Genomic DNA, 143,657 nt, shown 5'->3' on the forward strand with positions numbered 1-143,657 from the left:
ATCGCCGATTTCAAGAGGCACGTATCGCACCAAAAATTTTTAAAAGACGAACGCAGAGCGAATCCTCCAAGCTATCCGGAATATAAAGTACGTTGGCTTACTCGCGATCGACCTTTCCGTATCAAGCACGCAGATATTTTTAAAACCGGTTTAAGTCTGTACCACTCCGGTCCGGGGCTCGCTCGGCGTTGCCGGGCTACCGGAAAGCTATAATGAACGTTTACAACGGTGTACTAATTGTGCATATTCGACGCTGAATAACATAATGAGAATTAATTGATGGATCGACCGATCAATCGTCGGCTGTCTCTCAAGGTTAGAAATAAGCGCAAGATTGTGAAAATATTTTATATAAATGTGTCTTAAATAAAATTGTGCAACATAAGTGATGTAATGTCAGAAGAATGTATAATAATATATGTATTGCGTGTAAAGTCAAATGTTTAGTTTAAATGTCTCTCAGTATCTCTTGCTATGTTAGGAAGCTATAAACGATACTGGCATTTTACCCCTATCTAAGCAGTGGCATATTCCCCCAAGATGCAGTTTTATATTAAAATGAGCCTGTATTATACGATTGCTAGTAAAACGAATCGGCGACGTACTGAATACTTTCAGCCTAACCAATATTAATAGAACGACCAGCTGATCGAGTTAAAAATAGTGTAATGCTTGAAGAATATCTTATATAAAACACTAAGAAAATTCTAAAAAGCACGTTGTCATACTTGTCATATACTGTACTTACCCCATAAAAACTATAATACTACTGACAGGAAGTAAGTATAAAACTTGGGCAAAACGTCAGATAAAATATTTTTAACAATTTCACAGTATTTACAACAACGCTCCTAGCCGTAGCTTTGTTAATTAAACATAACAAGTGGCATATTCCCCCCAGTTACCCTAATTAAAGAGGAAGAAAGACTTTAAAGGTAGTTCAGGGGCTTTTCCGATTGCGGGATTCACATTTGATCAGGGTAAACGAACCATGAAGTATCATCGAGACTTGTGCAACGCAATATAGTCGTAAATGATGAGTATGTAGATATACATATGAACATATGAGCCGCGGATTGCTTTGTAATAGTGTATAGAGTTGGTTCTAGTTACTTTACCTTCGCACACGTTTAAGTGAACGTAAACTCTGACCAAATAGCCGGAACTCATGTTATCATAACTACACCGGATAATAACTATAGTTGTACAAGTTTCATACGTTATTATTGAAGTTTTAATTTTTCATTATTAAATGAACTTGTCTGTTGTACTGCGACTTTACTTTTATATAATATCTAAAATGTAACAATATCTAAAGTATACAGCGTAATGTCACAAAAGATCAAAATTTCTGACGAAGATTTTTGATTTTGATTATAACAAAGATAATATAATATTACAGTTTTAATATATTTCCAGTAAATATTTAAACCCTAATTTCGTATATACATTTAATCGAAAATTGATACGAATAAAAAATGAGAGTGCCAAGTGATGTAAAAAGAATAAATAATACAATTCAATGAATATTTTACTGAATATAAAGTTACTCAGAGGTGAAAAACAAACAAGTATAAAAATAGAATACAGCAAATACACCATAAAGTATATTTGACTCTTCTTAGCGTGCATTGGCACAATAATGTAGGTTGGTTAAGGTAAATGTGGTTACTTTTATTGATTAAATTTAAATTAGCTCGAATTGGTATTCTTCTCGTTCCAAAGAAGCGATCGATACATCACAAAAATATTTAACGACAAGTCTTCTAATTGGTTCATTTGGACAATCAATATGTCACCATACTATATTGTATCCGAGCAAGCTGCGGTCGATGATGGGAAGCAATTAGTGAACCGGACAATTAATAGAGCGCGTCACATATCGCGATTTGTCTCTAAATTTGTGTCTAAATTTCTGTTTTGCGCTAATAAAGGAACAACTTGATATTTCATGATAATTTTAATAATGATCTCGGTCAAATTATTCAAAATACTATTGACGCGTATAAGGTCAGAAGCAGTTGCTTGTTTTATTATAATAAATTCATTACCGAATTTTTTAAAAATAAGATTGCTCTTCGCACGCTTTGCTTTCAGTCATCGATAATGCAAATGGATAAGATTACACATCACGTACCGGACCGTATCAGAAAGGTTCGATATGATTGATTCATAGTGAAAACACGAATTTATTCAATAGCTAACGTGTCATCAAAGAGATTAATATGTTTTATATGGTGATTTATAAGACTTAAAAGTTATGGGATACAATTTGATTAAAAAGAACAAAAATAACATTTCTGTAAATGATATTGACATTTGGAATAGAGAATATTATTTGAATTATTAAACGAGAGAAAATTAATGAATAAATAAAATCGTGTTAAGAGAAAATGTGATTTCGATTTCAAAAGCGGATATTCTTTTTTTATATATGCACGTAAATGATTCTTTTTATATGTAGTATAAATGTAAAATATTGCAGCTAAAATAATCCATGCTGTGAAAATACTTTGTTCTATTTTGAACAATAGGAAGCACGGTCATGGTGCTACATAGTCTATAATCGATTTAAGCTTTCTACTTCAAAAGAAAAATCGTTTCATTTCTTTTTACGTTTTCTGATATAATGTCTCAAAAAATATCTTTCACGTTTCATTAAAAAATCTACAAAATTGAAGATAAATAAGACATCAAACAGAGCAATTAAGAATGGACCTGCCTGGCGACGAGTCGAATACGGCAGAAAGAATTACTTTTGTCAGTTTTCTTGATAAACAAAAACATTGTAGAGATATAAACGTATTCATACATATATGTATGCATGCTCATTATTGTGTATACTTATTTGTGTTCATGAAAATTTGAACATTGAAGCTACGCGCGATCAAAGACTCAGTTGCCTTAGGCCCAGTTTCACAAGTGTCGGTTAACTTTTAATCTTAGATTAACTCACTCTTCGTCTCTTTCTAAGAGGGACATTAGAAAGTGTTCTTTCTGTGTTTTTTTAATCTTTGAAGTGTATGCGAATCGAAACATATTTATTTGAAATGCCGAGTTAAAAATTCGATAATTAATCATTTTAACCTTTAAAAAGTAAAAAATTTTCAACAAAATTAAAACATCTTGTTCTTCCAAGTACACTACACTGATCATTTTTCCCTATTCTTAAAAAAAGATTGCTAAGCATTATCAATTTTTCAGACCATTAAAGTATAGTAGAAAATGTGACATATATAATGTTAAAAAATCGCCAAATGTTTTGTTCATTTGTGTTTATGTGTGCATATGTGTTGTGTGTAAGGATCGATTTAAATAAACCACCGACTCATAATAACCGATACATAAAAAATGTAATGCGCATCGTATTATACACCCATGATTCGTGATCGCGCTATCGGAAATATTGCACCCCGGAGACGTTGATATTAACGAGTCCTTTTCCTCCAATTTCTGTTTCTGTCTCAATGTTTCTGTCTTCCGTGTCAAATGTAGTTAATATGGTACAGGTTTAAACGTGTAATATTGCACTCAAGTGAATAGTCACTTCGTGGCTTTAAACAATACTTAAGAAATGGCCTTTTCTCTAATTGATTATTCAAAAAATATCATCTTATAGAATTTGATGTACTTTTTTCTATCAAATTTGGAGAAAATATAATTGAGTGTTGAACGTACGTTTATATGCAGTTTTAACTTACAGAAATACTGAACTTATAAATCAATTTATATTTAAGCGCAACATTCAAATAGTGCGCATATTCAAATTAAAAAGCTAAATATTTTTCGGAATAATCCAATAGTCTGCAATCAATGACAAACTTCAGCTCCGACGATTTCAAGTAGCGCACTTGTATATCGGACAGCAGAGAAATGGACGGCGAGTTTTTCAACGATTGTTTCGGAATTCAATTAAGAGATATATCGCTAGATTCGTCGTTGACCTTTCAGCCAATACGGTGACTACGTTTCAATGAGTTTTATGAATGTACCAGCGATATCGTAAACGTCATACTTATTGGTTAATTTAGCTGATTTACGACTATACACCTGTGAGCCATTAGAATGCGACGCCTTTCCCGTGCCATCCCCCTTGCCCCACGATCCGCTCCAGACAATTTCACATATTTTATTTCCATGAAATCGCGACGGGAAGAGTGTGCGCGTCGTGGGAATTTCCACCGTGCGTTGTGTGCAACGAATGCACTTAAATACAAGACGTCCCAGAACTATTATGCACTGCATTATCCATACATATATAGTTATTTTTAAAAATCACTCGTCTTACAGAAAATTGCTACGCTACAATGTTTTCATAATTATAGATTAAACATTTCGATATCAAAATAGTGTTGAAATAAAATTTGCTCGAAATTAATTAAAGAACAAAAGTTTGTAATACTTCATAAATATGTTGATTTCTCTCACACACACTCGTCTCACGCAATTCTCCACTTTTAATTCCTTGCACGCTGAAATGACTCGGAATTTTCATTAAGCAAGAATTTCGAAAATTGATCAGAGAATCCATAAATAAAAGGAATGGCATAAAGTGCTGGGACATCCTGTATATCGAAGAATTCTATGCACTTGCATCGCGGCGCGCATTCTACACACGCGCATCACCGGTATTCTAATGGCAACCGGCGTTTCTCAAGCGCCTGTTGTGTCGCCGTCGCGGTTGTCCCGTTCGCTTCTGTGGGCCGTCGTTTGCCAGCTTCTGTGTCCTTTCTTTCTCTCTCTCGCAATCATACGGCAAAGAACTCCGTTCTACGGAGTAATTATCGTATTGGCAGTGGCTAATAACTGAATGTCAAATGAATAGTATTTCTCCTGACCGTGCCCGTTCTATTCGCAATCCAACGTCTTGCACGTGTTGGAGAAATTGCTCATACAGTAGTTTTGTGCGAAAAACGATTGGGTTTGACTGACATTTAATGGTCCGCGCGCGAAGATCGAAGGTACGTCGAATCACCGTTTCATTTCAATTATATAGATTGAATGAGGCTGTGTAATTCTTGGTCGAAATATTACTGCACCACCGGACAAAAACCTGTTCTCCGTACGACAAATGCCAAGATAAAAAAAATCTGTGTAATATTCGTGCACAAAACCCGACAAGTTTCATGTATGAATGCGGCATTACATTGTGCCGAGCGAAACAAATTAGCGAAACCGTGAGGCAGATAACGACATTGGAGAATCGCCGCTATCGTTTCTCTATTGTGACACGCGGACGTGACTTATAGCTTCTGCCGATACCTCCGCCGGTCGCTGGCGACCGAGTTGCCGTACTTGCGTAATGGCAGACTTATATGTATGTTGGTCAAGGCAATTGGGTTAAAGCGCTCGTGATCAACGTAAATATCTTAACACTTTCACGTTTACACGGACTCTCATTGCGTGTAAATGCTTTGAATGCGAGAAAATACTTGAAGTCAAAACAAATTATATATGTATATATATGAATATTCATAACAAATTTGTAGGCTAATTCAGTAATATCGGGAAATTAAATAGCACCTTTTACCACTAGATAGTACAATGCAATAATTTAATTATTAATAGAGTTATTAGATATAAGTGAGACGATTTTGAACGATTTTTCTTTTCTGTTTATGTCCTGAATAATGTTTTCTTTTTAAACAGAAAGTTTTTAAATTTACCAGATAAATTATATCGACAAAAGCAGACAGTAAATGGATGAAAGAATAACATTTCATTATTAAAACAATTACCGCTCCACTCAATTCGCTTTTTATTATTTACGGAAAGCGCTTCTGGGATACCAGTTAAATGTGAAAACATTACCCATCAGTGAAAGGAAGGACGCATATGCAAACGGGATCGTATCTTTCTGTCTGTGTGCCGTTAAAAAAAAGTCTACAATATCGCTGATTCAACAACGGCAATTCAATGGCACTTGTGTTCGCTGAGATGAAGCAGGTTTTTTTTCAAACTCATCCCGTGTTGTCGATCAATCGAAATCGATAGAAGGGCATTAGAAGTGGAACTCGAGCGAAATTACGGCGCTATCGAGAACACATTTAACGCCACTGATCGAAACTCTAGTGCAAAAGGCGCTAAAGCGCCGGCCCGCGTCAGTTTACAGTGGCTACCGCGTACAACGCGCACGTCGCTACCACTCGGTGAGAAGTGCATTTGTAGAGAAAAAGGAGCAGCCATTTTCAGTAGCCGCGGCCTTTGTACAAAGTGCTACTCGTTTCCTGCCGTCGTTTCTACTCAACCGCCCTTGCTCGAAAGTAGAAAAGGGGTGGTGGCGAATTCACCGCGCGGAGCGGAAAAACTCTCGGCGAGATGTATCAACCGCTTTTCCATGATAAACGCTTCGAGTCGGAATCATTATTTATGCGAGATGTTCACACGATTTACGACGATTTCATTCAAAAGTGGATCGATATTTTTTTCCCTGTCGCGCGGATATAAACACTCGAAGTAACGTCAGGTTATAATAAATTCGACCACATTAAACACATTTATTCCCATAAAATGTCAAGTAAATTTCTTTAACAAATTTATTCTAGCACTTATTTACTGATCTGTCTTATTGCACGTTTAGGAAAATTTTTAAATGTTTCAGAACACGAGGTTCAAATTCGATTGTCAATCGTGATACGCATATGGTTCCACGTACGTTGTTACTACACTGAAAAAAAAATACTTAGATCCAAGAAAATATTTTTTTCCTGTACCAATAGCTTATTTACTTAATATAATCACATATTTATTTAGAATTATATATCTTTACTTAAATTAAGTAAAAATATATAATTCTAAATAAATATGTGATTATATTAAGTGTAAATAAGCCATTGGTACTATGTGAAAAAATAGTTTCTTGGATCCAAGTATTTGTTTTCAGTGTACGACAAAAAACTGAAGTTTTTGGTCGTTTAAAAGGAACATTCGCGTTTTTAAGCGAAGCAAAAAGAGATTTGCCTATTTTCAGTATCTGCCAAGTGGCACACGGCGATTTATTGTCTCCGCTTTTCAATATGAACGGCGCGGGCATAGTGAAGTGCATTACGCTGGCATCGTGGCTGGAGCAACGCATGAGAGAGCAAAGGTTTATCATTTTATTGTCGTTCCATAGGATGCAGCGCTCCAATGATACGTGAGAAATCTTGGCGCAGTGCTCCACAGCATCATTACGGCCCATATAAAAAAAAGGAAAAAAGTGGAAAACGAGCAAGCTGTATATCCGCTCAGAAAATATGAACTCGAGACTCGCGATAAATATAGATCACGGTAAACGTGATAAATTGCAAGACGCGTATATTGTCGTGAAACTGAAATTTTCACCTCTCGCGTAAGGAGATCGGCGTAATATAATGACTGTATTATCGCTGTATTATCAAGTGCAAAATCCTTCTCATTTTTAAATTAAGCTTTAACAGGAGGCACTCTCGTTTTCTCTCCACCTCAAAAACATTATTTAATTCTTTTTTACCGCAAAAAGTATATTACAGAATATCTTCTTAATAGAAAATAGAAGACGTCTCTTTATAAAATTAATAACTTGTATAAGTTTTATATTTTGGGCATAATATTGAGTACGATATTTCCCAACAACCTGCACAATACATATATATCAAAATATTTCTATAAGATTAAACCATAGACTACGGAAAAAAGTCGGTGTTGTATTAAAGAATATATTTAAAGCAGACAGCTATCAAGAATGTTATCAATATTTGTAATATAATAGACGCACTCAATGAACTTTAAAAGTGGCTGAGAGACCCAGGAGACTCCGGGATAAAGTTCTTAGATATATACTCAGTTTCTCAGATACGGTTCGGTGCGCGAGGTTGCGAATGTCATGGACGATACGTCGTCGGCACATGACGAAGTTTCGTCCCAAGCGCGCATTACTCGATTCTTATCGCCTCTCTGACAGAAGTGTGGAGCCGTTGACCCGCCATGTCTACTGCGTGCCTACACGCGTGCACGCACGCACAAGAAGACGGGCAAGTATTCGCACAGATACGCCAGTGTCGCAGCCAAGACGGGCGATAATGCGTGGTCGTGGGCATATTGGATATCTGGCTGGAATAACGCCGGACCACGACAGACCTTCCAAGTAAGGGACAACGGCGGAACAACGTAATAACTGTCAACTCGGCAAAGGAGAACGCCAACGACCATGACGTGACTTTTATGTGTCGTCTAACGTATATCGAATGATGCCGCTGTATCGTACGAAACAAACATTATTCGCGAGGTTTCAGGACCAGATTGTCCTGCGGGAGCGAGCCAAGGGTCTTTAAATGTATTTTGATGACTCAACGAGAACGGTGCTATTTATACCATTCCGCGTGAGGAAATGTTTCGATTTTGAAGCTTTGAAATTGTGTTTGTTTACCCCATGTCGACAAGTGTCACATCATTCAAGAATTTTTGAAACAATTTTTGATTCAAGAATAATAAATTTACAAAGACCTATTAAAAAGCGGGCATTCAATGTTACTGTAACAAGCTCAACTTCAACTTGATTTACTTGGCGTGCGATGTATCGTAAAGACTTCGGGCTTAAATCTTTAAGACATTAAAAAACATTTTTAAAAAACATTGAGAAGTAAGTTTCTTAACTAAATCTTTGAACTTGTTCACGTTGATTTTTCTTAAAAGCACAATCTTTCACATAAGATAATTTTTATGAAAAATCTCGAGAAAAATCGTTTCATCGTCGCGTTATAGTTTTAGGTGATCTTATCGTTAAACCATCTCTACGCACGTATATACGTCAGGGCGTGTAGTCATTCGGCATTAAAAATAAGTAATAAGAGTTAAAGAAGGCCTGTATCTTATTTATGACGTAATATTATTCCCGAAGGATATTTAAGGGGATGCATGGGTCTTCGCGTACAAACTTTCCATGGGAATAGAGGAGGCGCCAGGACCGCGGAGACTCGTAAAAAGAGCCGCGAGCGCGGTCTTATGAGTTTTAAATCGTGAGTTATAACGCGGAGCGAGAAGCTGTTTAGCTCTTTGGAAGAGATCCAAACCACATTACCTCAAAACAGTGTTACGTCGCCTATTCTCTGGCCGATCTAGGCGTTTTTATATAATTAAGTAAACGAGAAGATAGCATAAAAATAATTAAAGTGTATTATATCTTTCCAAACGATATGTTTTTGACTTGACTTTTTATTTTCCTACATGAAAAAAAAAAGATAAAGTTGATTTGGTTTGCTTGCGATACACTATTTATTTATAATTACTTTGCAAACAACTTCCAGACCCTTTAATTAACTGGCTTTGTAAATTGTGGTCTGAACTAATTACGTTACCAAGTTTGTTTTATAAAAAGGCTTCGGACGTCGCTTAAAAGCATAACTAATTTTTATATACGAAATACCCTAATTAAAAGCAATATAACAGAAAATACGTTGCACAGAAATTTTAGTTTAATTTTGTTGTACAAAAAGTATCAAAGCCGTAGTAAATAAACATATAGACGATAAAAACCTGATTTGCTAAACTCTTCTTTGACAACGCTTTTATATAAAACATTTCCTTTTCTATTTTGAAGTAACGTGTGTTTGGTGACACGAGCATTTAGAAATTAAGCTAGCCGCGGAAAGTAATCTTGTTTATTTCATTATGCAAAATTGGCTACTACGTAGCATGCTACCTGAGTTTGCGGTTTGTGGACCGTCGGACGATGCTGCTGAATCGGAAAAAGTAATTGAGCGCAAATGGCACAACAAGAAGAGGTCGCGTTTGCGCAATGACTTTCGTACATATTTCAGCGTGTATGTACATGGTGTATCACTCTCGCTACGTCACTTGACATTTACGAAAAAATGCAATCCGCGCATTTAAATAAAAATGATGTTGATCACAGCGAATGGAGAAATTCACGCTGATGTGTATAATCGCTGTGTCAGATTTTTCGTTAAATATTTTATTACTCAAAATCATAATGTTCAATCAAAAGAACAGATATTTCTCGATTGATTTCGACTGATGACTTTTCGAATTTTTCGAAAAAAGAGAGAGAAACACAGTAAAAAATCGTGTGTACATAGCGGTCCATAAGTTAAAATTTTCTTGTGTTACCAAGATTTGATTATTATTTCAATATAAAATTAACATAAAACAGCTATGTTATTATTTTCTTAATATTTTCATGTGTTACATTTATGTCAACGTGATAACTTAACACTTTATACATATATTTAGAAATTAAATATTACTTTGAGTTCTTTTAACACAATTACTTTAAAAAATCAACACGTCTTAAAGTTATTTTAACACATAAAAAAAGTTAAAGTAAATTTTCAAATAATCGTAAACCTTGACACACAAAATAATTAAATTTACTAAAATTAAATGTTTCTATTACACATAATTCAAGTAAAATTTGTAAAATAATTAATATCATGTGTTAATATAACTTGAAAAAATAAAGTTAAAAAAACAAATATAAATGTAAAGTATAGTGTCAATTAATTAACATTTCTAATTTGTCAACAAGTAACACACGATGAATGAATCATTTTAAGAGTGGACTTTCTGGGACATGTAAAAAATGTTAAAATTACATATTATTTTTTACTGTGAATGTCGAAACATTACACGTTTAAAAATCTCGCTGTAGACAGAGTTGAAGTTAAACCTAGGATGAGCCAATAAGAGACTGTGGATAATCGTTGCCTCAGGCGAACGGAAACAACAGCGTTCAAGATTTGCCAAGGACGAAGTGACACGCTGAGGGGCTGCGAAACAAAGATTACAAGTTACTCTTCTAGCTGGAGATCCCTCGAGCCTGGTTCAACCTGGCCGAGTCCCTTAACTCGTAACTTTCGTTTCGCGGTACCTATCACAAAGTTCTCGCACAATTAAGTGACCACACCTGCGCGAATATGGAATCCGATGTTAGCAAAAGTGGAGTCTGACCAATCTCATTAATTGATACAGACCAATCTCATTAATTGATGTTAATTTCAGCGTAATTTGAGCTCTAATAGAGACAAAGACGTTCAATCTAACGTATCTCTCCATGTAAAGTTGAGTATCAGATTTGTTAACTTCAACTCTGTCTACAGCGAGATTTCTAAACGTGTAATGTTTCGACATTCTTTCCCTCTTTTTTCGAAAAATTCGAAAAGTCATCGGTCAAATCGATCGAGAAATAGCTGTTCTTTTGATTGAACGTTATGATTTTGTGTAATAAAATATTCAATGAAAAATCTGACAGCAATTACACACAGCGCGAATTTCTTCATGCACTTGCTGTGACCAACATTATTTTTATTTAAATGCACGGATTGCATTTTTGATAATCATGCATAGTTAACGTTTATGTAAATAGCGCTATAATGTATCTCTGATGCATGTAAAGTTGGGTATCAAATTTGTATCTTCGCAACGTGCGAAGATTTAAATTTCCATCAGTCAAGGCTGCGTTCGAAAACTTTACTTGAATGCACATCGCGTCGTTCTATCTTTGTTACTTATTAAAATTGAACAAGGACAGAACGACGCTGGTGTGCACCCGAGGGAAGTTTTCGAACGCAATCCAGAAAGTGTGCGTCCCAGTTAAGAAATGCGATTACTCAAAACAAGGCCCGCGACCGTCGAATAAATAATTAATGCGAAACTTTCCCGCGAGGAAATTAAAAACAAACCGGCACAGATCGGCGCGGAGAGTTAATAAAACAATTAGCATTCTGAGATAGAGCATCGATGTGCGAGATTTAATGCTCGCGCGGATAATTACGTTGTAGCGAAGAAAGATAGATAAGATTTCCCTATATAGTGAGAAAGAGATTATCAGTGTAAGTATCGCTTCAAGAATGCATAGATGCACGCTCGGTCGCGCGATTTGCGATATCCGCGAGCTGTGCGAGTCTCGCAGAAATGTTTTTGTTACAATTACGCGGCATGTAGCGTTATCCGCGAGTTAATTGCTCAAACTCGCCATCAGAAGGATAGAAGCTCGCGATTCTCACGATAGCTTAAACTGAACGTAAGAAAGTAAACGAATAAAGAGAAATTGATGACAGTTTATTTCTAAAGATTTCTTATTCTCGAAATTGCAGAGTTTGATTAAATTTCGAATTTATATATATATATATATATATATATATATATATATATATATTTTTTATATTTCGGATATACCAAACTTTATATATTCAACGAATAATTTTCGATGAAACAAATTTCACGTGGAAAAACTAAATTATTCCGTCAAGGATTTTCGTTGAAGAAAAAAAAAATGTGAAAAAAGTAACGCTGTCATTTGCGATCGTTTATGTCAATTGATTTCTTGTGTCTGAATTAAAAGACATTTGTTTTCGATGAAAAAAACTTTCGACTGGCTATTTATAATACGATTAAATGTCACGCGAAAATGTTGACTACTTGTAGCCACGCGGCCCTGAGTCTCGTGGCCGTACGTCATAACATCCTTGTTAACCCAACGAAGAAATTTCTCGTCCGTGAGCAGTCGTAAAGACTTCCTTGACGCCGGTTGGCAAAACACGTAAACGCTCGGCGTTCGTTTAATAAATCGACGAGAGAAATGCGCGGGCGCTTAGCCGATCGAGAAAAAACATCCCGAGCGTTCGTATACGTGCGGCTGCAGGGAATTCGCGTGATCAATAGGCGCACAGAGAGAACGGTCTATTTCGGTGCCGATCAATTTTCGTTAGACAAAAGCCATTGATTCAAGTTAGCTACAAACAATTAGAAAAATACGTGGTATCTCAGGTGTCCTGTACGCCACTATTTCTTCTGGGATTCACTCCGGAAGCGGAAGTACATTACGAAAGAATTTTAATGCTCGTAAAAAATTAATGCTCGAAAAAGGGAACGAAATTAACGCTTGCTCAAACAAATGTAGTATTAATCAAATGTAATTATTCGCCGTTTAATACCCAGCAATTTTGTAAAAAAAAACTTTAGCATGAAATAACACATACAGCGATAAAATATCATAGCTTTAAATTACTATAGTTTGCTGGTAAAATTACTGTAACTTTCTAATATTTTAATAGCATATTATAGAATAATATATCGCTAGTCAGAAATTTCGTTCGAGTCGTTCGAGATAGTCCTCTATCAACGTTTCGTATTCTCAGTGCGCAGAGGGACTGAGAGGGAAGAACAAGGATGACGAAAGCCACGCGATAAGAGCATAATCGTCGGTGCACGGACGTCGCCGTGAAGATGAAAGCAACGCGCTTAATTGAGAGACACTTCCAGCCCGCGGGTATATAATAGGATTTACATGTGCGATTCGTGATTACAGACGCGTGACGTTCGTATGGTCGTGGCTTTAAACTTGTAGTAACCTGTCTCCGCGATTTCTGATTTCTGACCGTGTCTTCTCGACATCGTGCCTTCGCGAATCGATCAAGGTTGCCAACAACGAGGCCTCTTTTATGCATGCCTTTTCTTGTCGTGCGTCGCGAAAACGAACAAGTGGGTCGTTTTGTGTATAATCGTACGGCAAATAGCAAATATCCTTCGCGATACTAACGATACGTTACGGGTCGTGTGTGGATTTTTACCGGCGCGGACGCGCGTCTTTCTTTCTTCCTTCCTTCTTATCGCGGGGCAATCGACGCCGTGGCAATATTCCGGGATTCGCAATCGCAAGCTGTATCGTGAGAGACCGCGTATAAAAATGCATATTGCAATTTGTGACCGTATAACGCCAATTGCGTTAGAACGCGCAAGGAAACGCATGCATAAAAGAAATCTCGCGGCACAATTGGTCCCGACCGCGACCGAGGCGAAATATTATGCATAATGCAATATTAAGCTCTGACGTATTCAAGTGATATATACGTAAATTCGATGTAGCTGGTGACCTATAATTACTCCACTTACACGCTTTATTTTGTAGCAGTAAAAAAATGCAGGCTCTATATGAATCAAATATATTTTTATGTTTCAGTCGCATAATATTTCAAATATATAATAATTGAAGTAAAAATACCACAATATCAATGCGGACACGAATTTGAAAAGAGAAATGCGCAGTATTGTGTTTGTAAAATCAAAAAAATTACTATTTATTTAAGATCTCTAATATCTGTTTCCACGACGAAGCTTTAATTTAACTTTCTTCGTGTCGCTTCGTGTACGCGGATCAGCGTGTACATTATAAAATATAAATCAAATGCACACTAATATATCATGAGATATATCGCACTCCGAGAAGAATACTGTCGCAACTCAAAAATTAATTTTCAGGAGAGAGCAAAAAAAGTTGGATTCAATTTTTTTCAAATTGAGATTTAATTGAATTTAAATTGAGATTAACGCAATTATAATTACTATTTTTGATATTTTTTTTGTTATAATGAAGCTTATACTGTTTCTTGACGAGATCTGCTGCCTGCGATCTCTACTTGTCAATTCACTTATAACGCTATTCATCCAGGAAACCGCAACACACATAACCGGTTTAAAATAACGACATTTCTGCCTCGTGCAGCGAATTTCGCATGTAAACATGTGAGACTATTATAGCCCATAGGTAACATTTTAGGCGTACTTTTTACAGGCTTAACTCAAAATCGGAATTTTTTAAGTTGTGACAGTAATCTTCTTAGAGCGTGATATCTCTCCTCTTTTTGATCGAAAAAATCATTCTTGATAGGACGAAAACGAACGAGACACAGATTACGTTAGCTAAGCGCGGCGTGCGTCTCTCCTACTTCTAATAGAGTTTTCTACTGGGAAAACTAGTGCAATACTCGTGTACACTGGTGCACGCCGATGCACATATATTTTCAGTTTAATGTTCTACTGTATTTAACTTGACAAATTTTTGTCGATAGAATATTATAAACACCGAAAATATGTGAACTGATTTTCTCATTGAAGCAATAAAATTACACACAAGACGCACCAGCGTCGCACTCGTTTTCCCAGTAGAAAACGCTATAATAAATAATAAACCGGCAAGTCTCGCGAGACGACGCCCGGAAAAATTTCGGGGCGATCGAGATCTATCGAGATGACAGTTGACAGCAACCGGATACATACGCGTACGCCGTGTGTGCCGTTAAAGCAGCCGCGGATTAATCCCGCGATGTCCGGAAAAGGAATCCCGACTCCCGACGTGATCTCGCGCGCGCGCTCGCGAGCGCGCGACTCGAATTCCGCGCTTCTTCTGGCACCGCGTCCGTCACCGCGCGTCGTTGCTCCGTCGAGATTGCCGAGAGGAGAGACGACGCGTCCGGAGTCCGAACTCCGGAGTCCGGGCGCGAGTGCCGCACGATATCTCTCGCTATGTACTAACCTTGATCGTCGGTCCAGTTTCGAATGCTCCCCCCCGCGTCGTGGGCCTCCACCTTGCGCTCCTCACCTGCGACCGGGCGTAGACTCGACGACGACGACGACGACGATGATGATGACGATAACGAGGAAACGACGACGACGACGACGACGATGACGGCGACGTCACGTCGGGAACTCGACGACGACTCGACGATCACGCGGAAAGGGAACCTTGCCCTTTCTTTCGTTCGCGACCGCGTATACGAGGACAATCTGTCTCTCGGCAGCGGGAAAATCCGGATTCCTCCTCGAATCTTCCCTCCTCTCCGCTCTCGCGCTCGCGATGCCCGCTCTCGTTCGTTCGCGTTCTCTCTTTCTCTCTCTTCCTCCCTCGCGTTTTTCCCCCTCTCTCTTTCTCTTTCTCTCTATCTCTTATTCTTTCTCTCTCACGCTCCTTATCACCGTACAACACACGTAAAATGGCAGCCCTACTACAGCCGGACGACCAATGCTTGCCAACTCGCGCACTGACACGCACTACTTGACAGGACTTCCGCGGAAATTACGTAGCGCAGGTGTCCCCGCGCGGCCGCGACGCGCTCGGAGCTCACTTCCGGCGGTCAGAGGGGTCACGAGGAACGGGTCATGCACGCACGTCGGTCGAGTCCACGTCGAATTCGAGGAAGGAAACGTTCGCCAATACGAATCGTTGTTTACGACGCGACACCGCGTACGTTCTGCAATTGGCCCTGCATCGCGTTGGCATCACTGCATGCAATTGACCGCCGCCGCTGCCGCCGCCGCGCCGGACGCGAGCGGCTGTCGACTAGCTTCCTAGTTCCCCCGGTTCCTCGCGAGATGGCGATAAGCGGCAAGTTCAGGCGGCGCGCCACCAGCCGCCTAGTCGCCATGTCGATAGATTAGTTCGCTGCGCCCGTTACTACAGTGAGTTTCCCGATCGACCAAGCGACTTCGGGGAATTCAATTGACTTCGAATTCGAGGAAAGTGTTTCAGCCTCTGGTATGTGAACGGTGAACGGTTGATTATATTCGTCAAGATATAAATTATCTTTACGTAGATATAAGTTTATCGCTACTCGATATACAGGCTAGTTTGCAAATTCTTTGTTTTGCTCATCAAATAAAACAATTTTATTTATCACGAATTATTATGCGCGGTAAGTATACTCTACTGCAATCATTTCTACATTTTATTTTGTTCCACATTTTATGGCAAACGAAACTATATAGAAAATTATAAAAGAAATATACATATATTTCTTTTTATATATAGAATCAACGTGATTCCAATTGTTAAAAACGAATCTCAGCATGCTGACTTGCGCGCTGGTAATATAATTCGCAATAACATATATCTTTAAAAGGACACACTTCTTTAAGTTAAGAACATCTCTTTTAAAGAAATTAAAAATTAAATTAATTGCAAGAATATTTATTTTTTCAAATGGCATATTTCAATTTTATCTCATGCAATTTTCTATTCAATATAATATTGTTTTAATAAATTTCCGGAAAAGCAGATAACATATCGACCGAATTTTTTAACTTTATAATAATTATGATTTTTTGCTTATATATTTATTAAATATTATGCACATAAAAAACCTTGATATTGAAGTCGACAAAGTTAATAAATTTTGTTTATTATGAAATTGAGATTATAACGTAATAGAGGTCATTGATTAATACACGTCACGTCTAACAGATGCCACTTATCGTCGGTTTACTTCATGTAACATTTTGTATTTTATGAAATGAGATTATTTCTATTTTACGAAATAATGAATATGTTCTTATAATTTTGTAATAGGCATATTTTATGCAAAATGTTCTACTATATAGAACAATAATATTATACGCTACATAATTGCGACATCAATGATATAGAAATTACTGTCGAAATGACAATAATTTTTTTTATGATTTAGTCTATACATTATTTAGAATTTTTAAAATAAGGATTCTTTAATTTAAGGTGCAGATTTAATTATGCATCAATTTGCCACAGGCGGTATTTAACGATACTTAGCAATAATACAAAAATACGTAAAAAAAAAAAAAAAAAAAAAAATAAACAGAAGGCGTGTCAAATGTGCTGAATCAATGTTCATATTTTGTCACGCGGGATATAGGCGCGCGCGATATTGAATTTGCTTTGCATTACAAGCGGCTCGGTATTGGTTAGTCGGCTGACAAAATGGTGCATGCAGAGTGTGTTTGTCAATGCTGTTTAGGTATCGGAACGTAATCGAACCGGAGAACCTCGGGGACCTCTCAGACATAACATCTCGCACCACGAGCGTCCTTTGTTAAAGTCTTCTCCTTACATCTCGGTTTTCTCACTTTTCTCGCTTCCGTTACCCCTTAAAAACTCGATGTCTTCGGGTTTCTGTAGTTTGTTGACTTTCGCAATGACCTGTTTTGGAAATGATAACTCAGGAGAATTGCGCGTTAGTAATGAGGTCTCAAAACTCACTCAAAGTGCCACTCTCATTAGCTAAACGTTAATTTCTTCTGATGAGTAGAATTAGCAAAATCTTCAGAAAAGCTAGATGGTATTAATCAGTCCAGATCTTGGCTTAGAGCTCGTACGTATAGTCTTATAGTCTCTTTAATTTAAAAAACGAAATATAATAATTGTGCATTTTAACTCGCATTGTTTATAAGTGCCATGGTCTGATAAGTCACAATGTTTAAGATGTATTTGTACGTTGTAACTCGTATCGTCTATAAGTAATCCGATATTCATGGATTCCATGAACGTGGAAGCCACGAACGTGTAATGAAAATGTGAAATTGTGAAGAAACAGAGTCAGGAAGTAAAAGCACGAAAACCTCGCGTTGACTTTCATAGCTCCTTATCACATATTTGATCTTTAATTTAATATTCCTACATATCATGGGCAACTTTATTGATAATTTGCAGTATATCATCTTAAACAGCTTGAAGTTAATATTCGCGGGAGTTGTCTCTCTTCTCTTCGGCCATAATGAATCCGTTTATCGTTCCATCTGCATGAACGTGGCATTACGTGGCTGGAAGATACAGAGGCGAGTGACCGGGGAGAATAGAGGGGGTGATGGGGATAGGCGGGAGGGGTTGACTTCGTGTTGAACCTTCGTAGCGACCTGCTGGTCGCGGCGATGGTCATTTGTGGGAGCTGAGCCGACTTCTCGGCGAGGGGGAAGAGCGAGAGGGGACGAAATGTCTCTTGCGATCCCACGACGAGATACCGGACACGCTACAGCCCCTCTTAACCCCCAAGTGATGTCCACTGCGACACGCCATCCCCGCCGGAGACGCCGAGATTGTCTTCGAGGGGGGTGCGCACAAAAGAACGTACGCGGGTACACGAGGTACTTTTACCACGGCCGCGGAAAGAATTGCCTTGACACGCAAGAACCGGCTCGGCTGTCCCTCACGAAGAGGAATATTGGCAAACCGCTCGTAAATAACCTCGCGTTTAACATCGTTATTTATGGCATCGCGTACGCAATTTACAAAACAAACGGACTGACAAATTAACGTTAGCCCGACCTGACTGAATACGATTTGCGATGTTAATGCAAATTATTATTAACTGGCCTTAATCTGCTATTGGAATTATATTGTAGTATCTTCATTCTAAGGGAGAGTGAGAGGAGAACTAATTTTTCACGAGTAGTTTGATGTTAATTTTGGAATCTATTCTGTAGATATACACACATAACTCTTATATGAAAAAAATTAAAAGTATATATACATTATACATAAATTAATATTCAATCAAATCTTCATAAATTCTATATTACGTTTGATATTTTTCTGCGAAATAAACAATTGCATTAAAATTGTCAGAATCTTCTATTGAAAATATTCTATTATGATTAATAGATGCTATTTATTGATTTTACATTTAAAAGAAAATCTCCAACGTCATTTTCAAACTTTGTTTCTCTACAAATAACATTCCTGTAATGCTTTTACTTATTGTTAATCTCTTTCTAAAAAAATATTTTTGCGCGGGAATAGGTGACGTCTTAAGGAAACGAAATGCAAGCAGAATGCGGGGGTTGTTTTCCACCCCTGATGGTTACGCGCTGACGCGTCATAACGTCTTGTCGAAGGTTCACGCAGGCGTGTGCGTTACGCGTGACTATACGCGCGACGGACACGCGACTTCTTCCTGTCTCACGTCGTGTATCTACCTTACACTTTCCTTCCGCCTTTTTGCCTACCTACCATCAAGCCTAGTTAATGTATTCGTTTTTCATCTTTACGATATAGAGAACCATTCTTTGTCATGATTTCCGGTATAATAATAAACGGGATTATTTAAAAATTTTAATATTTTATGATAAAAGTATATATATATATATAAATATTATAAATATTTGACAGAAATCAAACAATAAAATAGAAAATATTTAGCAATGTGACGTTCGATAAAATATTCAAAAACGATTAATCTTTTATAAAACTGTCTTAACGTAAATTTTTTATCGTATACAGATATCAGCGATAATAACTTATAATTGAAAAAGATATAATATAAGAAATGAGTATTTTTTAAAGAAATGTCGTATGATTGAATCCATAATGTTTTGTTCGGACACATTGCTACCGCTACATAATTATATAAAGAGCAGGAAGACCATATACCGGTCACTCGCAAGCGGTATGATAAGCGGTGCACATACTTGCCGTGAGTACCCGCGGTACTCACGCGGATATCGTGTAGGGCACACTCCGGTATCAACACCGTGAGACACGGCAACGCAGCTACTGGACATGCCACCGAGATCACCGGCCCGATATCGCCCGCTCGTATTTATGGCCACCGAGATTTCGCATTATTAGAGCCATTTACCGTTTTCGCCCTATAATATCGCGGCGTATGCCCGCGCCGAGATTGCCGAGAGGCGCCTCGAATCGTGAATCGTGAATTTAAGGGTCGATAGAGACCGAAGGTAATTTCGGAAGACTTAGGGCCTATCAGATATAAGTTACGTCTTAAGCCCAAGTACTTTCGACCACGACAGAGTGTAAAAGTACGGAGAAATTATTTTGTACGTGGCCGGCGTATTTAAGTGGATAACATCACCGTTTTAATCAAAAACATTCGTATAAGCAAATGTAATTTTGTAAACTTTATATTATATGTATATGTGTGTTTTCTGGGATAACAATAATTATAGTTTTAGTAACTTAAATTTATTCAATTTTTTATGTTTCTTATACGAATTATCTATTTTTTTTATTCAATATAGAATAGAGACAACTAGTGTTTTCTTCCGTATTTATAAATTAAATACGAAAAATTAAATTAACCAAAATGATTCGAGATTAAAACTATAACCATATTTGATAATAATCGAGTTGGTAATGATCGTGTAATTGTCATGTTCCGTATTTACTGTACGGCAGATAAATTTGGAGGTATGAGACGACATTGGCTGATGGTACACTATCATTACATACAATTATATGTCGTAAATTATGAGTTCGGTAAGTTTATATTAGGGCGTTGTAACACGTGCCGTATAAAGAAGGCACGTAAAGGCTCATCAGCTTTTGTACGAAACGATGACACTTCTTCAAACACATTACCAAATAACGATTACCCGCGGTATGTTCGGCCGTGACGATAAAATAAGAAATCAAATAAGGGTGGTATCCCTTTACGACAAATTGCTCTACCACGTGTCTTTGCATTAAGCACAATTTTCAACCTTCGGCACGAAGATTATTGAACGCTTGACAGTTTTTTGTCATTTAGAATCTGAACTTTAGATTATCACATTAACAAATTTCACAATTTTTGTAAAGCGGCCTTATTTATGAAGTATTAATGATTATTGAAGCGTATCCAAAACATCATTTGTTGTACCTGATACACTTTTGATCTACATTTATAAATATAGGATTTTCTGTTGTTAATCGAATCACTGTGTATATGCGGCACATCGCAAGCGAACTTTTCAACAAGACTATCCCTAATGAATGGAAGTTTAGCGACAGTCGCGACGATAGGAGGCTCGGATGCTGACAGGAGACCCGAGAAACCATCCATTCCTACATTAAACCACGTTATCGCCAGCGTTAACATTCGTCTTCCAGGATGCATTGTCCTGCGATCCAGCTGGGGCAAGGTCCTCATCCGTCTCCCATTCAGGGTCGTGGGTCTCGACATTTCCGAATCTCCGAGGCGGTCCATTGTGCTCGGCCCTCGCGTTGCTCTCCAGCCCTTTCCTTCTCTCCTCTCGTCCCCTGCTATTGCCCTGCCTCCTCTCGCCCTCGTTTCTCCTCCTGTCTCGCTTTAACTCGGCTCGAGTCCTTATACCTCTGCTTCGTCTCCTCGGTCGTCCTCTCTTTCCGTGCTCGGAGTCCTCTCGTCCAGAGGTAATACGGTGCCTCGAGAAGCACCGAAGGGGTGGATCGAGGGGGGGTGCGCTCAGTAGATGGGGTTTTTAGGGGTGGCGACATAGAATCCGGGAATTCGTGTCTCGCGGGGTAGTCTCGGCAGGAGCTCTATCGATTCTCAACCAGACATACCATCCTCCGAGTATATCTCGCGCGATATCCCAATGTGTAGGTCGTCTGCGTAAAAGCTTTGTTGTTCCAAATAGTAAACAAAGAATTTTAAAACTAGAATAATTGTGTACATGAGTAAAATTGTAGAAAACAATGATCAAGATTTTAATTTATAGATGATAGAATTTAGTAGATAAACGCATTTGCTTTTACGTTTCATAAACTTTCAGATCATATATTCGGATCGTTGTAAACAAGATTTCAATATTGTTTTTTCGCAAATGTTTTAATACGATATCTATTGTCATGACCCCTAAAAATATTTCATGTAGAAAAGTTATAAAAAAGAGTTCTACAACTATATCCAATATTAAAAAGTTGCGTATCGAATAATCTGCGGTCAAATCTATGAGTATGATGAAAAAGTAAGAGAGAAGTGAAAACAGAAATAAAATTATCGTCGTCACGAAGGAGAAATGAGAATAACCAATAAGCAATAAATTTCTCTCTGTGAGGCACTCAAATACCGCAAGTTAATACGGATCCGCAAATTATACATTTATTTTTAACCCATTAATTTTCAGCAAAAGATATTTATATTATACGATAAAAGTACAATTATTGTGCATTACATTATTACATCATTTACATTACATCAAATATAATTTTTATCAGTTTCTTTAATTTCTACACATGTGCTATTTATAACAATAGCGTGCGCTGAGATTCGATAACAGGAAAAATTCTGCATATACCTTTTTTTATAACACATATGATAAGCTTGGAATGTATGTATTGCTATTGAAAAATTTTGAGACGTTATTATATATTATATATTACTTGAAGCTTGTATTTCTCTCAAATTATTTATCATCAATACAATTTTGAATATTTGCCTTTAAGCGTTTGCTCGTAACGTCAATTGGGGATTGTAGAAGCAGATTGTGGGAAACGGCGACGTGAGTATCGAGAGAAGGAAAAGAAAGGTAAGGGAGGACCACAATATCACGGCGATAAATCCATCGGGAGTTGATCAGCCGACACTCTGCACCCAGTGCACGTATTCTTGGCATATCCACTTGGCGTGACCAGGAAGGGACGCCATTTTGAGGGTTTCCTCGCTCCACCTGCGAGGGTGATTCTTTATTGTTTCAATAAGCACAGCACAGGTCCAGTCTTATTAGCGAAATAAACCTCTTTTAACGGCGCTGCCGCGCTCCGCTTCTCGCTCTTCCTCTTCTCCTTCTTCTTCTTCTTCTTCCTGCTCTCTGTCGCTCGCAAAAGACGCACGGAAGTCAAGTAAACCTGTGGGAGAGGAAAAAGCTTCTCCTTGGCGAAGACGAGAAAGATTCGGCGAGGATAAGAGAGGAGCGGAAAGGGACCGAGGGATTCTTGAAAGAGTTCTCTTTCAGAGGAGTCCAAAGAGAGAATCGATAGGTTTTTCCGTGGGTTTCCATGGAGACCGCGAGGCGAATCGGACTGTACACGCGATAAGCGACGAAGACGTGGAAAGAGCATCGCCGCAGTGGCGTAAGCGCGCCATCCCCTTTTTCGTTTCCCGCTGCCTTTTCCTGTCGGCGAGATTACATAAGTTCCCTCCTCCGCCGTGCGCGCACAATAAGATCATTTCGCGTCACAAACGTAATGCTACGAATGAATGAATAAATGTCTTAATGTAGAAATACCATTGACGACATTTTCCGCGGAATCTTTAAATTAATACTTTTTTCTACTATATCTATACACTCTACACTATAGTTAAAATTTATTTATTTAATCTAAATCGTTGGCGATTACGTCTTACTTAATCCATTCTAGTGAATATAAAGTCTTGTTTTACAAAAGATACAATTTGCAAAATATATTTAATAAATTTCTACGTTGATATTAATTAGCAAAGGCAGCGAAAAAAAGTGTTTCCAAAAAGTAGAAAATGGCAGCTACAACCGCCTTCGGAGAAATTTTGCAGCTGGAGGAGAGTCAGTTAAAGGGTTCACCTGTCAGGTCCCTCCTACTGGACCTGCCGTCCTTCTCGCTCTTTTTCTCTCTTATAGGTAACAGAGTTTGCGGATCCTTGGCGCCGAACGACATCGTCCGGTTCTCTTAACTGCCCTTACTTGCCGTGATGGCCATTAGGTTGAGTACAATCGTGTTCGAGGCATCGCCAGGTCGGCCATTTTGCTAAGTTTCTCATCTTTTATGATGTTCGACACCGTCGCTTGGCCGCCGTCGTCGCCGCCGCGCGTCGTTTCAGCCCCGCGAGAAACAATTGAATGTCCTCGGGTTTATTTTCGGAAGCCTTAATTTAATTTTCGTCCCGTTGAGAGAGCGCGGGAGAAAGATGGAGAAAAAAAAAGAAAGAAAAACCGTAAGAAAGGAGAGCGAAAAAAGGAATAGAACAAGTGACCATAGTTCAGAGACGAATCTTTTGTTTCCGACCGCGTTTGTGCTTCCAATGGTCTTTTTAAGTCACGTTGACCTTCCTGAAGAGAGGATGCTGATGTCCACTAATGCGACCGATAAATGATACAAACTACATATCTTAAAGGAAAAATATATTTGGCATAAGCTTCGCTTTAGCATGTGTCGTCGCAAGACACATGTGTAAGCAATTCAGTTCCTTATTTTGAAAAATGTGAACTTTCACGTTTAACTAAAATTTGTTACAAATACTCTTCTTAAATTATTGGATAGTTTTCTATTACAGAATCTATAGTGGGAAGATAATTTATTTACAAATGATACGTATTTTATGGATTAAAAAATGTTTCGAGGAATTGTTTGAAGAATTAAAATTGTACAGAGCGTGACGCAAATCTTAATTACCTACAGAGTTTTTATTAATTAATTGTATCAATTGTAAATAGATTTGATAAATTATGTGACTGAAGCATATCTGCTGAAAAATGTGGGTGGTCGCTCGCTCGCGCCTTTCACGTGTCTCTTTCATTAATTCTCAGAAATATCACTTTGAGTGGTGCCACCCACAGCAAGTCGCGCGTATTCTCGACGAGTCGCAATATCTGATGACTCTCCGTTTTCTCTCTCGACGAAATTGGTAGCGGTTTTTAACGAAACCGACTTTCTTGCAAAAGAGCAACAGAGATACATAAATTACGAACGTGGGTTTAACATATGTAGCTCCAGACTTGAAAGAAGAGAAATATAAAATAATAATAGATTTAAACGTAATGAAATCTGAATTATATCTCAAACTTAAATACATTAAATTTGAAATGATTTGAAATGCTATTAAACATAAAAAAATCAGTACATATTAGTGATTTTGCATACAAATAGGTTTTGCATACAACAGCCTAATAATGGATTACATATCCGATCTTATCGATTAATTAAATGTTGATATAATTATAGATGTAATCTTTCCTTTCAATGTATACAGTAATATGTAAAATATCTTCTACCTTTTTTAAATTGCATTTTCTAATTCTCTGGATGCTGTAGAATATTTGTGCAAAGTCTGCTGTTCTCAATCGTGTCGCTCTCCTCAACGTCTTTAACGACTCGGACTGAATGTTGAACCTGAGATCAAACGGCAGCGGGTAAAAGACGAAATTCGTCACGAGCGGAGTGTCGGCTTAGCAGCAGCGATAGACCGGAAAGGTACTTCGCAGGCAGTGTCTCGCAATACGGGTGTTTGTAGTAACGCGGCCCACCGCCCTCACACGTACCTGTCCGTGGCTACGTACATATGCGTGTGTGTGTTTTGCATGTGTGTGTGTATACATATATATGCAAGTTACGTATGTGCTCACACAGCTGGTATGTGTTGGTGCGCGGTAGCTTTGCCAGGAGTCAGTGACACCTCTCGCATCGTCGGTGGCGGCGACTGCGGTTTCTGGTAGCCATGGTAACCACCTCCCTCTGCCTCCACGTCCTCCTCCTCCATCTCCTGCTCCTCCTCTACCTCCTGAAGGGATTCCGCTACCTCTGTTCCTCATCAGACTCCCCCGTTCTCTCCACCAGCGTCTCTCTACGATCCTCTCTCCTCCGTCTCCTTTTCCAATTATCATACCATCTCGCTCAGTCGCACTCGTAGATGTCACCGCATCTCTTCCTCCAGTTCCATCCTCTCCTTCTCCTTCGCCCTGGCTTTGAGTTCCTTCGCAGAGAAGGACTGATTCGAACGAGAGAAAGGAGGAGGACCGAGAAATGGCCACTGTTGCCAAGCCTGTCTCGCATTCTCTTTCTTCTCTCTCTCTCTCTCTCTCTCTCTCTCTCTCTCTCTTTCTCTCTTTTTCTCTCTCCTTGTCTCTCTTCCTCTTCTCTCTCGTTAATGTTCCGCGTTGGATATACGCGCAAGCTGCGCTGCCAATGCCGTTGACGTTGGTGAAGCCGACGGTGTGTATGAATAGATGCAGCACCATGTTACTGCCGCTGCAACGACCACTCTGCCGATGCAGTCTCCGTTTCTCTTTTATCCTCTTCCTCGTCGACTCTCCGTGTAATATCGCTCTCCTTCTTGTTCCCGATGTCTATGCTGCCTCCCGCTTCTCTTCTAGCGTGTCTGCCATAATGGCGTTAGACCGTCACGGCGCCCAGTTATAGCGCGATGTACGACAGGATGTATGACTAACAGTTTCTGCTATTCTGGGAGACGAGCTCGGTGCCGACGACGTTAAAGGAGAATGTCGATTTCGTTCGGCGGTGAGGTTTTGGCAGTTCAAAGTTTATCGCATAAACAATTATAGAATTTTGTTGCTTTACATTGGAATGCTATATTTTCAGCCATTCGTGCATAAATGTTTCTTAATATATTTGTATTTTAATGTATTTGTAATCTATTAACAAATATCCCTAACATCCCTAAATATTCATTATAACACTACAAAGCAGTACTACAAATAAGTATATGACATTTCTAAATTATATGTTACATACATTTGTTTTGCAGAGCACTCTTCATTTATCGCTTAAATCGCATTCTATGACGCGAGTATTCCCTGATGGAAATAATGGAGAACGCGATACGTTATTCTCGGAGACAAGGAAAGCCTCCATTTTGGATAATATTGCCTACTGCGTGCACGGACAGCGGAATTATTGTGGCAGCGCGCGCAACTACGGAGATGAGCAGAGATGCTTCTGTGGCTGAACCAACCAGGAATGGAGGATGCTCCCCTCGATCCAATCCCGACTGCGAGATGGTTTCTACGCACTCACACCAGCTATCCCGAAGAGTCAAACCGGCACAGGGATCCGTGTGAACGCAGGAGGATGGCTCTGATGAGCGAGGGAGGCATCGCCACGAGTGGGAAGATCAACGACCAATGGGAAGTCTCCTCGGCAGAGATAACGATGGGTCGAGTTATGCCTGAAGAGAATAGGGAGGTGAAAAGGAGTAAGAGAGTGGGAAAAGACAGTAACTGACATCGCGCCAATGGTAACCGTCGCATCCCTACGTAGGAAATGCATTCGCGGTAAGTATCAAATGTATAGTGAGCGATAATCATAATACACAGAAAAATTAGATATTGTTTTTTAAAAGATTTAAAAAAATCTTTTATAATGACGAAATATAAAGAATTACTTTTTTAAATTTATACATATATAGAGCAATATAACTTAATATTATCGTATTTTTGAGAAAGATGTTACTATCATATCTATTAATATTTTCTGTAAAAAGATATTTTATCAGATAGGCGTTCTCGTAAGAGCGAAATTCGCATTGCCGATCTGCCCTTTTCTTCTTTAACATCACGCGCACCGCGTTAAAACGTGATCTCGTCACACAAGTAAGTCTACTCGTGGGTTTCCGGTAGAAACTTTTGAAAAACATGAACCTCGAGCAATGGACATGTGAGTTAAAGTTGACGGTATTTCCGTCTTAGACTTTTCTGGAGGGTGGTGCATTTCGTGCACGCCGCGATAAAAAGAGAAGCAGAAATCTAGACGCGCGATTACTTCTTTATACTTAATTGGACGCATCTACACAGTAAGAAAGCTAAATTTGAAAGCGTCCCGGATCTTAAATAAACAAACACGGTTACGAATTTGATGCAAAGAACCGACGTTACATTTTGTTGCCGCGTTTTCCGGAATGGTATCAACCAACCGGCATATGACGGTTCTCTTTCTGACTATCTCTCATTCCCATTCTTTCCCCCTTTCCCTCCCCCTCTCTGACTCCTCTCGTGGTAGAGAGAGATTGCGACCCGAGGAGGGATGGAAGACGAGGTGCGCGCGGCTCCTCCTCGGAGGATCAATAGAGACAGGGAGACGAGACCTCTTTCCCACCCTCCACGTTTCCTCGCGCTGCTCTCTTCTCTCTCCTCTCTCATCCCTAGCGGCACCCTTCCGAGGGGACCCTTCCTCTGACTCCTCATCCGCGCTTTTACTTCTCCACATTCTCCGCCTCTTGCGTTGCCCCGACGATATCCGGTGATAAAACGGGAAATGGAAACAGCAAAATATGGAAAATCGTAAAATTCCCAAATATGGTGTATTACAAAATTTGCTGTTACCAATTTTAATTAATGTATATTCGATGTTTGTATGTGCGTGCGTACGTCGTTATTTGCAGATAAAAAATCTTGACTATTTTTTTAAGATCTGTAATTCTAATTACAATTACAATTAATCTCATCATTGATAGTTAACAATTACCCGAGCAGAAATTAGATTAGGCACGCCCGATGTATGGTTAGCGCCTGATCGGGAAACAGTAAGGTATGCCCTAATAAGAAATTCCCGACATGTGCCTGATCCGGTGCGCAACGGGACGCTCTTTTTAAACATTTTTCAGGTTATTGTTATACGGGCCTGATTTTCTTGTCCCCATAATTTCCCTCATAGGGTTTGATAAATGTTAGCCTGAATATATGTTAACCTGCAATTTCGTAAATCTGCATCTGTTATCGAAGTGGTGGCAAAGTATATTAAACATCTAGTAAATAAAGTGAATATTAATTAGTGTTTATTATGAATAGAAATTGTGATAAAGAGCGTTTTTTGACACGAATTCGCGTGAGAAGATTTCGATCATAGTTCGTACATCAACAATTATTAGGGCTAACCGGATGAGGTCCCGATCATTATTTATTAGGGATGCTATAAGAAAGATTTTCTTATTTTTGTCTAATGAGGCTCTTGTGTAAGGATTTGATACGAATGTTTTAACTTTATAAATATACTTTTTTCATAAATATATTTACGAACACAAAATTTTGTAATGAGCCGACACTGGTTTCTGACATTCACCCGACATTAAGAAATATTATATCATATATCCAATTCAAAATTTTATTACTCTTTTTAAACTGAATTTGTTTCTTAAGATGATTTTTGAAAAATTATATATTTCCGCTGGTTATGTCATATGTAGACTATATAACACTTACTACATTAAATTAAGAAGTAGTCAACCACGTAAGGCAGTTGGCTCACGATCCAGAGGTCCCGAGTTCGAATCCCACCAGGTAAGTGTTTTTTTCAAATACGAGAAAATATTTATAATCATAGACTGCATCTTAAGAAACAAATTTAGTTAAAAAATAGTAATAATATTTTTTTTTGGGGTGTACCAGCATTCTGTTAGAAAATGTAAGGCGCAACAAGGGGCAGTCATGAGGCCCTGATAAGGAAAACATGATCAGGCAATTTTAATTCTCGACGTTACATTTACGATCGGGGCCTAACAAGGACTACCTGATGAGCCCCTGATCAGGCGTTAGGGCATGCTTATTAGGTCCCCATTAGGGCCCTTCCAAAATTTCTGCTCGGGTAGTATTCTTTTAAGCCTATATTTATATCTAATAAATACGAAACACATGATATTATTATTTGCTTTAAGCTAAAATGTAAACTGAAATTTCAAATATTTGAAACTGCGATTGTGATCCTGGTCGTATCATAAAAGTCGCGTAATTCCTCGATAAAATATATCGCGTTGAATTCAGATTCTCTTTTGATTCGGCATTAACATATTATACGTCTGAGAAATTTTTCTTCTAAAGTAGAAATAAGTGCATTCGAAACAAAGTCACGACGTATTCATTTTTGTTATCGAAATCAGATTTATACGAAGTTTTGTGTCGAGATTGTCGTGATCTCGTCATTCAATATGTAGTCAACGTTTTCTAAGTTCAAGAAACAAAAAAAAAACAGTCGCCCTGGGGAGACTCCATAGAATCCGACGGAAAATACGGAGGAGTGGGCTTAATGTTGCGTGGCCGGGATGCAAGGGCTGCCAACGGAGGCCGCGGGATGGTTTGGATGGGCGGGTACAGGGGGCGAACGTCGTGGTGCAGAGGGATGACGGGTGGAGAAGAGTAGAGGAGGGAAACTGGGAGTCGCGGAGCTCGGTGGGTAATGTTGCGTGATGAGATGCCTCGCGGATTCATCGAGCAGAGGAGAAGAGAAGAGGAGAAAGCGAGAGAGGGGAGAGGAAGCCTGTTGAGATGGAGAGAGAATGCAACCGAGAAGGAGAGGCGCGATGGCTTGCTCTGCTCTAATTCTAAAGAGCACTCTCGTCGGACTCGCGCCCCCTCCGCGCCGCCAACCCTCTGCTTTCTCCTTTTTGTCTTTCTCTACTTTCCAACCGTACGAAACGGGCGCTGCAGCGCGACGAAAATCTAGCAAGCCACCGGTAGCCGTGTCATGGGGATGAAAAACGCTCTTTTTACGTCCTCCCTTCTTGCGCTCTTCCTCCGTCCCTATTCCTCTCTGACGAGCACGGCGTCTTTCCGTTCCCTCGTTTAAGCGTCGGCAACAGAGTCGGAGAGAAAACGATTCCATCGGATTCCGACACGTCTTTGTTCAATCGATCCTTAATGGTGGCCGACGACAACGTTTACGATCGCACTGCGGGCCGTATTGTCGACAAAAGTTGCGGATTTAAAACATAAAAGTCTCATTGACTTTTGCACGCAAAAATTTATAATAATAAATAAATGGTTTAGTCAGAACAGTTTTTAAATTTTAAGAACATTGCAAATCTCTTTGTGCGGAGGCAAAAAAATTAATTTTTTTGTCATGAAAAATGTAAATATGTCTAAAAAAATTTTAAATTTAATTTTTTCAATTACAAAACAAGAAATAAAGCTTCATTAAATTAATGGAAAAAGTTTTCCAAGTTGCATAGCACGATATAGTATCGAATAGACATGTAGCAACGAGGGATTAAGGATGTTTGCTCCCACGGACGGGTTTGTTGATGTTCACAAGGCAGAGACCAGGCGTAAAGAGGTGGTTTGGACTAGCTTGGTTGTGATTAATTTGAATCAGCAAATGCCTTCGAGGGTTTACACTGACTGAGCTGAAGGTACCGCCATGCCAGTAATATGCTACGATTTATACGAGAGAAAGAGACAGACGATTGCAACGCGGGTGAAAGGGACGAAGGGAAGGCAAAGGTATAGGGTGTACGGATATGTTCACAAGGGAAGGAAACATCCCCCACACAAACCGCAACGAAAAGCCAACAGCAGCCGCGAAGCAACCCCCTGCTGCCTCTTTTCGGGGACCGTGCACGCACAAGGGATGAGATAGAGAGTCTCGGGTAGAGGGACGGGGGTGGAGGCCTCAGAAACGGAGGCGGGAGGGTAGGAGGACAAGAGGAGACCGTCTTAAATCACTTCCCGCTCCATCCCACTCGCTTTTGCTTCTACGGAAAGCTCCGCGAATAACAGCCCTCGATGCTGCCAAGGGAGCGCGTTGATTCCGGTTTACAAATTCGATTATACGCGAGATTGTCCTATCCTTCTGTGCTCCAAAATTCTCTTAAGAGAATAACTGTATAGGCATTTGTTTTCTGAATGTTTCAATAAACTTGTGAAAACACAAAACAACATTTTATCATTTTTTAAATAACTGCAGTTATAATTAAATAACTTTAACATACTGATATATTGATACTGTATACTGATTTTATAAATTATATATTGATGTAAACATTATGGTATATTATAATAAAATAACATAACGCAAATATTATTTTGTTATAACATAAAATATCAATTAAAATATTAATTCTCATATTTAGTTTCCCGACATAAATTTTTAATTAAACGGAATGTTATAATTTGGATATAAAATCGTCTTTTCCAAGTATGGTGTATAGTTATTTTCATAGCATAAAAAATGGTCAAAAAAGATCAACGGGCGAAGACTTTTTATGACCGTCTAGCATAACGAAAGGTTCGTGATGCTTGTGATAATGACAACTGTTCAAAAGATTGAATTCTGTTTTGAAAACAGCCGCAATGTAACTCGAAACGTTCTGTTTTATTATCCTGCATGGACGCTCTTCGAAGAACAAGGGTGCTCTTTGTTGGATTTATTACTCCGAATACTGTCGGGTAACAACACGAAATACGATCTGCAATTTAAAAAATTCAATTTTCATACGGATATTTGAAGTGCACTTTAAACAGCGTCATATTTTCATAAGACTTTGTGCTCTTTAATTCATCGTATCACTTTTAATTACTCGGACGGATCGCGGAAATGGATGTGTACGAATTTTTTCTCGCCGGTAAAGAAAAAATGATCAAAAACGATGTTAACGACGACTACCACTTCTCGCGTTGAACTGGAACATGCGAGAAAGTTTGACATGAAACTCTTTTCTTGTTTTTCTCGAGTTTTGAACGCTTTCCCAGGGCAGTACATATCGTAAGAAAAATTGCCTGCGGCATTAACCGCATACTTTGCGAAATGTGTCCATGCATTAAACGCTTAACATACATTCGTCAGTGTTAGTTAACTTTTAGAGACATAACAATTATAAGGTATATTTTATTTTTGATTAATTATTTAATTAATTTCACATGAGTAAATGGGTTTCAAATTAATTTTATACAATATCGTACCTATTTTAGTACTTTATGCTGGTATCGTCTTGCGTTGGGAGAAATTATAACATTGTAATATCGTTATAGAACATAGAAAACACTGATGAAATATTTAAGCGAAATAATAAATATATGAATTCGTCCCTGGTGCAAAGCAAGGGTGTCGACAGACCTAGTGCGAGTCGAAATCTACCTCCCTTCGCCTTCCAATTACTCGTGTTTAGTTGCGTTTTTCCGCTCGAATGCCCTCTCTATGATACACTCGTTCACTCGACCCACGCGCTTGGCTTTTAGTTACCCAAACCCACTTACGAACACGCGCACACCCATGTACACCTGATCCACGCATACAAGTTGCACGGTATATCACGCACGCACACGCATACACCACTACGCTCTCAATAGCCATTTACATGAAAAAAGATGACGATTGGATATGTTAAAGCAGTTAAATCCTAAATCCAAAATTGTTTAAAACGATGTTTAGGAATATTAAAGATGTATTTCCAATGCTTTCTGTATAAATTATCGTTACGTTATGATGCTTACTCTTCTTGGGTTGATTCGTCGACAGATGCTAGCTAGATCGTCTGTGAAAATCGATGTGACATGGTAGCATATGCCGTAGACGTGCTATATCGATCGAAGATTTAGAGTGCAGTCATTAACGATAAATCTTTAGCTGGCCATAGCAGATACATAGCCCGTTGTGTATCTCGCTCACGCTGCGATAAAAGTAATGTTCTAGCGATAAATACATGATGGCTTTTATAACCAGTCGCGTAATAATATAATGATGAAATATATTGTCTTGACCTGAAACACGGAAGTCACGCTATGGTTCTTTGTCCACTTTATTGAACGCGCATAATTTGCGCTGCGAAATGAGTGAGAATATCCATGGCGTATCGTAAATCTTCTTCGAAACGTTTAATTCAGACATTACTAAATTAAATTGGAGAATGTGTGACTTGTTTACTCCCTCAGGCGCCATTTATTTATCCGTAACTAAATTCAGCATTGATTTTAAAGAATATACTTAAATCTTCATGCCAAGATGAAGAAGTGGAAGTAAATTTAAAACAAAGAATAATTATCTTTGATATATACGTTCGTGTAAAAAGATAAGCTATCGACCTTATCACCCTTGTTTATTCAATCTACCGGAGCTAGTTATAAATGCATGACGACTAAGGTCACATGAGTACCCTTTTAACCATTATAACCCCATACTTTGCTTTAAATTAATAGCTACGCTCTTTGTTTCCGGTGTACCCGAAGATATATCTTATAGTTTAATATTTCGCTGTGCGATCATTACTTGTAATATATTCTTGTTTGCTGAATAAATTACGTTTAATTTAACGTTCGATCGCCGTCATTTTTAAGAAGGTTTATCGTTACAATGTCGCACATCATGAATATGTCCGTCACGCTCGTTCGCACAACGAGCTTAGATGAGGTAGTTTCGTTACAAGACGGCAGGTACCAATGCATACTAACGAGGCTCTTAATCGGTCTTAAGAATACTCGATTTTATAGTAACGCTCAAGGATCCGGGATAACGAGTTAATTTAAATACGAAACATCAAAAGCTTTTAATCTTCGCGCGGTCACAACCGTTCTATGGTCAACCAGGCAACCTACTTTTTTTTAATGCTGATACACGCTAGCTTATTCATATACATCGCAACGAATATCCACAACGTATATCTTTGTGCTTACAGAACAATCAGATATGTTAATGAGGAAATAAACACTATAGATTTGAAGAAATCGTATAGAGATTGCCATCGATATTTTGTATTTACATCACTGAATTCTATCGCTGAATGCTTTAGATACTTGTACGACTTTTTCTTCACGCTGCGCTTAAAGGTTGATTATTTTCTAATTTACTTGTAATTTTTATCTTTTTATTAACTCATTATGTTCTTGATTATGTTTTTTATGCTGTTAATCATGTTGATGCACAAACAGCACTTGGAAAAAGAGTATTGCGAGAGAGTTAAAATTTTGACTCTTATATTGAAAAATAAAGATAAAGAATTTAATTGCTTTTAATTATTTTTATCTTTTAAAAATACATCAGTAATTAATATGATAAAGTTTATCGTAACAAGGATAAATAAATTAAAAATAGAAATAAAAACTAGGTAGCTATCGTTTTATATAACAGATTCTGCGAATCATCAGTCGTTTAAAAAGTTGATTTTAAAATCAATGATTATCACGTTTAAAAATCAGGAATGACTTCTGTGAAATATAAAATTCACCGCACAAACTGCAACGCAGAATTGCTTTTATAAAGTAACTCGCTTGCATGCCACTGCTCGGATCTCGGTCACCGCAGTTATCAGGCATTAGATATAAATTAAGTATGCATAAGAAATATCTTCAAGAATCCTTCTCGATAGGGTTCTCTGCGTCGAGAAGCGTAGCGCGGATCTGGATGTCGCGATTAGTCAGCTACTTTCACGAACACCGCTCGCGTCGATCAATTAATAGCGGTTATTTATTCGCGATCGGGAACATCTCTGATATTTTTTTGCACTCGGATCTTGGAAGGCGACAAGGGTTGCGCGTACAAGGCGGCTCGCATGTCCCAACGAGGCGGTCTCCGTGGTCACATCAGTCTCCGAGCATGCGAGGGCACACTCGCTAAATCCCCGTAATATACACACAGGGGCACCGACGAGGTACTATCGCGGCATTATACAGACATACCTATATCCAAGTCCGATGACTGCTGATATGACATGCGACCGTCTTAGATATAGGCTGCACGACATGCTTCGCTCTCTCGTTCCTTCCTTCGCTGCCGTCACAATTCTCTACCACCCTTCCGAGCAACCCTTGCACTCCCCTGTCTTCCTTCTCGCGCTGCCATCGTTGATGGAAAATATGCAGTCCGCACGACGTGCAACTTCGCTTGCATTTATGTGTTCTTCGCAATAGAAACGTTCGCATCTAATAAAACCAATAATGTTTAATTTATTATTCCATGATATCATTAACCAGACTAATATCTGGTAACTACTTCTTAATTCCAAATCGGCAAAAGGACTTTGTATACTGCTATTCTTTTGTATTTAGTATTTATTATAAGATTTGCATAAAATTACACTATAACTTTAAAAAATTTTTAAAGCTACTTTGATATTTGGAATTTTTTGAAAAAAAATTATATATAGAAATTATTTGTATTAATTAAAAATCGATAATTAGAATTTGAAGAAAAATTGAACTTGTGTACATATACTTCTATTGCGATAATATATATATTTGCAGTGATCATAGAATAAGATTGAGTACTAAAATCGTTTTTCGCTTCCTGAGCAATTATTACAGGTAAATATGATCTAATTCATCTTCTTCCAGTCATTATCCTGACGACGATCAACATAGCCGCACCGCACGCACTCGAATGAAAAAAAAGCGAGCTTCTACTTTGAGTCTCTCTTATGTTAATATACGTTAAAAGTAAAGGCTCATTATTCTTATTCATAGATGCTTTTCAGATAATCGCGTGTATGCGTACACACGACGGTGTTATTCTCTCATTTAATACTATACTAACAGTACGTTAAGCATTGTTAAGGGAATGCAATTTCGGTAACCACTATAGCTACGCCGATACGTTTGTCGATAAATATTTCTCGAACGTTTCAATAAATATTTGAACGCTTTCAATAGATATACTTATTGTTAGCGTTTATCAGCAGCAAATAAACTTTATAACTTTTAAGTACAAGAAATAACGATGGAACCAATTGCTCGAGAATTTTATGTTTCCGCGAAGATGTAGAAGAAAGGCGGAAAGATGTAAAAAAAAAAAAGTATAAAGTGTCGTGTAATTTTCGTCAGGTATATTGATTAATAGTAAAAGAAAGAGAGTGTATGAAAAGACATTAACATTTGTATATAGCACAAGTATATCAGCGCATATAAATAATTCATAAGTTTGTCGTATGTGCGCTTGTATGTGGAATTGAAAATTCTTGCATTTAAGGATTTCTATATACATGTAGATATAATTAGTTCATAAAATGTTACATGGGAATAAAATCGAATATTGAAGCAGTCTGTATGCTCGAAGATAAATTGTGGCAAGAGGTGGGCTAAGATAAGAGATTCAATAGAGAAAGAGTCCGCAAGTCAAAAAGTAACCGAACGCACATTCCTTGCGGATCGATAAGGGTGGCAGGGAGGATTGGCCTTTTAGCTAAGGGTCGAGAAGGAAGGCGAGTGGTTTTTATAGCTAGCGAAAGGACAGGGAGGGTCCTGGATCCTTGGGTACCCTACTCGACCAGAGTATCCCTAATATACGTCATCCGTTAACGGCATTTTCCCTCCATCCCTCCGCCAGCCGATCTCTCTCCTTCGTACGAAAGTGGTCGAATCGACTTTCTTCCTTCTCTTTTACGATATTTATCGAGATCGCGCGTGGTTGTATGGGATCACTCCGAAAACTGGCCCTTTCATTCGTCATTTCAGTGGTCCTTGACTGAAATCGAATCATACGCTTCTTCCGCGTGAACGAAATATGTATTTGTAAAAAGTACTTCTGACACTGTATTTCAATTGATTTACCATCGTAGCGATTTTTAAAGGAAATTAAATTGATGAACGTATTATCGTGATCTCTTCTACTGATTATCACATTTCAGATGTTAAATATCTTGACAATATAAAATTTAGTATGTTGAAATTCTGATATTATTAAAATAATATTGTAATTTTGTTAAAATATATTTTATATGGAATTTATTGAAAAGACAAGATATTTAGTTGTTAAGGAAATTGTAAGGAACAATTACACATAATCCATATTATATATATATTTATTTTTAAAAATAACACACACGTGCGACTATCTTTTGTGTTAAACGTGACATAGAGTCGCGTTCAGATCGCGGTGTACTCTTCGAGTCCTTTCTTCGGCATGAAGGTCGTAAAGTCCGAGCTGGGAGGGCTCGTCAGGAAGGAGATTAATTGAATATACTGAGTACACAGTATGGCAGGGCCGCATGTCACGTTCTGAGAAATCTTCAATCTCAAGAAACCTGTGCTTTCTCCTCACCGACGCGAATACGTTAGATCAGAACCCGAAATGTTTCTGAAACGTTCTGCCTCTCAAAATCACCCCTGTTATATATCCGACATCAAAGGCATCTATGTTCAATAAAATCGCTTGTTTTTCTCACAATCGCTGGACGATTTATTTATTTCCATATAAAAATATTACGCATAAACTGCACGCAAAATATTTATTATCGCCGTGCTGTTGTGTTAGTTAACAAAGTTATCAATCTATAGGCAGTCTTTGTAGCCTTCTTGTCATTCGCTCGGTTATGTTATCTGTTACATATATGGACAATTTATAAATATGGATATTTAATGCTATCGTGCGTTGCCTGCACGTTGATATCTATCAGTGATCAAGACTTACTCCCGTTCCTACGCCACTGACAAGCGCGTATTCAATTCGCGCATAGAACGTGCGCGTTCTCGCCGCAACGCAGATACGCATACTCGGCCGCGATCGCACATATGCGTGAGCTGACCCTCACCAACACCAACGACCAACACCTGCCTCTCGTCGGCGCGAATGCATAACGCAACCAGCACGCACACGTAATACTATATCCATTTGAATATGGATGCCTTATGAAGTCACACGTATCCTCCTCCCACCTGGTCCACCCTCTATCGTTCCTCCCTCTCTCTTTTTTACGCCTTTCTTTTTCCGTAGTCCTATCTCTCTCTCTCTTTTTCCCTCTCTCTCTCCTCTCTTTCTCTCTGTGTTCAGTCGTGTTTTTTACCCATGCACGAGCGCGGGTGGAGCACGTGCAACGGGAAACAAAGAGTGCCTCGCAAAGAAAAGAGGTGACGCGAGAGGTGACCGCGAGAGAAAGAGAAGGTGAAGCGGTTTATGAGGTGAAGAGAAAAATGATGTTGCAGGAGGAAGAGCGCAGATGCTGGATGAGAGCATGCGAAATGGTTTCCGACGGTTGAGCGTTGAGGGAGAATATACAATCTGAAGCGAAGGTGAAAATACGTGGAGATTGTTGATAAACAATGGAAAGGCTTGGATTGAAAACTTGATCGAAAAGTAAAATCGCGATAATTCAGTCTCTCTGCGATTTACTTGATTCCGAGACTCGCGAATTACTCATAACGCCTTTACATTAATTAGCATTAAATTGCTTCTCATGTAATTTGCAAATATATTTTAATACAAATTTAAATTTAAGAGAAGCGGGATTTATGACTCGGTAAATGAATCGCAATGAAACGGCGATTCGAGCGACGTTCGAACGGGTGGCCTCGATTAATCCGTCGCGAATCACCGATCAAGGATCTAAGAAGCGAGTCCAACCGCACGTAATAAATATCATTTGTCTCGCTTTCGATTCTGCGCTGGATGGAACGTTTGTCCGTAACGAGCGGCTGACTATTCGAGTCCGATACGTACGTCTCCTTGCATAAACGATCACTGTCGTAACAAAGGCATCTGCGATATAAATTCGATCGTGGCCCTCGAACTTTACCGCGCGCACTTACATCGACAGAAAATCCGAATTTGCTTGCGCGCCGATCTCTCATGCGCGAGGATCTCATGTGAGAATCTCATTTGGGGCCGTTCGATTGAATCTCGATGTTTTACAGTGTCGCTCATAATTGTTCCGGGCAGAATCCCGCGCGGAAATAGAATCGACGCGAACGAACCGCACGATTGGATCCTTTGATCTGGCAGCAACGAGTCGCGGCGATAACCGTAACCCCTGGTGGAAGCTGTTGCTCGTATTCGTCGTTTCTACAACGACGCGCGACACGGCAGCGCGCGGCGCGGTCTTTTACGATTTTCCAGGATGAAAATAAACGCGCGCTCGCACCGACACGAGACGCGACGCGTCGTGGCCGCGGCGCGGCGGACGGCCCGCGTCGCGGTTCGCCGCGATATTTCTGCATCACGCGCGCGCGCACCGTGATTCGAGAGCCAAGAACTTCGGGTGAGCCGTCGACAATAAGCGTAGTCGCCGCGAGTTGCAGCCAGTTCTCGTTAAAATAACGAGTCCTTACGATTCGAGAAGCTCGTACGGCGCTCATACGCGCGTAATTATTACGGGAAACGATGCAGCGGCACATTTCGGTTATTCTTGTTTCTTTCAGTAAGTTTCGGCGCCATTTTCGCTATACGTTAAAGTATTCACAAATAGTAGCACCGCGGTAAATGGTATCCCTATTTTATCAAAGCACCGGTCTACGTAATTTGTGAGATTATACAATATTACTTATCATTATGAAGAATATTACAGACGATTATCGTATTATTGATAAAAGAATTTTACACAAGGAAGTTATCTACAACCTTATATAAATATAAAATTTATCAATGATAGTCAGTCGAGTCGATTAGATTTCTCGAGTCGATTAGATTTCTTAACTAGAATTCTTAATTGTTTATTAGTTTCTGGCGAAGTAAATGTTTCCTATTCGATATAAAATTTATATAAACAACGTGCTACGCAATGAAGCAAGTTTTTACGCGACTTTTGCATCAATCGAAACAAACACGTAACTTCCCTAAATGATTTCACCCTCATCCGGAACAAGTTGTTTTCTTTGAATCCGAACGCGCTAACTCGGTGGGATAGAGCAAGAGGAAATGAAAAAAAAAAGCTGGATGAAAAGCAGCCGATCCTGGGTCGAAAAGGACGAAGGAGCAGGGCGGAGCTGCGCCCGGAAGGGTGCGCGGGCGCGTTTCGCGCCGAACGACCGTTCGTGGGGTCGGAGGTCGCGTTCAGGTGCGACGAAGACGGAAAGGAGGGAACGCTTAGTCGAGCAAACGCACCCAGAAATGCAAAGTCGAAGTGCTGGCGTGAAGCGAGTTGCCCGCCGGGGTTCGACGTCGTCGCGACGTGACTCCACCCGGGTAGTTTCCCCGATCTTCCTTCTGCTTGTTTAATCTGTTTTCGTGGATCGCGCGGTCGAGAAGTAAGTCGCTTGACCGGTGGTCGACGCACGATCCGAGATATCAATGATAAATCGACGAGGATCACTCGACAACTGACCAGGTGTGCTGTACGTCATACGAAATCAGTGTTGCGTTCGCGCCGTAAACAATAAATGTAACGTTTTGGGCATCGACTGGAATATCAATCGATACTGCCCGCTGCCACGTGTTCGCCGACAGCGTGGTTGTCTTTGGGGTGTAGCCACGTGTAAATTAGCAACTGCGAGAATGACTTCGATATTGGAGTATAAACGGCTACAAAAGAAATCGCGGAATAACGTATATCACATTTGATTCTGAACCTTTCAGTTCTTAGACCGATTATCTAAAATATGATTTTGGAGATGTGTTAAACGATACTGCTGCTTTATATCGTTAAAGTTTTGACTTTTCGAGTGCCATGTTATTACTGAAGCGTGTGTTTGCTCGAAAAGATGATTGACAGTTATTAATTTAAATACGATGTAAAATTAATGTTAATTTAAAATGATATTACTGCTGTACTAATATAAAACTGTATTATGTATGCAATCTTTGCTCAACGATTTTCACACGTAAATTGCGTGTTGCGCTGAATTTTTCAAATGTTTATTCAAAAGATGCAATACATTATAAAAGAATTGTGATGTGTGCTGTTGATGCCAATACGTAAGTGAAGCACATGAAAGTTTTTCATTTACATTGTGGATAGAGGAAACAGCAAGTTATTAGCAAAAATTATTAATGAAAATTTGTAAAAATAATTATGCAAACATCTGTACCGTGCTCTACGAGGAAAAACGATTAGCATTGTTCCATGTTACCAAAATGTTAATAGAATTTCTCGGACGTGGCAATTCGAAACATGAATATTCGCAAGCTAAGCGATAGCTCTTTATCGAACAAGAATGTTTATAATCTGTGCACGTGGTGAATACTTCGTATCGGAGCGGTACAGACTACACGTCAGCAATCGGCAGCGATAGCGGCTGGACACGAAGGCGATCAGTAATCAGCATCGTCAGCAAATGAGAGCAGCCTGCGAACACCTGTTCCTAACGGATGCTGCCGTTCGTTCGAGCAGACGTAAGAAGAGATGCAACGAAATTAGATACTACACGGACATATCGAGAAATCGAGCGATACGATATATGATACTTTTATTAAACGGTACAGACTTTCGTAAAATTGAATCTACACCGCATATATGAAAGAAGTGATGGAGGTATCTTTACTACAATATCTCGACTCAATAAATCAGACTGGGCCTGATTATGGCAAATTCTTCCATCGCATGGCGCAAACGATAAAAATAAAAATAATCTTTTGCCACTTTCTTCGAAATATTCAAATTTAAGTCATTATATTAATTAGATTTTCCGTACGTTACGTTTCAAATCACGAAGGTACCATCTATTATCGACATCGATTTTAAATAACATGTCAAGTTTCATTGATGTTCAAACTCGCGAGCGCCCTAAAATCATGACAATTATCATACGGCAGACGTGAATGAAAAGTTGTATAGAGAAGTTTCCGCGAGAAGTATCGATCGAAAGCATGATACGTTATTGACGAGACTCGTAGTCAAACGGCCTCCGGCATCTTCCGCCTCCGACGAGACTGCATAAGCGACCAAGAGAGAGAGAGAGAGAGAGAGAGAGAGGCAGGTAGGACAGAAGCTCAGGAGCAAAGAGGCGAGAGGTCGCGAGAGCTGCCGTGTGCACGATTCGCACCGCGGAGGAGAGACAGCCGCTGATCATTGGTGGACAGCGGAGCCGGGTCGCCTAGGTGGTGGGGAAGCCACCAGGTCGACTCCGCAGGTGGGGAAGGCCAGGAGAAGGCGGAGGAGGAGGCGTCGTCGACGCCGCCGCGGCGGTGGTAGTGTCGCGGACAGTGGTAGTGGTACCGGTAGCGACATGAAGAGGAGGCAGAAGAGGGCGGAAGAGCAGGAGGTGTAACGTCGGAGGTGGTGTAAGGAGAGGAGAACAGGCAAACGGAGGCAGCGAAGAGGGAGGTGAGGGAGGGAGGGAGGGAGGCGGTGGAAGAGGCCTCGCGGGGGAGCTCGGCTGCGGAGAGAGGGAGAGAGCGTCGCGAGGGTGGAGGACAAGGTGGCGGAGAAGGAGGAGACGCGAAGGACAGGAGAAGCCTCCTCCGCGCTGTCGGAGGACAGATCCGACGTGCGTCAGGATCCCAGCTGGACGGACGGACGGACGGACCGACCCGACCGACCTCTCTCTCGCCGCCGTCGGATAAGCGGAGGAAGCGGAGGAAGAGGACGCGATCGGTCGCGGTCCGTACCGGAAGCCGACCGCAGCGCGGACTACCCTCTCTGACGCTACCATCGTCCGGTATGCGCCCGGTACGTGTCTGAGCGAATATTTCTCGATCGCTCTCGCCGCGATCGGTCGAGACTGACGAGAGTGAAGAAGCTGCCACTCGCGTGTCGCGACACCCGATTGACAATTCAGGAAGGGAGGGGGTGGACAGCGTGAACTGATCGACAGGATAATAAATCGGTGCATAAACTCGCATGGCTCGGAGGACCGTCAGCGACGTTCTTACAGTTAGTGTTTTGTTTTCGAGTTCGCCACCCGTCGTGCAGCGATGAGATCCAAACCGGTGGCGAGAAGACTGGCACAGGGTGAGTAGCGATTTTTATTTATCATCATCATTAGCGATAGGTATATTATGACAGATATTTTGTATTTGCCTCGAAAAATATATGTGAGGAAGATGTAAAATATTAATTATGTAATCCTAATTTTTTCTTTTTAAGAAGCTATATATTAAATATATCTTCTATTTTTATAATATTTTTTTATGTAAAATTTTGAAATTTAAAATCTGATATTCTCAAAACGTTACAATTATTCACACATTTTTCGTTTCTATTTTTCTACTTTATAAAATAATTTCTATTACGGTAAATTATTGATATTTTAATGAGATAAAAGAAATATATATAATGTATCTGTAATTTTGAGAGAAACGTTTGGTAGATCATGTAAATGGAGAACAAAATAATGTGAATAAAAGTATCTTCGCTCGTCTGAAGCAAAAGCTAATTGTATGTTTCGGCCTCAGGTGTTAATAAAGAATTTACATAAACTTGTAATCCACTTTAATTCGTAGCCAACGTTTCGACCTACTTGGTCCTCCTCAGGGCAACTATTGTTACATTCAAATAAATAAATTAATGTCTATTGGAGCTCACATAAGAAAATTATATACAAACAAATTTTAAAAGTCATCGTCGGTGGTACTAACACCTGAATACCGCTCGTAATACAAGCCGAAACATACAAAATAATGTAGTTCTATAATATTTTTCTTCGATCACTCTCTATACATTTAAAAAATAATCCATCGATATATGAGCACTGTTTTATACAGTGCTTTATAATTTTAATTACATGCAGGAAATGCTGATGGGAAAATACATGGAGGAGATTATAATTACTGTTTAAATTGCTTGACGAATAAGAGGAAATTAGAACGCTTTCAAGAAATATGTCGCGGTTTTTTAATTTCTCATATGAACTTTATGCGCCGCAAACGGTATATGACACATTTTCTCGTTACAGGTAAACAATGATTATGGAATTTTTTAAAAATAACATTCTTTTTATTTTTTTAAACGTGCATATTTTGATATTGTAATTTTAATAAACTCTTTGCTCTTTTTATGTTTGGAAGCTGCTTTCTTACAATATATTCACAATTATCTAACCCAAAATATACATTTATTTTTTGCAGACATATTTCCATTTGATTAATTATTTCTTTTCCATTATCATATTATAATGAAATGCAAAGGATCGTTATTATATATTTTTTCGTTACATTTCATTAATATTTTATAGTTGCTTTATATTGTTTTATAGATATATTTACGTTGGCAGAATTACCGAAGGTCTTAAAATTAATTTACATGTTCATAAATTATGTATACATCTGTCTTAACGAAATAAATCAAGATTAAAGTTCGTTTACTTAAAAGTTTGTTACACAAAAATAAGTTTAATTAAAATATTTATCAATTTTTATTAGTAATCCGATGCAATTGCCTGCGAATCTTCATGATCGATAACGGGAATCAGAAATGAAACTCGATTCCATCGCGCTCCTGGAAACTGCTGTACTAGAACGGAAGACATTACGAGTCTTTCCGCGGAACTTATTTAACGAGGCAATAAAAACATACCATGGCATGAGTACTATATAAAACTCATTTTCGAGACTCCGCCGCCGTTGCAAAACGAGCTTGTGTCTTAGCCAAGTCGAGACTTCGCGATATTACCTGCGATCGTTGGACAGATTTTATTTTTGACATACCAGTCGCGTGACAAACGCTGCGTATACAATGCTTTTAATTCTTTTAACGTCGACAATTGCAATTAGCTTTCTCCTAAACGTTTTAAACACGTATATCAAAGAAAGCACGGTAATAACTTTTGTACGATTGGTACACGCTTCTACTTTCAGTCGCACTGGGATTCGTGAATTTTGTAAATTATCGATTTTATCAATAAATGCTCAAATCAGGCGTAAATCTGCATAGCGAATTGACATGATCCGATTCTCGACCGGCAAGTGCGTGATATCTTACGCGTTGAACTGCCGGACGGCAGTTTGGACAGAAAATACGACGCGGGAAAATAAAATTTCGATAACAGCTTGTTGTCGCTCACATCGTTTTATTCCCCGTGTAATAATGGCCATTCGAGAGATCGGGGACGCGACCAGCCGATTGGTCGCTCGCGAGATCGACCGCGATGCGAATTTCCGATAACGGCGTCGCGAATGACGAGCGTATCATTGTCCCTGATGCCCCCCGGGTGGTGACACGACGACGACAGCGTGTGGAAGAAGAGTAGGCGGTCCTCGCGCTGGCGCACCAGCGCAAAACGGTCGGTATCATTCCTTCTTTTCCTGTCTTGTCTCTGCTCGTCCTCTCGCCCCATCCCACCTCCTCGCCAACGGAAGTCCCGCCCATCGCTGGTCGACACAATGTTTGCAATTCCTCCATTTCTCGTCTCGTGCGACGCGATTTTCAGCGAGCAAAATAAATCCCGACTTGTAACAATCACTTTTCGCAAATAAACGAAGTACGATAGACTTTTTAATACTTTGATGCCATCCATTATTCTTCTTTCTAACGTTTGATTTGATAACGTTGTATCATTTTTGAGATTTGAAATAAATCCCGCTATTACTTCATCGAAAAAAATGAAATTTTGGGAGAAAGTAAATATTGGATCAACGAGCTTGTGTTCGACAAAAATGCGAATCGATCTCTCTTTGTGCGTTGGTTAACAATGCAACATCGTTCGATCTATAAAAGATTCGCCCGCGCCAACGTGCTAACATTAATTTATTGTTACATCGTGAATGGCGCAGAATAAATTTTCAACGAATGTTTGTAACGAGATCCACTGGTATTTTCTCTCAACGCGACGGAAGGACAATGACAGTGCAGCGCATAAAGACGGAAACATCAAGCCTGCCTCTAGGCATGAACCGTTGACTTGCATTTATTTCTGGCATGTTGCTGCGCGGAATTTATTATTAACCTCGCTTCTGGCTCTCTTAGGGTGACTAGGTTTAAGAAATGGAAAGTAGAAACACGCGTACACACATACACACACACTTTTTCATCAAATCAAACATTACAGTTATTTATTACGCAAAAACATAAAATACAGTATTTTTTTAAATTATTAAGCTTCATGTCTTTTATTGTTATAAATTTTGTGAAATGTGCTCTCTCATCCCAATACTGATTTAGAATAAATTCTAAAAAAGTCTTTATTTTTATTTAACATAGATTTACAATTAAATGTTTATAATATTTTATCAATAAACACCGTAAGTTTGTACATAGCTGTACATAACACGCGAGGTAGTCTATATAGCGTTCGCGTTATAATAAACTCCCTTCCCACGGCTCGACGATTCACTGATGTAAAGGTACGTGCTCTCAACGGATCTTATAATCTATAAGACCTAAAATCCGTTAACGCTTGACTCACAAGTCGGCGAAACAATAGCCCAACCATCGAATCTTTCGTTGCATCGAGGGCAATCTTATAAAAAAAGACGCTTGTGAGAGAAAGGGAGCGAGATATACATATAAAGATGATTATTCTTAATATACAATATTGAAAATTAACAAATTAATTTTTAATGATATGTAAAATTGACATTTCATTTTACACAAACATAAATAAAAACTGAGTACATTGAGTTGCGTTAACGTTTTATATTTTAGTTCATATAATAATCGGTCTCAATATTATATTTTTACATTTTATAATATATCCACGAATATTAAATTTAAAAAATGTTATATATTTTTGTAAATAGAAGCAAAATGTACATTTTGTAAAAAAAAATGATTTTTATTTTGTTATTTTTTATCTAGCAGTAATGATTAAAAAAGAGTGTATCCGATGCATTTCAGGTTCCTCTCGTTCAAGATCAATGCGATCTATGTATGATATATGTTTCTCTCTTTCTCTCTCTCTCTCTCTCTCTCTCTTTTCCTCCCTCCCTCTTCTTCTCTCTCTTTCTGATGGCCGATGCATTGTGCTCGCGAGACAAACGGGAAATCCGTGAAACTGATAGGAAGCGGGAAGAAGAGGACCCTCTCTCCAGACCGCAGGAATAATCGCGGAATTCACCTACCTATACCGCAGGTTTGAAAGACGCATCATCCCATTGAGAGTCGCATCTAACCGCGGCACCGGAAGTCGTATCCGAGAGGAGACAAAACCAAAGAAACACAACGCACGGAATATACGTGGGAGGAGTAGGGGGTGGGAGTTCTGTTTCATCGCCGCTTTTGTCTCGCATCCTGAGAGAGAGCACGACTGAATGAGAAGTATGAATAGATCGGATGATCCCCTAAGGTAGGTCAGTCCATTCTCGTTCTGCGGGAGACTCCAGCTACCGTAGATCCCACCTCTTCTTCTTCTTCTTCTTCTTACTGTCCTCGCTGCTCTTGCCTCAGACAGATTCAATTAAGAATGCCTTCTTTCTCGATACGGTTCCTTGCGTTCCTAAAACATGAAATATTTGATATTGTTGAATTGAAATTTCTTTACCTTAATTACGTCTATGATTTGATAAAGGAGAATGGATTTAGTTAAGCATATTAATTAATCACAGAGTGTAGTCATCAATGAATCGGTGATTAATCATTCAGGAAAGAACTTTCGCCTCAACTAATTGATAATTTGAGTTTTTAGAATAATATTACAAACCGCTATCAGCCGACTTGTCACACAAGTAAAATTTCGCAACTTTTTCAACTTTTTGAAATTTATTAGAGACGTAAACTAAGCTTTCCTAACGTTAACAATTTTATTTAATAATAAGATTAAAAAACTTCTGCGCATAATACGATAAAATTACAATACTAATAGGACACATCTCAATTATTCCGTTTGAATGCCGTTGCATATCCGCATTTTTATAAAAATGTACGCAATAGTGATTAACGGTCATGCAACCGAGTTATTTCTCGAGAGCGCCTCGCGCATCAAACGAATGGGCGATGGAACAATTGATCGGCCGATCAATTGGTCACGGGCGCACGATATCTTCTCCTTTTCTATTAGAACGGACGAACTTTTACGGCGTATTATATCGACGTATGCGACGAACATATTGAAGACAAAGCGACTACGGGGAGAGGAAAGGGAAATGAATCGTATCAGTGAAGCGGCTCGACAGAGGCGGGTCTGAAAACCTGATGAAACTCAAGCATCGAGTCTCCAAATTGCTCAATTTTGCAAAATAAATTTATTCAAAAACGTTATTATATTAAATAAAAAGTAATAATATAAAGACCCTCGAAATTCATATATAGATAGGAAGAGTCACACTGTAAGGGTCACACGCGGATATTTTTGCCAACGTTTGACATAAGACTCACCCCTGCCTGTTTACCGAATCATTTTTGTGTTGTGCGTCGTGTCGACAGGATCTCGCACAGATCTCTTTGTACAGATCACTCCTTTGCCATTGTTCATACCATTTTATTTTTACGATGTATTCGTTCTCCAGACTACTTGGTGAGTTATAGAATTAATCTAATTAAGACAAGGATGTAACTCCTTAATTACGTTACAGATTTGGACCTTGTAGTCACACTAAGTTTCTGTAAAACTTGGAAACAGTAAACTCACTATGTTGTTAAGGAGAACATTTTATTAGTGTTGTTAACATTATACCACTGAAGATGGCTCGGACAGGAGCCGAAACGTTTGGAATTTGGAATTTGTTGAAATAAATCAATATAATATTTAGACGCATCTGGATCCGCGTGTGACTCTTACAGCCTCTTCCTATCTATGTTATTATATTAATAGAACCAGAATGCTCTGTAACATCCTCTCGCTTAGTTTTATTCCTATTAAGGGCGTCCAAAGAGCCTATTTTTTTTATCTTCGAAAGCTGAAAGACAGTTCCTGCGCTTTTGGGACAGCGTTATCATCGTGCAAGTTCGAAGCTGAAAAACTTCAGAGACCACCGCACGCAATACGATTAAGAATTACGGCGCGATATATCACTTATGCCAGATCACAGATTGTCTCTCGTTTCATTTCGTTGGCACGGCTTTTAATTGGCAACTGCGTGTACGCTGCAGGCTTCGGCTAAATACTTTATCGCGGTTCACGTTGTGTCGTGTGTGACAGGCACGTCAGGCAGCTCGTGCACTCACGTTTTACGACACGACCTGATGTTAATAATACTTAAGCGAACTACTAACGGGAATGACCGATCGAGAGTCGATCGCCTCGTAAAGCGGAGTATAATGAAATGATGATGCATTCTCTGCTCTCGAAAAAGACTCTGTTACTTTGCCAAGCCGATAACTTTTCATTTCACAAAAAATTCTTTAAGCGAAATGTTCTCGTACAAATTGATAGATATTTAATTTGTATAATAAAATAACAACATTGAATGTAGCAGTAATGAAATATATTGCGAATAACATGTCTTCGAAGAAGAACAATTATATTTAAATTACATAGAAAACCAATTTCTTTATAAATTCATTGATATTTTCCCCTGGAAAAAAAAGTAGAATATTTATTTCTTCAATTTTTCAGTTACAAATATACAATTTTCTGATAAAAAATTGATAAACTGCTTTAAGACTTCAATTTGACTATATAAATATTTAACTAAAACATCAATATTAAAATATTTTTTAAAATTAATAAATCAATAACGACCAAACAAACAAACAATAATATTATAATTAAACGGTTCGATTATTTTCTTTTCTTTCGTATTATTAATGTCAATGATATACGACTGAACGGAGGTCTGGGTATCTCGAATAGGAATTAAATATCGATGCAGATAAAACTGAGATGCCGTCTGTTAAGTGTTCGTCAAATCGCGCAATGGTATCGATATCAAACTCTAATTCAACGTGACGTCACTTCTGAAAGAGTAGCTCAAACATTCATTGGCGAGCCGGACGTGATCAATTCCAGCGACGTAAGCTGGAATACCAACACAAATTTCCTCGAAAAAGCAAGCGTGGTTATGCTGAATCCGATAACAGAAACTTGGAACGATCATTTCTGCCTTGCGAATTTCCTCTTTTTTACACTTTTCTTTAAATCTCCTCGTTCCTCAAGTTGCTCGTCAATATTTTCGCAGGTTCACGTCGGTTCTTTTCCTTCCGCGCATACGCCGTACGCCGTCACCAATTAACGTTCGTTTTACCTACGTCTGTCATTTGTTTACCATTTCCGGCAGGGAATGCAATCAGTCCGGCTGGAAACAAATGCAGCCAATCAGGCATGACGGACAAATACGCATGGACTGAGGCGGCCAGATCTCTACATATACGTCAGTATACGTAGTGCAAACGTTTTCAACACTGACGTCGATAATCGATCGTGCGACGTGGTAGTATTTTCAAAGTGGTGTGCTGTTGTATTTACGATCGCTGTGTCTAATATAGCAATATGAATTTTATAGATTTACGTATAATAAATGCAAGGCATGCATATTTAAGCAGAAGATTTTGAATAAAAACAATGTCATTTATTTAAAAAATTGAGTTATTCATACAAAATCTCATACAAAAATATTTAATTAAATGCTGATCATATTTCTCTTAAAATTTATTATTTGTTGTATTTAACAAAGTGTATTAACATATAAAATTATACATATCTATTATATGCATAAAAATAATAACGGCGTGATATTGTAATAATATCACATAGCAATACAATATTTATTTTTTTCACGGTTTATTTTTTCACGATTGCATAAATGTGTAATACTTTGATCTGTATTCCTTTGTACTTTAAACGGTCACATTTGCTTAGATTTGAATTGCGATACCGAGCAGTATTAATCTGACAACGTAACGAGCGTTGCTATAGGGGGCACGCACTGGTGATAAGACGCCATTGTTGCTCGCAAGTTTGCAATTAAACAATTAATCATCTAATTAGACATTCGTCCTGCATCTTTTCCTTCTGTAACAGCCGATTGTTTGATAAATATACGCGCGTCGTAGTTCGCCTCGCGAATTCTGTTAATCAGTGCTCGCAATTGCCTCACACCCTATTGTAGATGCGATTATTTAAAGAATAGTGAAGGAAACAAGATGTATGCGCGAAAGATGTAAATTAAGTCATGATTTTTTCATGAAAATTGCATAAAGCTATAATCATCGTTTTTTGTTAAATAATTGGCAGATTTAAACGCGTTGCGTTTAAGTAATAAATCATATTTTTTTAAATTATTAAACACAATTATGGAATATCCATAATTTTTTAAATATTCATGTACATTATATTATAATAAAATTATTTGTATCGGCTCGACGAATATTTGCCGAAACGTTTGCTATTTAAAATCACGTTTACGTTGTTACATCGAATTACAGTACGTTAAGTTTATATAAAAAAATTTTTAAATTTTCTATGTATTTAGTGAATAAACGCATTGTTTAGAACCAATTCAAAATAATAGTTTTTTCGCAGCCCCTGAATACATGCTGCACTTCGTGCTACTGAGTCGTGAAATTGCTCGAGTGGCAAAGTAGGCGCCTCTATCTCACTGGTGATCTCATAAGTAACCGCAAAGTAGTTTATCCTTATGTACAGTTGTAATATTTTACATCTCTGTATATTTTACAGCTAAGTACATTGAAGATATTTTATAATATTTTAAAATAAAATGATGTTTACAAATAGAAGTGATATGATTAGAAGTAGAAAAATTAATAATTAATGAGAGATTTTATTTAAAAGAAAATAAGAGAAAGTCTATAATTTTTCTTTACACAATTCAACAGATAAAGAAAAGAAAAAGTATAAAAGAGAAAAAAAAACAGAAAAGTATGGAATAAGATAGAAGGCTTTTTAGCAGACCCATCACATACACACAAAAACCAGCATTAATCCGTCGCGTTGTAACTCATAAAGTGGTACCACTTGGATCAGGACTGTGCAGAAATGTTGGCTGCGCCAGCTTCTGCGGCGATAATGGCGTCGATAATGACTGTAGAATTAGCATCGACGAAGCTGATGGCACGCTTTGGCCATGTCGCGGTAATGGATGCGCATAATGCGTCGTGTCAGCGTGCATTATTGTTGACGAGGTTATTAAATCTCGGAATCCCCCTTTATCTCACCCGGTTCCCGGTACGCCTCTCGCGCGCGGCAAGGACCATGAAGAGTGCCGCGAAGAAACAAGTCTTGGGCGAAGGACAACGGAAAGAAGAAAGAGCCGAACAGAACCGTGGCGGATGAGCACGCGTGTCCGCGCATGAGCCGCCGATCGTTAAAGACGATCCTCGTCGTTTTATCTTGCGCCCGAACGATATCTCTCCCATCTTGGCTGTCTTTAGGAATATTAAATAAGACAATCGAATCATAACTTTTATCTTTGTATATCTTCATCAGTATATCCCAAATAAATTAAGAATAATATATATTTATAGAAAAATCTCAAGATTGAAAGACAATATGAGAGATGAGAGCAAAATTTATTAAATATTTTTTAGATTGAAACCTATATCTTATAATGTTATCCTTTTTACATATCAAGTAATAGAGAATTAATTGAGATGTATTCTTAGTAGCTCTGTCTTATTGAAATATTCATAATAATCATTATATTAAATTATAATATATAATGCTTATTTATTCGTACATGAACGTTTACGTACTCACGAATTCATACGCGTTTATCGGCGGATTGACATCCGACCAGACGATTAAAGCATTCGATGAAACGGGAGTAGAAAGGCGAACGTACAGAAAAGCGTTGTAAATGTACGAGTGTCTTCGAGTTAGAAGGGAGACTTGAGCACCCTTTGGAGTGGCTCGCGTGTCTGGCGTTGCTTTACGAGTCTCATTTCCCGCGACGTCATTCCGCCACGACCACCACTGCTTACACCCATCAACGTCGCCTACGGCCGGTCGGTGGTGATCTCGCTGAACAACTGGGCCAGAATTCCGGAGATCGCGATCGAGCCGAAGCGACGCGACGCGACATGACGCCTCAATCGATTCATTGAAAAACGGCAGACGAATGCGCGCCCACGTGAACGCGAGTTCAACGTCAACCTCTTCGCGTTATATTTCAACAATGCACGCTACGTGTCCGGCAAGTCAACGGCAATCGATCTACTCTGTTGTAATATTTTTAAGCAAATTCATGCTTGCGCAATTTTGAGCAGGAAGGGAGAACATATCTGGCGACTATAAAATCGGCCAGCCGTTGTGTCGCGTAATTTAATAAGCCCGGTTTTCGTGCTTCTATATCGATTGACGGTGTTACCCAAGACGCGCGTAAGATTTTCCCGATGACAATCGGCCCGCGAGCGTGTACTCGGCTCTCGTGCAACATAAAAGTGTCCCTACGGGGAGAGGGGGACGGGGGTGCCGCTCGTGCCGTGGCGGACTCGCTCGCCGTGGTGGCGGCCGCCGTGGTGGTCGGGACCAAGAAGTAGGTAGTCGATGTAGGAATGACATGAGCGGTTATCTCAGTGGCCACGCGATATTGTCATCAGGGGTGAGAGGGCGTAAAGGTAGTTACCGCAAGGGCGGGAAAAAGAGAGGGCGAGCGCGAGAGAGGAGAGAGCGAGAGAAGGGGGGGAGGCAGGGAGGACGCGGTGAAAGAAACGAAGGTAGACTCACAGAAGAAGGTGGAAAGGAAAGAGAGAGGGCACGATAAGATCATCTTACCACCCTCTGGCATAAGTCGACAGTGGCCTTTCCCTGCCCTGACCAACTCCCTCCGTGACTCGACGGAGACCATTTCGACGATAGCGCGCACACTACCTCACTCGGCCGGCGTGTTATCTCGCACGCGAATTAGCTCTACAGATTTTCTTCTTTTTTTTCTCTCTCTCTCTCTCTCTCTCTCTCTCTCTCTCGCCCCGCGGCTTCGGCGAACTCGCCCGTCACCCCTGCGCTGCCACTTCTCGTCGACGACGACGTTGCGACAACGTCGAAGAAGGAGGAAAAGTTCTCGCGCGCGCTTCATGCAATCCACCCGCATACAACGCCAGCCTCCTCCCTCTTCCAGCACGTCTATCGCATTAGCGCACTGCCGCGTTGTCGGCTGCACCACGACGCTGCACCTGCATTGCATGGTGCGAGGCTTGTGATTTACGCGCTGCCTTGAGAGAATCGCGGCGCACCGGCGGCGCATGATGCCGCTTATTGGAAAGCAGCTAACCGCAGAGCCTTTCTTTTAACCGCGATTGTTACTCTTTTGCTAAATCATGTAACACGACTGAATTAACATCGGCTTGAACAAGGCTGCAGTCATTTAAATACCCTATATTACGTATCAGCATGTCACTATTTCTTATCGTAACATTTTTGTTAATAAAATTGTGAAAAAATTATCGTAATAATTGCATTTACTCGTTCGATAGATTGTATGAAGTATTTATGAAGTACAAATATTTTAGGTGATTGATTCATTGTCAGTTTATAAGAATACTACGCTGCCAAACGTTCCAATCTTTAAATTTAAACATTTCCACTGATAATGCATTTTTTATCAGCGTCTATTATGAATTAATGATGTGTCTAGGGAAATGATGTTCGTGTTGCTGTGTCGAGATAAAGTCTCGGGTTTTAATCGCTTTAGTTTAGAAAGAAGTCATTGGTGCAGGATCGTATGTAGATCGTGTTTAGACAGGTTTGAAAGATTTATCGATAGCGTGATTTTACGATCAGTTCAGCAGCGGTATGTAACAGTTGTTTAGGTATCGTGACGTCCGAGGTATCGCCTTCACAATTTTGGAAACGTAAACAAAGACACGAAAAGCGTTTAACTCTCTCGCAACTAATATTATGCAAAAATGGAGTAAAAGTATAAAAAAGTGGTTTATACATGGAAAGTACAAAAATAATTTGATAGTTTTTTGTTATCTTTACACATGGACGATCATTTGATGTAATAATAATATGTATAATTGCACGTTGACAATATATTAAAAAAATAATATTTTCTAATATGTGCTGTTAATACCTCGAGAACTTTTTTCTCATCATGACACTTCAGTAGCCTATGAGGGATATGTCGGATCCTAAGAGCACTTATGATTTAATATTCAGTGTACTTGTACTATCTCGAGTACTAACTTTATTAATTTACAAGATCTTACGGGAATTATAAGAAGTGGATGCTGAGAACGAGTAAGGTCAAAGACCTCTTTCTCTATGACTTCTAATAATAGTTATTAAATAATTATCTCTTCACGAACCTTATTATAAACATTATGCTAAATCCTTTTCAAATTCAATATAATTCTGTATTTTTACATTGTCGGTTCTGTAAATTAAGTTTAACAGATAATTGTAAAGATAGTATTAATTTTCTGATAATACGGAAATGAATTGTTAGATATTAGTGCACATGTCTGTAGCGAAAATACCTTTTTGTGTGTTGTGCGAAACTTTTTTTTTTTCAATTTATTACTAATAACAGCGAAAACTTAGGATCCCTTGACGTTCGAATATTTTGTCTCCGATATCCCGATGGTTCGGGACTCTCCACGCATCACATAATATTTAAAACGGTTTAGAATGACAAAGAAACGGACAAACACGTGGCCACGAGAAATGTGTTGCCGTTTTGAGGCACGTACACCACTGTTGCGTCTATTTTATCCTTGTGGAGCTCCGCGCGCGAGAGGGTAATGCTCTTCTAAAGCGTTAGGGATAGGTATGCCAGCACCGTGGAATTCAATTTGCCGTTTCTCGATTTCCACGTATATCTGCATTGAAAACGTTGACGATTCAGCAATTTTATTCGCACGCCTTGCGACACAATCGCGCGGTTGCGTAACATTATAACATAATTATATAATCGTATACGCACGTGCTCTCATAAAATATTGATTACGTAAATGGAAACTTGTACGAGAAGAAAATGTTTTCTTTTGAAAGACGAAGGAGAGGAAATTGTAGTTCTATTTCGCGTATTTGTCTATACGCTTTATATAATTCGCCTCTATCGCAAGGATTTACATTGCTTTGAACGACTGCTCGGTCTGGTATCACGTTCCGCTCCGATGACAGTAGTAGACGTGTGAAATTACCCTTCCGCCTTTCGCGTATATTACAATAATGCACCAGTCACATTGGATGACTCCTGTTTCTGCGAAACGTTTACGTACTCTCTCAACTATTATTCCTACCTGTCATGTCTTTACATGACAACTGAACGAAAATCAATACGCGTGGCAAATCGGAACGAGTTCGAAGCGGGCTCGGACGTTTCTCCACAGTCTCAGATACGCACGCATGCATATCTCTATATATTTCACTGATCCTCTTGTTCAAACTTGCTTTAAACTTTTTTTCACGTCATCGATCAGGGTGTGGTCACGATATGGCTTCATCTCGCGTCGAGAATGAGTATCAGATAACAAGTCAAGTACATAGCAATATAGCAGTTGAAGTATATAATTGAAAATCAATTTGTCATCTGCATCGAAGTCATAAATCGCAAAACATCCATTTAAAAGAAAAATAACGGTAAGAAAAGATTTATATGCTGTCTGCAGATGTAGGTAATGTACTATCATTAAAGATAATCATTATTTCCAATTGGGTTTCTAGTTTACAGTTGCGTCGCAGGTGTGCATTGCAAGGGAAAAAAACTATCGCTATATGTATATGTAATCATAATCGCAAGCATGTATGTACAAATGCAAGTCGACGAACAGGGGATGATTAGAATTCGCATAGCGGCCGTAAAGATATCCAGTTTATCGCTCGGTCGACCACTAAACGCCGTTCAATTGTCTCGAGTCATAAAACAAATGGCTCTTCGTGAATTCTTACACGAACACAGCCGCCCCATGCGGATCATGTCTGCAGGGCTTGATCGATCACGATCGCGGATTGTAAAAAGAGAATATTAACCTTTCACGATCATAAAGTTCATGCATTTTGAACGTTACTTGTGTGGTGATTGCGCTGCTTTGATAAAAAATACGTATGATATGTGTGCATGTTTTTCGTGAGAATTCTATCGGTATTTTATTTTTAACTGAATTTGAAGACAAACTTTTCTGCCAATCTTAATAATTTTGATTAAAATATTATTTGATTCTAATTCCTTTCACAAGTTCTGTTCACACGCTCGAGAGCTTGGTCATCCTTAAAGAGAAAAAGACGTTCATCGTTTATTTCTGGGGAAAAAAGAGTATCCCGTCGCGTTATCGAGTAACTAATACAAAAGGAGGTGGTTCATTATCTTCCGCCGGATTCCGCCGGACGCGGTCTCGAATGTCTTTTCTAAGCACTCTTCTCTTTCCATTTCTGTCCTATTCTCTTCTCAATAGCGGCCTCCTTATCTTTACGGAGATTCGCGTGGTTCATTCCGCTGAATTGAATCCCACTATGGGAATTGTAATCGCCGGTCTCTCGCAGTTTCACGGACATACGCGCGTATGTGTGAGAGGCTGCGCGGATGCGCTTTGCTTATTCGCGATAGCTTTCACACGTCATCTTCCAATTTATTTAGATCGCGTAATATTGCATTTCTCTATAAATTCGGGTATTACTATATCATATAATTGATAGATTATCTAGCTCTATTGATTTAGAATAGAGTACCCTACTTTCAAAATTTATTCAATTTTGAAAGAGACGCATTTATCAAATTCTTTCCAAGTTTGAGTTTTTATAAATTCCACGTTCTAAGGTAATAAAATGCCCCTGTCACGTATCTTTCGCACGCGCTAAAACGCGTGCACTCACGATACTCGCCTACGCGCAGCCCCGAATATTTATGCGTTTCTCCACACGTGCACGCGCGTGTCCGTTCCTAGTGTGCGCCTGCACGTTGCTTTCATGCCGTTTGTTCTCCGCTTGGGAACGAGCGGCCTGAGACAAAAACCCCGCGGTTCGAGAGAGCGAGAGAGAAGAACAGAAACGCAGAGAGGGGTAGGGAGGAGAAAGCAGAAGAAGAAGAAGAGCAAGGATCGGCTGGTGGCGCGAATCGGGTTTAGGACTGTGTCAAATGACACTGGCCAGGAAACGACCGCCGCGATGATGGCCTCGGGAATATTTCTACCATTATCGACATTTCTCTTCTTCTCCACGGTGAAGTCTCGTACGAGCTCGGGATGAAACTCCCGAGGAGATTCACTAAGGTCACAGGTCACGCGGAGATGAAGAGAGCACCGTGCGCTGAGAGACCAGCGCCGAATTACACGCCTGCGCGTATATCTTATACTTCGTGTGATCTTGTTTCAACGAAATATTCTTCGGAATTTCTGCTTCGCTTTCGGGAATCCTCGCACCAGCAAAAGAATATATAAGAGAACTTCGCCAAGTAGAAAAATTTAGCTTTAATGAAACGTCGCGCGCAGTTACGAAATCTTAAGGAAATTCAATAAAATTTTCTATATTGCCAAAAACCACTAATTGTAGGATCACTGAAATCCATCTTTATTTTACATATATATTTTTCATAAAACTTTCCAACACTAAATTTAATTGACTCTTTGCGTTAATTATTCTTTTAATGATATGCATAGGTACTCTAAGTATATAATAGTATAATACTGATTTTGTTCCTGAATACAATTATAAATATTCATAAAGCGTTTCAGGAACTCCTAATTATTACACGCTAGATTTACAATAATTTTCGTTCATCACACGTTGATTAAACATCGCCGTTTTGGCATCTATAATACTTTGCTTTTAAATATAATGCACTCTTTAAGATTTCGTCACGATGTATATAATCAAGAACTATCTTCTTTGAAGTTAATTCAAGAAAATAGAAAACTTGTTTGATAAAAAGTTATTTGAGTAAATCGCGTGAATTAAAAATTTAAATTATATTTTTTTATTACATTTCTATTATCTATACCGACGTGTCTGTTAAAATTAACTGCGCATGTCGGGAAACTCCTAGAAACGAGGACATATGTACTGATCCTCCCAGGACACATGCAGATTCTTACGTAATCGTAAACCTCCGAGGATGTGGGCGGGATGTCCTGTGACCGAACGACCGTGTTTTGAGGGATTGCTTCGTCGGGTCCCGACTAATCGACCGCTACACATTCGAACAGATGTTAACATCTTCTGGATACAACTGTCCGACTGCTCTTCTTTGATTTTATTCAAGCATCGTTAGCAGTTTCCGGAACCTATAAAACTAACGCGTTGTTTATCATATATGCATGTACGTGCGAGAATAACATGAGTTGTATATTCTTTATTTTCCTCACTTGTAAATTCGCGTTATAAATTAATAATAAAACCAATTCTTTTACTGCAATGCGAATGTAAATTTGACACTGCATTGATTTAGGAAAAGAATGACAATGACCGTTATTCGAATGTCATCCTCCGAATCAATCTTTCATCGCGACGTAATAGTTTCATATTATGTCACGCGACACTGTCAAACGTGTACGTGAATGGCGTAGAGCGGGCGGACATGTGTGAAATTAGCTTAATCTTCGAGCTCGGATGACAATGGTGATACAAACGTAGTACGTGTATGACACGTATCGTCCCGTGTACAGGGTGACAAATCTCACCCAGTCGACACCCCTGTCCCGCTGCTGTCTCCCCGTGTAAATACATTAGAGGATGATCCTCTCATTGGCGTAGATATTTTCGCGAGATTTTAATATTTATAATAATTTATTATTGCATAACAATAATTCAGAATTCAGATATATTTTAAATGTAAGTTTTTCTATATCTGATCTTTTCCTCCCTCCCTCATGTTACAATTAAAAGAAGAAATCAATTAATAAATAATTATGATACACAACAATTGATACGCAAATGATACTATCCATTTGTAAAATATTGAAAGGTCATATAAATTAAAATTGTAAAAAATTCGACATCTATAAATTAAGATTCATATATCTTAATAATATCTTAATATCTTAAATAGTATTAGCGCATATTATCTATATAATATATAGATAATTATATGTTATTCTAAAATAATTTTTTATACGTGCATGTCAAAAATTATATTCCAAATTCCTATTCTGTCTCACATTCTTACCATGTACTTTACCAGCCAACGTAAGGGCAAAAATTCGGGATTACGTAAAAAGAAAAAATTGCCGAAGCTCACATAGAAACAACCGCGATATATATTCGCGATCGGTTAGTCCGACGCCATTGACGAGCAGATATCGGCGGTGCAGTAATTTAACAATGAGCCAGCTGGCGCGTGCTGCAGGGAAGGTTGCGACCCCTAATGTAGTTATACAGTGTACTTTCCAACACGGGCGCACACCGACGCTCGTTGCACGCGCGCACACATTCGTAGAATTTCACGCGGCACGGCCGACAATGAGCGGGGATGCCTCAGCCCTTTTGTCACGGCGGTTCCCGCGTCAATGCACACCGAGTCTCTCGCCTATTTTTCGATCGTCCTGTCTCTTTTCCGTTTTACCGTGTCTCTTGAGCCCCGTCTCTGTCGGGTTAGGCCCACATCACAAACAAAACCATCCCCATTTATCGGACTAATTCGGATCATCGGCGTTTTCCGTAGTATTTTCGCGCGTTTGTCTTCTGACTTACGTGGAAGTCTCAATTAATTTTATGAGAGATTCCACGGAGATTTTTCTATTGTACGATATTTTAGAAAATACTTTGTACAGTGTACTTCGAGATACGAAATGCGATATCCCGACGCTAAGAAACATCAGCGGACAATTCGAGAGTAAAGATACGATCTTCGAAAGGGCGCGTTTCATTCCGTGCAGTTGCCTTCCGATGCCGATCTTATTTCGATATTATTCGCATTCGTGATCTTACCGTGGATATTACTGGGAGAAGTATGAATAATTGGCGCCAAACAATGATTCCGTCGTGTGTCTCGCCCTCCCCCTGGCTTATTTCGTGGCCCCTTCGCGTCGCACGAGCGAGAGAGAGAGAGAGAGCCGCTTCCTACACCCGCCCGCTCCGAGCGTTATGATTAAGTAATAAAACATTTAGAGACCCCCTTGCCAAACTGAAAAACATCCCCCGATTCCGGCTCCCGTGTACGTCTCCATTTGATCGACCGGCGTGTAACTTCGAGCGTACGCAGACTGCGTACGCGTGTGTGCACGCGGTAAAGGGCGTGACGACAGATGCAACGGAACATATCTACCCCCCTCTCGGCTGGGCGTTTCTTTCTGTCCCTCTGTACTCCTCTGTCCTCCTCTTCCTCCGCTGGCGATCGTAGATAGCGTTCGCGTCGGGAGCGGTTTGGGTCCAGATCACGATCGCGTAATTCTTGTGATCATTGCGCGGCAATCGCGAATGGCACCCTTGTCCCTGCTTGCACGCATTGTTTATTGGAAAGCCAACTTCCGGTGTGTGCGAGATGCGAGATAAACTTCTAGAGAGACATTAAATAGACGATTTTTGCTGGAAACAGTGAGCGACCGTTATGATATGCATTGTAGTCTTATGTATTTTTACTGTTCTCGATACATTGTCCTGTACTAAAAGAAAGAAAAAAATTGCCGCATAAGATACGTGTCTTCAAATGTACATAAAATTCTATCTTATCGAAACAAGTTACATTTAATATTTTTATTATAAATACAAGTTCCAATCAAATCACATATTTCTCACTATCTAAATCTGAATCAGTGAATAGTCACTAATGTCAGTGTAAAGTAGTGCCACTTTTCACAAATCAGTGGCATACTTTACACTGATATCAGTGACTATTTACTAATTCAGATTACTATTCACTGATTCAGATTTAGAGAGCAGATCACTATAATATAATTATAATTATAATAAAATTACTCCTTTTTTATTGATAACGAACAGAACTAAATATTCTGTTTTTTAATCTGAATTTTTTACTCGTCCGATACAAGATAAAAATCCTATTAACATCCTGAAAATTACTGACTCATTCTCTTTCAATCGTTGTTCTATCATTTCGTCGTCGGACGAGCATTATTGGCCCGACACGAGCAGCTATCGTTGCGTGTGTCGAGACAATGGCACGAGTTACCGGATGCTCGTGCTTCCAAGCTTGATTTATTGGTCCTTCGAAGCTCGCGGATTGCCCGTAATTCCAGTTATTTCGTTCTAATCCGAAAGTTCGTTCCTGTCCAGCCATCAAGCTTTTGCCCTTTGCCTCCTAATTTTCTCATCTTAACTTTGGATTTCGCTTCCGATTTTTCTTGCACATACGAGGATCGGTACGAAAGTAATGCCTCCTAATTTTTTTTCTTTCGAATCTAGCGCTGAAGAAAATTTTACGTTTCACTGAGTTGTTACTTGAAGTCTCTTGTTGCACTATGTTGAGTGGTGTTGTGATCAGTTACGTTAGTGTGTCACATGAACAGTTTAAACTGGTGTGTGTTTCAGATATGCGTAACAGACAAGGGCGGTGATTGAACTTCTTTCCGTGGAAGAAGTGAGTCCTATTGAACTCCACTCGCATTTCAGAAATGTTATTATCATTTCTGAGACGCGAATAAATTTCAATGACTGCGTTCAGCAGAAAAAGCAACTCAGCGAGCAATCAGTGATTTTTTTAAATGATTGAATCTTGTCTTTAGTTCTTTCCTGGATCCAAGTGTAGAAACCAACCGTAATAAAGAATCATTGAGCTGCTTTCTCCGCTGAACGCAGCCATTGGAACTCACTTCTTCCACGGTAAGAAATTCAACCACCGCCCTTGTCTGTTATTATACGTATATCTGTTACGTATATCTGATCCACACACACCAGTTTCAATTGCTCGTGTAACACATTCACGTAAATAATCATAACACCACTCAATATAGCGCAACTTAGAAACTTCAACTAACAACTCAGTGAAACGCAAAATTTTCTATGGTGCCAGATTCGAAAGAAAAAAATTAGGAGGCATTACTTTCGTACCGACCCTAGCTCGTATATAATATTTCTGTTCTTTCAAAATAAGAGCATCGAGATGTTTTTGATAAAAGAAATTAAAGATTTATAGTAATAAAATAGTAAGCTTTAATATTTTCTGTTTATGAGTATACGAAAGAAACGATGTGCAATTATTTTACCAAAATTGTTTACTATTAATTCATAATACATTTATGGATGCAATATAGCAGCATCTAAAAAATTTATTTGCAAGAAATATGACCGTTTTTTTTTCTAACACTAAATACCCCTAGGATCATGTTCTTTCTTCTTTTTTTTTTCGTTACGAAGACTCTTTCTCCTCCCATTGATCATGGCAAAGATCCGCTCGGTCGTAGGCGGATCTTTGCTCCTAACGTTACGCGTGTCTAACTACGTCAAAGATCGAATACAATAGCGTATGGTTACCAACATCTGACCTCGCGTACAATGTCGTCATTAGAATATGAATGTAGCTATACAGTTTGCGTGTCGTAACAGCACGCGACGCATTTCCATGCAGTCGGCTCGATTCCGCGTTATCTTGACTCTTGCTTTCTGTCAAATCCTTCCATATTACAATAATAATATTAGAATTTTCAATAGCATATCATATGTGCACTTTGAACAGCTTTAATTGCCGACAAGAGTAAGAATTTATTAATCTAAGAATTATAACTATTTAAGTCATTCTAAAATGTTTTGGAATTTTTATGTTACACATTTTTCTAATATTATTCTACTGTTATTTCTGCATAATCATATATTTTATATAAATTTTCATTTATTTTATATGAACAATAAAAAATTAAATCATGCGTTATTAACGCAATCTTATAGTTAAGTCACGTCTTACTGAAATTTTTCTTTCTACATAAAAATTGTCACCGATCCACCAACGCCAACGGTGGGAAAAACAAACACGCCGATAGCTTTTTTCGGCACACGAAAAAGAATGCAATTAAGGAAACGACAGATAGTGGCGTGATCGGTGTGGCGCCGTGCTGTCACTTCCGGCGCGGACGATAGGCTGACGCATAATTTCCGGTCCGAGACCCGAGGATCCATCGATCAAACACTGGAACTCAAAGAGGCTCGTCCGAATATTTCAGAGATACTCGTCTGTGCCACGCTCCGTCCGAATTTTGCATTCTTCATTTGCAAATGATGAATTTGTAAAGACAGTATTAATCGAAGATATGAGCCTCTACTTTTGATTTATACATTTTGACACACAATATTCTCATGTATTGCTGATTTGTATAATTTCTAGAAATAAATAAAAATGTAATCAGAATTACGATATATCTTCGAATGCAATTATTGAAATTTATTTGTAAAAGAGAAAGAAGAATTTTAATATCGAGGTTGTTTTCTATAATAAAACAGAATCTATACGTTTTTTTCTTAATCTTAAAGTTTAATAATACCGATCGTTACGTAGCGCTTCTATACAAACGAGCATTTTATATGACGACTTTATTGACTTAGGGATGTGATATATGAGCAAAAAGCGGGAAAGGAGAGCCTCTCTCCCCTTACAAAATATTTCACTAACTTATCACAACCGCCGAGGTGGTTCCTTTGCCGGTGCATCTCCCCGACGAGACTGTTTCAGGCGGTAATTATTTGGAACCCTTTGATGGACGTCCTCCTGGACCACGATGGGTTCTACGTTCTCAGGTTGCTCCATAAAGCACTGGGACATTCATTGGCCCCCGGACTCCTTCTGTGTCACCGAAGAGGCGAGCTCGCCTCTCGAATTCGAAGCTTCATTTCACGCCTACTTGGCGAACAGCCGTCTCTTTAGGATCACCTCTTGCATTTTTACTCATGTATTGCCTGTAAATCGTTTTGCTGTGTGCGTTAGAAATATAACTTCAATTTTAATTGTTATAACAAAAAAAATCAGAAAAAGAATTTTTTTGTTTTTAGATAGAAGCTAATAAAAGAGTGATAAAGAGAGAAAATTGTTGACAAAAAAATATTACTTTCAGATTTAATTTGAGAAAAAACTTTTTAAATATACAAATTAAATTTTCTATTAATTGTAAGAATTAGCAACACACGAAAACCTGTAAAAAATTTTTGAAAAATATATAAATATAATATACATATCTACATCTATCAAGTTGAAAGAGATTAAGAGAGAAATTTAAATTAAGAACTTTATTAAAGTAATAATAAGATATTAATCATAACATGTTAATCTTATTAAGCTAATTATTATTTGCAGCCGTGTTCTTAGTTATTACATGATATCTTGATATCGATTGCATATGCAGAAATAATATTCACGTTATCGCCAGTTATTGATAGCGAAACGCTATGGCAGATAATGCAAGACTGTAATGAGTAGTATCCAGATAAATGTACAATCGCCTGCCGTTGTCTATCTTCCCACAATACTGACGCCCCGAATTTTTCCTATCTACAGGAAGAAGGAAGTTTATATCAGAGAACGTCGATATTTTTTATAGAATAGAGAAGGAAGAGAAAAAATGGTAATAAAATAGTTTATTTCCAAAAATAGGTAAAAAATTGCATGCTTTATTACACGCATACACGCGCACATATGCACACATACGCACACAAGATTCATTAATTCTTTTTACACACACATATACATGTAAATCATGAAAAGTATCAGAATTAATTATGTATGGCGTGTGTATATAATTTTTAATATAGGTACGTTACTTGAAAGCAATACAATACACACAGATATATGTATTTGCATCTATTATTGCTATTATTAATACGCAGCATATGGTGTTATCAATTAATAAAATAATATGTTAACTGCTGTTAACATTATAGGCGGAAAGGGGTAATTTATTTTTCATTTATTTAAATTTATTTATAACTCTAAATGTGCGGATAGCGGGGAATACTAAATCTCATTAATATGATTTATCTTATTAGCGGTGTGCGATCAATAATGCAATCTCTGTTTCTCCAATTAAACAGCGCTTATTGAAAATCCATTGTCGCTATCGGTCACAGATATTTTGGGATAAGAATATCGTTCGCGAAATATTTTTGAATCGGCACACATATCGTTTCGATTCTATCTAAGTCGCGTATGTTCGATTTAGCCATTTGCGCACGTCAGACGTGCATCGAATGCCGCTTTCATCAAAACAAATTTTCCGTACAACCCGCGCATTCTCAACACGATGCCAGTTCCAAACGGATTGCGGACATTTATTAATTCGTGCACCTGCGACCGCGCTATTATTGCGAGCCTCGTCTGTTGTCGCTTTTACGCATCGAAATCCTTCGACGAAATCTATTTACGAAGCTAAATCGATCCTTTGTCCCACGAGTGATAGTTTACAATTCTTTCTCGTCACGAAGCCTCGTGATATCATCGGACAATACAATTCATTAGCTAAATAATCGCCGTCACAGGCGGTGGCCATAAGATCCCAAATGTCATCGCGATTGTGTCATCTTCCTCTTTATCTCTTCCTGTGTAAATAGGGGCTAGGCATGTCTCCAAAGGCTTCTTGGAGCGGTTTGCCTTTATCTCGTCGGTTGTTTAGGCTGCTGAAGCCTCTCATGTCACGTTTAGGTGCATCACGCTCGGGTCGATCTCACGCTATACAGGTGGTCCGACGATTAAAAGGCGCCTGCGACACAAGACGTTCGAGGTTTATCTTCGAGGCAAAGAATGTTTAGTAAAGGACCGCATGACGCATGGTACTCTAATGACAGTGAATGGATGTAATTTTTAAAGATTTGTGCAAATAACAAAATAACAATATTTAATAAAGTAATGAAGTAAAATAATAAGCAAATTGTCATATAAGAAAATGTGTGAATGTGCTGTAAATGTAGTAATCTGATTTTTTTAATGCAATTTTAGGATATTTTAAAAATATATAATCGCTTATATATTAAAATTATATATATTTTTAAATATATTACGTATTATTTTCCATGGCTTGGATTAGTGAATTTATTAGAATTAATTTCTGTAAAGATGAGAAATACACTTTATGCAATGTACTTTAAAATATTTATTTTATATATCTGCTTCAGTATCAGTAAAGGAAAATGAATTGAGAGGTACAAGAACGTTCAATTTTTACACGAGCCGCACGAGCAAATCATATCTGGAAATCAGCTACTCGATTATTGAACACTGATTAGTGATTCTGTCTGACGTAATCTATATTTTTGTAGTATCAATCAGATGCAATTCCAATCGTCCCGAGTGATATATAAAATCGACTCATCCGGTTTAGCATTAATTAATAGATAACATTGATTTCATTAATACATCGAAGAGGATATATCGGTCGACGTGACACAAAAAGAATAAGACGTGCAATGTTCGCGCCGTACTGTCATTCGCTCTGTTATCATATCGTGTTCATCAGCTGCCATTTACCGTACCGTTCTTCTCTGTCGCGGCGAGTTGCGGTTAACAGCCGCGATACAATTTATCTTTAGAACTTAGGTTCTTCCCTGCGAGGAGGATTGGATATTCTTATATAGCAACTATTATTTTATAATTCTCGGAGTAGGTACATATGCACTGGCACATTTTACACGGTATATAACAGAACAAATTAATTACTATAAATCATATACATTGTACATTCGTATTATGTACTAATGTAAAATTTATAAATTGACCTTCACAAACATTTTCTTGTTACTAAATCATTTATTGTAAATTATTAACTCTATCGTTACATTATTATTTCAAATATTTAGTAAAAACATAAAAATTATTTTTATGGGATTAATTCGAAAAAATTAAGAGAGATAGATTTTATTTTATCTAGAAAATGCATGTGATCGTGAATGTGTGCAAAATGCATAGCTAGATATCCAAGAATTGAATTCGATACGTAATTAAGTGCGATCCAATTTTTAAATGTTTATGTATATATGTATGTATGTATTTATGTCATGAAGCATTACTGTAATATTTTGTGGATAATCTCTCTCTCTCTCTTTGTCTGTTTTTGTCTCTCATATGTATATATAGAAGTTTGGAGTTCTGTGAATCATAGTGATAAAGGAAGGTAGTTAAATAGATAGAGGCAGATATCGCGAAAGTCTTGTCGGCAGATTTGATTACCATCGAAAACAGATTCGGTTCAGTAAACATTCTGGCGTCATGCTGTTATTGTATGTTCTTGAGTCAGACCTTTGTAGTGGATTAAAGTAAATGTACGTGTGCTAATCAAAACTATGGATACACAGTGCAGTTTCCAATTTTCAGTCTTCTGCGAAGGTGATCGTGAGTATCATGAATTCTGAAAACAATGGCTTAAATAAAAGTAGAATTTAAATCTTTGATAAAAAGTATTACAATTTTTAAAAGTTAAATAAACAAGTTTCTGTCACAAGAGCACCAGTATTAAACCTAATTTTGTTATATTTTTGTAAATGTACTCTGTGGGGTCTCGTGTACTTTGATTAACGTAATGAAGGATATTGAGGGTTAATGGTAAGCCTGAAAGTTTGTATAAGACAGTTTCAAGATTCGGTGATTTGCAAACTTGATAACGAGCAAGTCGCATCGGTCCTTCCTCCTGTGATTACTGCCGGTAGGCCGCAGAATAATGGCAGAGAGATCGAAACCCGGCGGAAAACACGGGCCGTAATTCGTGTCGTTTCTTGTTCGGCGAACTTTACGAAGTGCCCATTTGCCTTATCGACTCTCACCCTCTCGCGCTTTCTTTCTGCGTCTCTCGTTCTCGGACTTTTCCATTCTCCTTCTGTCGGCGCTACGAGTTGTCCTTGCTAGAAAGAACAACTTCTGGCACGCAATCTTGAGCAACGTACTACATAACTCGTACGCTTCCGTTCCGCATTTCGACGAAGAAAAAAACAGAATCGCACGCAGGTATCTTAAGAGTATCTTGAAAGGGCAGAAAGTAATTCAATAAACATTGACGGCTGGTCATTATTTTAAATTTGCGTATTATCCTATTTTTGCATGTAAATAAGTTGTAGGTATCGCAAAAATAGAATTTCGAAGCAGTTTGTCATCGAGTAAGTAACTTATCTTGTTGTTGATAATATCTTACTCCATTTTTTAATAGGATTAATTTCTTAATCATTGTTTGCTCAGAAATTATGGAATTATGGAAATAAAATAACTTGATTTAAATGAAAATGATTTTCAAGATAACTGTCACGTAATATATATCTAATATTTAAAATTGAATATCGAAAATACGATACAAAATATTAATAGAAAAGAAAAAGTGAATATCTTGCATGCAAAATAAGACATTTGTAACTTTAACGACAGTTATCTGATGGATTTAATAATATTCGTGTGTCTCGGTCTCGACAAGACAATCCTCAATCTTGTTGATAGGATCACATGTCCATCACGATTGATAAGATAAGCAGGGAAGGACCGAATCAGGAAGTGAGAGAGCAGTTCTATTAAGAGGGTCATTTCTGCGTAATTAAAGATAGGCCACGGAAATTTTAGGAATAAATTGCGCACAATTCAAAAACTCTTGAGAAGCTCTATTACAATTAACTTTGCGAAAAATAATTACCACTTACATTGTCATATCCGTTTATGATTACGTTATATAAGTATACATTCTATAATTCAAACTAAATAAAAATTAAACATTAAACGGATTTTATGAAAATATTTGTTATGTCCACGCGAAATATAATATTTATATTACTCATGTATTCTGCCATACTATTAGATAATTTAGCATTTAATATTAAAATAATCTCTATAAATTTTTGTTAAAGCGATACAAAATATTTTTTAACAGTTTGATAAAGATGATTTATAAGCAAACAATTTGTGTTATGCAGCTGAATTTGTTTAAACATTTGATGATGTTACTGTCGTTATCAGATAATCGCAATACAATAATATTGTAATTAAAGTCATAAAAATTCATAATTCCTGAGAGCTCTATTTGTGCTTAAAATCTTCTTTCGTTATATGGATTGAGATTATCTAGCTTTATCTAATACATGATTAATATCATAATCTTTATCAATATTTTATCATAGTGGTTAATAATTTTGTTCCAAATTTTATTATTTCGCATGTGTAACAGAGATTATTATATAAGGGATCAGTTTCAGGAATTTTTCATAGATTGTTAAATAATAATTGAAATTTTTATTATCTTATTAGTGTAGTTTATTACAGTTTAAATATATGATACATTATTTTATAAGTTTCAAAATTGTATGCTTAATATCATATAGATCAGATAAAAATTATAGAAAGAGAAAGAGGTTTATTCGTGCCATTCGTGGTTTTCCAATAAAAACTACTTAGTTCTATAAAACTATCTGAAAAAAAGGAAAGACTTGAGTGATAAATCATAATTTCTAATCGAAAGAATTAATCGATGCGAGCAAATGAGAACCGAACGATGCGCGTCTCTTCACACTTTCATGAATTGAAAAGAAGGAACGGGTAAACGAGTTCTTACAACGAGGCTGCTCTCAAGGATCTCCGAGATACTTTAGGGGCTGGCGTCAGTTGTGGTGACATCGGGGGGAGAAAAATGAGTGAAATCCATTAGAGGGGAGATTCCGTGCCTCTGACCTGTGCCAATCTGCGCTCACATTCACGACGTTGTACATTCACACGCGGGCGTGTCACATGAATCCTCCGTCGATGTTCGAAGCGCGACAAAGTAGAAATCACTCGCTGTCGCAAGCGTTGTGTTCCAGTCGCTGCGTCACGTGCATCGTTAATGCACTTTTCAGCTTATGCCCGCTGTCGACGCGCGACGTGCGCGTTAATTAGCGAGATATTTGTCTACCGTAATGTAAACTCATATAATTGGCATAATAATGTAATTCTTGTCGGGTACAGATTTAAATGTTGCATTTTAGTTTTTTTCATTTTTCTCCTCAACTCATATAACTCATATAAGCACTTTCTACTGAGTAAAAGGAGTTATTTTCGTTACAATACTTTTCGTCTTTTATTCCCGAATCTTTCTACGTTCGTTCTTTATTTGAACAGAATGAAAAAATTTGAGATTTTCTTCGATAAAATTCTTCAAATAAATAAATCTTTTAATAAATCTTAAATAAATAAGTAATTTTTTAAATATAATTCTCCTTAAGTTCACGATAGATATCGATCGAATGGTAATATTGTTTATGAGTTATTAGCAGCAGATGCCTACAACAATTCACAACGATTACACCCCCAGAACAAACTTCATACATTCGGCAATACGTACTTGCAACAAGGATCGCTGGTATACATTCGTATAGCTATGGCAGAATGTCTATACGATTACACAACAATTATTATTCATGGGTCGCGTGCTGTGCCAATCGTATCATTCTCTCGATAGCAATTCTTTTTCTGTTTGGACATGTGGTGCGGTGCTGCCGACACGAGATGATGTGGTCCGATCTAGGACTTCCTGAACCACGGTGGATCACCGTTTCTACCCCTACCGCTACCTCTATTTCCAACCACTCTTCTCTTCTTTTTTTTTTTCAAAGAATCGATCGTCGAGCCGTTTTGTCCCGGTAATGCGACGATTGTTGGCGCGAGCCTTGAAACAAAAACGCGGCCGTACCATCTGTCGGACCGAAAGAGGCGGACGCACGTGTATGCGTGAGAAAGAGAGACGGGAGAGCTGCGGGAATGAAAGAAAAGAGCATCCGTAAATGCGACCGAGGGATTGTTTTCTAGTGGCTCGTCGTTTAGCCCCCGCCACGATCCTCCCTTCGCGACGAGGGCCACCTCCTCTCCTCTTCCAAAGGGTCGTCGATAACACCGTTTAGGATCTCGATCTTTGATCCTTTGTTGCCTTCTGTGTATCGACGACGACTTCATTTCTGAAAAGCAAACTTCTCGAATATGTTAAATCATTTATCAAACGCGCGATATTTAATCGACAGTATTTATGAACAGAAATAACGACATAAACCATCAATTTTTTAATTGTAATAAAATAATGACGTATAAAAATTAAAATATGTATATAAAATTTTATTTTTACTGATTTTTATTCACAAGGAAATAAATTGTTACTGAACAACCAAAATTAGCAAATAAGATTTTACGTCAAATTTATATCTGACAAAAACACGCGTGAATTTCTCCATCCTATACGAGCCGCTAATTTCGCGATAGCGAAGTAATTTACTATCGGAAGCACGACTTGATGAAGTTCGCGGCAAGCTGCGGTTTGAAATATATGGGACACCCAGTAGGTGGTCGATCCGTGCCTAACACGCACCCCGCATAACGCGTAAATGCGGTGTAGTAGCAGGGTCGTGGATTCTAGCAATTACACGCCCTCAAGTACCCTTAGAGACGGAGCCCCATTAGGACGAGAGTCGAGGGATGTTTTAGCACGGCTCGATTTTCGAATTCGTGTGGAGTACTTAAGTCCTTGCGATACTCCCAGACCGCCATTTTGATTCTTCCTAAACAATGTCTTCTAATATTCTTTTACATGTTTCTCTTTTACAATTTTGCACCACTAGTGATATAGATAAACATATTTTATTAGCCTACTTTCTTAAAATAATCCCCATTCATAATTTTAAAACTTAAATTACTTTGTTACTTAAAATATAAAAATAAATCGCTAAGTTAAATAATTTTTATGTACTATTTTTTATATTTTTTATATAATATTCTTTAAATCAAAAGTTCTTTAGGTCCTTTTATATTCAGCCTTAAATTATATTCTCTCTTTTCAAAATAGTAATATAATAATAATATTAACAACGGTAATAACAATTATATAAATCTACTTAATTTGTTTTTGATTAGAAAATTTACTGCAAAAATTTTGCTAATGTTTTAATTTTGATCACAATGTGGCAAGAGAATCTGTTGCGGAAAAACATCCATTACGAGCCCGACCGGTCATGTACGTGTCCTTAGATTGCTGTAACCGCGATACAGCGGTAAGAAGCTGCCATCCAGGCTTCTTTATATCGTGTTGTCTTATGTTGGTAGCGAGCAAAACCGGGGGCCCTCCCTGAGTGCTTCGCTATGTAAGCCATTTCGCCGAGCGGCGGGTATCGGACATTGGCATCGTTATATCCAGGTATACGTTCACGGTATTCCGTATATATAGATATATTACATCACGGTTATGGCTGGGAACGATTAATCCTTCACGTCGAGACGTCATTGCCATCTTCGGTCCCTTAATCGGAAGTCTCCACGCCCGACTATGTGGCGATGACATAACTTGACATCACAATGCACGGACTCGGGTGCTTTCACTTATCACAGTAAATTGATTATCAACGTACATTCTTCGTGCGTGTGACGCTTATCTATTTTGTTTAAAAATAATAATAATTTTTCAATTAATTAAAGAAAAAGATAAATTAATATTCCTCATGCTTTGTTATCTTTGTTAAACTTTGCGAGCAGCCTTCAAAACGTTCGTCACACAGCTCGATGTCTGCATCACGGAGAAAACAACTATGAGACGAATTTTCGTGCATTTTCCCCTCAAATATTTAGCGACCGCTCTTGTCGTGGCTGTAAATTCATTTCGAGCATTACAAAACGAAAAGGCGGAGTAAAACGTGTCAGTTGCGAGGTGCGCCCGGGCAACGAAAACAACGAAAATAAGTACGTTCCTCGCGTTCAACATGTTCGTTGCCCGCGTCGCAGCAGGCAGCAGGTACGTCTGTTACAGCGGGATTGATTTTGCAAAGGATGAAAATGTTTTTCGAAGAACGAGGCTGAATGCCGTGTCGGGCCGAGCGCGCGAATTGGCATATGATGTCGTGCCATTGTCGATGGCACGATAATCAGTTTTTTAGCGCCGCTGCCATTTAGCGTCGATCGTGAGTCCCGCTCGTAACGCGACAGGAGTCGTCAGAATGACAGAGCTTGATCAAAGGACCAAGCTAGGCGTTTGATGTCTGATGCACGCGCTCCCGTTTCAACGGTCAGCAGCCGCCCGGCTGAATTCAAATTCGCGATCGAACTTCGGATATTTCGATAGGACACCAGTCGAATCGTACCGCAGGTTTTAACGGATATTTCGAGATCCTTTGATATTTCATATTTTTCCAGATCGATGTCGGTCATGTGACACGGTAATGAAATTTTCGAAAAACAACGAAAAGCTCTGCGATTGAAGTAACACTCGTAACATTATTGGGAATATATCCATCGTAATTTATTCCCAATTTCAAAATATTCCCTCTTTTATTCCGACGTGTGTAAGTATGTGTGTGTAAACAAACGTCTCTTTCCAATTTAGAAATATACTTTCGACAAAGGGTCGTAACAAATTCTCGCGCTTTACTTCCTTCTAGATTCTGCAGAGCGCGATTCGAATTTGATGACCATTCGTTTTAAAACGACAACGAAATTGGATCTTCCCCCGCCTTCATCGCGCGATTCTCTAATTTGTTATCCTTGCCATTTCAATTCCCATCAGTTATTTATGATTTTCATTGTTCTTCCTTCTTGCGAGGAACGTCGAGTGTCGCGACTATCAAAATCGAATTAGAACAAAGGGGAAAGGAAGAGTCCGTTGCGCACCCTCTACGCTGACAATTTCGAGTGAAATATAGATTCTCGCTTATTGGCTGCGAGATTTTTTGAAAGCATCGTGCTGCGATTTCTCACGCCTCGGATTGATTCTCCCCGCCTTCAATTGAGACTTTCAAGAAGTGTGACGTGTTAACCGCAAACAATGTCTCCAAAATGACGCGTGAACCCTTGAGCAGAGAAAATAAGAGGAACGTTCTGCTTTGGAAACCGTCGAGGTTTTATGACTCTTCCTCTATTTTTTGCGCGTTGCCGCAGAAAAGGGTGCATCGCCTTTTTGACATCGGGATAAGTGTTTTTTTTTCTCAGATACAGTATGATACTACTCTTTTCTTCAGATGAGATTTCACCGACCACTACTCGATTAGTCTTCAACTTGTTACGTGATGTAGCATAAATCTTACATAACGATTTTTGAAAAAACCGAGTATTCTTGCTTTGTACTTACATATTTCTCAATCAAACTTAATGCGACAATACTTTGGGGTATGTGTTTTTCACAGAATGCGCGTATTAATAAAATTAAATATATAAAATTATATCTAAAATTAAAAATTTCTAAAATACTTTATTAATTAATCGAGCAACTGACAAACTATTTGAGAATCTGCTTTGAACAAGGGTCTGACATAAATACAAGAGAAAACTTTCTATTCCATTTCACATAATTTCCACCTTCTGTTCGATAAATGATCCGATATCGTATATTTGTTTTCAAGGCGATTAAATTTTGTTAGAATTCGGCGGGACAAGAGATCTTTATGAAATTTCAATTACAGTTCCATCGATGTCACCGCAGGGTTCCTTTAACCCTCGGCCCTCCAACTTCACGCCTTTCAATCTCCTCCCTTCTTACCCGCTCCTCCGGTCTCTCACCGAAAATCATAGGATGCAACCGTAGGTTACGAGACGAGTGCGATGTCCCCGAGATGAGAAACATCTTACTACCTTCGGCGCCTTTTCAACCGCGCCCTCGAAGGTCCCAAAGGGTGACGAGATGCTTCCCCTAAAATCCTCGCGGAATACACTGTCCATCGATTACTCTTCCACAATTGCGGATATTTCGAACGGTGAGGTGCCGTTAGATCGGAGATATTCGATTCCCAGATGGCTGCCGTACCTTCATCCCCCTTCCGCTTTCATCCCCCTTTTCCCCGTCCCGCCGACCGAAGCCCGTGTCGTTCGCCAGTGTCGGACGTAGCCTCTTTCTCGCTCTCCTCTCTGAATAGAATCACGGAGCTATTCTTCCAAGCATTGTGAACGGAGCCGGAGGCAGTCTATTCGCATGTGATGGAACGACGATTGCCGGAGATATCTGGCCTCTTATCTCTGCCATTGCGAATCCGTTTGTTAGCGAGCGATGATCTCGCTGGTTTAACGCGAGGATTCGATCGAATCTTCATCCATCCGTTAGTCGATACACACAGAATAGACATGTGAGAAAATAATTGCAAGATAAAAAGAATCCCGTTTAGTGGCTTTCTATTAATCACGGATTTGTTCGTTGGGTATATATTTTTCAACGGGAACGCGATTACCAAGAGAGTTGACAAATGTAATTTTATTCCTCTTGAACCTCATTATTTCATGAATTATCGATTTCGCTGTTCAAAGAACAAACATTAAATATACCTAAATATTTATTTCAACAAAAACCTTGTGATTAAATTAGGCTATTAGGTTTCAGTCTGTAGATAAATAATGATCGTGGCGTTAAAGGACAAGTGATAACGATCTTGACCACGCGATTCGGAGACGGACGCACAATTGTCCTGCACTCTCTGGGGCGCATGGGGCGAGCGCGACGATCATCCGCGAAACGGCAGCCCTCGCGCGCTATTTCTCGTATTTCCATTTCGTCGGCGCCGTGGGGGTGAAATGGGGGTGTAAACGGTCAGATCGTATCTACCCGGCCGAGAAGTGGCCAGGCCGCCCTTCCGCCGTAACTTCCCTCGCTCGCTCCCCCCCTCCTCCCTGCGTCCGGGAGAAGTCGCACACCGAATCAAAGATTTAAACTTTCGAATTCGCTTTATCTCGCGGCGGCCCGATTCGCCCGCATGTGAGAAGCGCGGGCATCACAAACGCCGGGGATGCGTGGTAAATGCCTGGAAAGAAATGCCGAAGGGACGGTCAAGCGCCGCGCCATTGTCGGCCCCTTGTTTACGAGCCGGGCGTGAGATTCCGCCGTATAGATTCGATTCTTTTCGCGACGATTTATTCGGCCAAGGACCTTCGCGCATATACGCGCGAGGATTAACTCCTGCCGATATCCGGGGCCACGAGATTCGATTACTCGCCCGCGCGTTTCTCTCGCTCCAGCGTTCACGACTACAGCGGTGATGTATTCCCTCCCAAGAATGGAAATAAAGAAGCGACTTTTCGGCGGCACCAAGACGATCTAAGACGGATGAACTGCCGCTTTAAGTGTTAATTGAAGCTTCCAAGCTCCTCACTAGTTTGCTATAATTTGCGATTAATTTTTTCACAATTCTCAAACAAAAAAATATCTTTGTAAACAGAAAGTATACATAATTAGAGATCTATGAGATATATCAAATGACTAATCTTTCATATATATGAAACATTTAAATGATTAGAAAATAATATCTCTTCTAGTAAATTTTGCACTATTTAACTCGTACATTTTAATTTCATTTCTAACGCATATTTTTATTCTAGTTTTTGCTACACGTCATATGTTATTATCATACTTAAACGCGTCAAATTTATTGTATCAAGTGAATTAATATTTATATAGTTTCGCTAAAATCGGTGAAAATCAAGTAGAAGAAAGAAGGGAAACGCGCAAACTTTCATTTTTCTTTAATTACGATGTTACGGAACATAGATTATGACGTTTGCTCGCGCTCAAAAACATCTGTTCCCTTTCCTTCCTCGGACGAGTTCTACCCTTGCATAGTTTGCCCCCGCTAAGGACCGATATCCGCAGGGGTTTCCCCCTGCTTCTCTGCGCGCGAGAAAACGTCGATCGTCGAGAATTCGTCGAGAGCGTGCGCCTCGTTTAAACAGCCCGAAGGATAGGATGCTAGCCTAATTAGAATTTAATCATCCTTATCGACTTTCTGGCCTTCGTAGATATTATCTAAATGTGAATCTTATTTCACTTATTATATGTATTTATACATATATATAGTATTTATATATAATATTTATAAGGGAGGGGAAACATATATACGACTTGATAGTAGGTATAAGTTATTCATCTTTCAATCGTAAAACAGTTAGGGCTATATACTTTTCACCTAGTACCGATACTTTTGCGAAAAAATTATGAAGTAATGTGTATATTCTGGTAATTGAAAGGGAATAAAGCCTTACTGCACGGCGAAAAAAATCCTCATCAGCGGCGCGACCTTAATTACTGTGAGTTGCCTTACCGGAGGCTTGATTAAAAACGTTGCCAACTTTTTCGTTCGAAGTTACGACGGCGAATCCGTCATCTTTTTAAGCTCGGACATAAGAACAGATGAATGAGCGGGCGACCAGGTGGACAAACCGGGGCCGCCGAGAGAGATTCAAATTTAATGACGGACACGAGATAAAATTAATTTAACGGCGAGTTGCGGCTGTGAACTACCCGGGGGCTGTGTGCTGAAGCCTGGATCACAATGGCGCAATGGCCTGGCCGGTGGGCACAGCAAACTTCGCACACCAACGCTGCTTCGGCATCGTCGTCACCACGTTGTATGCCAGCAGCATTACCATCGTCAGCACCACTACCACCATACGCTTCACCACCATCAACATCGCCGGGGCGCGCGCGGGTAGAGGCCACGCTCGAACCAAAACATAATTAGCCTGCATTGTTAATGCATCAATATTTGCACGCTGTCCTGCCTTCCAGCCGCGGCGCGCGAGCTCCGCGCTTTCCAATAAGCTCGCACTTTGTTACACCCGATATTACGCGAGTATATCGCTGTTGATTACCGGTCGATTTTTCCTTCTCTTGTTCTCTCCTCCACCCTTCTCTCTCGTATTCTCTCCCCCCCTCTCTCTGTCTCTCTTTCTCCTGCTCGTGCGCTCGCCCATTTCGGTGGACGCTTACCTGGACATACGCTAACGTGCACCGCCACCCCGCTTGCGCGTGGTAAACTCGATGCACAAACCCACCTGAATTAATCGCGGCGCAGTTGTGAACTGACGAATCGCGTGCCACTCAGGATTAATTCATAAGCGAATTTTCGTTCGCCACGGAAAGATATATACTAAGCGTCCAGTGTAATTTGCAGCATTAACTGTGTAGGTGTTTTCATGGTAACATTAAGAATCAAACGTATATGATTGTTTTGTTGCAACAGCATTTAAAGCGCAATAAAATAAATTGGATGGACGGTATCTGATGTATAATAAGTAACTTTTGTTATTTATATAGCATTTGTGAAAATGTGAAAAATATAGATATATTATATAAATATTTTATCAGAAATATTTTATTCAAACGGATCAAACGGGTATATTTGCCGTTAGATTCAAGGAGCTGTAGATTAAAGATTGATATTTGAGAGTTGAGCTGGAGAAGCGTGGAGGCTGTAACTTTAAGACGCATAAGACATACATATATATAAGACATACTGCAAAGCTAACAGAAGCGATGAAACGAGGGCGTTGCACGGGTGAAAGAGGGCTCGACGTATACCGGATTTTCCCTACTTCACTGACTTCCGGTTGCTCGCGTGCCGCAATTCTATCGCCTGCATCTGGATCTTTCCTTCTGCCGATCTTGGCCGCGTAACCCAATTTTCCATAACGCAAGGCTTTCTCTTCAATTAATTGCATCATCATTAAATAATTGGTCCAGTAACTTAAAGATTTGTAAATACTGGCGCATCGACCTATTAATTCACTTTAGTATCCGTACTGTAATATAAAATCATTATTATATACGTTTATAATATATTCTACATATACATTATTTTCTTTAATTTTTTCAACTATTATTTTCTGTTAATAAAAAAAACCTAAATGTTGATCAATCTGCGGAAGAAAAGCTTTTCTATAAAAATCATCGTGCTCTATCTCGAAACGACCTTCATTCGGCTCTGAAAATCGTTAAGTCGAATGAGTCTCTCTAGGGGGTTCAACGAGACGACAAGCTGCTGAATCTATCGAGACGGGGGGCGTTCCACGCGCGAGCAGGAGGAGCCCCGCGGCACAGGGTCTTCCGTTAGTTCATCGTCTTCCGGTGACTTCCGGTGGCCTCTAACGAGGGACAATGCTCCTGGTGCACGCTGTGCACGCGGCGCACAACAATCGCGTCTCAAGTTCCTCCAGGCGGGAGGGCGGTGCTGCCAGTCTCGCTTTCCTCGTCTCCGCTTCCCATTCTTTCTTCTTCTCGACTACTTACGCCGCGTAACGTGGCCCTCAATGACACATTAGAAGCCAGCACTCCGAAAGGCGAGGCGTCGTGTGCGTGCACAACACTGATGAGATGAGAGAGAAAGAAAGTGAGAGAAAGAAAGAGAGAGAGAAAGAGAGAGAGCGGCCGATATGATTCTCCGGCTCGAACACAAATTATAGACTCCCCGGTCGACCGTTGACTCGACGACTCGTAGATTTGCCATTCGCTATTTCGGCCACTCGGGATATACGAGCCCATGGCTATGTACTCGTACTCGTTGTTCGCGAGCGCGGCAATGGCATTCACGGACACGCATGCACGTCTCTCGAATCTCGATCCTTTTCAGCGGATCGCGCGTCTGGCCCGGCCTCAACTCTCATTCTCTTCGCTCGGTGTCTTTGTAGGGAGACGCGCCACTCGCTTCGGGGTACATCAAGGAGTAGTCGACCGCGCGAATTTACAGGAGGCCACTCGAGCGCGAGACAATTGTTTAGTCGCCTCGAGGATTGACTTCTCTCTCTCCTTGTGCTTCTTCAATGAGTTGGTCGCTCTCCTTCCTTTCTTCTTTTCTGTCTCGATCAACTAACTTCATCTCCGCGCGATCGTTAACGGTCGAAACGTCGTCGAACGGTTTATTCTCTGCCTTGACGTCGGTAGATTCTCAATCGAACTACGAGGAATCGCATAATGAGATATTGTACATTTTGAGTGCCGCGCAAAAATAAATCTGGCGAGTATTTATGAGAAAGAATATTGGAATTTCTTTAATTTAATCTCCAATTTAATTCTCATTTCCGTCAATCTGTTTTCTAAATAAATAAAAAATATTATTTATATAAAATCATTATTTATAAACGTCTGCGATAAATAAAAATTAAAATGTGTTGGAATAAGAATAAAAGTCTATGAGAAACCTCTGAAATTAAAAAAATGTTTAATCAGACAAAATTAATATTCGCAAAATCATCGTCAATCTTGTATGATAATTATAAATATGATAATTATGTAGCACAACAATTTATAGAAATATAATACAGTAATTCAATTAAGAAAAAAACAGATTTTTGTATATTTTGCACACACATACACACACAATGTCGGCTGTTCATTAAAAAACACAATCCATGCGTGTCGTGAATCGCGCTAGGGAAAAGCGTCTCTCTATCTGTCGCTCCATCCTTTGACAGTGGCAGTCGGCGACACGCCCGCAAAATTGCTTCTCCGGCGTGGAAGCTTGGCTGCCGCGCGAGAGAGAGACAATTTTTCGGGGGTTGCGAAAAATATTAATAACTCCGGTGTTGCAGAGTAAAGGACGTAGGGCTTCCCGAGTAAGGGATGGCATGTTCAAGGGGGAGGTCGTGAGCGGTGGGCGAGAGGCGCGCGGGTGGCAGTAGAACGGGGGGCAGCGACGAGGGGGTGGCAAGTGTTTCTGTCAGTTTAATAGCTTCGCGCCTACCTACCTCCTCATCCCTCCCCTCTCCCCCGACACCCTCTTTACTCGCACAAACTCACCCTGCACGCGTACACTTTGCCGCCGACATTACAGCATCGTCACTCCACGTGTCAGAAGTTGCGCCAGACGTAGGAGGTCTGCTTAGATCTGATAACCCTTTGATATTCCCGTTATTTATTGCCCCCTCGTAGTTAGTCGCCGTCGGCGTCGTTGGCGTCGTCATTATGCGTGAGAATCGATCGAGCTCGATCCTCGGGCGACCGCTCCGTCAACTGGATCACGGTTATCGTGTTCAATGATAATTGGAAATAAATGATACGTAAAGGATTTCACATCGATCTGATAAGTCGAAGATAATTTTGGACTTGACCTGAGCTAACGTGTGACTAATATGTTTGTATATAATATTACGAAGTAGGAGAGTAAGATCAACATATTCGCCCTCCCCCCAAACACATCTAGAATTACAAGTCTTGTGCTTTTACGAAATAGGACTCCTTGAAAGATTGAAAAACGAATGACATGTCGGCGGAACGTGAAAGAATACATAATTATATCGGCTGATATTTTTGCAGTAATCCTAAAATTAAGTGGCATTACGCGTTCGGCAGAGATGTGTTTTATGCGAGTAATAATAAATATCTAATTATTATTGAAGTTAAAATGTAATAACATTTAACTTTGTATAATAACATATAAATATTTTAATTATAAATAGATATTTGCAAAATTTCTAAATAATGTACACATGCAACATGGAAATAATGCATTACAAACAAACGTTATATAAACATGCATAATTGCCGATTTTTAGTATTTAATTATATTTATTTTATTATTTAATTTAATTATCTCAGCGTGTGATCATGTATAATTAAATTATTTATCTGTACTTCTTATAATTTCGATCAATTTTGTTAATCGCACAAATTTGATGATATAAATCTTACATTTTTATGTTTTTTTAATTTTATTTTTTTTATAGAATTTTATAGGATTTTAAAGAATATTAGGATTTACTGGTTTAATATTTGAAGATTTTTGCAATTATATCTATACCATTATAATTCTCCGATTAAAGGATCTGTAAGATAATAATTTCAGAAATTTAAGAAACTAGTCAGCGTAGCGCGCGCGTTTCTGTTTTTATTAAAGAATACAGTTACTTACTGCGCTGGAACGAAGGTGCGCGCAGTAGGTGATATCACATCCGAGGTGGAGACATTTTTATGCCGGTGTAAATCAAACCCCTCCAAATATTGCGCGAAGGACAAAGTCGCCGAATGAACGAAGGGTACTGGCGTTGCCGGCCATAAAGAATGATATAACTGCACGCGACACATGTCTTCCCGGGTGCGAAACACAGTCATATCGTCGTTACTGCCTCCTTTTTCCGCTCGCGCTTTCGCCGGCTACCGGAGAAATGAAGATTTGTTTCGGCTTCTTTCGACTCCGTCGTATATTCCTGCCGCGACTTTATCCGCGGTCGTCCCGATTTTATGACATTCGCGCGCAGGATTTAAATCATCGTGCCTGCTCGCCTCGGAAATAAACCGGCAGGGAAATGTAGACTAATAACTCTCGATTATCTGCTTGTTTCTTAAAGTCGAAGATGAGAAAAAAAGAAACGCAAATAGCACGTACCTAGCTGTACAAGTGGGACGTACACCAAAATGATGAGACGGAAAAGAGGCCGGGACAAAAACTGAAATACTTAAACAACTTAAATAAAATAGTTTAATAAATAATTTTTTAATAAAAGAGTATTTCAATAAAATATAAATTTATCTCCGCGTTACATTTGTTTTCCTTCTTTTTGATGTTATGTTACACATATTCTTTAGACTTTGAATTTTCTGAGATGAAAGAAGAAACGAAATTTCGTTATATAGAATATTTTTGTAGGTCGCCTTTGAATAAAAAAATCAGAAAAAATTGGATGCATGAGAGAGCAACTGAAAGAGTCTGGCTCCGACCGTTTCTCAATCATAACGATTTTCGAGAAAATCTCATATCTCGTTTTCTTAACTAAGACGAACGTTACGCGTATCCATAGAAAGATATTTTTTTTTCCATCAAAAAGTGAATCGTAACAATACGCAAGATTGGCGTTTCCAATACTCCACTCTTTCGATTGACTTTGAAGTTGAGTCGATGGACAAATCGCGGCGAATTGTGGAGTGTGGTCGGAAAAAATGGAGAATTGACTGGGAGGTTTGTGACAGCGACTTTTCGCAGTGAAAAAGTGGCCGCCCTTGTCCAATAAGAACTTCGGTGGCTGTCCCGCTGACCTCGTCTCTGCGTGGGGTCCTTTCTTCCCTACGTTCTCGTCGAAGTGCTTTTCGATGGAGACTTTTTGCGGTAAAAAAAATGTCTCAGTTCGTTGACATCTTACCGTTGACTACTAATGAAATCGAAGCTCTTGCACCGGTCATTCGTAAATTTGCTAGTGACGAAAAACGTCGATGCAGGAAATATAATACATTTAATTATTAATCTTTGAGACGAGTCTCGCGGTTGAATGCATATCTTCGTCAACATCTGAACTATTGCAGTTTAAGAATATTTTTATGCGTGCAATAACATGTAAAAAAATCTATAATCTTAAAAAAAAACAGAGGTATATTTTTCTAATTCTTACCTTATGTTTTAGAAATTTGATATATAACACAATAATTTTATATTTCTTTCTTATTAATTCTTTTTAAATCTTATCTGAAAATTATCATTTATAGTTAGATGTAATGCACAGCCTAAGCTAATAAATAATATCCAATAAAATAAGAAAATATTTTAATATAAATATATCTTATTATTACGTCATATATTTAAATTTTTGTTCATCAACATTGCACGTATAAAAGTAGATCTATGATTTGTAAATAAATTAATCACTTACATTGTTAATCTTATAAAAAAATTGAAAAATTGCGTCCCACACATTCTTCAAAACATCTATTAAAATTAATTCTTGTTCAACTCTTGAACCTTCGGGAAAAGAATCCCATATTCGGCTTTGACATTCAGCTACCACGAAATCTCCTACGTTATCAGCGTCACGTTACGCTACCCCCTCCCCTGTTACCCCCTCCTCAGACGTTCTCTCAGACAGTCGCATTACGCTCCACCGCCGAAGCACCACGTCCCTCTCGCTCGCTCTCCCGAGGGATGCTGTAGTCGCCTTGGTGGGGACCCCGACGCGATAGGGGTGGCTCCGCCCGCGAGCCAACCAGAGGTCCCGCTGGAAGCGACCCGCCACACCCCGTGAATCGTCCCTGGGATCCCAAGAGAACCCTCGTCGTGCCATCCTCTTCTCAACAGATTTTGGATCCTCTAGTCCGCCAAGGGCCAGCTGACACGGAGCAGCGCTCTTTCCGTTGTCCGTTTCTTCCATCGGTCGCTCGCCCGGAAAGATTCGCGCTACGCGCGGGCTACCCCCCGCGATCGCATCCACCCCTCCGGTGGCCTCGGGTCGGAGTATCGGTTGCGTACCCCCAACCGATCGATCGCGCGATCATGAAGACAGTCGGCCCGCCGACGGATTTCCATCGATGTCGCTCGTCATTTCTCGTGATGTTGACGTGATCTCGTGAAGGAAAACTCTTGTGATACCGATGTGTCGGGAGTGATCCGAATCCTCGTCTCGTCCAGAATCATTTGGAAGATTCAGGATTCTGGATCCGGATCCGAGGCGGACTACCATCAATGAATGGCCTTGATCTGTCCCGGTCCGTCGTGGATTGCAAGATGAATGGTAAGTCAAACAAATTTCATTGATGACGATCAACGTTGAAGAATATTCACAATGATGACAATTGAATTATACAAGATTTAGGTCGTATATAATTCTCAGAACGAAACGTGCGATTGATCAAAATTCTCGATATCCGGCGTCACAGTGGAGATAACAATAACAGTTGCAACAATAATCTTGAGTCAATATATTGTTATTAAAGATATTTCTTCATTAGTATGCATATTTGCGAAAATAAATTTAAGCTGAATTAAATTATGCCTCTACTTAACCGAACATGTCAGCCAATTTCCACGAAATTGATATAATACAAATAAATTGGTTTCGTAATTGTTTATCTCATTCTTGATTATAAAATCAATATTAAGATTGGCGTAATCGCCTTTTAAAGCGTCAGATATCATTACGCGGTCAAACGATATTCATTATGAGTTCGATCCTCTTACAAAGTTCGACTTGTTGACACAAAGTGCCCTTCCGTTCGTTCCATTACGTGCAAATATCGGCTAAGGAAGCTTGACCGCAGCCTGTCCGGAAACCAGACTCCGGAGATTCGATCTTCTGTCCAATTTGGCCTGCCTCGGCCTGGTAATTCCGTGACACGCTGATAACCTTATCGACGTCTCACGATACTGCTCCTGGCCGCAGGATCCGACCGCGTCGTTTTTCTAATTAACCCCAATCGCCAGTCCGCGCCTGATGATAGGGAGATCTGATACTGTCAGCGAGATTGGCCATTAATCGCACCGTTTGCAATGGAGCTTTCGGAAACACCGGCGCGTCGCCTCTCGCCATCTCGTGTTCTACAATATGATACATTAACAAACGTCATGTTCTCCAGAGGATCCCCGTATCGCCAGGATGTCCTGTGCGGTCAGAGCTAACGCGGTCTGCACGAGCGCGAACGTATAATTCGCGGTGCAATCGCTCTTCCGACATCTCTCTAGTCGCCAATTTGTTTAATTATCTTTTCCGGAAGTCACACTTGCGTTTCTTGAATCTCGTAGTAATCTCCGTGTCCTGCTTCCCTATACCGCTCCAGATGCATTACTCCAAATTGTTATTTACTCACTTATAAATACTTATAAGGATTGATCAACATATACAATTAATTTTACTTACATAAATAATTAATGTAGGAAGAATTAAAAAAAGTAAGGTTACAAGGTAAAATTAATTTTGACTATTATGTGTGCTAGTAGTTATTTTCCGTGTTCAATAATTATATTTTAGTAAAGAAGAATACATAAAGGTATATAATTTGACATGACATTTATGAACTTTATTTTATTTTTTCCTATATTCATAATATTCCTTATTTTCATAATATTTGGACGCGCATATTTGGCCTCGCGTATCTACTTAATAGTAGATTAATCGATCATTGGTTGATCGTTTGTTAAACCCTTCGATAGTGAAACGTCAACTGCCTATACATTCGGCGCATGCAACTATACATATAGCAATCAATAGACGAATTCACAAAGTATCGCACACGCGCATCAATCATCGATCACAATAGACCCATGCAATGCAAAAGAGTCATTTGCTTTATAACTCGCTAACTACTTCACCGCCATGGATAAACATATATTATTATTTTCACAGTAAATATCATGTGACGCACAATGGCCACTGATAGAATAATTTTCATTAGCCGCCTATCCGCCATCGCCAATAATATTCTATAACTATTGTTAATTTTAAAATAGCCCATAGTGTCCCCATAAGATTCTATATATAGGCTTGTAATAAAATAAAACGTGACTCTCTCATTTTGGGAACATAAAAAAGGACGTTAAAAAAAATTGTTTCTCACCAAAATTAATAAATTTATTATAGAGACTGATGTCTGCTTATATTCTTTAGATTTAAATAGCTATCAGAAATTATTCGTCCGCGGAGGAATGTCTCAATTAATATAAAAAGAAAGATTCTTCCCACGATTAATTCGTCTAGGGTGTAAACCGCGCTAGAGCGGCACTTCGCTCTAATCATCTTCAGGGCCTCTCGAGCCACTATCATCAGGGATAATGTCACGCATGGTTCAACAAGTACACTCGTACTTCTCTGTCAAGGGAGAAAGTATTCCGGCACTTGTGTATCCCACAGGAGTCAAAGACCCCTGGCTTTCAAGGGTTTTCCAAATATTGTTGTTGTATCATATCGGCTACTCACCGTGCGAGGATCTGGAGTGCATATCCCGGGTACCCTCGCGTGATTAGGTCTCTTCTTTACGATCATCTCCGGTCATGAAGATCCGCTAAATCGTGTTTACTCTGCCGATTAAGGCCGAATTGGGATAATAGTATCGTACGGTATGTGGCAGTTATACTTATCTATGTTGCTCTGGAGTGTACTATGATTGCTTCTCAATTGAGTTTTAATCTTCGCTTTCTAAACAAATAAATATTATATAAAAATTTAGAAGCAATGCAATATTGTAAGAAAACGTTAATTTACAAATGTCTTTATCTGGAAAAGTCTTTTCAGTTAGTCGTGATAAATATTTAACAATTATGTTAAGATTGCTCTATTTTCTATTTTTTATAAGAGATTAACTAATTTTGCCTCTTAATTACGATATTGATTATAATTATTTATAGTTTTCTGTGTAATAAGATAATTTAGGAATCAAAATCTATGGACTATTATATATAAGCGATTTATTTCTTTCCATCTAACCGTGACGCATCGATATCGACGCTCGTAGACGTTCTGTCTCTTTGAGCTTCGTGTCGACAAGCACGCCTTGCAGGATCACCGTTTTCTTTTACGACTCGCCCGCGCCGACGTAAGTCGATGGATCCTTAAGTCTTTGTTTACTCTCTCGATTAGAATGGAATTGAAGCCGGCATCGTAAAATTGATATTTTTAACGTTTTATTGCGGTATACGACATGTATGGACCGCTTTTCATACATCCAGCTGAATCTAATGCCGTAGAAGTATTATCTGCTTCTTCTCTGCGTTCTATTTAACTTTTAACAGGAAGACGCGCAACAAAGCCTGTAATTCAATTATTTAACAGCGTCGTCGCGATATCAAAATTAATCGTGAGAAAGCGTTGATCGTAAAATTATAGTGTTTCCTTCCCTTCCTCTCTATCTTTCCACGACAATTTGTCTTCCTTTTCGATGCACCTGCCAGCTCGTCGCTAAAACGATCATTTGCTTAGTCGCCGATTCACACGGAACTCTCGCTATTTGCAGAGGACTCTCGATCTTCGCAGGTTTCTCGGCTGGCTCGAGGAATAAGAAACGCGCCTAAAGTTCACAGTTTGTTTTTAGATAGCCGATACACTGCGTGGATATCTTTCGATTCGGAGATAAGACCGCCGTTAAAAAGGGCCCGTCGTATCCGGCTAAAGCGAGTTGTACAAACAAAATCAGATTCGTGCGACGTCTCTTTGTCACTTCGAACGCGATATAATTGCCACGAGTAGATAATAAATTAATGTTTTCATTAGGAATGTATGTTGATACGTAATTAAATGCGTTTAAAACGCATACATTCCTTAAATAAATTTATGCTTTTTTAAATACTATCGCTATCATATTACGCGCATCTCGTATGTTTTTTATCATATATTTTTGTCGAGAGCAACCAGCCGCGTTTGCAACAAAATAATCGCAACTTATTTAATAATAAACGTAGGATAGATCCCCTTTATCCCTGAATATCTTGCACCGTATGACATCACGACGCATCAAAAACAGCCGACAAGAGGACAATAAAATCCTTATCACGGCAAACATCCTCGGCTTGGGTGTCATTGCGTGCACGCGGCAGCTGCGCATGAAGAAACGTGCCGCAGATAGCGCTTACTCCAATTGACACTTGTCCTTGTGTGCCTAGGATTCCGTCAAGTCGTAAAGAGAGAAGGGAAATGAGAGGGTCCCGCAAATACAAATTTATTTTACCTCTCTCGTGCAAAATCATTCATGATTTTCCGACACCTTCATCGAAACGCAAAGTTTACACGCAAAGCCGCGATCTTTCCCGCAACAAAACGCTCGTACGTGCGTTTAATATCACGAACTGCGACTTTATCGCGGGAACAACGAGCTACCGCTTTCTTAGAAATGACCAATCAATACGTCACGTTCCGGAAAGTCGTCTCTCATCATAGTTCTATGTACGAACCTTTTTTAGTAAACACGACTTTCGCAAATAGCGGATAATATGTTATTGAAAATGTAATAAATATTTAATATAATCTTTCAAATAATTGACATGTGTCAAATAAAGATTTTTATTAAAAAAGAAAATCAACGAGCCTAATTCAAATTAAAAAAAAACAGCCTTAATTTTATTTTGATACATTGAATAAAGAAAACATTATTTAATCAAAGATATTTTTTTAGTCTTAAAAAGCAAAAATATAAACTAGTTATATAGAAACTCCGGAAAAATACTAAAATCATAGTTAAAAATTAAATTTAGTTAAAAATAAATTATAATGACATAATCTCTCTTACGAACGTCGTTATGGTATTTACAAATAAATTTCATTCCATTCCTCAAGTATTTATTCAAGATTCACTGGTTTACATCTTGGCTCATTTATACTCTCTAGGAAGCAGCGACGAAGGCGAGTCGACATCGGGTGCGACTGGCGGGGGTGGCGGCAGCGAGAACGCAGAAATGGAGGAGAACGGATCGACTCGCACGAGTAGCAACAGCAGCAGCAACAATCCCGTGTACAAAGATTTGAAGTTACTTCAGGCCGGTGGCGAGGTTCCGCAGGAGTACAATCCGCAATCGCGGACAGCTTATCAGCAGCGCGGATACTCGCCGGGGATAGACCGACAACGGAATTACGAGAAGGAGCAACTTCAACCGTCGCCGTCTTCTAGGGAGGAAGAGAGGAAATGGCCAGCCTGGGACTATGAGAAAAACACGCGGAAAGAGTACTCGAGGTCGCGGGATTACAATGAATACCGTGAGTCTTACAGTCCCGTTCAAAGGAGTCTTCAAGCTCACCACGAGTTCATATGGCATTTGTTTTAGCGTTGTTATAGTTGCAAAATGAAAAACATATAAAATTCTTTAGATTTATATTCGAATGATTAGATTTCTAATAGAATAGATTGTTGTATTATCTTGCGATTATGTGTAGTCTATGATCGCTCATGAACTGATGATTTCTCGATAAATATTCGATAAATATACTCTGACGTTTGTCTGTGTAGAGGATGCGATAAAGCAGGAGCCCAAGGATCACTCGAGTCGCGAGTGGGTGTCACCGGTGCCGGAGGTCGAGGTCGGCGGTTCGGCACCCGGAGGCCCGTACGTTCGCGCACGCAAAGACATCCCTCGTGGCGCGAGATTCGGTCCGTTCCTCGGCAAATGGGCGAGTGAGCCTTTCAACCCCCGTTACGCGTGGGAGGTGAGTCGTATATTTCTTCTCGCGGTGTATATAGATGTGTGTACGTGTTTATCGTTTCCGCCCGCTTTCGAATTCTCTCGAGTGGAGTCGAGGTAGTCGAGGCGATCGTAAAGCGAATAGGTCGGTGCTCGATCAGTTCAAACTGACCTTTTGAAGCGAAAGATGTTTGCTGCGCTCTCAATGTTGCGAAATAGTCTCCCAACGCGGAACTTTTTATCGGATCCAATCAATGCTGCAGGTATATTTTTTCCAATGCTTGCCGACTAACGAAAAGAGCATTTACTTATTAGTCTAATGCGAAGAATCAATATGGAAAAAGTAAGATTATTTAAGTAAGAGAGAACACTTTCATAATATTTAAACATATTAAACATATTTATTATAATATGTAATTATATGTAATATATTATATTTATATAATATAATATATCTATACATATATGTATGTACGTATAAAATACATACTTATATATAGGAAAGAATCTAGGATTAGATTCTAGGACTGTTTACCTTTTTTCACGCTCAAATACTAGCGACTTTTCTCATCAATACGTTTACACATTTATTCGAGATTCACGAGGATTCACACGCGAATCTTATTCGATATCATCTCGATTTTAGGTTGTCGTCAAACCGTTTGAAAGATGATCGATCTGTTTATGGTTCGAGTTCGGCGCAGGAATGTTTCATTCCGCGTTCGAGCCGATGTCGGTGGGTTTTCTATCCTACTGCTATAATCCCGGGTATTATCCGGCAGATGCCGGTAACAGTGAAGGAGAAAGAGGGAAGAGCAGATAGACAGAGCCGTCTCTTTGCTTCGACAGCAGACACCTGGTCGACTCGTTCGCCGAAGGTGTCATCCACGTTGACAGATCTGTCAATTGGATCGTCTCGGACAACTTTTTCTTTCAGTTCCTCCGAAATTTTCGGATTCCTATGGAATCGGTTGGAAGTGTATACGGTGGACCGCACATACCTAAGTCAACCGTAAAATCGATGTTCCGAAGTCAGGATCGGGGAATCGGCCCATGAAATCGTCAATAACGGATGATTCCTGATCTTCCTGTTGCATAATAAGAATATTTACAAATTACTTGCCTCACATCGTCAGAATATTATTAATTTAACGAATTTTTTAGATTGTGCAACAACACAATCGACCGTGATTTTTGCGATCGGTTCCATCTTCGGAAAATCAATTGACATTTGCATCACATTTGAGCGTCAGAAAAGATTTCCAAATTTGGACGGTAGGAAACTGATCGTGTACTGGTCCAAAGGGTGTGATAGATATGATAGCGACGGCGTTAGCGCATGTCGCACTGACAAAATGTAAATGGCACCATCCATCTAACTGCCGACAAAAAGGCAGCCGGGGCCAACTGTCGGACCGGCGATTACAGGATCGATTAAAGCCAAACTACCCCTTCGTTTCGTCGGGCCGATCTATCAACCCCACGCGCGTAAACGTGCGAGCGCGCGAGAGGGAAAACATCGCGAGAGAAAGTCGGCCGTGATTTCTCATGTCGATTTCATGTTTATTCTAAATGCCGCGCGAACTGAGCCGCGAACTGATAAAAGAATGTTTTCAAAATTATCCAGATTTTTAATTCCAATTTTCAGAGAAAGACGCTAAGATTTAACATATAGCAATTAATATTTAAAAATGTGTTAATTTTATTGCAAAAATGATAAAAATACTTTATTGCACAAAACAGAGGCTTTACTTAAAATCCTAAATATTAAAATATTATAATCGTAGCAATAGGATACACCTTATGATCAAATTTCTATAACAATATCGGTAACGAATTCTTAGGCTCTCACGAACCTTTTTCAGAATCCGGTGAAGCAAAAAAAGCTCCCTTTCGGTCGATTCGCACGTTATTCCCCAATCCTAATCCTTTTCTCACATCCTCCAGGAAACGCACTTTAGTTCTCGAGGCGCGAGATCAACGAAGGGCGAACAAGAACCTCGAAACCGAAATTCGCCCCAAATTTCCTCGGTGTTTATCCACCCCGAAATATCCCGCGGAAGATCAGGAAGTTTTTATGGGATTATTGGATTAAGGATGATCGCTCTGAATCAATTTTCCGGTCAATTTAGAAATACTAATTAATGTAATCTCAATTAATGGTCAAAATGATAAAATAATTTCAAGCATTGAAATTATTTTTTAATTTCTGGAAAAAATATTTATTATCAGTTTTTATTAATTTCTGAAGTGTATCGCGAAGTGTATCCTTGCCTCTATTATTATTTCCATAAAAGAGACAAGAACAAAATTTTATTTTTAGACAGTAATGTATATTTTTGTGCTATACTTTACAACACGCGTTACTTTAGAATTTGCGAAAGGGAACGTAACAGTCGCTTTTATGGGGATCTCGAGTTATTATCGGGATTCGAATCCAGGAGTTGGTTGCGCCGATAGTTTAGGTATCACCATTACATCACCTGCCGCGAGATTTCTACCTCGTTTTTCCAATCTTGCGGAAAGGGTGAGATAAAGTATAGAAATAAATGTGAAAAAAAAACGCGGAAAAAGGAGGGGAGGCAATTCGCTTCTTTCCCGATGTATCCTGTTCGGTGACGCGTGATCCGCAGGACGACCGACCTGCGGCGTGCCTGCGTGGCGACTAAACCAATCTAAGGCTTAAGTTCACTCGGCCGAAAGACCCCTCGCGTGAAGGCCGGGGTCCAATTTGCCGAATGATTTCAAGAACCCAAGTTAAATGATCAACGCGAAATATCGGTGAAGGAGAGCGGGCGTAAATGAGGACGACACGAAGGAGGACGACGACGGGCGTACTCTCTTAGGAACTTTAGTAAGGAATCAAGATTGATAATGCTTGGGAGGGATGAAAGGGTATATACAGCTTTGTTCTCGCAGTAGTTACCATCGTCGTCATCGTTGTGGCCTACAATGACAACGACGACATAAATACCAACTCCTCTGACTTGAGAGACAGAGAGGAGAGAGAGAAAAATAGAAAGAGAAAGTTATGTCTATTGATTGGTGATTGATTTTTTAACAGACATGCTTGAAAAATAATTTCGCGATTTACCCGAATGCATAGAAATTTATTTTTTACCAAAGTATGATCTAAATTCTAACAAGTATCAATGCATTAGAACAATAAATGTCAGATGAACATTATTTCGCATAAAAACATAAGCCTTACTATATTTTTAGACTTTATGTATTACAAGTATTATATCAGAAACAGGAGAAAGGAGCATATTTTAATATATGTATACAAATATTGCACTTACACCATTAAAAAGTTTTTTTCTTGTATGTTACATGAGAATCATTGAAAATCGTTCATGTGAGATGTCGAATTTACGCCCACGAGATTCTCCTACTCTTCCGGCTACTCGCGCATATTTTCCCTTTTCAGCATTTTCCTTCACTTTTCTTCGTCTACATATTGAAATCGGCGGCGTTTTTTTCCACGCGGTTGCCGGCAACCCCTCTCGAAGTCTCTTGACTCGGATTGGAGACCGTTCGCCTTTCGGAGCGACCACGTGGGAGAAAAGGAGGGCCAGAGTACCGCTTGTTTTTCATGTTGAAGCAGCCGCACGCGCCTCGTCGCCCATACGGGGCACTTTTTCGGCAAATCGGTCGGAAAATTTCGCTGTTAGCGACGTATGCAACTGACAAATTATATTAATGGTAATCCTCGATGTGAAACGTGCCATCGTCAACCGCACGAGTTCCATTGCGTGGTTGATGCGCGATATATATTGCCATATTGATACAAACCAAACGCATTGAGATCAATACATGACTTTTATAATTGCTTAATTTAAAAGAGATTTAAAAAAACCACTTAGACAATCTATGGAGTTAATAATTTTCGTGAAAGCCAGAAAAATGTCATACTTATTTACAAAATGATAATTTATTCTTTTACGTTCATTGTAATTATCACATCGAGATTCATTTTTCTCGTTTCCTACCGGAGTTCATGAAATCGCAGCATCCAAGATATATTTATCCTTTCATAAAATTCCTCGAAAGCGTGAGTGGGGCATCGGTAGGGATCGCATTGTCGATATTATTAAATTGTTGGTCCATCCTGAAGTAGGTATTTTAGACAATTCGCGCGTCCGCCGTTTCAGACATACAATAGAGCACATCGGTTGCCTATTATCCACAGACATTGTCCATGCGAACTGGTCTTTAGGGCGTTACTGGAGGTCAAGCCCCGGAAGTGATTCGACAATGAGGTACATTATGCTCTTCCACCTTCCCCCCCTTCCTTCACCACCTCCTCCTATCCTCCTCGAAGGCCGATCCTCGTCCTTATTAACTCCCTTAGCACACGTAAGTGCAACGCGATCATCTTTCTCCTGCATCCAGGGTTTCGCATTAGGTATTTTCAAATCGATACCCGAATGGTCAGCGGGATTTCGCGTTCGCCAGTTCTCAAGGCGTAGGGTTACGGTCTGCCTTGCGATTTCCCGTATTTGAATTTGAAATAGGAGAAAGAGGCGTCGAGGAGGCGAACTGTGGAGAGAACCTGCGCGGAATCGTAGTGGCCGAAATCGAAGAGAGAAAAAGAAATGGCAAGAAACAAGTGACAATCAGTGACGCGGGGATCTCCGGTATTGTCCGAGCTGTCACACGTCTGACACGCCAGGATATCAAAAGATCCCCGTCCGGTCATCTATGCGAATATATGTACCGGTCAAGAAGACGTAACAACTATGTAATAAGCAGTTGCGGCACCCTGTGTATCACATTTATTAATTTAAATGTTAATTTAATTTCGCGAGACAATATTCTAATGGCACGTACGCTTTTTCATGGACTATGTTACCTGTGTTTAAATATTCAAATTCTGATATCTGTAAATCAGGATAAGAAATTTCGTTATTTAAAAAATGCGCTACATAAAAGCATGCCTTGCAAGAGTTTGCGATGCACAAGAATACAATGTATTTTTTACGATGTTGTTTTTTTTAATAAATAAAATCGCGTTTGTCCCGGACTACGGTCCTGAAGTTGACCCGTGAGTGTCGCGAGAAAACGGGAGCGGCGACTCGTGAGACGGTGGTGCCCGAGTGTGACTCGTGGAATATAATATAACAGTTCCGAAAAAAAGTTTTTCTACAAAAGCGGCATGCATCGCACGGCGCATACGTTATTTTTTCGCAAGGGCACCGATGCAAGGGCGACCAGGCTAACTAGCCCTTTTCTCGAGGATCGGGTTTTTGATTGACGGGTTTTGCCAGGTCCTCGCTCGCGCAAGAGCACCTTCTCGCATTTATGTTAATAAAGATATGATACACCTTTGTGCAACCCGTGCCGTTAAAGCGCATATTTTGACATTTAAATTTACTTGCCTTTAACTGCGAACAAATCTTCGGCGTTCGCCCTTTCGTTTGTTCATCGAGCCAGGCGTTCGCTTGGTTGCGAACTTCGAATAAGCCTGGTGGAGAAAATTGCGAACGCGCTGTGGAGTTCCGACATCGATTTACATTATATTTAATTCTGTCTTTCATATTTGATGTCGCGCATTGTGTTTAGCTATATATGCGCTACCTTCCGTAAAATATTTTACATCTGTGGCAACAATAGCGAAAATTAATAAACATTTGGAATTCTTTTTATCCATAAAGTATGGCGCAATTTTAAACGTAACATAATTTTATACACATCAATAATACAGTAATTTCCCGATATTGACATTAATTAAAATGGCACTTCTCGAGGAAATCGTTTACGAGCGCGCGGGCACATTAAGAGGCCATATGAGACTCTACTAAGGTTTAACTCTCTTCTCTTTCTGCCAATTCAACTGTAACTCCAATTCTCCGTTTTGCACCCCATCGCACCCTCGAGTATCCCGTTCCTCTGGGGTGGCAGCGGAGGGTGATAAATCTGCTCGTTACCCCGCTATCTGTCGATAATAGACATAACCGACACGTGTTGCCTGGTCGTCAGGCTGACCTGGGTATCCTGTACGGAGGAGACGAATCGTCAAGATCATCGGTGTCAAAAGAGCCCTCATGGTGTTCTTCTTATCCTTTCGACCCAATCTTTCGGAATGATTGATTCTACGATCTTATTATTTCAAATATTAATTTTGCATCAAAAATATACCTATAAATCTTAGAAGTAGATAATCATTAATTTTGTCAATAGATGTATCTTATTTATCTAACTTATTTCATTATTTCCTGTTTTAAGATTATCAATCACGTTTAGAATTAATTAAACATAACGTAATCTATTAGATTTTCTAACATTATATAAATCTTCTGTAATATTGTTTATAATTTAACTATTATCAGATTTTGCCTTTCTTATAATTCTCAATTAGATTTATTAACATTTTTTTGAAAGGGTAAATTATTCTTTTATATTGATAAATAATCTTTTTTTAATTTGTATATGAGAAATTCGTATTATGTATATAAGAGAATATAAAAAAAAGAGTAACACTTGTATCTTTGTGACCAAATTGCAATATTAAATTCTTTTGCGGTTATAACGCTGAATACAAGGCAATTGGTCTTTCTGCACTTTCGTAGTCAACGTTCTGCCCTTGTCGTCGCAACGGTTGGGGTGGGTTTGCGGGGTTGATGGTGCCACTCGATGTAGGATAAGGCCTCCGCGTGTGTAGGAAGCCGTCCTTCGTCTTCCTAGGCGTGGACTTAATTGAACTTGTTCGCCAACTCATAACGAGAAGCCGGGCAAGTGCTCGGTAATAATTTACGTGAAACAATCGTCGCCTTTGATGTGCCGACGATTGTCTCGTATTCGCGGGAACTATTACCCTCCGATGGTGCTCGGGTAGGAGAGTTTTCGTGTGATCATGCGCATTCAAAGACAAACTTAAGAATTGTTAAGCAATCGCTGCTAACAGTTTTCACACGATGTCCATTGTCTTTGCGCGTATTCGCAAAAGCGAAGTCAAATGAAAAGGAAACGCTTAGGGTCAAGAAGCAAGCATATATTTATATAAAACATTTTTAAAGACGATGTATATTATACTTATATTATATTTTATTATATTTAAATAAAAGTTAACTTTCTCAGTTTTATGAATTTTCTGCCTCTTTTCAGGTCAAAGCGAATATATAATTACCAATTAAAACATTTAGCTAATTTATATACCTAGATTATATTTTATTATTTTTAAACGAAACTTATAATTTTTTCAGTTTAACAGATTTTTATATTTTTCAATATTAGATTTTTATAATACTGGAACAGAGAGTAAGTTAAACTATGCCAGAAAGTTAATTAAAATTAGCGTTCGTAAAACCGGCTATTTAATAGTCATCAAGTTGGAGTTAGAATATAAACATATATCAATGTGTACAACATCTCGATGTGAAATGATGTACAAGCAGTGCGAATAGAATCGGTTAGCGAAGCATCAAGCTTTAGACGCATTGATCAGAAGGTAATTTCTCGGCATTGGTAATTTCTATTGCGTCCGTGCAAATCTACCGCCGTTTAAAATGTAAACCCAATTTAACTCGTGAATCGACAACCAATCAATGGTGGTAATTGTTTTGTCACGCGAGAGAGAGAGAGAGGAAAAAAAAGGTTTGTTCGTTAACGACACTTTGAAATTCAAGCCTGCCTGTTTGATCAGCCCAATGACCCACGGCGCGGGCGAATGAAATTACGAAGAGTGCATCGGCGTGCCGGCGGCACTGATTGGAATTTTTTTCTAGGCCGCGGGCAAAATGTTATGCATTGAAATTATATAGTTAGCATCGGCTAACGATCAGTGATTGAATTTAATTTTTTGCCGCGCGGCGAAACGGTGAGATTTCCATTTGCCTCGACGGCGATCGCCCGGTCGGCGAGGCGCGGCGCGGGCGGTGCCCACGACACTGGACGTCGCGATATTCGTGGGGGTACACAAAAACCGCCTCTTGGATGCCGGATTTGTTGGAAAATTCACGCGACCGCGGAATATCCGCCGCCTGGTTTTCACACGTATAGATCCACCTCGACCAAGATTGGCGGAGCGGAGCTCCGGGTTGACAGATTGTGTGCATGCGAGCGCGCGGGCCCTGCTACAATGACCGAACTAATCTGGTCCTGGTCCGGTGCAGGAAGGTAGCCTAAGTTCAATATATACACAGGAATACACTGGAGCCCGCAGGCGTTCCGTGTGTGCTTTCGACTATTGCCCTGCATAAATCATGCTGCCCCCGGCTAGTCCAGAGCTTCGTGAATCGCGGCGTCGACTTAATTGTCCTGCATGCTGCGCAAAGGATGAAGGATCTCGGCTCATGAGATGCGCATTTAGCAATCTCATTGTCAGAAGCATAGGGGCTATCAATTTTCAATTCCCTCGCGTCTATTTCGTTTATCATTAGTGGCGATTGCGCATTTAGGCCAATTTAAATACTGCGATACAAAATCACATTAATTAATAATTTTAAGAGCTTGTTGTAGCGTTCAATGATGTTACTTATATATAAAGTATTTAGTACGAAAAAATTGAATATACGCCACGTATGAATAAAATAAAATTTATAAATTTAGCACATGGATTATATTTGCGATTATGAGATTTTATATAAACGACAACGTTTAATTTCGAAATTAAATAGTAATTTTTCCAGTTCAATTTTTGTTTTAAATATTTTATAATTTTACTCTTATTCACTTTACTCTTTCTTACGTATTAAAAACTTACATATACTAGGTATTATTAAAAATGTTTAGAAACTAGAAGTGAAGGAGTTATTAATTGAAGGAGAATATTACAAGAAAGAGGTACAGACGATCCAATTCGTTTGTTAAAAATAAAGATTATCATTATTCTTTGTTACATCAAGAGTTACAGCAAGCGGAAACTTGTTTTGAAGGGTCGGGCTGTGGATCGGCGAATTTTGCCAAATTTTCTGGCGGGTCAGCCTCTCTAATGATCGATCATATAAGGGGCTGGCAGTGACGCGACTCGGATATAATTTATACCGCTAGATACGTTGAGGGTAGCTTCCCTTAGAAGTCGTACTGCAGAGAAGGCGAACGTATGTACCGGGGGTGGCATCTGCTGCGTGTTAGACACGGGTCGGAGGGCACCGCTTGCTCTGTCATTACTTGCATTACTTTTCTGCCGTGAGTCAAGTGGGTCAAATATGACTAGAGAAATATGTATGCAATCGAAGAAAAATTGTCGGTGGCAAGCAAACGCGCGTCGACGTTTAATAGCCGAAATTATCCAAAGTTATTCGAAAGAGAAATTTTTTGAAAGATTGATAGAACCCTTTTATAATCATCATAAAACTACGAAATTTTATTTGATATATCGCGCAAGTTATAATTTTATATTGTATCCACGTGTGTATGTATCGTTGTCGTTTATATTTAACAGGTTTGGATTTTCCACTAGAATTATAGGAGAATGGGAGAAATCAAGTCTATCGAACCTACACGCGAATTGTACACCTATTACGCAAGCATAAAAAATTATTAACCCAATCACAAACGTAAAATTGTTCTCACAGTTTTCTAAAACTCGACTTGATGCTTATAGGAACGAGGTAATGTAATTATTCGTGCAAACATGCGCCGCTAAATCACGTAATTTCATAGACGAAACGCATGAAACGCGTATATACAAAGGCGGCAAGCGCAGCTATGTCGATGAATTTTAATCAAATGGAAACGAATCATTAAACCAATTAACACGTCATCCGCGTGATCTCGCGTGAGAGAATTCGGGGTAATAATCGCCGTTACTTCGAGAGGTTTGCGCGTTATAATAATTTTCATGGGTCTGAATCAGAGACTTCGTTACGAGAATCGCGCGAGTTCGGGGGGGGGATGAAGGCGATTCCTTGGGATTAATCAAGCGTTAATTAAGACTAGAGCGGCTGGCTCCCAGAGCTCTCCTCTTCTCGCTCCTCGTGATGCTGGGAGGGAAATTAAGCAAAGATGTCGCAGTGCCTAATGCTTCGGTCGGTCGTAAGGATCGCGCCGGCGCTACGTGACTCCCAAACTCGTAAACAGCTCCGTTATTTAGGGGATGATAATTGACCGTTTCGTTCACCCCCGTCGCACTTACTCCACGAATCTCCCGAAACAGTGGAAAATGACGAGTCTGGGAAATTCGCCAATGCGCTATAACGCAGTTGATGTTTACGAGAGACGATCTCTCTCTTCTCTTCTCTTCTCTCTCTCTCTCTTCCTCGTTCTTTCATCTCTTTTCTCTTCTCTCGTAGAAAGGGGATAGAGAAGTGAAATTCGATACGCCATTGTTGTATATCACACGAGCATAATCTCGCTTATTCGCTCCCATGATGGATACATGCGGTGCATTCATGTTTATTGCACTGGCAAGTCGATATTAATAACGGTAATCAATTATTTCGTTTGAGAATCACGATACTTTTAATAATAAACAACTTTAAAAATAAAAAGTTGTTGGTATACGAAGAAAGAAACATGTTTATTTAGGCTTAATATGCCAGTTTATTGCCTAGTCATTTTTCTTACAAAAGATGACTTAAGATTAAGATCAATAAATTACGAAGCGCACAATTGTATATTTTTTTGTATAACTTTTGTCAACAAATGTTATATGACATATCTATTAAATTAATTAGTTTAAAGATAACATAGAAAAATGCGTGATTATTTTTCTTAAGTCACACTTTACGGTTTATAATCGCAATTTTGATAGTCTTTTTAATAAAAGCTTTATCAGATATGAAAGTGGCGTCGACACTCATCGACGATTCTGCGAGTCGGTTAAGTTGCGGAATGGATTTTCTCCGCAAGAGAGGGAGGACACAGTGTGTCGGCTAAAAGCATTTTTGCGTCGGCCATCATGGGGCTATCATCCACCATCGATCCGCTTTATTCATAACTTTCGCTGGCCGTTGATATAGCCGAGGACACTTTCTTTTTATCTATAGTGTATAGTTTTCATCATATATGTTTTACAATCTTCTGTCATTAATGTATTGATACAGAGTTATATAAAATGCTTGCTTAGAATTAAGCATCACCATAGTGTCTCCATTAAAAATTTACGTTAATCAATTAGATTCAGTTATGCAATAAGAAACCAAGCGCCATTTTCGTAATTTTCAGTTCAATATTGATTTTTGTTCTGTATTGTACAGGAGATATAGAAGATTTTCTAAAAAACGCATATAACACAAAATTATATTTAAGGAAGATTATAGTTCGGTTAATACATATATTTGAAATAACGTCGGCACAGAATTTTATTTCTTTTTGTTCTTAGCAATGAAAACAAAAGCAAGAGGTATACAAAAATATGTAGGTATTTCTTTTAAATAATATCTGTATCGAAATATATTAAACGAGATCTTAAATATAACAAAAATGTTATTAATATCATAAGTGTAAATCCTCTATTATGAATACTTTGTGCAATTATTGAAAAAGCAGTTATACAAATTTCCCTAGAAAATCTGGACGATAGATATCGATGCGCGTGGTTGATATTACTACGTTTTGGTGAATCGTTCGGGGCTCCAACGATGCGGTATGTCACCGTTTAGGGCCCATTCAGAACGACAATCTGTCGTGTCTTGTCAGGCAGCTTCTTTTTCGTGGAATATCTTCGGTAAAACCTAAGCAACGTAGAAAAACCTTTCGTAGGCTTCGCTTTGTTGGAGGTGTGAGATTACAAAGAGAAAGAAAAGGGAAGCGATCGCGTATTTTGTGTATGGGACAATCCTGTGAACCCCATGCCGAGCTATCCGAGGATTTCCCGACCGCATGTCCTGTAGATTATCTGATGGACAGGATGTAGCGTTTAGGCTTATACTTGCCTATTTTTCTTGCCAATACGTGAAAATCTTTCAGCGATATAGATTTGCAAATTTCTTCTGCTTGTTTCGAGAAAGTTCCGATTCGCGGAATTTTCGGATTCTAACACTGACAGGAATAAAGACTATCTGTCAAACAATTTTTTATGACTTAAAATTCAAATGTGCAATAACTTATAATTGCTGGCTTATTGACTTGGTATCAATTTTTATTATTAATTTTATAATTATTAAGTATTAATTTTTCTTTATTATTTTATCTTGTATTTATTATTATTAAATAGTACATTCAATAATTATTTAGTAAATATATAAACTTTTAAAATAAAACAATATATTTTTGTACTTCATAGAGAAAAAGTGCAAGATCTTCAATATTACGAAAAAATTTTCGTTATGATCTGAGGCAACCTATTAAAACGTTCCGTGCTTGCGACGATACAATTTCTAGCATTATAATTTTCCGTTTCGTGTAGAATGGCGCAGCACGATCACGGGAGATATTCACGGTCAGACAAATCTGTCCTACGAATTGTTAGCACATGTCCGCGTATGCCGACAAAGCGGACGAAACTTCCCCGCTGGGTCGTTAAAGCCAGTGACGAATTTCTCTTTCTGTCCTATCCGCATCTCAATTTTCCTGACAAATGTCGAAAACGCGGTCAAAAACTTTCTGTTGTAATTGGAGCGTATGTTTTATAAAGTTACAGAAACTTGATATTAACGTTTATTGAGATTTAACATTTCTTATTGTTAAAATTGTCAGTTGGATTTAAATATATCTTCAATTTAAATGCTAAAAAATGCACTCTTGAATTAAATATAACAAAAATGCGTGACAATATGTTCTATATTCATATTTCATAGATTTATCTCTCTATATTGTTATCCTGCAATCTACTTTTTTTGCTATGTGTCTTCTAACATCAGCTTCTTGTAAATAAGCCATCTGTCATTCTTCGCAACGAAGTATGCTGCTACGCCAATGCACAAGTTAGCGCATCATTGTCGTGGGTGAGACTCCGGGACAGATCCTAATCTGTCGTGTAACCTAGTGAGAAGTCCCATTGTAATGCTCAGGTTCGTGCCCATCTTCCAAAAACGCACGTTAATGGTCCCGGTAGCAAAGTAGCCATTATGACTATCGAGGATTCGTGCCGCCTTGATTCCTTTTCAGCGTCCTTTACCAAACTGTCCTGTTTTCTATTCGGTTATTGTGAATTGTCACACGAGTTTTTCAATTGCACGTGGACTAATACATCAAAGATGCGATATATTCGTTTCAATTCACATAACGTGCTATGTGGATTTATTATATTTATATAGATATATATGTAATTTCTATGCCTCTTTTCTCTCTTCCGATTAACTAATTTTATAAAAAATTTAGATGCTAATATATTAATTTTGCTGTATTATTAATTCACGGAGTTAAACATTAAATTTTTTTATTTAATTCTAGTTTATAAAGTTTTATCACATATAATTGCGATTTTTATATAAATTATTTTATTTTAAATATAATGAAAAATATATACCTTATATAGATTTAAATTTTTAAACTAAGAATTATAATTTAATGTAAAGTATTGTATATAAAAATGTAAATATATTGACTGCAACGTACAAAAATAAGAAGCGTTTTCGCATTCCATGAATTCTAAAGATTAAGAATGAGATGAAAGGCTCAGAAAAGAATAAGAAGATGAAGATCAAACTATGAATTGGGAAAGAACGGTGGTTTGTGAATGAAAAGGATCCGAAGTGTCAAAGTGAACCAAATGTCTTGCGGTTCATCTGATGTTTTTGAAATCCGAAAGGATTATTCACAAACTGCGGATCTTCAAAGTTCCCAATGAAGAAATATTTCCTATCATTTGAAGCGTTGACCGGGATTGCTTACCTGTAGAATCAACCCTTATCCACCTGTGAGATTTATTGATTTTTATGAACGTGCACACTAGTTGTACTTAAGACCAGCAGGTGGTGCAAGCCTACAGGTCAACTCTTATTGAAAACAATCAGATATGAGATCCTAACAAATTTTTAAAAATTGCAAAAACAAAATATAGAATTGTCTCCATCGTATCACCAATGATTTAGTTTTTACTTGTCTTAAAAAATATATTTCTTTATATAATGGAGACTTTGTTTATGTTTGATCTCAACATTTGATCGAGACAATTCAATCTATTTTGTAACTAACTAGATACTTTTATTTTGGACGACGATAATTATTGTAAGCGATTCCACTTGACGCATACAACTGTTAATGGTCAAAATATTTTTGTAAATGGTGGGGAGGGTTCATGATAGAAGTGCAAAATGTGTTTTACCGCACGAGGCGAGGGTGACGAGGAGAATATTCGTAGCTTCCCGTTGGCAAATGGGGTGTCCAGGAACGACGCCGACGCATCGGGGTGAGACGCTTGGCCAGCCAAGCGTCGCGTCAGACCGCGCTAGACAATTGAAAAAAATCACTTGTCTCACCCTAAAAGTAGGGACGATTCGTGGATGCTGGAGCGAAAAGTCACAGGGCAGATGCAAGGGCGATGAGAGAACGATATCCGCGAGCGACAGTCCGTTAAACGCAATGTTCCGGATCCAAAATGTCGCGGTTTCTTGCCGCCGGAAGTACATATAATGCTTACTATTTTATACCGTTTCGTGCACATGCACCTCGATCCGATCCGGAAAATAATTTTATCGCGCAGTCGCGCGATAACTTATAGTCATAAGTGTTAACTATGATGAAAGTATGCTAGCATAGAAACCGAACCAACTATTCTTATTCTAATCAAAGATGCACAAAAATCGTGATACTTTAAAAGTTGAAGTTTAGTTTTTTTTCATACTTGTAACACAGATCCGATTTTTCATTATGTTACCAACTATTATGGGGATAATTTTGCAATACTATATATGCTCGCAGAAAAAAACGCTTAATCATCATATATTACTATCTAATCTTTTTAATATTATGGTGTTATATAATTAGCGATTTATAGAGTAACGTTTGTGTGTGAATGGATGTGTTCCAGGTCCGCATAGCTGGCAGCGGAGTAAGAGGCTGGTTGGATGCATCTCACGAGGCGAACAATTGGCTAAAGTATATTCGAAGTACTGCTAGCTCACACGCAGTGAACATGCGCCACGTACTCATCGGCGGTCAGGTAAGGAAAATTTAATAATCGAGTAACGTAATTGAGAGCTTGAGAATCAGCGATACAATATTTCGTTAACGATATAAACCTACGATAAGCAAATCATATGTGTGCGCGGCACCTCTAACTCGGTAATTTAATATAGGTGTATCGTAAAAATTAAAAACAAGAAAAGAACTTACAAGTTACTGGTTGGAATAGCAATAGCAAAAATAGACAACGTTAATAACCAATTAGAATCGACGTTTGCCTGTTTCATAACCCATTTTACCTGCGGCGCAAAAACACGCGTACAGATCGGTGGTAAGATAATTTCGCAGAGAAGTGAATTATTTGGTATCACTAATCGGCATCTGCGATCTTGAGCTTCGATCCGGGTGCCTTGTACACGCGTATAAAAAGAAATCCTTCACTTCTTCGCTTCTCGTGTACAAGTGGCATGCACGAATAATTATTTCGCATTAAAATTGTATTAATTTAGATGTTAAAAATATTTGCAATTGTTGACAATTCAGAAATCACTGTAATGAATGCGTGTTATTTAAAAAACGAATGATCTCTGAAATAATACATATCAAAGAGCTACATACAAACGGGATTAACTCTAACAAAGACACCGAATTATTGGACGAAGTTTATTTTGATGTTTTATACAATTTAAACGAACTTTCCACGGTCAGGTAATTGCAAACATTCTTTGTCCTCGTGTCAAGTTCATTCCTCTCTCAGTTCACGATGATTCTTCGCGCAGATCAGACGTGTTATACGATGCCTTATAATTATTGTCTGTCATGGTTCCCGTCATCTTTGAACAATGTAAGTCTCGGTTTTAATTTTAATTTATTTTATTGAGTCGATATTATATCATCTTATCTAAATACATTTATTCAGTTGCCACTAAGTTGGTCCAGAAATGTATGGTGCCTTTTGAAATTGTGGACTTGCATGGGTCTCCACGGGACGATGATACTTAATAAAAACGGAAATTTAACTGGAGCATGATTGACTTGCGAAGAAAGCGTTCTACAATGTTTAAGTTTTTTGACTTTGTGATTGCGGTACTTCTCCATGTTTGATTGATTGCGAGTTGACTCCGATATATGTTAGTTTATTAATTATTTGCTTAACTGACAATTCTGATGAAGTCCGAGTATGGTACGAAACGTTAATTTAATAAATCTTGATACAAGTTAAAAAAATTTTTGTAACATCGATTAATGCTCGTATACCGGTCCTACTCCTCATTATAGCCTTTGCTTCAAACGAGCGGAAAATAATATTTTCGTGTTATTTATATCAAACAGCTTATTTCATCATAAGATAAAAAATGATGCGAATTTTTCTATTTAATCTTCATGGTTTTTGATATTATTAGCAGTTTTGTTAACAATACAATGAAGAGTTGCTGCATTATTATAAACAAATTCACCCCAATGTTAAAAATGTTTAAACACTTGGCAGAGCCACTTTCTGATTCACCCTCCAATTAACTTTTATACGCAACTGACACTCAATCGACAGTTGCAGTTAATAGGGAACAATAATTACGCGCCAAGTAGAATTCCAATTTATTGCACATATGTCATCGATTGTTAAAAAGCTTATTAGTACTTCACAAAATTATCATATTGTTCTCTGCATATTCAACCATCTATTTCAAATGACTGTTTTCCTGTAATATACCCATAAATTTTTTTAAAAACTCATTCAGATATAAAATGTTACATTCACTGTTCAATAACGAGATAAACAATTCTTATTCATTTTTTAAAGCAAAATAGGAAAATTTGAGAAAATAAAACAATAATTTATAAAACACATTTTAAAGAAGAATATCAGAATTTGTAAGATTCAATGATAAGATTAGTTCCTGTAAGTTTTAAATAGATTTTAATTTCGAAGCCATCTTTTAATTTAATAAAAGAAAGTATTGAAAAAACAGATTGTCCCTCTAATCCCTTTTAAAAGCACTGTACTCATATATGATTGGCCGTCGAATAGACGTATAAACGGAAACGATGGAGGTCACGGTGTCAATTTAGGGTCGAGCTCATGCTTCTGTCCATTTGGCTCTTTCTCTCTTTCTCTCTGTGAACCGTGGCACATGGTATCTTCGATGTTGTGGGCGCGACGTAAGCTACATGTATACAGGGTGTTTAGTTATTAAGTCACCCCACGGGGTCGTTTCTCTGACTTCCTATACGCCCTCTCGCAATCGCTGTGGGAATGGGGGACGCGACGCTCTCTATCAGTGCCCTGCAGAATCGTCGTAATGATGCTTCGGGGCCCCGTGACGACACTATAAAGATCGTTTCATGGCGTCCCGAGCTCTATAGAATCGCATGCAGATTATGTGTCGCGTGTGAAGGGATTTTCTTTAATAAAATCGAGACGCGCATGCCCGAAACATCAATACATGTATAGCATCTACCATTTTTACCATTTTTTTCTTCATTGACATTATCATTTATTTCGACATCATTATAATTGATTTAGACATAAAGTAGGAAAAGAATCATATACTGTTGCCTTTATAATGTTTGTAATGATTCTTTTACCGTCAACAACATTAAGGTATAAATGGCAATTTTGCGGTAGAAAAATTTTATAAAATGTCACGCAACTAATGCAATTTTTCATACATTTATTATTTTGCAAAAATTGTATTTAAAAATAATTGCATGTTGTGCGAACCACTGCTTACAATTAGATGAAAAACAAATAATTTTAGCATAATTTATAATCTTTATAAACTTACAAGCGCCTTGCAGAATTAATTTTTACGTCATAATTCCTAGCACTGTAAAATTAAAGAATTTTTAAATTATTTTGAAATATTTGTGTTGTGTGTTGCTGAAAGATTTAAGAACTGAGCATTAAATAACAATTCTGATAATAGATGGTGTATGAGGCTGTTCGCGATATTGCAACGGGCGAAGAGCTTCTTTTGGGTCCTCGGGAACCGCTTCAGCTGCAGGACATGCTGGGTGAGAATACGACCGAGGACAGAAGCGATCGAGAAACTGGTGAGCATTCAGTCACGCAAGAACTTGCGCTAGACAATCTTCATTAATTTCTTTATCAAGTTTTTTACGAATAAGTTTATCTCTCCACTTTAGACAATACAGAAAAAATATTATTTTAATTTATTTTTAAATAGTTGAATAATAATTTTAAAATTCTGTTTCGTACACCAAATATATAATCGTAACTCTTTTAACGTCGGTAAATCGATAATGTTGTGTATTTAAAAACGATATAATTAATAAATCTAAAATAAATTTAATAAACCTAGAATATCCGTTTAATAGGTTGAACACACAGATTGATTAAACTTTTTGAATAAAAAATAGAAAATAAACAATGCACATTTGGAATAATGTTTAGAAAATGAAAGGAACGAAAATACGAATTAAAATAATATTCAGATGGCCGGCAAGATATCGGCGTTCACGATCGTTTTGGCACAGCTTGACGACTTTCGGTGCCGATACACATCGCGCACGTTGGCAGCTCGTGCGCGTACAATTACGCATATGAACGCAAATGAAGGGCAAGGGGCAGGTGTTTTCCGAAACGACGAATCGGGGGCGGGCAGAGGGTAAATCGTGGATCGTTGTGTGCACGAGCTGCTCGTCATGCACCCTTGACTCTGGCGTGATTCACCTGGTCGGCCGTTGCGTATTAACCCTCGTCCGGTAATAAGCGCTGATTATTTGCAGATAGACGTGTTCGAGTCACATGTCGCCGTGCCCCGTGTCGCTTCGACTTTTGTCCGGAACCATCCCTCTCGTCCATCGCGAACAAAAATACTGCACGCTCTAGTCGTGATATTTACGATTTTTTGTTAAAATTATCATTATTTAATGTATATATGTAAATATGTATTGCATTATATAAACTAATAATGTACACATTTACACATAACTTTTTTATGTCGGTGAGATTTTAATTATAATTTGTTCCGAATTGAATTGTTTTGAATTGAATATACTTTGCTTTCTTCTATCAGAAAATTCTTATTTCTTATTACTATTAAAATATTAATTTTTTAAACCAATTTTTAAACGCCCATTTTAATATGTTCATTTAATTTAATCGATCGTTAGATTTTATTGTGTGGACCATTGCGCCATTAATATATTTGAGATATTTACGAAGAAGGGTAGCGTCTACGTGCTTCACTGCTCGACAATTATCTGGTTGTAACTTCTGCATGATGGTCAAAATCTGGATGATGACTTGGTAGGGTCGAATTAGGACCGGAGGGTTATAAGCGACACCCAGATGTCGCGACAATTAAAACCGGGCTTATTGTCGAAGTTCTGCCGTCACGAAGTCTACGGTTAATTCGCCCACAGTTTTTCGTCATAATTTTAGGAAATGCTCGTAAAATACGTCTTTGCACGTGGAAGATACGCCGTTCCTACTAATAGATTCATTATTAAATTTTCTTTTGACGAAACCAGTGAAGATAAGTTTCTTTTAGTTTTTATTAGTAAAATATCTTTCACGTAACATGATTGCTAAAACAATTCGATAAAATTTGGAAAAAATAACAACATATAATTTGTAACACATAGAAATACTTCATAGAAATCTGATAAAACATTTTTTAATGTAAATACCATTTCGCTGAAATTTTTTCAGTCGTTTAAAAATACATACTCTCTAAATCTGAATCAGTGACTATTCACTGATTCAGATTTAGAGAGTACAGAAATAACATCACATGTTATCATTTATTATACACTTACATGATATCTATATAAATAATTATGTCATTTATTATACGTACTATAGTATGTCTATATAAATATTCGACAAAGTAAACTATTCTTTTTTACTTAAAGAAAAAAATATTGTAAAGATAATAATGCTTTTGTCAAACAACAAAATCACGAGAGAAAACGTCATTTACATACACATTAAAATAGAATGGTGGAACAGACTCCAAAAGGGAGACGCAGTTTTATGAGATAGCTTTAGTAGCAGAAAGTTAGAGCGGTAATTAAGTCGAGCCTACCGATAATGTTCCTTTCTCTGAATTAATTTAGAAATTATATAAGAACCTTATTTTTACGATAACAGGCAGATTAGGTCGTGGAAGAAATTGCATCTGCGAATTTTGTTCACTTTATATTAATAATATCCTAATAATTTTTTTCAAAGTAATTACATTACTAATGAGCAGTAAATATTAATAAAATTTACTATGTTTTTAACAATTTATATTTATGTAAGTTGTCCGCAAATTTTGCAATTATTTATTTCAATATATGAGAGAGAGGCATTAGGTAATAACTTATTAATATCATCAGCTGTATGGTTGACACTTCTTTTGTTGATACTGATTCTGCAGATCTCGTTTCGTTATACTGAGATCTTTGTTCGTTATACCGATATCTTTGTTCTCGGTGGACGTAATTTTACGCATTAAGAGATATTAATGCCGCGACTTTAAATGGCATAAGAGTGGTACTGGCGTTAATCCAGTAAAGCCATTTTTACGAGGGAATCTCCTGCAAGCTGGTGCGTGCAGCAGGAATAATGATGTCAAACAAACGACGTACGTTCCGTATCAACCCTTGCGAGGGGCATCTGCGCCGCGTCTCTCCCTCGGACGGATCATTTTTTTTCACGGGGAGAGAGACAAGGGAAAGCGAACAAGGGAAAGCGAAAGAAAAAGATGCGAGGAATCATTTTAACACGCCTACGTGGGGTGCGCGTAGCGAAGCATTCAACCGGAGTTGTATGTTAACTTAATCTCATAGAGAGAGACGTGCATATATCTATACCGAATATTCGCATTAAAAAATTTATATTCCGCCTGCACGTATTCAATCCGCCTTCGATATTAATTCTTTATAGATACAGATCTTCTCTTTTTTTCAACAGGGGAAGAAAAGATCTTAATAATTAAAAATATTATAATAAAATGAGGATATGGAGATATTAAAATAAATTTTTTAAATGTCGTATTTCAATTAAGTTAAAAGAGAAAGAAAGTTTAACAAATAATTAGGATAATATTGCAAGTAACTGTAACTTATGATGATAATGTTATAATACATATGTATATATTTAATCTAACCACTTAGATAATTATTTAATATATATCTCTGCATATGTTTGTCGATACGATAAGTACTTGCGTTAACTGCAACATTATGACTTTTCCCAGACATTTTTCGACTTACATACGAATTGAGTTGCGGTAACATGGCAGATGCAATTGTTGTGGACAGTTACGGTGACTTATGACTGTGACTTTCTGCGGTGCTTGTTTTTTCTATCGCCGTTTTTCCTTTTTTGCACGCAGAGAAACGCGTTTATATCATCGGCGTGTTTTCCGATAGCTCTTTAGGGTAGCGGATAATTTATAGCCAACTATTGTCGATTAACACGCGCATAACCAGGTCTCAGGGAAGACCGAAAAAAAGGGCACGATTCGAATGAGAAAAAAGGGGTATACGCATACAAAAGGGCACGCGACACTCTTTCCTGAGGGGGTGGTGTACTCCGAGGTAGGGAGGTACGTGTGACATGTTACAACCCCATCTGATTCATCGGACTAATGACACATTTATTTGACGTTTGATTCGAAATCGCTACGGTCGCGTGCGACAAATTGTTACTGAAAGATCCAAGCAGATATCGATTTTCCGTTTGATTAATTGAAAAAAAAATTTTTTTTTCCTAGTTATCGTATAATGCAAGAAATGTGAATATTGCTAAAGAAAAAATTCGTATTATGTGTATTTTAGGAATAAGAAAACACTTCTGCAAAATCGTGTATTGTTTAAATCTTTGAACAAAAAATATTACATATGTAATATAAATAGTTATATATTACACATATATTACATAGATCATTGACTTTTTAATATATTATCATGAAAGAAGTTACCTTTTTCCTTTTCATCGAATTTTTCTTCTTCTTCAATGGTACTACAGCTCAAGATCGAGCCATAGCGTCTTGAAATTTGGCCTTTATCAAATTAAGTTGCATTAAAAAAGATATAGCTTATTCATATCAACCATCAAAATTTTTAAATCAAGAATTAGTTAATTTAACTAATGTTTAGTTGAACGTATCGGACTAAATATTTTAGTTGGATAAAACACATTTTACGCTTTTCAACAAATTTTTTTCTTAGTGTGGCGATCAAATAAAAACTGATAATTTTTGGTCGGATTTGAACTCGGATCTTCGGCTCATTAGACCAGCACATCTTTCTACGTCATAATTGCCACTAATATTTGAGAAAAGAAAGCTATTTATACAATTTCTACAGTGACTGCAAGAATTTAATGCAACTTGATCTCATTAAAACCCTTTTAATTTTAATAAAAAAAAAATTATATACTTAAAAAAACTGACAGAAAAGTGTAAAGTAAACGAAAACATAGGTGAATAAACGAATAGATTTATTTTGATATATTTATCGACGTATTTTAATGATGTCGTTTGAATTTTGAACGTCACGATGCAGCAAGAACATTGATTTCCGTTACTTTTTCCCATGCAACTGCCAACTGACTACTCGACTGCGGGGGGTGTTACCAGTGGATCCCACCTGTTGACTTTCCGCAACGTGACTTTGCTACTCCTTCTACGCGGTAGATTAACATAATACTTTCAACCGTTTTCATAAATTTGAGAGAAATGATTGTTTGTGAATATTATATGTTGTAAATATGCGATCTTGATTCTCATATAAGTTATTTATATTTCTTTGATTCAAGTTCTATGTAAAAAATTCTTGCTATAAGAAAATGAATTATATTTATCATTCTGTAATTATAACATATGTTTTTATATACATATAAAATTTTCTACCTATTTATGTTATATGTATATAAATTATTTATGCAAAAACTTTGTACAGCTAGATATATTGAAAACAATTTACATACATTAAAAAATTATTTTAAAAGAGATTAATTCCATATTCTAATATCTCTTCTGTTGTATTTAAATCAACATTTTTTTTACTTAGCACATCTGAATATTATCTCACATCCGTGATGATTCTTGATTATAATCTTATTTATTAGTTATTAATATTCGTTTTTCATCTCGATCGTTTTTTCAATATGATGGGTTCGAACTATGCCGTCTCGAGGGTGATAGAGGTCGACCGCATCTTTCATTGTCTAAATTCACGGCGTGCCGCTACGAATTAGCCATGGAGAGACGAGCGATTAACGTACTAAGGGGGGTTAGCGTGGCGTTGGGCGTAGTTGGTGGTACGGGGGTTGTGCCCGGTTCCCATGAAGGTCCGTTGGGGGCCATCACTCGACCATATGGTCGAAACAAGTGTAGCGGCAGATTTAAATAACCGTTGGAGGTCGGATATCGTTCAAACTTAAGCAAGATCTTGCTTATACTCGCGATACAAATTAAAAATTGGGAGTTTTTAAAATTATTTTAAAACTATTTTAAATCTATAATTTGTTTTTTTCAATTTGTTTACTATTAATTACATCAATTTTTTTACATTTTTAAATATTTGTACACAAGCAGACAATTGATATAGACTACACTAGATAAATTTTTACATAGAAATTGATTAGTATACATTATTTTAGACACTATATTTTACGCTAGCACTCATGTTAGTTGCGTGTTTAATCACTGATAATCCAACTTTGTCTCCTTCATGGATTTCTGATTTTACCTGCCGTTGCGCTCTGATATTCGGGGGTGAAATGCCGCTGGGGGGCTGTCGAGACTCACCTGCGATTGGCTGCTCCCCAACGTCGCTTGTACCAATAGCAAGCGAATCTGGATATCCCCGTTTGCGTATGCAGTTACTTGGACGGTATATTGCCAACTAACGAAAACATCATTGTGTCTATTGTCTTCGTGATCGCTTGTGTGTCGGATCGTACTTATTGAAAAAGAAGAAGTGACAGTGTAGTGAAGTAACTTGAACTCGCGTTGTAACCAAATCTGTTTGATTTTTTAAGCATACAATCGTATTATAGATAGTAAATATAGATCAATATTTGGTCGAGAGATCATTAACTGGACGGTAAATATTTTATAAACTAATGACTATTTTATAAATTAATTTTTAATTAATAAATTATTTTATTTATTTTACTGGAACAACCATTAGAAATTATCGCATATGTTTGAAATTAATTTATAATTAAGAAGCGATATACGATTCTAATTGCCTGAATTCCGAGAATAAATATAATCCATGTTAAACCCACGCTTAAATTAATTCCGCATCAAATTAATTAATAAAAATGAATCAATACTAGCGTAAATTTGTATACGAAAATTATTTAACAACACAATCAAAAGCGTATAATTACGTAAATATTGTAATGTTAGTTGAGTAATTTGGCGTGAACTTTGCGAATTTGTTGAAAATTATTTTCACTATTTCCACAAAGCTTATTAAATCGTCGTCGAATTCTATAGAAACATCGAAGTCTTCATTTTGTAGATCAGGCGATATTACCGGTTTAATTTAATAATTCAGGAACAATCCATGAGTCCACTTGTCACGCCACTCCTGTGGCCCTCGCGCGGTTCTGGATCACGTAATTCGCCCACACCACGACACGTCACGTATCATCGTTTGCAGGGGGTTGTAATTTATAGAGCTATACGACCACACATACACAAATCGCGAGAAAATTGCGAGTTTTACTCGCACTATTGCCGACATGTATTGTTTGTGATCTGTATTGTTGTATTCGTCGTTTACAGCCTCTCAGCACAGTGGAACTGTCGACGAGGACAAGGAGGACGAGGAAGAAGGAGAAACGAGATGTACTGTCTGCGACAAGCCGTTTCAAGATATCGAACTGTAAGTACTGATTGCGCTACGATTTTTGTACAATTTTTTTTTCCTAACGCGAGCGTGAAATGGGCCGCTTTTCGCAATTGTTTTGAGTGAGCAAAACAATCCATTTCTCCACTAGTTGAGAAATGGAGCCATTTCTCAACTAGTGGAGAAATGAAATTGTAAAACAAGCGCGAAAAGCGACCTGTTTCACGCTCTTGTTAGGAAAAATAGTATAAACAACTCGTGAGAAGAGTGGTCGAGCCCAAATGAGTGTGATGGTCGCACGAGCGACGCTCGTGCGACCAACTTCACACTCATTCAGAATCGACCACTTTTCCCACTAGTTGTACAATATACTATCTTTTAAACAAACTAGAAAATATAAGTAATGAATTTTTTTGTTTGTATCTCTCAAAAATGTGCATTGGAAAATTACAAACACATTAAAAAAGCGTAAAAGTCTTATTTATTATTTAAAATATTATTTATGGGACATTTAAAACAATCTGTTTTTCCATTTCACATAGGGAGAAATATCGCGTTTTAATAATTTTATCATTAATATATATGTTAAATTTATATTAAATTGGAGAACAGTTGTTTTACTTGTTGTATATTTGCACGTATCCGCAAAAATGTTATTGCCGCCAGATACCTTTATTATCATACTTTCACGCATTCTATTATCCGAAGATTATTATCGTTGGCGCGACTATACAAAGCGCGACTCATCAAGGATTCATGGCACATCATTATATGCTTTTCAAATCAGATGAGCGACGATTACGTGCTTGGCAGAGCGATACGTCGGATCGAAATCAAAAGACAACGGCTCGACCGACATTAAAGTGCTCGTTGCGTCCGTCGATTTTCATCGTCAATTATTAATTAATCGATGGAATTCAGAGAGTGGGTGCCACGTAATCGCCTTCAAATCTCGGAGTTGGCGAAAGCCTTTTGTCACGCGAGCGGTTTCAAGAGTGCTCTTTAGAATCCTGAGCATTTTGAGACTCCTTGTACGATTGAATATGATGCTTAGTCAGCCTTCATTTTGTCTTGGGGCTACGTCATTGCCTTTAATTAGAGAATAATTAGTAACGGAAAGTAAAATAATGCTAACTATAAGTGCTTATGTTATTATATAAATTATTTAAATACATCCAAATCTTTATGATTTTTGGAGTAAAAAATGTAATTTTATCAGTTTATCACTAAATACTCCATATCTCGTTAATTGCAAACTCAACCAATTAAACATTGCATTTCAGTTAAATATTAGTACTTCTTATCTAATATACAATTAAGCTTCATAATTAAGCGCTTTTTCTTCCATGAATGAAATTATATTAACGCCTTGTTAACTGCAACCTGCAATAATCATGCATAATTTTTCAAAAGTACATTATGACTAAAAAATATGCCGTTCTTTCTTCTTTCGTTAGTTCCTCTCTAGATGAGTTGCTATTGGCTTTTTATTTATTTTCTTTTGTTAACTTCTATTTGCAGTCACATTCGTCTTTGAAAATAATTCTAGTTTGATAAATATCTGCCATTCCTTTTACGACCATAAAAAATAATTCACATTATAAAACACAACTCAAGTGATGGACAATTCAAAGTTTCGATTAAAATCAACTGATTCTCGTTTCTGTTTTCTATCGATGATCTCCTCGCTCTTTCAGTCGATATTAAACCGCATTCCCCGACGCGGCAGATTCACCTGTTGTGGGGCATTAAACCCTAGCCGGGATTCGTAATCGGGCGCGTTAGAGCCACCCCCTTATGCATCATCGAAAACGTCGCGTGCTCGTAGCTCATCTGGCGCAGCGCACTGTCGTTGCACCATGAAGGCACTATCTCACCACGAATGAGTTTCACGCGGCGCGTATGTTCGGGGGTGTAAAATCAATGCCGCCGCACACCATGGCACACCATCCCGTGTGACGATAACCCGCGTGGCAACGCGTGACAATCCCCTTAGGACGGCTTTTCTTCGTGACGGCGTGTGTTCGTGCGCGACGGCCGCCCTCTTCTTCATGGACGTGCGACCGTTATTACACGAGAACCGACTCGCCACTGTTCAGCCGAAGTCACTTAGTCATCATCCAAGACTGCGCCCGACGCAATCTTTGTCGGTGCAGGTCGGTTACCGTATCACGTCCTGCTTGCTCGATGTGGTGCTTTGATTAAATATATTAAACTTCGCAGGTAGAAGTGTAGTAACGTTTGGAGATATTTTTACATAGCAATGGAGTTATCGCCATTCCATCAAATATTTAATTCAAATGAACTTTTGAAGAGATAAAGGAAAATGCTATTATATGCTTTCTTCAGAAATGTATAGCTTATACACGATCTCCAGTTCATCTTCGCTGTTATAAACATTTATTTTATTTCCTTTTTTATATAGCTTTCTGATTTATTTTTTTTCTTACATTACAGTGAATGAAATATTTGCATCTTTTATTTTCAGATTGGATAGCCACCTGGTGACCTGTCATAGATACCCAGCGGAACAGCACCGCTGTGACAGCTGTCCCCGTGCTTACGCTTGGCGGCCACTTCTGGTACGACATCGTGCTATCGTTCACGGTGATCTTAGAAACTATCCCTGCGAAAATTGTCCAAAGGTAAGCTTCAAATTCGCGCTTCACTCATCGAAACCAGACAATACATCCCGAGCCAGTAGCATCTTCTAGTATCGCTAAAAGTCGAACATCCGGCAGGTCTTCACGGACCCATCAAACCTACAACGCCATATCAGAACGCATCACGTGGGGGCGAGGAGCCACGCTTGCACGGAATGCGGCAAGACCTTCGCGACCAGTTCCGGCCTGAAACAGCACACCCACATTCACAGTAGCGTGAAACCCTTCCAGTGCGAGGTCTGTTTTAAGGCGTACACGCAGTTCTCCAATTTATGCCGGCACAAACGCATGCACGCCGACTGTCGCATGCAGATCAAGTGCGTTAAATGCGGACAATCCTTCAGCACGGTAACATCGTTATCGAAACATAAGCGATTTTGCGACTCCACGACTCCGACTGGTCCGCCTGGAACCATGCCTCAATTACCGACGCCAGCGACGAGCCCCTTTCTGGTGTATCCACGACCTCCCGTGGGCCTGCCAGGCGGCTTGCCTTTTTATCCGCCTAGTCTGATGGGTCCTTATCCAGGAATTTTCCCAAATGCTTCGAATTTTCTCAACACTCCTCTGATTTTCCCGCCGAAAATCGAAGAGGTCGAGAAGAGGAGCGACAGTCCCAAGAAGGAACGTTTTACCCCTCCAAGAGTGTTGTCGCAACACAATAAGGTCTCTCCTTCCACGGCGGAGGAGGCCACTTCCACGTTTAGGCCATCTCCGGCTAGACCTCCTGTTCAACCGACACCGGAAAGTGATGACGATCTTTTAAAGAGAAGAGAAGCTAGAAGCAACGAACGAAAAATAAAAACTGAAAGCACTTTGAAGGAGGAAGCGACCGAGCAACCGTTGGATCTAAGGGTTCAGACTAAGAAACAGGACGCTATTTCAAAAACCGCAATTAAGAAAAGCCGTTCTCCGTCGCCAGCCCCAGTACCGATGGAGGAAACGCCCGCACCTCCCGATCGTCCGAAATCGGAAGAGGATGCTGCCGCTCCTCCGCCGATGGAACTCGAGTCTAAGGATGTCCAAGGAAGTAGCCCGCACTTGAGGACCAGTCTGTCAATTGAACAACCGCCGACCAATACACCACCTCACATGGCTTATCCCAGACCGATACACCCGTTGTTCCTCGAAACGATGTATCGCGGTCCAACGGGAACCTTCCCGGGATTTCCCAGCGCACCGCCACCTCCAGGAGGAGGTACCCCGGAATCTAGGCTGATACCTCCACTTCCACCCTTCGCTCCACCGCGCGGGCTTCCTTTTTTAGGCTCGCTTATGAACGGGCTCAGCGGCGCTAGGCCAGGAGCAGGATTCGATCTGCTTGCCCGGCCGCCGCTGAGCGCGTTCCCTGGGGTAAAGCCGTTCCAAGAGGCAGTAATGACGCCCCATCATCACCATCATCATCACCATCACCATCACGTCCACGGCAAGATGAAGGATCGGTACTCCTGTAAATTTTGCGGCAAAGTGTTCCCTCGCTCTGCCAATTTAACGAGGCATCTGAGAACGCACACCGGCGAGCAGCCGTACAAGTGTAAGTACTGCGAGAGGTCCTTCAGCATATCAAGCAACCTGCAGAGACACGTCAGGAATATCCACGACAAGCAGCGGCCGTTCAAGTGTCCGCTCTGCGAGAGGTGCTTCGGACAGCAGACCAACCTCGACAGACATCTGAAGAAGCACGAGGCTGACGACGGTAGCGGAGTGGTGTCGGTCGCCGATTCGCCTGGAAGCAGCAACGAAAACGAGCGAGAGGATACCTACTTCGACGAGATCAGATCCTTCATGGGCAAGGTCACTTACGGCGGTGAGAGCGGCTACGGGTTGCCGCATCACCCGGCCTATATTCCCAATCGTCTGCACGAGATAAACGAGTCCAAGATGGAGGTCGAGTATGACGAGGACGAGGACAGCGAGGAAGGTGTGTCTCCGTTGGAGGAGACAGACGGACTGTCGCCGATCGAGGCCAAGGAATCCCCGTCGCCCTCGCAGTACGACCTGAAGCTGAGGGAGAAGCAGGAGCTGCTCAATAATAATACCGCGGAGCCGGTGATCGAAATTTCGACATAGCCCAGAGGTCAGTCTGGGTGATCTGCGTGATCGCTTCGAAGGACGAGGAGAACTCGTCGTTCGTGTACAGAACTATTGTGGGATATACGTTCGTCTTAGAACTCTCGATCGTGACGGCGTTACCTTCAGGAATAATGTCGATGCAGGATTATTTAGCTTAGAACGGTCCGCGTACTTAGACTTTGCAGAATATCAACCATTTGCTTCTACAAGGCGAACAATTCTCGAGTATAATCGGGTTATTCTCCGTGATTATATCGCGATCGATACCGTAAATCCATGGAAGACAACCTATAATAATAATTATAATTATACATTGATATATCCGTACCGGAATTTTTCAGAAAGAATTTAGTGAACCCTATTATACTTGTAAAACAGGTGCTCTGTAAAAAAAAAAACGTAAAGAACTCGACGAACGTAACGAAGATTCTTCTTATGTAATCCTTTTTTACACTCCACGTTTGTTTGCACTGGAAAAGCGTATTGTAAAAATCAACAAATGGACCATTTAGCCCCCTTCTTACACACACACACACACACATGTCACAAGCTCTTCTATAGTCTAGTTCTATAGTTTCTACAGACTTGTTATGAATGTAAACGCGCACGAAATTCAATGTTATCCCCATTCCGCCCCTCTTCGTCCTTAGCATCGATTAGAGGATGCGCGTATTTCTGTAATATTATTTATTGCTATTATTAATAAAGTTAATTTATCATTATTATTAAATCGCGTCGCTCGGTAAAGGGGATCATACGTTATAAGTGAGAACAATCAAAGCGTCCATGTGAAAGCTCTGCGAATTTTATGTAAACGAGTTGCGATGTATCCATCTCGATCAATGATCCAATCACCGATGTTTCTAAATCCAAAATATATCTACATATATGTGCGCGCTATTCTCGATTGGTTTGTTTTTGAACGCCAGTATTAGTTGTATCGCGTTCAGAACGCGGACGCTCTTCGAGAGTTCGAAATTAGATTATTGTAAAATTCCTTTCGTAAAATGACTGTAATCGTTTTAATCAGTTCAAATTTTGAAGATTTTCCCCGAGATTGTTAGATTTTGTTAGAATATAGCTGAATGAAAAATGATATATTACAGGAAGAAAAATTCCATCTGCAGGATTTAGCTGCGAGACTTAGAATCTGCGAAATAAGAAAAGTACATTTTCGCATCGTGTTCGTGTATCAAAATTGATGTATGTTAGCCCGCAAAGCCAAAGCGACGAAGAGAAAAAATTGACGCGTCGTGCGTAATCACCTACTATACGCGGCGCGAGAGAGTGTGTATAATTAAATAATTAGGAGGCAACAAAACCCTTACGAAAAATTGTACAAATTTCCACACAATTAGGTGATATAACATTTGTAAAGATAAAAGGAAGAAGTTTCAACGCGATTTTTATTAATATATAAATACGATTCTGAAGCGGTTTCTCTTGCGGTAGGCAAGACAGAAGAGTCATGTAAGCTAACGGACGTTCCTCGCATTTCACCCACCTAGTAGAAATATTAAAATGCGTGTCCCTAACGTGTCATCGATGAAGCGAGGAAATTAATAATGATGAGAGATAAGCATAGTATACGCGTATACATGTGTACCAAGTACGCTCGCGATTAATAAAAAATGAAACAAAGAATATATCGTTCGTTTGTAATCACCGAGTTGAGGCTTGTTTTTTCACATAAAGGTTTTACGAATACACGTTCTACATATCTCTGTTTCTATCTCTCTTTCTCTCTCTCTCTCTCTCTTTCTCTCTCCCTCTCTCTGTTTCTCTATCTCTCTTTCTCTTTCTCTTTCTCTTTCTCTTTCTCTTTATCTTTCTCTTCTCTTTCTCTTTCTTTTTCTCTCTCTCTCTCTCTCTCTTTCTCTCTCTCTCATTATAGACGATAATAAACTTATGAAATGATTAAGCATAAATATATTGAACGAATTACTTAAGGAAAACTATATTATGACGCTGTCTATCTATACATACTGTATAAAGGCATCCTGTAACTTCATTATGATTACTATTAAAATATTACACTTCAAGTTGGTTACCTAAGCGATAATGCCACCTATCAATTTTCCTTTGCCTTGTATTCCTCTAAGAAGATTTTAATCTAATAAGCTTTGATAAATTTTATTATTCTGTACATTGTCCACACAGATTTAATAGAAAAAGATAAATAATACAATATAAAATAGAAAAACAATATTATATTCTTCTTAAATAATCACATAGTAGCCTTTAATACAAAAGTAGAAGAGACAAATCAAAATAAATTAGAAACTTTGTTTTCTAGAGAAAATATACTTTTATATAAAACAAGCTATTTTTTAACAATAAAAAAATTTTTGGCATGACTAGATCATAAATTATTCTGTGCTATCATTATTTGTTTTATTATTAAGTATTTATGATCAAAATAAAAACCATAAGAATAAAAATAAAAATTAATATATGTTTCACTTTTATTAATTAAACAATTTCAAGACTCGCGGGCGCTTATTTATGTATCCATCTCATTTTTGACAAAATATGACACGTATTTCGATTTTCATAATTAGAAGAATCAAATGTAACATGTCATTTCTTCAGTGCTCGCTCTCTATTGACTTGTGCTGCGCTCTGGTACCGCATACTTCGAGATAAGCTTGATATTTATCAAATGATTGCAAATAAATTAATAATAAAATTCACAAAAACAATCTATAAGCGTAACAGTATGCACCTGTTTTATATGCTTTTCATTAAAACAGTTTGAAAACTTGCAAAATACAAAGAGGCTTCTCTTTTATCGACGATAAATAAGATCTGCTCTAAAGGCAAGAGCTGCAGCAGTTGATGTCCATTCATCCTTAAGACGCTAGATTACGCTTTATCTCACAATTTGTATCGTTCAGCCATATAATTGTTTTTATAAAAAAGAAAGTACATGTTTTAAATTGTAAGAAAATTTTAAGAGAAAAAATCATAAATTATTTTTATTTTTACAATTTTTGATAATATTGATAAATCTCCATGATACACGTTAGAAAAATTGCTTATAATTGTTATTGACAATTTAATATTATTGATAATTGTGCAATTAACTTAAAAAATTAAAAAACAAACGTTATGAAATGCAAAGAAACTCGACTATCCTTCAGTGATTAGACGAGTTAATTGACGGCTGACCTGACGTTGAATTAATGAAGGTTGAACTTTGCCTGTACTGGTACGATCGTTTGAATCGATCCTCGACGCCCACTCGATCCGACGTATTATCGTACTCCATTCGATCCCATTCAAGTCTGTCTGACTGAACAACAATGTTCGCACATACATTACACAAACTCTTATCGTTGAATCGCCAAAGAAAACAAGTAAATGTCGCTGCGAGTAATTTGATGGTATAACAGTTATCACTCTAATAACGTCGTTTAGTAAATTGCATTATAAATAACATACACAAATTATTTCTCTACTTATAATTATATTGTAAAATAACAATTTGATCATTATATAGCCATTCTGTTTAAATTTATGTAAAACATTTACACATTTTTATCTTTATCTCTAAATAAAATATAATTACTTGTTATATTTCATATCGTCGGTATGTAATTAAGTATTATTATCTTTTTTGCATTCTCCCGCCATACTTACGGATCTTTGCTGCGCGCGTAAGTGCCAAGGTGATAACATTGTTACGTAAAGTTATCGCGGAAGAAACTCGGATAACACGCTCTCTAGTTCACGCTTTGATAAAATAAAAAGTCAAATTGATACTCTCGTTATACTGCTTAATAATACTATTTAAAGTATAAACTTATTTGAATTCTTTAGGGTTGATTACAGAGCGTTGCGTTTAAGTAAGCATTATGTCATAATCTAAACAATTTTCTGTTTGCCAGCAAAAGTGAACATAGTTGCAGAAACAAATCGACAACTCTGTCGAAAAACTTCACGAAATTTTACAACTCCTGTTAAATATTTACCCAGTAATTTGCGTGAAAAATATATATCGCTTTACGTATCAAGTCTCGCAGTCTGATTTAATAGCAAAAAAAGCACCGTCTTCATCAACAAAGTTGTAAGAAGTTAATATCCACGCCATATAACTCATCGCGACGCGAAACCAAGATTTTTTCGACGCGCTGATGAAGGGCACGGACGGGATAATCAAAAGAGGCATATAGGTAGAGAAAAAAAATATTGAAATACAAGCTAGGAATTTGATATATTTGGACAATAAATTTGGTATTGTTAGAAAAATATAAAAACCTTAAAGTGCTTATATAATCATGTTCCTATTTTCTTCTTGTAAGACGGCCAGCGAAAAGTAATGATCAATGTCCAGCAGAGTACTCGGTTTCGGGAAAAAAAATCGCCAGTCAATCGTACCGGAAGTATCGACGGCGCCTTCAAGATTTTGATAGCGCGATCAATGCAATCGATACGCTCGCGTGAATGAAAGCTAGGATGCAAGTAGAAGAAAGGAAATGAGACGGAAAGGGGAAGAAGGCGCGAGAGGATTTCTTCGCGTTGCGAAAAGGCGTCGGACGGCTCTCGTTTGTAGCTCAAGAACGGAGATAGGGGTATCGGCGATCGCTCCGAGCCACAAAAGAGCGGCCCGAGACAAGCGCGAGCGAGTCTACAACGGCATCGATGAGGCAATAATTCTACGCGCCAACGAACATTATTGCCAACGTGACGTTGACAAAAACGGCCAAGTTAATCACGAAATTCCACGCGGTCTCAGAGTGGACCCGCGCGTTTAGAAAGTGGAAAAAATCGTACCGGGTCGATCGATCGATTAGCGGTACAGATCGATAGTACGTCGCTAATAATAGTGCTATTTATTATTTATGACTTTTGATGGGAACTTTAATTAAATCCGCGACCGCGAAATTTTCTTATTCCAGTTGCGCAAATCAGGCAGTTCCTTCTCAATTAGATGAGAATTTAAATAAGAATTAAAATTGTGATTGAGAATTTTAATTGCATGTGAAATGTGAATTGTCTCAGCAAAGCGGAAAAAAAATAAAGGAGAAACCGGAGACGTAACGTACCTACACTTGCAGCGTGTAATTGATTTATTTTCGGTACACGAATTCCGAGAGAATCGAAACGCGTGCTTATTCGTCGCGCTCGCGGATTAAATGAGTTTCCGCGAGCGCGCCGATCGCGAATCCCGTCTTGCTTGGGATATCAGACTCTCCTTTTAGGACACCAGCCGACCAGCTATATCGAGTCTTGCTCACTCGTTTTTCTTATTTCTCATCTCGGCACGTCGCGCGTCTCCTTTCATTTTAACGCATGATCGCACACCCGATCTGACCGGCGCAACACACCCACCGATCTCTAATCCCGCCGTGTGTACGCAGAGACGGCCGGTCGGCTCATAGATCGTGAAATAGAAAACGAATAGCCCGGTTGAGAGAGAGATGCACGGTTATCCGTTTACAAATAATTTCCCGGCCGATAAATTATGCGCTCGGGGACGAAATTATTTTCACCCGATGAATATAACGGAATGTAAGTAATAGCGTAATAATACTAAATTTACGGTTTGCCTGCCAAAAAATCCTCTTAACATCAATATATCATTATCGCGATAATCAGCTTCCACGTAGTTTCACGCTGCTTGAGGACTCTAATAAGCTTGAGCTGTCCAACGCGAAGCTATGCGAAGTGCGAAGGATGCCGTCAGATATATCCTTGAATATTTACGCGATATTTTATTAACTACCTAGAGATGCTCGCGCAATCATCGTTTTACATATATGATTGTTACAAAAAGTTGTCGCGATCAACATCTTCTTCTACGTAGTTATATAATTAACTCGATCGCCACCACCTACAACAATTCTTAAGACGTAAAGCAAAGTCATATCTGCGATTTCTGAGAGCGATAAAATGATAACACTAATTTAAATAAATTTGCATAAATTATTTTCCATTTTATTTTATATTTTATACTGTAGCGTATGTATATATATTTAAACTTTTATACAATCTAGGCTCTATCAAATATTTTAGATTTTAAAGAAATTTAAGATATTTATGGTTACAGAATTATAGTTTTTAATTTAACACGTTTAAAAAATTTGCAAAAATATTTTAGGAGTTCCTTTTATGACCTCAAATCTAAGATTTAAAAAAATTGATCGTCTACCGAAAAATGTAACATTATTCATTGTAATTGTTAAGTAATGTAAACGTAATCATCTAACTGGATCAAATAAGTATTTTTTAAACATATTATTACTATAAAACAAGATCTATATTCATTCGATTATAAATTACTTTTTCTTTATTATGTAACAATTTTTAGGAAAAAAATCTCGATTAATTTCTTCCTTTGTCCAACGTCTGTGAAAGATAATGAATCGCGTGTCAACCATACGATAGTATCACGCGTCCACCTGGACATATATGCAGGAAGGACATTCATATCCAGGAAGGCCAGCTTGAAAGACTCTCTCTTTCTCTCTTTCTCTCAAGACGCCTAGGCAAATCGGTTTACATTACTTTCACTGTTCGGCGAAGTTTAGTTGACTTGCCAAGACAACCTTTCGTTCTTATCGTTCTCGTTTTCATCACTAGATTTTCCTGCAAAATAAAAAGAGGAGAGGAAAATCGATTAACATCGGCAGGCGTGAAATATTCGCTTCATGATTGCCCGATGACTCTTCTTTAATATCAGCGTCACAGCAAAAAAAAATCAGATATATGATTAAAGGCCGTCAGAAAAAGGTGCTCGACTAATGTCGCTGGGCTCAGTCAATTTACTAAACGCGATAGCGAACGACTAACGAATTCCGTTCTCGAATTATTAACAACGATTATTTATATTGCCGCGATTAGAAGGATGTTATTTATCTAATTAATGTTGTCTCAATTGAAGCTGCACAAAATTAATTAATCAGCTGCACAAAACGTAAATAATCAACGATACTTTATTGATTGCCTCGATACTTAATTATAATCGATGTACAAGAAAACGTTTGTATTCTTCACAAGGGAAAGTTAGTGTGATTGTTCGTTGTACATCTATCACAACTTTCAATTTTCCCATAGAAAACAATTTTGTTATCTATACATGAAGAGATCTCCGCTGAGAACAAGACTTAAAGCAAACGCCGAACAAACGTAATCGTATGCATTGCAAGAAGAAGAAGTGTTTTATATAACTGATCTTTTTCCGGCTAACAAGTAGGAGGCAGATAGAGGCACCTTGACGATGAGCCAATCGATGGTCGCAAGACCGTGCAACCGGAAAATTTCCATTGGCAATTGCGTCTTATCGCATGCTCCCGATCGATACAAATAATTGTTATTGGCATACCGCGTCTCCGCGCGCCATTATACTCTTGAGAATCTTCTGACCCGCCATCTCGATTGATCGCGTTGTCCTCTACGAGTAACGATAACAATCTACTGCGTAGGTGGATTCGACGTTAATTGCGATCCAAGGAATCACAAAGTATACTTGTATTCTTATATTCCTGTCGGCACTTTCGATAATATACTGTAAAATATTAAGTCGCACGGTTCTCAGTGCTGAACAATGTACCGGGTAATCAAATGAAGAAGACGAATCGGTTACGTAAGAACGTACCGCAATAAATAATGTTTTTATTTCACGTTTATGTGCAAGCGAACGCGCCGTACAGAACTAAGCACATGGCGGTGTGGGAGTCGTCGCCGTTGGGTGGAGGCCTGGCGCATAGGCACACGTGTGTATGCGACGTGTGTATTTTGCACACAGCCACGCAGAGTGCAAATGTCAAGGGATTCCTCCGATCGGACTGGAGCAAGCATTGAGCGCACATGCTTAAAGACGTGACTTAAATTGTGGCGCAACTAGTCTTGTGGTGCACGTGGTGTGCACACATCACCGGCGTTACATACAATTTCGTTTAGATTTCAGCCAGAAATTCACACAGTCTTAATCTGGCAAGACTCAATATACGCATAAATTATTAAACGGAAAAAATGCATTATAGTTTTATTTTACTCTATTCCTTTTTCCCCAGTTACCTATATAATTAAAATAAATAAAATAATTTGTACCGTTATTCTGCACTCAATGGCACTGGCATGTTGTCAGTAAAGAGATATCTGACTAGTTATATATAAGTGATGTAAAATAAGGATATAATTCCGGTTTTTACCAATGATACACTTTTGTTGGATTGGAATAGATATTGTAAGTTTAATGACTAGTGTTGTTCATTGATACACACCGATATATCGAGAGAAGTGTACTCTCTGTTAAACAAATGTCAAAGGATACTTTAGATCGTAGGAAGATAGACAATCTTATTCATAAGCAAGCAGGAAACGTTCCGAGCAGGGAACTTCAAGGTTTTTCAATTCAACGCAAAAAGCTGAAGCATGCAAGTATTTGTATTTGAAAACGCGTATTTCTGAATTTTTCGAATTAATGATTTTTTGTTTTTGTATGTACAAGAATATTAAAGAAAGGTATGTTTAATTGTGTAAGATATATTCTGCCTATGTGTATCTATACATGTATATATTTTGCTTAATATCTACATTATATTTAAATATCTATTTTATATGCATATAAAATATATATATATATATATAGATATTTACGAATATTTATTATATATACATATATATAATAAATATTTGTAAATAAAATATATTCTACAGGACTTTATGTTTTGATAAATAATCGAATCGTCTAAAACTTTTGTTAGTTATATCACATACATAGATCCATCTCCGCTCGCAGCATGCCGAATGCTTCAACGAACGAACGGTGAAGCATCAATCAACATCGGCGATGTTTCTCCAACATTATCCGTGAGTAATTTTAATTCTCTATCGGGCGTCTCTATGTTACGCCCTATCACTGAATGGCGCGGAGAGGGATCAAAGTGGAAAATATAGTGAATAGAGAAACGAGGTTCTCGCGTACGCGTGCATATACAGTATATACACCATCGTGCACATTCACGTGCGACGTCTCGGATCGTCGACCCTCCCCCACGTGGGCAATCGATAGGCAAATGTCAGGGGATCCCATGAATCACACCGCGATCGAGGAAGGGAGCGAGACAGAGAGAGAGGCGAGAGTAGAAAGGAGAAAGATAGAAAGAAAGAAAGAGGCTGAGAGAGCATCCCATTCACACACAAGAGGAAATATCGAATCTCATCGACGACATCTCGCGCGCCGGCGAAATGTCAGGGGAGATCTCTCTCGATAGGTGCGCTTTGCCGAGGAGAGGCAAAGATGGGGGGGTTGACCGGGTGCCTCGATAGATCGCGGGAGCCTAAGAGATAAATCGAGGACCGCGAAACGGGTGACGAAAAAACGTTAGTGCCTTACATAAACGGACCACGCCCTGCCGGAGCATGTTCACCATCCGCATAGGTACATCAGATGTGTCGTTGTGTGTGTGTGTATATATGTATATGTGTCTGCGTGTGTTGCGCGCGCTCCCGTGCTGTCTATGCACTCCTCTCGAAGCGTGTCGATAGTTGCTATGTAGTCGACACCAATGTATAACGCTGGCGGTCTCTCCTATTCCGATACTCTCCGCGGCATTACCTTACGTGGGTGTTCATAGGGCACCGGAACGAAAGTCTACCGGTTGCTTGCTATATTCTCGAAATGCTTCTCGAAATTCTATCTCGACCAATCTGGCGAGCTGACCTGGTATTTCCAGGTGCGCGAGTGTTTCTGACGATTATATCGGGAAACATGTATCAAAGCCGATTTGTTAACAACCGCTCCGAGGTCTCATTGTCTTTTATCGAATATTACGGAGGAATATAATTTTGTACCTGCTCTAGTTGTAATGGCCTCTAATGGTCGCAATTTTAGGTGCTTAGATGCTTCATTACACCAGAAACTAGGTCAGTTTTTTTTTTCTTTTCGCTTAAAACACAAAGCTAATAGTGTAAAATGCATGTAGAAGTAAACAAGGAAAATGTTCCAAGAAAATTATTCTCTGTCACTATATTTTATATGTATTTTTGTATATTTTTTATATACCAAGTTTTTTCTTTTATTATTACGTTTAATCCCATTACCAAATTTTTAAATTTTAGTCAAGGAGCCTGAAGAAATTCTCATTATACATAATTTCATAACATAATTATCATAACATATCTTTTACTATTATAGTTTGAGTTTAGCAAGTCGTACGAGCCGTATACAAATTTTTCATATATAACTATTATACTGACAAAATTATGGATTATATTGTAGAGAAATTTGTCTGTTATATAGAATCACAATATTCTTGTGATCAACTTGTAAGTTTTTTCTGCTTTATATATCTTGTAAATTTAAGGAATATACAGTTTAATTAAAACGTCGTATTTTCAATTGTTTTTTTTTCGCGTAATTCAATCAAGAGAAAAATGTCTTTCAGTAAAATTAATTTGCTCTACTTCGTGATACTTTAGTTGGTCGTCTCAAAGAAGATTTATGTTGTCGCGACATGTCGACCTCGAAATTCGGCGATGTATTAATCCAGCCGCGGATTGCGAAAGCGAAATTAAACGCGTTCTTCGATCGTCAGAAGGTCGCTTCGCCAGCCGCACAAGGTTTCCTTTTCGAACAGCGATGAACCGTACGATGGCGGAAGATTTCCGTGCGATAGAGCGTGAAAAGTGGAACATTCTACGAAATGTTCCTAACTAATCATTTGTTTTGCAGCCGCCGCGCCGTCTATATAAATGCGTTTTACAATGCCAGCAGAGATATGAGAACATTGACAGGTATCGGTAGATAGCATTATTTCTCTCGGATTAATATTTTTATGTGTTAAACCGATTCTTTCCTCTGACAGGAGAAAGGGGCGGCTTCAAGTATATTTAGTATTACTTTCCTTTAATACCGATCGTTCTCCAATAGCGAGAGAGACCACGTTACTTCCGCAACGTACGCACGGCGGATCTCTATATATATGAATTATGGAAGGCAGCCGTTAGCGTTGCCTCGTTATTATCGCTAACATCCGCCAATTATGTTATCACTTTTCCCGTGCTTTCCTGTTGCCGTGGAAGACATGTGCTCCTCTAAAAACGTCAGTGCGGCACAGACAAGCACTACTCTATCAATTACATGATCGGGTCAAAGCTCATGTTACTAGTAGACGCTTCCTCATAACTTACTTTCATCTCCCCCGTTATTACGATTGCTGTTATATTTCATTTTCAATTAGTTATGAGATCAGAGAATTTTCTTCCGAAAGCGAGCGGTCGTAGAACCCGCAAAAGAATTGGCGCTGCAGGTGTGCTTATTCAGAAGAAACAATTCTCGCGTTGGCTGTAATTTTACGTTACTTGAACCATATGCAACTACGAACCGCCTGTATCTGATGTATGTTTTATCACCGTAAGTTATAAATAATTTCACCGTATACGTAGCGCGGACCGTCCGCAGCCTATTACGCGATATCATCTTCCAACTCCGCGAACTCCGGCAAAATAAGAGCGATATGTTCGCTTATTTCTTGCTTTTTTTTGTTCTCTCTCGAGTCCCGCTTCTCGCGATGCGCGTTTATCACGGCTAGCCAGGCATCTCGTAACTCCTGAATTCTTCGGGTTGCTGAATTCGAGGCGCTGAAAATTACCATCATCTCGTCCTTCCGATAACTGTATCGGGCCATGGGGCTCGCGTTACCACCTTAAGATACTTCTTCACTCGCTACCGTTACGTTCTCGATAAAAGTCCCGAAGTGCGGTTTGTGCGCTCGTGCGCCTATTTTCTCTATCGCGTACCTATACGCATCGAGCCTCCTGGGCAATACGGGCCCGGCGCTTACGGTTCTTCGAGGAACACGAGAATCCTGCACGCGTGTCCGTTACTTACAACGCTCGGGCCTGGACGCGCAACGACAATCATCTCGTTTCTTCTTTTAGTGCAGTCTCGACGGAAAGATAGTCCGTTCTAATGGTTTGACGCAAAAATGCAATAATAATAATAATAATAATATAATAGCAAAAATCAGGGGAATGGTTCCTTTGCGACTAATAAACTCTCGTTCAAGTCGATAAGTTTTAGAGATATACAAAATTGCAATAATGGATATGAAGGACATCGACGTTACAACGATTTTATTGATTTATTAATTTGTCAATGTCATAATTCATAAACTAATTATACTTAACAGCAGGTTTTATCGCATATAACACTGAAGGTGTTAAAGTGTGACTACGATTTTATTCAGAAATGTAATATGCTATTGTAGAATTTCTCAATCATTTCCAGTTTTATAATGCAATAAGCGTTTCAGAATAAAATTAACCATATAAATAGAAATGCAATTCTATGAAATTATAATACTGCATTACTCAAAATACTTTCGTGTATATAATTCTAAAAAAAAAAGAACATGGTTGATTTAAAAATCAAAAAATTTTCTTTAAACGCTTTTATCGATTATGCATTATATTTTTGTTCTTTTTTCTTTGATATCTCCTATAGAATATGACATGTCAAAATAATAATTCATGAGAGAAACAGCAATTAATGTATGCTCATACCTTGTTCCGATCGCGAGTCATATGTTTCTAACGACCGTTGCGGAGTGTAAAATGCTGCCTTCTAATTATAACAGAGCTATATAATTATACAAGCGACTATAAAAGGAGCAATATAACGTCATAGATTCATTTAATATAAATTTCAGGTACACTTGGCTGTATGTGTGGAGATTATCGGTAACGGCGAATGTTAGTGTATGTGTGTGCGTGTGCTCCTACTCATCCGGCATAATAATATGCGCGACCATAAAAGTAGGCATAATAAATCGAGCACAATTAATAAAAATCTTTTCGCATCGTACATATGTATAGACTCGACGAGTCTATAAACGAAATGCCAGTTATGACGTAACCATAAATGGTAAACGAAACTATCGTCAATTAATAAACGCGCGAAACTGGCACAAGTGAGAGGAGATAATTAAATAGTTATTTTTATATAAATTCAAAAATGTAAAACAATACATGATAAAAAATGTTCTCTTTCTCTCTCTTTGCATCTCTATAAATTCTTGCAATTACATTCTTATACATATTTCTATTTCTTAACTAGAATTGAGAAGAATAATCCAGAAATTTATCAATTTACAGTAATATAAATGACAAAAGTATCTCGTTTGACGTAAGACCGCCCATTCCGCAGTTGCATAAGAACGGCAGTAAAACGCATCTATTTCTTCCCGCGTTAATCCACGCTTGCTCGTAAAATACGAAGGTAGAAGGATATATAACACGAGAAACATAGACGAATAAGCGGGACGTGCGGTGCGCTAAACGCGTATCGCCCGGGTAGTCATGCAACAGAGAACCCGTCCTGATCTCTAACGGAGCGCAAACCGACGATACAGATGCTAAATAAAAATAATAAATCTTTCCGTACGTTCGCGAACATTTAATATTCCGGTCGAATGCGTCCACCGCTGATCCTGTCGTGTGTTACGCGAGAGTGGCAATCCAATACATCCTTACTCGCATCGGACAGATTCATTCTCGCTCTCTAACGCAACGATATTTACAGCGAGCGGAATCGTAAAAAGAAACCTTAATATATTAATTAAAGAATTAAAATAAAATGATAAAAATTTACGAGTTACCGTCTTAACGATTTTTTTATTAATATTTTTAGAAGAGGCTAATTAAATGGTTGGCTAAGGCGTAAAAGTGTTCACAAAAAATATTATCCACGCGAATAATATTAAGGCTGTCAAAATCCAGTCCTAACTGAAAAAGACGTTCTTCTCTAATTGATAATTAAACTTTTTTATAAAAAAAGTCACATACACAAGATGCATAGCTCGATAATAACGCCAGCATTTGTAAGTACCTATACTTGTTGCAAATTTTTACTGCATTATTTTTAATAAATTACGATTTCTCTTTATGAATTACGGTATCGTTTACAACGAGAAGACTACCGCGCGCCCCTCCGACGTCGGAACTTTGTCTGAGCGGCGCGCCGACGTCACTATCTGGTAGCGGGGGTTGCGCAATCCCGACGAGCCAAGCTGAACACGTTCATTTTTCACTGCGCCGATCCACCCTCGCTCGCTAACGCGCGAGTATAGAAGGCGGCGCCGGCAGCGATGGCGTGTAAGGTAGGTACGAGGGAAAGGGACGGACGGACACGCGCGATGAGGTACGCTAAACACATATCACTTAGGTGATCGTGGCGTCGAATAGGAGAGAGAGAGACCCGTTCTGGATCTCGATCCGGAGCGCGCGGACCAGGCCGAGCATTACGGCGCGGCGCGGCCATACGGACGTCTCCTCGTTGCGACTATCACCGGCCGCGATCGGGGAGCACACCGACACTCTCCTCCGACGATCGGGTCTCTGGCTCAACGCTCTCGCGGATCTCGAGAGCGAGAATGTGTTGGTCGGGCGTGGTCCCGGTGGCCATGGAATGCGCTCACTTTCACCGGGAGCGCGGCCCGACGGAGACGCGGAGAGGATAGGGTAGACCCGGAGAAGCGAAGAGAAAAAGAGAGAGAACGATACGGCGCGGGGAGCAAGGCGGACGGAGAGGACATGGTGCACCCAAGGTGCACGCACACGAAACACGCCGCTGCCGCGTCGAGCACCGCGTCGATGCACCGCGAGGCGCATAGAGCATCTCGAAATCTCGCAAAGCTGATCTGTTCAAAAGTTCTAAAGAAGAAACTCCAGATATAAGTATTTGCGGTTACAAAAATCAGTTCTTTATTTCCAAAAGAGAGATTTTTCTTAATAAAAGTTGTATTATTTTAGAGTACTGATATGTTGGAAAATAAAATCGGCTCTAAAGAATGTTGCTCTAAAATAATAATGAAGAGCTTGGTAATTTGTCTCCATTACAAAGTTGCAGTAATGAGATCTATTCTATTTGTCCGTCGGTTGGCGTATTAATCCGTCATACAGGTGACGCATCTCCTTACGTAGCGATATAGGTACTGTCTAATTATCCTATGAATTATGGGCGCGCCATGCAGCAAGATCAATCAGACAGCTAATAAGGGTATCTTACACTTCCGTTGCACTGAAGTTTCAACGGCCAGAACTTCTTCCTCGTTGAAGTTCTGGCCGTGTCAGGTGCAGCTGCAGCACACCTCTGAAACCGCAGAGTCCAGACTCGCGTACCGCAAGTTACACCGCGAAATGAATACGGTTCCCCCGGCGAAAATTTATATAAGTCATTTGCCGGCGCCGCGCCGTAAGTACTTGTATATATAACGATCTTCATTTGTGCGCTGTCCAGTAAATCGAATTACAATTATACAAAACAGTTCGTCCTCAAATTGCCCTTCTGCGAAAACGACGAAAACAACGCGTTTACATTCCGCGAAGGCGAATAATAATTTCACAAAATATTAATTCGTTAATTCATGCTAATTTTGTCGGTGTTTTTAAGAAGCCTTCTCGAGAGAAGGTTATTAATTATCCTGTAATAAGGGCGGGAATTTTATATAATAAACATGAACTCTTAGTCGCGCCATCAGTTTCTTTCGGCATACATGGCAACGTTTCAACATAATAATATCGAACGGGAAATTAAATCATCCATCTTCTTTTTTTTGCTGTTTGCTGCGGTCAATTAACAATGGACCGATGCGGCGTTTCTTTCGAACGTAAATGCGTCACAGATACTGGGACTGCTACCGCTACCGCCTGCCGCGTTATTCGCCGGGCCTGTTTTTCGCAGTTACGTAAATTCCCGGGACGAATCCCCGCTGATTCGATGAGGCCCGACGTTTTCGGGGTCTCGCGGATTGTCAAAAAGGAGAAAACGAAGAAGAAACTCGGCACGACACGGCGGATTACTCGGACTTTTATTGCGCCGAGATATAATGGTTCTTTCGTGAATGCGTCGTAAAAAAAAGCCGAGAATTTATGAGCATCAAGGGTGGGCAGACACGGTGAAAAGCGTAATTAATTGCGGACTACTACTTCGCGGGAAAGAATACAAGGGCGATCCGCCCGACTTAATTGCGTAAATTTACGAAAATGTTCGCTTGCAGATTACTTTTAAACATGAGTGACAGCAATGAGTCGAGTATGCGAAAAGCGATGTGTGCTTATAGAAGCGGACAGGTGTAAGTTTGTTGCCAATCACGGTGAAATTTCGTTACACCGAATATTGGGGTACTTTCCAAGTGAATTTGTCGCTCCAAAATTTTATTTGGGTAGCGATAGGATCGGAGGAAAGCTAATATTTTTAATTAAAACAATCTAATTAACTTTATTAGGTTCCTGTTCTTTTTAATGATTACACAAAACCAGCGTGCACTAACTCGAAGAACTCGATCTGATTTTAATTTGTACTCAATTTGACCTCCAACTCCTATTCATTCGCTGGTGCTTTCTAATTGACCGCAAATTGATGTAAGCAAAATGCTCATCGATGTTCAATTTCATTGTATGGGCCCCGTTTGATCATTATAACGGAATCCGCGTTTGTTACTCAATTACCGCAATCGAAAGAGCGCATTTCGATGAAGTAAGTACACTTCGCGTTTTAACGCACGCGAAATAATGGAGGGAAAGCACCGGCAGGCGCCCACAAGCATTGTCCCGTTTTATGTCGTGTAATTAGTCCCTCAGATCTTACAATCACCCACTTGCCCGGCGTAATCGGGCATACGAAACGCTCCCTTTTCCTTCTGCTCATGCTTTTTATTCTTTTTAACGACGCGCCAGGTAGATACATGCGGGAACGTGCATTTGTGCCGCGAACGTTCCGCCGATACCTTGCGATCGGCACCGTATCTGATGCACGACTAACCAATTGGTATTTCCCTGAAATAATTGCATATTATATAGGGAGTAATTTTCACCCGCGGCCATTCAACCGTGAATACGAAACGATCGCTCTCTTCGGCGCTAAAATGCGATTAGGGAAGGGATAGAGGAGGGGATAGGCAGAAAAAAGAGGGAGACACGTTGCAACGAGACGTTGCATCATGTGCGAATGATAATTACTTCGCAACTTTTCGACAGCCAGGAATATCAATCTTTCAACGAGGACGCAGCACGGACTTTTGCGTCACTCTATCCACGATAATCGACTTTTTTCGTGTCTACAGGTTATACAACAGACACCTTGCTTTTTACGTGGCGTGTTAACACGAGCAAGCGAGCTTTCGTGCAGTTGGTAAATTGAGTCGTTAACGATAAAACGCGCACGATAATGATGTTTACTCGATATGAGCACGAAACGAGCGCTTCTGGCATTCACCGCCGAAATTTGTGTTACAATCTGGCTATCTAAATTTATTTCTTCACGGCACGGTAATCTTAATTCGAGAACTAAATCTTTGAACACGAAGCTAAAATCTCCGTAATTTATGCATGCTTTATCAGATGGAATATAAATTCAAATTTTTTGCAAAATGTAATGTACGTATGTAATGTGCATTAAAACCTTCTTGCATAAAATTGATGTAAAAGCAAAATGTTTTTGGAATTGATGCAAGAAAGATGATAAATTAAATTTAATAATAATGGCTAGCCTCTCTAGTTAAATAAATAAATAATATGAATTAAAAGACATGAGACATGTTATAAATTTCTATAAATACGGAAAATGTTTTATGCATCGATTATGATCTTCTTAAACATTTTTCTTACAAACTTGATGTGTCTTTTGTTTTTCAAATAAAATATTGTTAGAGAAATAAAACAATAATTTACAATAATATACAACAATAATTCCTTTAACAAAGTCATTTACATTTTGTTTAAATGTAATTACATTTTGTTAAAAATTGTATAAAAATGTCATATATGCTTTATGTATAGATATATGTGAACAGAAAATATTATAAAAATAATAATTATAATAATAAAAATGATAAAAATAATAATTGTTATTATTTTATTGCTATTTATATATTTATTTCAAGATATAGAAAAATAAATAAATAAATCTGTCTCACAAAGTACAAGTTGCAAGTTAAAAACATGTTATATATTTAAAAAAATATATAATTTTTTTCGCTAAAAACAAGCTGTAACATGAAAAATAGGGGGAAAATAAGTTAACCGTGGTCACGAGCCGCGCAGCAAGGAATCTTATCCTTTCCGGGGCGAAGCCAGGCGGCTGCAGCTGCAACCAGCCGTGGCCTTCCCCAACGTCATCGGCCGGCAGCGCGGATACTTGCACTTTCCTGCAGTGCCCCAGTCGGAAAGGCTAATTAAACCGCAACAAAGAGGAAAGGAGCCGCGAGTGAGCCCGGCGACCGGCCAGGATTATTTATACGACCTGCTCCCGCGAAACCAGTTTCGTATAATTCGGTTCGTCGTCAAACGGTACGCTGTACCGCAGAAGGATATCGGGAGAAGCGAACGGTTGTACATCCATTTAACATGGGTTAAAACATGGATTTTCTGATTTTTCACACTTTGTTTCCTTCTGTTTTTGTCCATCAGTAAAATCTTTGAGAATATTGCGTAAGACGGGACTATATATAGATACAAGAAAATATGTATCATTAAATATAAAAAAATCAATGCATATAATTTTTACAAATTATTGCCGCTATATTAATATTGACGGTTCAGTAATCACAATTTGTTCACGCAATTATATTGAATGGTTACCACATAGTAAGGGAAAGAAAGCCTTGCGCGAGGGTAAACCATCGGATTCGTCCATTTCGGTTACACAACTGAACGCATGTCGCGTAACGTATAATTTCCAAGTGAGTTAATTTATTTGCCGATCTTATTTATCCATCAATATCCTTCGCGATACGCGCTCTGTGGGTATTATGTGGAGAGGTACGCGAATGAGTGCCCCGTCCGCGTCGAGCGAAATTCCCGACGTCTTCGACGCGCGAAGGCCGTCGCGCCGGGTAGAGCGCGAGGACGGGCGCGATGATCGTGCTAAAAAGTCCATCGGCGCGGCGCACCGCAAAAACCTATATGTGCCAACGCCTTTCTTAAATTACCCGTTCATTATACATCGACGGCATTATTGAATTACGAGACGCGCAAAGCGTTGCACACGCGGGCCGTGGGCCGCGGGCGCGAAGCGCGGAATCAAGCGCGCTTCAATTTCGTAAGAAAACGTACGTTCGCTTGCTCGTTCGCGCCCGAGCGAGTACCGGTATACACGCCTCAACACATAGTTGCCGCAACGAAAACGGGGAGGGCCCCCGATCGCGCGGGCCCCGACATTCGACCGATGACCCCCGCGTCGCGCGTTTCGCAAGGCGCAATAAGTCTTCTCTTAATTTTCGCCCGCTCCGCGCGATCCCGCCGCGCCGCGCCAGCCCGGCCGGGCCTCCATCCCGACGCGATGGGCGTGAAACGCAGTAATTGCGGTCGGACCGAGGCGGGTTTACATTAACGGCGCCTCATTGCGATTCGCGACGCGCTCGATTACCAGCACGGTAACGATTATTAAGCTCTAGCGCGCACGCGGAAAAGAATCCGCACGATTAATTATGACGAGCGAACCTACGCGGTGGAAGGATAATTAAGGGCGTGATTGAGACGCATTCTCGAGCCTGATTTATTTTCAATCGGGCGACAAACCGGTATACCGATGGGCATTTTAAATATGTGTGCTTTGATCCTGCATAGACTCCATATACTTTTTCATAATTTCAAGTTACTTATGTCAAATTAAAATTTTACTTAATAATAAGTTTCACTTTAAATTAATTTTACGATAAGTTTTATTGTTGTTACCTGCCTGGATCGTTGAAGTTCAATTTATCGTATACCTACACATGTAACGTTAAAATTTCTTCTGTGGTTTAAAGAAAAAAATCAATGCCGGTTAAGAAAATTCATACACGAAAAGGGTGAGGCGATTAATGTAAGAGATATCTCACGAGTACGCTATGAATACGGATACAGCTAATAGTAAACCAAATTTATGGAAACGCAGAAGTTCGTGCGCACACACAGAACGAAAGCATTCCATTAACGCGTACACCGCGTCTCCATAGTCCGTACGGCCAATTCACCCAAGATATTTGAACAGTATATTATCGCTCGCTAAGCCGCCAAGCTTGTGCTCCACTCGCAGCTCAGCCCGAGGAGTGGATGAAGTACCGTTATGATTGCGCCAGAGTAGCGCGCGCGCGCGCGCGCTCCGTATGCGCCAACTACTGTCCACTGTTGTAATAATCGCAGAGTAGGAAGAGATACCGCGTAGCGGAATTTGCGCGGCCCCTGCCCCTCGCCTTTGCCCGTAGCCGCAGATACAAAAGGGGCACGAATGACCATATCTTCATTTCCGGCATCGTTCGTGTCCCATGCGTCTTCACGCGAACCCATGCTGCGCAGGCAGCGGGATCTAAGTAGTCTAAGACGTCCCTCTTGTAGATCCTCTCGCGAATTATGTCTACTCATTTTCTCAGAAATCTGTAAACAGCTGTTTCTTAAAATGTCAACTAATTTGTACATAAGACCATCTTCGTTCTATATTCAGTCAGTTAGTTCTATTGTAACTAATTATTTAAGTTTCTCGTTTGATTTACGATCTCTCGAGCTTCAAAATCCGCTATTAAATTTACTAGAATATTGGTTGTAATGTTGGATATTTAAAATTTATGTCTTATCATCTTAACTTTATGTACTTTGTAAAAGCGGCGACACTTTGTGATCCGTTTCGCGTACTCGATAAAATCCGGGCTATTAGAAGCATCTGCTCATGACGGGATCAATTACTTTCTCGCAACACTTTTAGCTCTCTTTCTCATAATTGCCATGTACAACCTCCGCCTCGAGTGATTGCACGGTAATCATGCCGTCTCGATAATTATCACGCGAGAGAAAACGAATCGAATATATTTGCTGTTCAAATAAAAAAAAATTGCACAATTAATAATGATCAATACCGACCGATAAATTCAATCGATCGATTTTTGTTATAAAGTTTATTTCTCATATCGATAAAGTTTCCTTCTTCTGAACTGAATGTAATACGAGCGGAAATTTAATTCCGCGCGAAGAATCGCATGCGAGAGATCGAGTTGCAGTTTTCGGCGGAAACTTCTCGGATATTTGAGAAATGGTTATCGTAGCGATAAGGAAAGGCAAGAGAATATGTATAGAAGCACGTCGCTTTTCTCTTATTTTATATAACATTTTTAAGAATTCACAAATAATATTTCGCAATAATTTAGAAATCTTTCTAAATCTCGCATTGCAACATAATTTGCGAATTATTTCGCAATATTCTTAAAAGCTTAAAATATGAGTCATATTATTTTCTGTTAAGACCACTTGTATGCACAAAATTATCGCAATTAACTGATCCCGAATCTTTTCCTCGGTATTACGCTCCACAATTTAAAGTGGCATTTTTCGCAGTTAATGAGACGAGACAGGCATGCTCTTTTAATGAACCTGTTTATCGATAAAAGAACAAGTTGACGTATGTGCGATTGTCGACGAGTGTAAACAGCAATTAATTAGCGTGTGCTCCATTCTGCGAAGTATTATAGTCACGAAACAGCGCGCTCAAGCGAATCTACTTCGTACTGAAGTATTCTACACAAAGTCGTAGCATAGGTCTTTGACGTTCAGAAACCAAAGGCTGCGTTTATTTCTATAAAAGAATATTTGCAATGTAAACTAAAATTAAACATAAACTCTTAATACAGATAGGTACGTGTATTGATAATGTTGGGAAATATTCAGATTGTAAATAATAGTGACAGTAAATGTACACTATCCCTTTTTCATAGAATCAAATCCATTGTATCCAAATACAAGTACATGTGTACAAAATAAAAATCGTTACGGGTTCTAGTTACTCTAATCGACGTCGCCTTTGTATCGCGCAGGAAGTTACCGCTAATAGCACCTGATTCTTCGAATGTAAGAACGATACTTAAAGTACATACGCCTAGACCGGTCGCGTGTCTAATATGGAAGCGCGCGTTGCATAGAAGACACAACTGGATCAGCGTTCTGCCGATCGAATCGTTTCCTCTCAACGTTAAGTTCTGCTTGCAGCAAGAGCAGCACGGCTCAGATTAATGACTTGCACTAATATAGTACCTTTCTACATAGTTATTAAAATAAGCTAGGTGAAGAATATATATCGTATCATCTTACGTATGGACCATAAATAAAGCTAATTAATCGAGATTATTTTATATCGATATGGAAGGGTTAATAAACTAAACTTGGGTTAATAAACTAAACTAAACTTGGGTGAATAAACTAAACTTGTGGAATTATAGATGCAATAATTTAGTACCTATCTAAAATGTCGAATGTAAATATATTAAATAAAATTGTAAATTAAGATATATAAATAACTTTTTATAGAGAAACCAGCGATTATCGCTTTGAGATCTCAAACGTTAGAATTATTTAAATCGGTCACACAAAGACAATGAATTATAAAACGATTAAGAAAATTTCTGATCTATTGGGAGAATTAATCCTCGAGAACTTTTGTAAAGAGATAATTTTTTTTAATCTAATAATTTCCATCAATATTTGATTTTCCTCGGGAACTTTTTCGAGACTTTCAAAACTTGCGATCATTATCGTTCGTCGTGAATCATTGTCGCAATGTCATCTTTTATTCTATGACAGTTAACATTAATTGTAATGACAGTGTTATTATACTGAAGTTTTAACGAAGCGTATATAATAGTTTTCTTAACCGCTTTTTCACTGGCGATCGATATACTCTCTGCACAGAACCAATCTGGTTAACGATATCAACCCATAAAATTCCGGGAATGCAAATAAGAATGTATTTTATGCTGGCTTGATTTTAGCGCGCGGCACCGACGAATTACTGATCGAGAAAATATATGACTGCACCGTATCTTCGGCTCCCTTTCGTTCAGTTATTTATGAAACAGCCTGAAAATTTGTTTCCTTTTCAATTATGCGTCAAGATATTTGACGTCGTGGTGATAATAAACGATTGCATAAATCAGAATATATATCGTAACCAATTTATCTTTTTTTATTACCATTGAATAATAAGATGAAGAACTATCTGGTTCATAATTTTTCAAAACAAATATTTTAGTGTTGCTGCAAAACGCGAAATTCGATTTTAATACTAATATGTGTATAATGCAAATTTTCGACCAATGTCGTAAGCAAACGCATGTGCAACTGGTATTATATATCTAAAAATAGAATACATTTTTCAACCTTTCCGAAATCTGAAAGGTGATTTACGCCTCGTCGATATTGACATTTGCATATTAATGACATAGAAATGCTGACCTAGAACCAACATTTTCTCACGTCACATCTCTTAAATGCGCGTGCACGTTATGTGCATAAATCGCAAAGGTGATCGGAGAAATTGATGCCGCGGTAAAACGACGCCGAAATTGGCGTTGCAGCAAGTAAAGGTCAGAACAATCGTAAAGTAGAGAAATAACAAAACGCATAATAATGTCTGTCAAAGCTTGGTCGAATAATCGACGTGAATGTATGAGAAGATCACTTGCGATTTTTCAAATACCAATCCAAACGATGATAATCTCATTCTCGGAATATGTTCTGAGACAGTCCAAAAGATTTATCATGCGTATATCGGAATGTGACTTAAAATAAACTTACAAATTAAACACGGAAAAATCAACTGTCAGAATTTTGCGTAATTGTAAAAGGATACATTTTACGTTATACGCGACAAATTAAAGTCATAAAAAAATATATATTTTTTATTCTTTTAATTATCAA

General features: G+C 38.8%; 1 protein-coding gene across 3 annotated transcripts; it reads left to right on the forward strand.

The window, feature by feature from the left end:
• Positions 1 to 42,683: 42,683 nt before the first annotated feature.
• LOC112455553 (MDS1 and EVI1 complex locus protein-like) lies at positions 42,684 to 120,460 on the forward strand. 3 transcript variants are annotated; one of them, XM_025017560.1, is made up of 8 exons: positions 42,684 to 43,262; positions 89,687 to 90,052; positions 90,303 to 90,499; positions 105,332 to 105,463; positions 108,354 to 108,480; positions 115,188 to 115,287; positions 117,740 to 117,896; positions 117,978 to 120,460. In XM_025017560.1, the coding sequence occupies exons 1-8, from the start codon at positions 43,226 to 43,228 to the stop codon at positions 119,982 to 119,984; spliced, it is 3,123 nt and encodes a 1,040-aa protein (XP_024873328.1). In that variant the 5' UTR covers positions 42,684 to 43,225; the 3' UTR covers positions 119,985 to 120,460. The 3 variants fall into 3 exon arrangements, with proteins under 3 accessions (XP_024873328.1, XP_024873327.1, XP_024873329.1); XM_025017559.1 differs by lacking the exon at positions 42,684 to 43,262 and adding an exon at positions 84,547 to 85,108; XM_025017561.1 differs by lacking the exon at positions 42,684 to 43,262 and adding an exon at positions 84,547 to 85,108 and having other exon boundaries at positions 117,993 to 120,460.
• The last annotated feature ends 23,197 nt before the right edge of the window (positions 120,461 to 143,657 follow it).

The sequence above is a fragment of the Temnothorax curvispinosus genome, unplaced genomic scaffold, assembly GCF_003070985.1.
Source record: "Temnothorax curvispinosus isolate PA1 unplaced genomic scaffold, ASM307098v1 QBEX01006175.1, whole genome shotgun sequence".
Classification (NCBI taxonomy): Eukaryota; Metazoa; Arthropoda; class Insecta; order Hymenoptera; family Formicidae; genus Temnothorax; species Temnothorax curvispinosus.

Bases quoted from the DNA above. Each gene is read 5' to 3' on its own strand.
- LOC112455553 (XM_025017559.1), top strand. From the start codon at position 85,060: ATGAATGGCCTTGATCTGTCCCGGTCCGTCGTGGATTGCAAGATGAAT. The intron at 85,109-89,686 runs GTAAGTCAAACA...TATACTCTCTAG, and splicing joins CGTGGATTGCAAGATGAATG to GAAGCAGCGACGAAGGCGAG. The intron at 115,288-117,739 runs GTAAGTACTGAT...TTTTATTTTCAG, and splicing joins CCGTTTCAAGATATCGAACT to ATTGGATAGCCACCTGGTGA.